Here is a 144,179-nt window from a genome sequence, read left to right as displayed (position 1 = left end):
TCTCGACTGAACTGTGTTTCTGTGTTTCTCTGCCAAGAATCTCCTCTTGGCTTGAGTAGAAAGTCCGGACCTAATTGTGAACTGAAATCGACTTTTGTCTTTCCTCCTACTAGCAACTGACGTCTGGTTGTTGCAACGCATGCCTTACAGATAAAATTCACCTTCCTACCATCTAATACAAAGCGTTTGTAAATGAAGACTCGCACAAAGAGAGGCTATACTGTCAACATGAGTGTGAATGTATTAGATGGATTGAAAAGTTGAGATGACCTTGTTCCCGTTTACAACTAAATGTCATGTTGTATTGACCCCAGACTTAGAATCTCATTCATTTACGACTATGTAGCTGTGATGCTGAATGGCAGAGCTCAGTGTCAGTGTGTTACGAAGGTTTTTTTCTTTCAAACAGAGCTGTGAAAGGAAAGTAGTCAAGTCAAAGCAATGAATAGGTATATGCTTCTTTAGCTTCAACACTTGTGCTCATGTCTGTAACGAATGTTGATGTTTGATATTTTTCTTGCTCGAACATGAGTGTGTCTATGCAAAACAATTTCGTTAGAGTCCTGTATAACTTCCACACCTGCATATTAAACGATATCCAGATGCAGAATTTTAGCAGATATGTTTAAGAAAAACATTTTGCAGCTAGAGTGGCAAACTTGTGGGAAGGCCAAACCACATCTAAATTCAGTAGATCCAGATTTTCATGTGGATATTCTCGTAATTGCACACTCATGAATATAAATCCTATAAATATGCTGGATTTTTTTCATCAAAATCCATGAATTATTCTCTGAGAAATAAAAGATTGGAACAACCCCCTTATCCAGATCCACACCAAAATACGTGTTCTTCCCTTAACCAGACTGTATCATTAAACCAGGTTCTATGGTAATCCGTCCAGAAGTTTTTTGCATCATCCTGTTTACAAATAAAACAGACAGGGTTGAAAAAGTAACCTCCTGGGTGGAGGTAATGAAAAAATTGCAATTCAACAATCTCCAATTTCTTCTTATAAACTGAATTTAAGGCTAAGAAAATGGATAAAATGTAGTTATTATGATTAATTAAATTCTTAAAATTAATCCAGTTTCAGCTCAGCAAGTGTTTAGTATCTATGGGTAGAATTAACCCTGCTTTCAATTTTATCTTGTGCCTCTGTGCTTCCTAAATCCAATCAGCAAAAAGGTTCTGTTGGGTTGAGGAGGGACAACATCCACTGAATTGGTGATGTTCACTTTAAACTAATTGCTCCTGTATGACCACAAGTAACTGCCCCCGAAGATATACTTAAATTAGGCGAAGGATGGATTAGCACAACGTTTTGTCTCAGTACCGATTTTCTTTAAAAACTCTGCGTTATCACTGAGTCATGCAATCACTATTAAACCCAATCCAGAATTGAAAAGAAGGTGATTGTCCTAATTCTATCCGTAAAGGGACTTTGCTATCACAATTTTGAGGTGAATTTATGCATACTGCTAATACACTATATGTATTAAATTGCAAAAAAGTCAAAGAGGATTATTGCAGTATTAATGTGTGCCTGAGAGCGGACAGCAGGGAGTTATGAAGGACAGGACATTCTTCAGGGCTTACTTGTCCATTCACTTGTAATTTTAAATGTTTAATCCTTAATGACCACGACAGTATTTTCGTTTTATTATCTATGAAGCTATTATCTCCTCGGATAAGTCTTGATTAAATAAACATACTTACGACATCAAAGCGCCCAGAGCCTCAGCACACACTTATTCAGCGATTGTTGACGGCCCTACACAGCACTTCAGGCAGAATCTCACACACAGGAGAGTTGGACAACCTCTTTCAAGGTTCGAGAGATAATTATACATTATTATACAGTAAGTCAGGGAGCTGGGTGGGATCCAGCCAGTGCCAGGTGGTTAATACGAGGGTCACAGGGGGGTCGTGTTGACTGAGGGCCAAGGCAATGCAAGCAGGATGACTTTTAAATACTACACTCTTTGAATATTCATTACACGGCGTAACTGATGGCTAAGGGCTTGGAATACACTTTAGCCATAGTGCATGGGAACAAGTGATGTCTTGAAACGGTTGTTCTACTGTGTTGGAATGCTAATTTGGTTAAGTACAGTAACACACATCATGGACAGGTCGCGTCAAGAGACAGCTTAATAACAAAACAAAAAAAGATTTGCTACTGCAGTGTGATTTTGCTATTTATGGAAAATAGTTCAGTTCCCTGGAGAGTAGGCAGCACCAGCTTCTCCAGAAATTAAGGTATCACTTATCTGCAGAAAAGATTATTTTTAGCTTTCATGTTTTGTTTAAGTTTGATCATATAGATAAGTTGACTATATGTTTCTTATCCCAGCTTTTGTGTAATACGCACATTATCTCTCATAACCCTTTGTAACTGAGCTTTAGCTGAAAAAAAAATACTTCCTCAAATTGAATGTGAAATCCCCTTGTGAGTAGCTGGGCTATTTTTAAAAAAATGCTCTTGTTGACTCTTAATCCCAGACGACATTCTTGTGTGAGGACAGAGCCTCGTCTGACTCACTGCTGCACACCTTGAAGTCCTCTTTTGCTGCCTACGCACTTCCCTCTCTGACCTTTGCCTAGAGGATGGTAGAGATATGACTAGGAAGTGAAAACTTGTTTTTGAGGGGTCAATGTAATGTGCTGTCATCTGAGCAGCACACACACGCATGCACGTGCGCACACTCAAATATTTATACCTTGCCAACGGTGAGATGTCTTAACTGAGTGTGGATCACAATTTCCATTTGTCTTGAATAAAACAGATAATAAAGAAATACTAATAATTTTATTTTGATACAAGGTACCAAAATATGGCGCGTTCGAAACCAGACTCTGCCCCCCCCCCCACAGGCCACTCACAGTTTCCAGATCCACAAAAGCTCCAAGTATTTCCCTTGACACACTGCGCCACTTCATACTAACTACAACCCTCAGAATTCAGAGAGGATTTAGCCCTCATCCTCCGAACTTCAAAGCTGCCTCCAACACATTTGACCTGACACTTCAATGTTGTATGTCTGAGAGCATCCGAGTCTGACTGAGTTGAACCCAAACCTTAACAACACTCCTCTAACACACAGAGCCAGTCATAAAAAAATACACTTGACTGATATTTGTTCGCACCTTTGAGTATTTACTTCAGGTGTTTGCTCTTCAGAAATCCAGTACAGTGCCTGGAAATTCAACCTAAGACATAAAAATACATGAGTGAGTCTCTTAAAACCTGAGCTTTGGAAGCTGGACTTCAAATTCACCTGAAGAAGTTGCTTGAAGATTGGTCTCAGAATTTTCAAAATACTACTTATTGAGTTAAAGACTGTTTATTCTTCTCTTTTTTTTTGTGTGCATTTTTTGGCTCTTTTTTTTCATTTCTTTCCAAAGGAAAAAATGCTGCCATCGGTCGATAGACTTTGTTGAACCAAGCCCCACAGAAAGCTTTGAGGTCGTAGGTTTGATCCTCTGGCAAGCCCGGTGAGGCGGCACAGGGGATTTAGGGGACGGCTTGGTAGGTTTGGGATTCTGGGTTTGATCCGTAGGAGCTGCATTAAGTTCAAAGGAGATCAAGAGATAAATATGTTCAAATATGTCAGGGAGTTCGAAATCTGCTTAGTAGGTTTGAGGTTTTGGGCTCGAGCCTCATCAACTCCAGTGAATTCTGAGGTTTTACCCTATGTAAACATTCAGATGCTCATGTCTGACCTAATAGCTCATGGTGTAAGAGTGTAATTCATGAACATCTGTACATTTGGAGCTTAAACACCCAAAATAAACTCTAACAGTGAGTAGGAGATAAGACTGTGCTGTCCCGACAAATCGCTCATGGTGCTAGAAGACAGGTTGGATCCCTCAGGAATAATCTAATGCTATAATTATAATCCAAATTCTCTGTGCAGCAGAGTGCTTCACAGATGTGCAGAAAGGTTGTTGTTATTAACGCTCAGACACTGCAGGCGGAAAACTCCACTGGAGAGCTAAAGTTAAAATCCACATGATTGCATAACCTAAGGTCAGAGCTTATGCTCACTCTGATTGAGATGATACTTGAATTACATCAGAGTCCAAATCTGTTGAGGACTGGACACTTGACAGCACAGTCCCTCTTATCTAATCTCACATTATTATAGATACAGAGGAGTAATATTCAGCTTCAGTTTAATATCTCCCAGTGCAACCCGGACGCAGTGTTCGAATTACGTTGGAGCCAGAGGGAGCCGAGCTCCTAGAGAGTGAGGACTAGCTCCCATGAAAGCAACAAAGTCAAAAATCTGAGGGGGTCTCTCATATCTGAAGTAGGGGTGCACCGATTACTCGACGTCGTCGACAAAAATAGTCGCCTACCTGGGGAGTGAGCCATCTCACTCCCTTCCTATCTCTGAAAGTCGCGCATGTGCAATAGCGACAGAACATGGACCAATGTCGGCGTCCGCTGCCGCGCTCAGTCGCGCACCAGGAAGTAAAAAGTTCGGGAGAACTTCACCCGTAACAGCCCGAAAATAACTATCTGCAGTATCTGTACAGAGGACCTGCTCTCCATGGAAGCAGGACACGCACATGTGAGGAGGAGGCACGTCTGACATCATAACGGAGACGATGGGGACTCGCCTCTGTCAGATGTTATATATACACGTATATACCTGCGCGCACGATTCTAGCATCCATTACAAAAATATGGTTTAAACTTTTTTTTTAACGAGTTTAAAAGCGAAATGTTATCCTATTGCCTGACAAACGTCTTTTTTTAATGACAATTATTTAGTCCGAAGAAGACTGTAGTTTCGTTTGTGGATGTTTATATTGCTGTAATTTTCACTGTCATTTTTGTTAACAGGAAAAATGGAAACTTGATTTTAAATTAATTTGTTTCTATTAGCACTTTGCCTGTCCTTGGTTTTAAATGGACAAAAACTTGATTTGTCTTTGCTTTTGTGTCAACAGTACCCTTATATGCAGCAAAGTTTATTAAAAGACATTTTTGGAATGAAGTATCGATCTTAATTGTCTCTATTTTCAGTCATCACATGCCTCGAACAACCTCAAGCTAAATTTAAAAGCTGTTTGCTAAATAAGAGCAATTGAGAATTTGTGTCATTCATAATCCGATTAGTCAATTAAACGTTTCAATAATCGGTGACTAATCGACTATCGCAATACTCGTTAGTTGCAGCCCTGATTACAATCAATAATATATTGAAATAATTAAAATAAATCATTTCTGTACAAAAATGTCTGTCTGTTGTGTGCGTGTGTCAAGTTATATACAGCCTTTGCCTACCGTGCGCAAAAGCGATGCTCGCGCGTAGGCTATTTGATTGTTCAGCCTTGGTAGGCTTTGTGCGCGGAGATAGAGACCCCCTTAGAGACAAAAAGATAATTCGAACCCTGCCCGGACGTCATATATATTACAGGCCTGGACTAGTGAGGCTCTTCACATCAGCTTAACCAATTATGATTTATGACATCTACTATTATATTATAGCCAGCTGAGCCAAACACACACCCAAGCATGTTAACAGGTGCATTACAGAACATGTATGTGTCCCTGAAAATGGACAAATAGCTAGGATATGGAACCTCACACGCATACATCTTCCTAGCATACAGAGGAAGTGCTTCCCCTGCAATTGACTCGTTAATCATTCTGAGCAAGAAAGGTGTTAAAATCTCATGAAACGCTTGGTAGAACTCAGCTCCAAACCAGGGCATTTAATTGTGGGGAATGCCTTAATTGCCTCTGCAGCCCTGATTCCACTCGTTTAACTGCGGCAGTGTTGAGGACCCAGAGAACTCTGAACCACCTCCTCTGATGTGGAAGTGGAGGTTAAGAGATCAGAGTTAAATTCTTTTAAAATGATAGTTGATTTCTTGATCTCTTAAGATCTTGTTGATCCGTTAGGATTTGTCTGGGTTTGAACTGTAATGAAGAGCAGTGTTTGCCCCTTCGCACTAAAGTTGTCGTATTTAGTCAAAAGCTACTAATTCTCCTTTGTATCTTTTAACTATATAAGGAAGACTCGTGAAAGGGAAATCAAAGCTGCGTTACCTGATACAATATGGGGGATTGTACTTCACCATATGCATAGTACACATGGTTTAATGGAGATTCATAGTTTTTATAATTCGTTGGACTCTGGATTATTTTGGGACTCATTTATAAATTACAACAATTCTATTGATGGATATGGGACTGTATCGTTATGGATTGGAAGACACTAACTTCACTGATCTTCAGAAGCCACTTGCATGAACCTGATTTGATTATGCATAGCGAAAAACTTTTGCCTATTATTTTAAGATGGCAAAATAAAATCTTTTGGTCTACATTTGAGTGCTTTTGTTTTTATTCACCTGTTAGGTCCAAGTTTTGTTCAACCCCGCCCCCTGACAGAGGATTCCCCCCTGGAGGCAGGGTAAGGTTAAGTCATATTATCTACATCAGAATCTATTAGACTGGGGATTTATTATCATATTATGGGGCAGATAAAACGTCTGCATCACAGAAATGTGCTTGGTGTCTTTCCGATCTTTATTCTAATGAGGCTTAATGAGAACCGCCCCACACACCACACACCACACACACACACATACACACACACACTCTCCTCCAATCCCACACCCAAATAGTTCTCCCTTAACATGTCAGAGTTTCAATTCCACTGTTGATCAATGGGGTGGAGACCAGCCATTTCATTTACCTCAAGGCAAAAATGTGTCAGACAACATTTTTTAGGAATCCCAACCTTCAATGATTCCAAATGCCAGGGCTGGCTCTGCAGCAGGAGCCTCTATAGAGCCCTACGCTAAATGGTTAACAAAGAGCTGGAGAAGTAAGAACAGACAAACCAGGAGGGATGACTAGTGCCACTGACACATGAATGTGAGGAGCCAGTCAGTGTCATGGTCAACCCCATACAAGCCTTTTTACAAATAGAGATGTGTGGCAGAGTAGTGAGAGCAGATGAGAGGAAATGTCATCTGCACCAAGATCTCCTGATCACAGCGTGAGAGCTGGACAGATCTCTTTCATCTGACATGTTATACTGCAACAGATGAAGCAGTCCCAGGGGCGTCATGGACCAGCACATTGACATCGGAGGGGCTCCCAGGATCAGAATGGGAGAGGCTGGATCATCTCTCGACTGCAAACACAGATGGTGATGACAAGATATCTGCAGACTTGACTTCAGCACAGTTTTGAAGAGAACATCTATCTATCTATCTATCTATCTATCTATCTATCTATCTATCTATCTATCTATCTATCTATCTATCTATCTATCTATCTATCTATCTATCTATCTATCTATCTATCTATCTATCTATCTATCTATCTATCTATCTATCTATCTATCTATCTATCTATCTATCTATCTATCTATCTATCTATCTATCTATTTATCTATCTATATCTATCTATCTATCTATCCATCTATCTATTAATATATCCTTCTCTAATGAGTCAAATTATCATCATCAACAAATGTTTTTGGAATTATCACAATAATAATTAACCTTATTTGTATAGCACCTTTCAATACATAAAATATGGATAATTCAAATGTGTTAAATGTCATATATATATATATAGGTTAATATTCAAAACATTGGAAGCTTCAACAAAGCATTTTAAAATTAAAAAGATTTATTGTTTTGTGTGAAATCCACACAAGGTTAAAAAAGCAATGGATTTAGTGCCCAGGTCCATTTTAGACCTTGGTTTAAAACATTTATCTGGAAGCTATTATTTGTATTTAAAAAGGAAACAGCAGATGTAGGAACCGCTAAAATAGTATTCCTTGAACCTATAGAGGTATATAGCTATAAATATTTAAATGTGTTTTTACCTGTTTCTCCTGAAGGGGTCTTACCAAGAGTCTGGACCATCTTATCCAGACCCTGGACCATCTTATCCAGATACTGGACCATCTTATCCAGATACTGGACCATCTTATCCAGATACTGGACCATCTTACCAGACTCTGGACCATCTTATCCAGACCCTGGATCATCTTACCCAGACCTTGGACCATCTTACCAGACTCTGGACCATCTTACCAGAGTCTGGACCATCTAACCTGGACCCTGGAGCCCTCAGCAGTCGCACGGACCCCCGCTCCACCTATTTTCGAATCCCAAACATGATTCTATTTCTATCTTTCTTTGTATTGATGAGATGACAATGGTGAGAAATGAAGATGAACTTTGACAAAAGCTTTTGAGGCAAAACCGGAACTCTTGAGGATTGTGGCTCTCACTGAAACATCAGGAAGTCCGAGATGTTTTCTGTCGTTACTGTCTGGTGAGTTAATTTATTTATTTTAAGTCATCAAGCTAAAGTCTATGAAATGTTGACTCGTGGCGCGTTTTGTAAATATTGATTAATGTGGTTGTGTGTTGTAGAGAATTATCCTTAAGTAACCCATTATTGAGATTCTCTGCATGTTTACACAATAATATGCTAATGCAGGGAGACAAGCTGTATATGGCCTGAAGACACTTACTTAATGGGCATACACAATTTGGATCTGTATTTAGAGCGGCTACACAGGATGTGTTTCATCTGCATTTTTCAGTCGTCCATCTCACGCGTGCTTGTCGGAACAAATAGACTTCTACCTTAGTCACTCTTACTGTGCACACGCAGGCTGCATACTGGGTTGTTTGTCACTTGTGTTATAAATGCATAAATGCAACCTGACATGTAATTATTATTTTATCCCTTTTGTGTCTCACTTTAAGTGAGCAAAGGTGGTGATTGCGTGCTGGACTCTTGTGTGCTGCCAAAAGGCAGGTGATCTATAATCAATAGTGTCCCTGAACGCATCCTGGACAGAGAATTCATGTTATGGTTTTAAGCCTTAATGACATGTGCAGGAAATATTATTAGTTATTCAGCAAAAAAGTTTTTCTTCATCCACTATTCTTACCAACCACATATATATAACAGTAGGAAGAAAGTGGCAGCTAAATTATATATACTGTTATATAAGTTACTCCAAAAACTTCAATGACACTGAAACAAGCAAAGTATTTCACATATTTGTGTCAGGGGGGCTGCACATCTCTAATTTTAAATTACAGTAATTCGAAGGCTGTTACATGAGTAAGTGATTCTGCCAAATTCCCAGATTTAATTCACTGATGGGGATTTGAATTGCGATTTAAAATGTTTTATTGAAAATGTTTGGCAGCTAGTCTGAGACACACTATGGTTTAAGAATATGTTAAGGTTATTGATATAAAAAAATCAGTTAGTCTGCTTCTGGTTTGTCAAAGATTATCTATTTCATCCATATTTGTTTAAATTTGCACTCAGAGCAAAAAAGGGGAAGCTGATGGTCACGTTAGTCAGATATGTTCAGCAGCCTGTCAAAGAAGTTGCAGTGACAATGGGACAAAATGTGTCGTAGCTGCTGGCTGTTTAGAACGTGGGCCCATGAACTGTGGACAGTTGGTAGTTGGTTGGAAACTGTGATACCTCGATAATGGGATTCAGGAATGGTTGTGCTGGTGCCTCAGCCAGAGGGCTTACCCGGGCTTATCTGCAAGCTGTACCATAGAGGGAGAGAGATCTTAGTAAAGACACTTATCTTATACAGTAAACACAAACTGAAAGGGCTTGACAGTTATACAACATTCATGACATTTTTAGGTTGAGCTTTTTTTTGTGAAATTCAGCCACACATTGCACGACCTGTCAGCAACAGAGCATTGCCACCGTTTACATTAAAAGCAGTGAGGAGATATGAAGTTGATATTTCAGCATGACACTCCGACCATTCATCTTTAAACGTCTTATGTTCATGTTCCTCTTTCGTTCCTTATTCCATCCTGTAGTAGGGATGTGCATCCATTTCACTCTGTGTTTCAATGTCACTATGTCCCCACTGTTCTACTGTCTTCAAGAGGCTGATCTCTTTACGTCAGGTGTGGGTGGAATATTGCTTCTGAATGAGGAGCTGTTCCCTGGCTTTGTGGACTTTATGTGGACACAACAGCAGTCAATAGACTTTAACATAGGCACAATTATTATTATTTTTACTATTATTATTATAAGTTATGGGTGGAGTGACAGGATATAGCTGTGCTTTGAGTCCCGCCATCAACATTCAAATCCCTTGTAAGGTCATTCGAGAAATATTTAAACTTTGAGTGAAAATTAGCTATGAAGTAAAACTCTTTTTAGGTTGGAATGTGAACAACTTAACAACACAGACTTTAAATGCAAGGCAACTTTTAAAATTACCTTTTAAATTACATTTTAACATGTATTAGGTTGATTTGTGTCTGATAAGATGAAGAGTAAATTGTTGCATAACAATAATCTCCTAGGGACGAATGGCAGAGATTCAAAAACAAAAAACTGTTAACATTTTCAAAGATTGAACTAATGCCAGACCACAAAGAGTTGATGCAAGATCTCATTATTAAATGAAAGTGCTTATTAACGTCAATGTAGCCTTGGTCATACACACAGCATCTGCACATTTAAAGCATAGGTAAAGCTTAGTGCAGCTGCCATCTTGTAACTTAAGCGGCTCGTTACCTCGGGAACAGCCATGCACTGCCTACGTCACAAAGTGTTACATCAATATCATTCGATGTCTGTTCAGGAGAAGTATTTATGATAATTGCTGAGACGTGTCATTTTATCTGTGAAAGTGATACAAATGGTGTTTTCCTGGAGAGGTGACATGTTGACGTTGGGACAATGGCTTCATCTGACTTGGTGACAACAGATGATGATGATGATGATGATGATGATGCAGATCTTGTGCTGTTGGTGTGAACCGAGTTTTGTTTAGGCAGCGGATTTGGAGAAGAGGGTGTTAAATGGTTTCAAAACTCTCCATTTGTCTGGTGAAAAGTAGGATGACGTGGTGGACACGACTCCCCAGGGCAGAAGAGCATGATGGATGGATTACAGTCGGCAAGTGACCCTGCCAAAGACACTTTAACATTTGCCCCAGGGCTTCTGTGACAAGGTGCTGATGAGATGTGACCTTGCCCTGATGATATCAAGGTCAGAATCTGCTCTTTGAGGCCAAGTGATAAGAGAATCACTATTTTTTTTTTCTACATACTGTGTGTGAAGTGCTTGTTATGCATGACCGCCAGGTTTAATTCTCATGCTAACTGTGAAAGGTTTCACATACTAGGGGGGGAAAAAGCAACCTCATTTGGACCGTGAAGCCCAGGCTTAGCAATATAATTGCCCGGCTTTAGTGTTGTTATCTATTCACAGTCGGTGTGTGTGAAAACAACATGTATTATTGTCACGTAGCTCTTACATGACAAACTGAATATGCCATGAATGGTCTCTCAGCAAATGCATGTGGGGAGGTGAGAGCCTGTGTGTGTGGGAGGCTTGAACCAGAAGCGTTTCAGAATCATTTTTTTGTTTCTAATTGTTCTTTTCATTGTTTGTTATTGTGCGTTACCTCTGGGCAAGTAATCACCGGGTATGTACACACAACGATAAAAGAGTTTTTGGCAATTGGTTGAGGTGGCTAATGATGTTATTATACGACTGCTACTGCTCATTTTTTTGTCCTTGTTTCTATGCAGTGTGCTGCTCTCTTGCTTGCTATTTTCGTCTTCCTCTTCAGTCACACTTGACAGCTGGTCAGCATAAACTACAGAATCCACTCCCCTGAACGCCAAAATATGACACAGGAGCCACGCAACACAATGTTAAATCTAGACATATTAAGTAATCATGTACCGAGGACGCAGGGAAGGAGATTAGATTGCCCCTGGGCTCTGTGCTTGTTGACATGCTGCTGCTCCTTTTATTCATGTCTATTTAATGTTACATTTTTATCAAGCATTATTTGTTTCTTTGAGGAATATGGGCGGTGAACCTTTCTGTCTGACACGGCTGGAAATGGCACAGCGGTAATTGTCAAAAGCCAGAGCTACAGAAGTGCATATCTGTGTGTGTGTGTGTGTGTGTGTGTCTGTGTGTGTGGATGAGAGGGAAGGACAGGAGGAGAGAGAAAACGAAAGGGTGGGGAGGTGCAGTGAGAAGCAGGGGAGGGAGCATGTACGAGCGAGGGTGAGCGGGAGAGGGAGAGAGAGAGAGAGAGAGAGACGCGGAGTGGGAGAACAAGCGGTTCGCCTCATTCCGCTGCTTTCTCAGCATCCATTCTGTGAGTCCCTGTTCTGGAGAAGGAAAGAGCCACATAACGGGCAAATAGGAGACGGAAAAGGGGGAAAATCCATTGAGGAGGAAGGATATCGAGGAAAATAACACATCACCAGGGCTTACTGGCATCCATCATCACCCAATAGAGCTTTCGCAGAGGTGCCTGAAAGTTTCCACCTGGGGGGGACACCCTCCCCTTGTTGTGGGGGATGAACAGCGGATGCTGAATTTCATTCCTGAAGGCAGGAGGAGAGCTGTGAAGACCGGCTGGATTCACTTGCACTGGAGCTGGTAGTGCGCACCAGAAGAGATCCTACAGTGCCTCTTTCTCTCTCTAGCTCAGCCTCTCTCACACGCATTTTCCAGTAGAACGCACATGAGTTCACTGTGCCAAGGTGGAATATCTGTGGGGAAACGACCCAAAACTATTGCTCCTGAAGCAGGGAAGTAAAGGGGGACTTGATTATGCACAGAATCAACGGACATCCTCATCACATCAAAGTAAGTTCCTACAAGAAAAGGCTTTGAATTGAGTTCTGATTCTGTGAGATTTGGAGGACCCCCCCCACCCCCCTTTTTTTCTGTCGTTGGGGAGCAGCACTGAGGTTTAGACGGCTTATCTTGTGTTGACTCTAGGGTTCTAGATGGTATTTTAAGGTAAGGACGCATCTATGGGTTCTTGTACATTAATAGGACACTCCAGGTTTTTGGAGAAAATGGCAGAATCGGGAGCAGAAAAGCTCTGCATGACAGATGCGGTGAGTGGGGGAAAGACTGAAGGGGAATGGATTGTGTAAGTCACCAAGACTGCATTAATCCATTTTTAACAGGGAGTGCAAAGTTGTGATTAATGTCTGAAAAATACAATAACAGGTCCTACGTCCTGCAGGGAACATGTCTTTGAATGTATCGAGGTCTATCTGCATACTTGTGCATGTGTGTTTGCTGAGAGGGGAGATGCCCGTCTGCAAAGCAATTCATCTCTTTGCATCCGTGCTATATAACGGTTATCACCAGGGGAGGCTGCTCGTGGAAGGAGCATAATTGCAGCGGCTGTTTGTCCTCGTCTTTTGCAAGAGCTGGTATCTGTGAATTACTTTTGTACAGTATCCACATTGTGTTCCTACCGGTGAGGGGCTCAGTGCAGTTTAAAAGGCTGCACTTTCCCTTTTATCTCCAAAGGGAACTGATGCTGTCCACTATTGCACTATACAAGATTCCCTATATTATACCTTCACACCATGCACATGTTAAGTTTGTCAGTACGATTCTGGTCGAGCAATGCATCTGTTTCCATGTCTCCTTTATCCCCTTTTTTTCTTGTTTTTTCTTAGTGGTGAATTCCTGTTTGTCTCTCGTTGGTCGAGTTCCTTTTCAGATGGAAATTAAGTCGGTTTAATGATACTTACTAATAGAGGGAAAGATTGTTCCCTTTTTGGGAGGAGTGAGTCTGCTGCCCTCTTGATCAATACCAGTGCAAGGATCCCTCCTTTTGTAAGGCGATGGTTGAAATATTCATGATTGCATGAGCATCCTGTCGGTCCCTTTGAAATATTTACAATAATTGAATAATAAACATCCTGCCTGAGCTGTCCGAAACCCACCTTGTCAGCGCAAATGAGGAGAATACCACCTCCTCATGTTACATGCAGAACAGTGACCATTAAATGTCTTTGCCTCTGGATATAAAAATTTCAAACAAAGTGTCTCCTCTTGCAGAACATCCACTGGGGGGAAGTGGAGCCTGATGGGAAGTTGATGACAGCTCCTGTGTGTCTGCTGTGTGGCTATAGGTGGCTCAAATTGCCAATTGTTCCACTGCATATAAAGCTTGATTGCAAGACGATGCCGTGCACCAATGTGCTATTGAAATCATGTTTAGCATTCGGGGGATGTAGTGTGTGTGTGTGGGTTTGCTTCCTCGGAGATACAAACCTCTCTTCTGCTCTACCTGCTCCATTCATTTAATCTAATGAGCTGCATCCACAGTATGTGGGTGCAGAAACAGTGTTTCTCTCTTTTTTTTTGGCACAAACATACATGTGCTAAGCAAGCGTATGAGAGTGAAAGGGAGTGTGTATCTGGTGTCTGTGTGGGTGTGTATTTGTCCAGAGCTCTGAGCTTCAGCCCTTTTGATGTTTTATTGAGTGTTAACCATGGTAGGACTGACGCATTGCCTCTGATATGGGGAAGCATGGGTAAAGGAAAGCACTAAGACTGACTTTGCTCTTCCTTGTATTTCTTTCAACTCTGAATTAGCAATGCTGTGTCGGCCTCTTTCAGCCCTTTGGATTTGGTTAATGATTTGGTTCAGGCGCTGTTCGTATGTGCGCTGCTACGAGGTTGTGTGTGTGTGTGTGTATGTGTGTGTGTGTGTGTGTGTGTGTGTGTGTGTGTGTGTGTGTGTGTGTGTGTGTGTGTGTGTGTGTGTGTGTGTGTGTGTGTGTGTGTGTGTGTGTGTGTGTGTGTGTGTGTGTGTGTGTGTGTGTGTGTGTGTGTGTGTGTGTGTGTGTGTGTGTGTGTGTGTGTGTGTGTACAGGTGAGAGTGCCTGTCTCTGGGTATCATCCCATTCTCGCTGTTTAAAGGATTTACAATATGTAGTCAGGTTTTGTCCGATTTCCTATGTTTGCAAAGGAGTCAAAGACAAGGCCCTTCATTTTCAGACATATTATGCATCCACTGAGTCACAGTATGGACGGAGCAGAGGGAAGGAGCCCTCTGCCTCATGATTATTCAGTGCTGTTGACAGCATGTTCACATGGGGCCCAAATCAGAGGGAACGACTCTAATGGCAAAAATGCTGCTTTTGATTTATTACTCACAGAAACAGTTTGAATCCGTATGCACACACGCCAGTAGGCAGCTGAAACCTGACACTCCTACTTTCAGGTATCATAAATCATTTGCAATCATGTGTGTCTTTTGGGTTTTGGTATTAGCAAAATATCAGTCAATTATAGAAGTTTCAAATCAGAACTGCCATTTTAATTTCCGGTTTATGCATTGCCAGTTGTCCAATGAGACTTCATCGTCATATCATCTCATCATGTGGTCAGCTTTAAGGAAGTGGCTGTTACAAAATGGAGAGTGTAGCCATGATATCTGTTGAGTGATATCCAGTGCAATCTTTGGTGTACAGCTGAATGTAAACTTAATTACAACATCTCTTAGATGTGTCTTGGAGCGATATTGAATTGTTACTGAAACAAATGTGATAGACCAAATCATTTAATTTTAAATTTTTAAGAAAAACAGGATGTTTGTGGGAGCTTCTCTCTCGTTGAAGTCAAGGTTTATCTAGATTAGATATCACCTTTTCTTTTCATTAAACTAATAATATGCAACATGTCTGCTCAAAAAATGGCAAAAATATAACATTATATTCTTCTATAAGCATTAAAAACTGTGAAAAATCAAGCTGAGATTGAAAATAAATTGAATTTGTTCCAGTGTTTCAACGATCAGTTACAGCAGAGTGGCATCATTGCATCTTTCAGGTTCACTTTATAAAACGTTTTGTAATATATAATACACTATTTCACTTAAATAGTTTTACAACATTCACATACCATACAAATACTTTTAATTCAATATTGCAGTCCTTTTTAAAATGCATGCATATGAACGCTGTCTGATGTGTTGTTAGGAGACAAATGTAAAAAGAGCCCTGTCAAAAACAAGACCTGTATCCATGAGCAGAACAGTATATTTTTAGCCGTTAGTCCATTAAGGACTTGGAAAAAAGAATCAATGATCACAGGCTGAAACACTAGGTTTCAAATTTAAGTTTTTTTTCCATCTATGACCTTTGGATGCTGTTGGGAATATATACTTTGCAAATATCAGATTCAAACTTGGTCAATAAAAGGGTCTCGCAGATATAAATTAAACAGAGCTTTTGCTTTGTATGTGTTAACGTAATGTGTGTAGTTAATGTATTAGGTTATGTGTACATTGATGGGTTTCTATTCTGTCTCTGGGTAATATCAAGAGTGGGAGTACTTTCTTCACATTAAGATCATACAGTAATGTGTATATGGCTTCGACAAATGCTTTCAGATAATTTTTGCTGCCACTAAACACGGGTAGGTATCATGAGACACACATTTGTAGCGTGTATACAGCACCAGCTGGCCGAGAAACAAAAGACCTATTTCAAATGGAGGTCTGGTCAGCTGGAGACCAAACCCGTGAACGGATGTGACTGATCTGTCGTCAGGCCCTTTGAATTCCTGATGAGGCGAAACACAATATGCCCAAACAGCTGGGTCATTTCTGGAATATGCTTACTCATCATGGCCGAATGCTGCTAAAAGGAAACAGAAATAACTCTGTTTTAATAAGGTTATGCTTCATCTACTTAAAATGTTATTGAATTAATCTCACTAATTAGTTTACAGACAATGGCAGGGATGTGGGGAAGAAATGCAGGACAACTACTGCAATTATCCAAATCTTATGAAGCTGAGATAACGAAAGCAAGTGAATTGAATAATTGACAATAACAGGATGTGGTTTCTCTGTAGCCTTTTGCTCTTTTTTCTCCACTTTAGAGGAAGTTGATTAACGGTGTCCCTAAAAGCCTGAAATAAAGCTAAAGAACAGCTTCAGTTTATTTCCTTCACTTGAGCCAGATTCTTAGTTAAAGAGATAAGGAACAAGAACACAAAGGATTTCTGTCTGGCGACTGTTGGAGATGTGTTGTGCTAAGTGGCTGCTGGTGGCAGTGGAAGCCCTTTGGGATACAGTAATCAGGAAGAGGCTGTCTGGGGCGTAAGGACCGAGCCACGCACAGCCTCCGTCGACAGTGACCTTGCTGTCGGTGTCACTCTGAAGTGTGACCTTCTTGAGCGAGCTGCCGGGGGCAATGAGTGTTGTATCACCTTTGGAAAAGTCACTTTCTATGTGTGTCGACAAGTGGCATTAGTGAGGGTCAGGGGTGACGTAGGCGGGCAGAGGATGTCACACTGTGTGGCAGCTGAGGCCACAAAAAAAAGAAAGATCAAACGTCCTTGGGCAGCGCCCCCAGTGTAAATGAAGAGACCTTCTACTGTAACTTTGATCTGACCCATGTTAACCCTTGATACATCTGTGTACACAAGTCAAGTGCACAGTGCAGAGTGTACAACTTGCAACATGGACAATTCCCCTCATGTCTGGGAGACAGAACATGTTTTATTCTGTGTAATCAGACTAAAATCACATGTTAGATCTGGAACTTGTTGGCTTTCCCATTAAAATTGTTCTTCAGATGGGCAACCTGACAGCTGAATGGATAAGGCACGTACCACATAGACATACCACATAGACATACCCCCCCCCCCCATCCCCTCTCCCTTACATGTTTTGTCTCTGCACTGGCCAAAAACCATAAAAAAAACATGACTGAGGGCAAAAGGACATATAAAGTATGAATTAATTATTTATTTCAAACTTCTAAATCCTGTATCAAGCAAGATTTGCAAAGTTTTTTGTATTCCAACATCACACATGAGAAGTCTAACTAGAACATTTTGTAAAGGTTTTCAAACACACAATATATCATAAGAAAGTCCTTGTGATGTGGATGTTTTCATACTTCGTAATTCGGCCATTGTTTACGACTCAGTATTTGAGCCCAAACTTGCACACACAGCAGCCGAACCACTTACGTGCCATTACTGACCGGTTCTGTTTTTTTAAAGGTAATTAGGGCTCATTAAATATTCAGTCAGTAGAATAACCTGCCTTTATCCTAACGACAAGAAAAGATTGATAATGGTTTCTTTTTTAACGAGGCCAAGTTTGGAACCATCCATTTTGTGTTTTGCCAACATCAGCCGCTGTAGGATGTCCTTACATCATCCTTCCCCCCCCCGCACCCGTAGCTTTCTGCTGTGAAGCCGGGTATTTAGAGTATTGAGCGCTTTGCCATTTAGACGGTAACAGAAACGCTGTGTCTCTCGTATCAAGGTGAGGAGCTGCTTACATATTCATCTCTTTGTCCCGTGCATTGTTTTGCTAAGCTTGATCTATAGTCTCATTAAATGATGGGTATAAGCACAGAGCAGATCAAGGGCTGAATATCAAGGTAAGTGCAAGACAACAAACAAAAGTCTGGTTTAGTGGCTATTTTCTCTTATTTATGGCTGTGTCACGCAAACCTTCAGGAGTAAAGTGCTCCAGCTATTTCAACACTGATCACCGGTTGAGTTATGAACAATCACATGTCCCACATCTATCAATCAATATACTGTCGAGGTGTCGAGGTTAGGCTGCAATATACACTATAAAAACTTGCAGAGTTTAAAAAAGACTTGCTAGTGCTGTGATCTCCAGCCTCCCTTAGAGCCCGCCAGTACTTGTTGGGCCTGGAGTCCCCCTGGCTGGGTCACTCCACCGTCTCCTACCTTGAAAGATATCAAACTTGTTTTCTTCAGGCCTTTGAGGATTTGCAAAGCAGGATGCCCTTTCCTCTTCATCACTCTGTGCTCACCTATGACTAAATGTACTATTCACTCGTTTCTCGCCTTAAAGCAAAAAGATCTTATAAAATATCATTAGACGGTAGTTTAAAAAAAAGTATCCTTCAACTGTGAGCTGCCAGATTGGTTGACAGAGAGGTTGGGTCATAACAAGCACTTCAGAATTCTCACTAATGCTTCACAGGTAGATCTGGAGTCTTCTCAATGCAACAATAGATGAAATGTCAGTACATGGATACTTCTTTTACCTCTTAGGGGACTTTAGACGCTCCAACAGCACTTGAGTTTCTTACACTGGACAAGCTCCCATAACTCAGCTTCTGCCAGAATCTGAAAGGCTCCCAGCAGGACACTGGGACTGCACTTGTTAGTGCAGGTCACTGATCCTCGCCTCCTTTGGGCTTACAGCTGATATAGACCAAAGTGCAGCTCTGGTGTTTGTTAGTTGCGTATGCTTTAAGGAATCCGTGGGGAGGAGTGCAACGCCTACACACCTTCCAATCCCCCAAAGACTAGGAGACCTGTTTTAGGGAGAATGGAGTGGCTCGTCTCCCCAGGTGTTCAGGAAGATATACAGGAACTTCTCCGGACGTTTCATAGATCAATTTTCAACTTTCTAAATATTAGAGCTTCAAAGAAATGTTGGGAGTACTTTAATATATAGAAATAAGTGCACAAAGTTGCTGTTTTTAATGTGAACTGAGCCCACATTAAAATGCATAGAATAATCACCAACTTGAGCCAACGAGTAAAGAATAAGCTTACTGTTGCTGTTCCAAAGCAGTGAACAATTATCTCCATGTGTAAGAAACAGCAGGAGACATTTCAAACTATTAGGGGTTTTATTTAGTGCTTAATATTGTTTTAATGTTTAATGCATTAGTTTAGATCAATTGAAAAGAAAAACTCTCCAGCATGAAACATTAGACGTCAGCGTAAGGTAAGGATCAGGCAAATGGATTTGATCAAATTAGATTAACAAGAAGTTTTGGTTGGGGGCGTTAATGTCATTCATCTTCTGCCAGTCCTAATGTGGAGATTTCATTATAGTTTGACTGACACACGTCACAAGCTCAGTTCTTTCACAACATTATGCTAGTGTCAACCGAAAGAGACAAAGATAAAGGTGCTGATCCATCGCTGGAGGTGCAGGATTTCCCAGGTTTGTTAAAGTATTGTAACAGCATTCTGCAGTAGCACATAATTACCTTTACAGTTATGTATATGCAGCGTCAACTCCAACGCTGTGTGAAGCTGGGACTGCAAACGTGGAATATGGTTTAAAGATTACCATGGAAAGAAGCAGCTTCCTGTTGATGTCAAACCGTCTGTAGTTTTGAGTGGAATTGATGAGGACTGCAGACGAGAGACCGTTGGTTACATTAAAGCAAAGCTATTGAAGGAATGAAGGTTTTTATGGGGAAATGATGGTCGTAGCACAATATAAATATGGTAAATTTCACTTAAATATTTGGAGCACGGGGTTCTTCTTCTTCTCGGTTGGATGGTGGGTCCTGATGGGCTGTTGTGGGGGTCAGAGTTATTCCCATTTAAGGCACATTCTATGACTTTGGGCTGTGTCTATGCTCTGTGGATCTTGCAGTGTTTATATAGCATCGAGACCTGATTTACAATTGAATAAGACTTTTGCTTTCAACAGTACGGGACCTTTAATATACTAAAGGTTGGATGCTATCCAGTAAGCACAACTCACCCAATTTCATAACAGCCTTGTTTTCCTGAACGCCCATATACTGCGGTCACCCTCTGCTCTATTTCAGGCTGCTGCATAAAATGCCAATAAATTTAGACGAAGGGCGATGATTCACTGTTGCCCTTTTTAATTTATTGCGCGCCACTTGCTTTTTCTTTTGCTATAATCTCAGATAGCTGTCGGTTTGGTGAGAGACTCATTAGAACCTTTGTCATGCCTTTGCTTCTGGGCTCTGGGAACATAGTGAATAGATAAGAGCTCCTTCTCTTACTCTCTCGTTATCGCTCCGGCGCTCTCTCCTCCTCTTACCAACCTGCTCAGTGCGTCAGCAGAGGTTTGACCGTCAAGTGCAGGCTCTAGATATATCTTTTTTTCCGGGAAGCGATGGAGGTTCTGAAGGCAGCACATAATCATCTGCCTGCTGCGGTCTCGCTCTTTTTGGTTACAAAGGGATGTTGTTTGATGATTCAACTGCTTGTCTGGAGTGAATGTGGGCTATTGTGTGTGCGTATGAGACCATGCGTCTGGCTGGTTTATGCAGAACTAGTGGGGGAAGTGATAGAGAAAAAAGGTTTGTGCCTATTGGCAGTGTGAAACTAATTATTTGCAGGTATTGTAATGATGTTATGTTTTCTATAATCAGTTGTGAATCATTAATTCACGGAAATTCATCATCACATTATTTCAAGTAATTGTATGGCTTGTGTCAAGGGGATATAGACTGACAGTGAATATTTTCACAGCTGCATTACTGAATGTATCTGCAACGTTTAAGTATTTTTTTACATTATCATGATGTTTTACTTCCATATTTCCCATTAACATTTACAGTTTATCATCTTATTACACGGATTTCAATATAGTCTGTGTTGCTACAAGATTTGCTACATGAATTTTTCCTTGTAAATAATTGGGTTTCAACAAGCACCAATGTGTTAAAGCCAAATAGTGTTTATTCTCACTTTCATTTTGTCCCTACACGACCATCTTTGCAAAGTAACTGACTATTATTGGCTTTATTTAGATTCACCCAATTTGTATATATATAATCTAATTTAATGGACAAGGGAAATATGGTAAATTACATCACATGCCTTTTAGAATAAAATTGGGGTGACTGCATGCTAAACTTCTAAATTCACACACTGACCTTTACTTCCCTGTATATACAGGAGACACTGCTATCATCAACATGCGTAAGGCGCTCGATGCCGTCGGTCCCAGAGTGAATTATAAATCAACGAGTATGTGTTAGTGCTAAATCCTCAAGCACTTGGGGCTTGTAATGTATGAATGAATAGTGAGGGAAACAGGGGCACCTCAGGGGATGTCAGGCTGTCCAGCTCTGGCTCTGCTGGTCTCAGCCTGGAGCTCATCAGATCCAGAGGCCTAGGGCTTCTATTGCAGTGATTCAGAAAAAAGTGCAGTTCTTTGAGTCTGTCTGTGTGAGTTTGCTTTGATTAGCTTCAGGGAGTTTGAGAAATGGTTGCAGCCTACATACTACACATACTGAAAGGCATTGCTCCATGGTACATACTGTTGAACTGAAACTCCACACAGATTTATATATGTTTATGTAACATTCACTTTCTCTGCTGGAAACTATTAAACCACTAATATGTTTGTTTGGCAGCAGCTACTATGGTTTGGAGTCAATTAGTGAGAGGGAAAGGCAGTGCTGTACTGAACCATAGGCCTACTACTGGATCAAACAAGGGATTTATGTGATGTGCATTGCAGACACAATGCAGAAATGGCTGCTTAGCAACAAAGATGCTGCCCCTGCCAAGAAAATGGAACAAGTTCTGGCTCTGATGGACTAGTTAATCAGAGAGCATGAGGAATGTTTATAGAAAAGCTCTTTGGTGTAGAAATGACCCTCACATTTTATATCTACACAGTTCATGGTCCTCAACAGTTCATTGTCCTTTTATGTTTGGAACATGTTTGTCTTCAGTACAACAGAGAGGAGGATGAAGGATTTTCAGTAAGTAAGAGGCGATGAATGACAACCTTACGTTCACCTCTGAAGTATGAAGAGGAAAACAAGCAGCCTTTTTTTTGCAGAGGACGTTATGGCGTCTGCTGCAAACCTTTGGAAGCAGAGCACATGTGCAGTCTGTTCACATTAGCATTGTTTCTAGTTCAATGTAAACATTTGGAAAGGAAAGTATATAGAAATATAATACATTTTTTTTGTTTAACAATGTAATGGTATGTAACACACTGTATCATGGTAGATGATGTTTTCCTCTTATTTAAGGCATATGTGGACCCTAAGGCACGCACGCATTCACACACGTATGAATCATTTGAATAATTTATATTCTGTGAACATGTTTAGATGCATTATGCTTTTAGATATAATGTATCTTAAGATGCATTATATCTAAAAGCACTCAACAGAAAATAATGGGATTATTCTACATCATTGCATCAGGAAGCCTGCTTGTATTACTTAAGAGAGGGATAATGTTTAGCTTATTTCAGCTAATTGGCAACTTAATGACCTGCAACACTGAAAACGCTCGCACAGCATCACCACATTTAGTGTTTTATCAGTTTAGATGGATGCACGGTAAAAACACGACCACATAAATGTTCATGAGGTGAAATCGGAGGCAGACAGAACAGTTGATCAGCTATTTGCCCTGCAGGAAGAAAAAGATATGAATCTAATAGGAAGGGGTTTACTGTATGATCTACTCATGGAGGTTTGTGAGGTTGCTGATAGAACTCTCCGTGCCCATACCCAGAGGAATGACTGTGCATCTTGTGTACAGTCAGATTGAGGAGTGCATTATCTTGACAATTACTGTTCTATTAAGAGATAAAAGCCTTCTACTCCAATGTTTTGCGGCCACTGTCTTGGTCCTTGGGGTTGCCCATCTACTCCGCGGCACTGGTTTCCTCTCTTCCGGTGCGACACCCATCTAATCCCATTACTGTTTGTGACTCACTTCTTTCAACTGTGGGGTGAGAGAAAAAAATAATGTATTCCTCGGGTGTATCCACCCCCGGATCAATGGAGATACAAAGACCATCTACAAAGACGGTTGGCTCAAGGCCATATTTGATCACTTCCACTGCGCACGATCACTGCTCCTTCTTTTTGTCAGCCCGCTGAGACTCAATTATTTCCAAGTGTTTGTAAGGTACCGCTGAAAGAACTCGAAGTGAATATTTAAACTTGGTGAGGGGAAGAAAATCTTTGATGAGACATGAAAACGGCAGACGGTTGGTAATGCTGAACTGTTAAAGAGAGAGGACGACAATGAGCGAGGATAAAATAAAACAATGTGATGCAGCATCCATTCCTCAATCAGGATCCTGGAAAAAAAGCTGTATGACCGACAGCGGACAGGGAAAAGAGAGATTACGGAACACCTGATCATTTGAAAGGAGCTGATAAAGCAGGTCACGGCATCTAATGGATCAGTAGGAACGAGATTGAAACCAGACTGTCCTGCCTAGTCAGGTCAAATACAGTTCTACTTGAGCTAATCTACTGGAGTCGGTGTTGTATTCTGTCCCTAAGGGGAAAGATAAGCTAAAACTTTGTAAAAGTTTTTAGCAATGAAGTCGTACACATCTAAACAATCTCCAAGGTGTCCAGGCTCCGTAATGAATGACGTTGATGTGTAGCTTTGTGTTCCAACAAATGACAACAAAGTGCAGATTTATTTCTCCTGTCATACCCCTCACTGGGCTTGTTCCTCCCTTACCCAGATGGCTGGGCTCTTAGCCCAAGAGTTTCTCTGTGGAAAAATCAATTTTTCAGATTTTTTTTTCTTTCATATCCGACGGTGCAAAGTCGCTCCTTCAGCTAGAATTGATGGTTCATCCGATTGGCATCGTACCTCCTCTCTCACTGCGCCACAGATAATGAGTATTTGTGTGAAGGGCAAAGCACATACTAAAATAAGATCAAAAGGTCTGTTCGCTATAGGCATCAAACGGTTAGCAAAAGTCATGCTCCAGTATGGGTAGTGCCATGCCTATTCAGTAACTGAGGAAACATCTTTGATGTGCTGTTCCCGAGCGAGCGTATCTTGGTTTCATCAGCCTGATTTACATTCCAGATTATATTTGAGAGATTAAAATTTTAGCTAATCAGCAAACTGTTGCAGTGTGACTCTGCAATCATTGATCAGTGTTCTTTTGTGCAGCGGCACAGAACAACAACTCCACCTGCTACACAAATCGTTTTCACGCTCAGGTTTTTTAAGTTTACAGGATTTCCACCTGCTACATGCTGACTGGGCTGTATCTGCTTTTATATCTCAAAGGGGTTTCATTTGAAAATGATCCATAGGAAGATATAATTGTTGGTTAAATCATGGTTTCATATCTTCCTTAACACTTTGCGTCTGGTCGTCTAGTGAGAACTGGGCTTTCTCTAACTTAGTCGGCCTGTGTAATGATTGGCTGTCTGGACTAACTGGTGAGTTTTACCAAGCTACTGCTTACCTGTGGTTGGACTGGCTTTTTGTCACTCGGAAAAAAACAGCCAATCAGAAGAGAGGCTCCTGAGCAGAACAGACGGTCCAATTTGAACTAAATTAGGCTGTTTCCTGTGCAAACCCTTGGATTATCTCACAGCTTTGGGGTGGTCGCCCGTGGTGTCGCTATGTTCAGGTACAACACATGAGTGGTGGAGCTTGCTGCACCTGCCTCCAGCTCACTTTCGAAGGACGACGAGGAGGACCACTCTCCTCGGTTGCTAGACACCTCCAGGCGGAGAGTTACAGTGCCAATTTGTGCTGAGGCCAGCCAGGAGAGTGTGTGTGGCCACAAAATCCGCAACCATCTGGGACATCCTGGAGGTGGGTGATCAGGCAGCAGGGACAGCAAGAGTGGAAGACTGCATAAACGAAATATGCTCTTCCTGGGCAGCAGCCACAGAGACGAAGCCGTGAAGCAGCTTATCCTTTTTTTTTCGAGCTCTGACTCCAGGCTGTGGATTTCATCCCTCAACTGTGAGTAAGCTCAGTTTCCAGTCCACACACACACACACACACACACACACACACACACACACACACACACACACACACACACACACACACACACACACACACACACACACACACACACACACACACACAACTGTAGTAATAGCTGGTGGAACTCATAAAACACCATGATTGATAATACAGGGAACTCAAACAAATAAGAAACGTAATTTCAACAATTTCCAAAAGACAGAACAAAACCATACAGATGAACAAACGAAATAATGTACAAATACAATTTCAAGTGGTGGTTCATGGTCAGGGAAGGCAGTAACTGTAAAGTTTGGAACGTCCTGTCTGCTTGTTTTAAGGCATAGCTTCTGAATGTCTATTGGTTTGGTCCACGATTTGGCATTTTGAGGCTTTCACAATATTCTATACATCTGATTTATAATCTAGAAAGACTTAAAGTCCCTATTTTTCCAATATTGGTCATTTAATGTTGAGCTGTTAAGAGTTTTACTGCAATATGTATTTAATTTAGGTCAGACTTTTTCTCAAGCAACATGGCCTGAATTATATAACTACTCAGAAGGATTCTTGAATAATCACGTATCAATTTAGTTTGGTCTATCGGATCATTCACACTTTAATGTTTAGGAAATATCAGATTTCAGCTTTGGTTTAAAGCTTAACCGAAGCACCTGTCATCTGACTGTGATGTATGACAACGTGAGTGGGGAAAAATATGGCAAGAGAATAGTTTATGGTATATATTTAATTAGTTTTTCCCATCCTCTCAACTTACACCTCGCTGTCACACACTGACAAAACAATCTGTACAATCATTGACAATGTGGCAGAGATCGTCAGATGATAAGCAGCAGTTTGGCTTCTCTCATTGGGGATTTAATTAGAAAAGTTTGATGTTGACAGGAGCATCTCCTCCTGTCACTGCTGCCTGATTAAGTAAACACCTAAGCAATGGATTTAACCTTTCAGTTTGTTGAATAGGCCGTTTGTCATGTGATACACACTCCACACCTACTGTATACCAGTGGGTCATTGTCTGTTAATCCCTCCAGAATGGAAAGCGAGCTTTGAGTGTTATTAAGAGGTGATGAATTGATTTGCCATCTGCTCAGACTCGTCAAATAAATACAATTTCCCGTCTATGTCGTGCATGGGGAAAACTGATAAATGCACAAAACGGTTCACTTTGTTTTCATCTTGTATTTTCTTGACGAGCCTCGATGGAAAGCCACTAATCTGATTGTTCCAGCAAACTTGACTGCAAATCCAGTGTGTCACAAGTTAACTTATCTGTTTTGGAGGAAGTTCAAAATAACTTCTGTTCTCACTGAACTCAGGTAACCTTGTGATGGGGGGGTGGGGGTGCACTTTCATTAGATTTTAAGTAGGTCACTGCACAGGGACAAGATACAGTACATTATATGGAGGAAGTGCACCTGAGAGACAGCGCTTGTTCTTGGATGTGGAACACGAGCTTAATGTTCTGTCACATCAGTCTTAGGTCAGTGTTATTATCTTAACTTGATTAAGTAGGAACATTATGTTGCTGTTATGGGACTTTGCTGTTCGTTGCCATATGAGTAAGATACAATCTTGAGAATTGCTTAAAATGTCAGGTTTGCTTGCATGGATTAACTATTTCAATTTGAATCCGCAGCCAGGATAGTTTTTTGGTTTTAAAAATTCAGGCAGAATATTTTCTCTTATAGAATTACATTGTTCAGTACTTGTTCTAAAGCTGCCTGTTTGGAATGGACTGTTTGCATAGTCTGTGGTGGAGCTGGCTGCAGCTCTCCTCATGAAACTGTAAAGTGACCTGCAGTAATTAAGGAGCGGCTGCTGGACTCAGTCCTCAGAACCCTGAGGCCGCCACGCTGCTGCTGCTGCTGCTGCACAAAGAGCTGTTCACCTCTTTATCCCAAGTTCAGTGAAGATCGACTCAGTAGCAGAACCAGTTGTCAGTTCAGTGAACGCACTGATGTTGTGATCTACAGTGTCACTTGTGTTGATGAGTCCCAGCTGCCACTGCTACAGATTCCTCCATGCCTGTATATTCTAATTTTGCTACGATTGAACCAAGTGTTGCACCAAATAAGACAGAACACTTCCTTGGGCGTTGAACAGTACACATGTCAAGTGTGAAGCTGATGAGACGCTCAGCTCCTGAGACATGCAGACGAGAGGTTTCTGGAATAATTAGATTAATGGGAGCCGTTGATGTATGTTTCGAAACTGAGTACATACTCTATTTTCTTTGTTGATATTTTTATGGGCCTGTTTGTGTGTATATGGTTCATAAAACATTTCAGTGCCTACCCTGTCTGCAATATGCACATTTAGTTTTGAGTGCTCATGTTTCATCTTCTGTTCTGCTGTCATCTGCAATATACTGCATCTTATTCCACTCAACTTCATGACTTAGTCTTATCTTTTCTCTCTGCAATACGACGTTGACTATAAGATTTTGCATTTACTGCATTATTTAAGCAAAACAAACCCATCCCATATATCATTCTCCTTATGGATTTGCATGTCTGATCCTATAAACCCAGACTTATTTTACTTTATGATGCAGTTCTGTGTTTTGAAGTCAGATTTGTTTGCGAATGGTAGCAAGAGAATTAGAAATTTGTGTCTACCCGCTGTTATTTATTTAGAAAATAAAAATATATATAAACAAGGTGGAAGAGCACACACTATTTTCACTGCAGCAGATTTTGCACATTATTTTAAAAACACGATTTGTAGATTCTAGCAACATTAAATTTACTCGACTCGATAATGTCTCCCTGGTAAGAAGTATGAAATGTCAGTAAAATAAACAATGTACCTGAGTTAAGTTTTGAGAGACTGAAAAAAACCAGACATGAGTCAGTCGCAGTCCTTTGCCCTACTCCCTCTGCTGCCGGTGTGATTCACTGCCTGCAGGTAGTGCCGGTGGAGAAAAGAAGGGTTTGTTACCGACAGAGGCCAAGTTTGACAATTTTTGTGATTCCTGGCAAAGCTAATCAGTGAGACTCCAGACAGACAGCTTTTGTTTTAGCTACTTTTGACTTTTTTTCCACTTTTCATTGCACTGACAGTAACGAGGGTAGTTGTCACCTCGAGTTATCTTCACTTCACCTGGTTCCCTGTGTCTACCACAGACTCAGCGCTCTGCTCGCTCCATGTGTGCAGGCGCGTGCGTGGGTGTGTGGATTATGCACCGCAGCCCCGCCTCAGGCAGAGAGCAGAGGGCAAATGAGGCTGCGTACTAAAATATGACCAATTATATTCAACAAACGAAGAGAATTAGAAATGAAGGCATTTCTGTCCGTGAACTTCTGCAGCTGAGGTAAATAAGGGCCTTGGCCACTATTTGAGATTATAAATGGATAAGGAAGTTGGAGCAGTCGGTCAATAGGCCCACAGCTTGAACTTAGGGACAGCTCTTCATTAGACTGTGGGAGGATATTGGAGCATCAAGGTACCAACTACATCCCCTTATGTTCTGAGCTTGTGACACCCAGCTTTACCGATGACACTGGACATTTAAAAGAAAGGCGTAGACCCAATTTCCTTCTCTTACTTTGAACATTGTGTTTCACTATGAACAGCCTCACTCACATGGTGCGGTTGAAGGTGTATGCGCATTGGAACTGTTACCTCAACCTTCTTCACGCAAAGATTGCAGATTCCCTCATTATTATTGTCTTGTTCCCTCTTGGCATCGCTTTCTATCTAAATGTTGTCAATTAAGTTAATTTGCCTTGACACCAAATCCTCCGTCTTCTCACTCTTCTCTCGTGTAACACAGGCAACCAAGGCAAACCCACTCCAGCATGGGGGGAGGACATGCAAACGGAAAGAACCAAAATGGAGCACAGGGCGTTTTAGCTGTCAGTTCTATTACGTGGGCTTCGAAGCAGAGGCACTGATTGGATACCCTTGGGTTTCAGGGGCTCACTCCAAAAGATCCTTTGTGGGTTGTATCAGTCTGACTGTCTGACCCTTTAAAGCTGGAACTTTGATCTCTGGGCCGCTCTGGGAGGTGGTGACATTAAGCGAGCTTTGACCTTTTGATGAAAGATTCTTTTTTCTTCCGGGAATATGGTATGCGTTATCTTCAAATAGATTTTAAGGCAGTATTAACTGCATAAAATATGAATAATCCTTTAAAATAAGTATACAGTAATATGATTGTTGCTTTTATTTATTTGTTGGCAGGCAATTTATACAGTGAATAATGTAGACTGCTGTCTTACAGGAAATAAAAAAAAAATTGACTTTATGAATGAGCAGTTCAACAACAATAATGTAATAAAGCATAATATTTACTAAACATACACATTCATTGCTGAAATAATAGATATTGCTTATTGCGATCAGAGTTAATTATGGCGGCCGGCCGTATTCTAATTTGTCCCGTCACAGTTTCATTATCAACCAATCCATTTTTACACTTCTCATGATTGCACAAGTGATCTCTAACTCGATGTGTGTGGCGGTATTTGCTGCCGCCCTACCGCTCGCCACCATATGCTCAGGCTATGGTCCATAACGTTTTTACTGTCCACGCAGGCTGTCAGAACCTCATAGATCCAGCTGCAGCTGTGACATACGGTGCAGTTCTCTCTCTATCTCATGCGAAAAGTTATTTTTCACTTTTTTAGTCTGAGTACCTGAATCTGTTGAGTGTCCTTTGTGGATCCCATCACCACCATACATCAAGTTTATTCTGTGGAGAACATGGACATTGAACAACAATGACGTGCAGTGTTGTCACTCATCTGTGACTTGGCGCAGTCATTGCATATTTTTTCCTCTACCATTGTGGATTACCATTATAATCCCAATGCAATTGGCTAAGGAGGTAATAAGCATATTAGAGGTACACAAACATCTAATCAGCAGGTAATTTCCTTTCATATAGTCAGAGAAAGTCTTTCTACTGTTAAACCTGCAGTTTTCCTCACATCCAATTAGCCGAAGTATTTCCTCCATTGTTTACAGAAATGAGCAGGAAGTAGATAATTCGATTTTTTTATTTAAGGGCAGTATGTAAAATGGAGTTGGTGGAGAGTGCCCGTCTTGTCTTCCTAAGACTGGTCATCTGATCCGATCTTTGTGGCCATTTCACCAGAAGTGGATTAGCTAATGTAACCCTTTCCTTTTCCTGTACAAATGACTTGACATTAAGGAACTGCTGAGTGCCTGTGGAGTCTATCATGATCGGAGAGATATCTTCAATAGTGTGTCACTAGTAGAAACATACACAATTCAAGTAAAATCTTCTCCCAACATTTGGAAACAGAGGTAAATAAGGCCACACATAAATAAATCTGTACTGCATAGGGAAACATGCAAAAGAACAGAGTGTTTCCAGGCAAACTGAACAGCATGCAAATAGGCTACTGTCTAAATAATAGCCAGCAGTTTTAATGAAGATGTTCACGACGAGGTTGAGCTCTAATGAGAGAGGTGAACCGAGGAACATTCTGTGAGAACCCGTCCTGATTGGGCTGGTGTGCTGTTCTGCTGAGCTGCTGCTGCTGGTGTTTCTAAAAAATGCAGCATAAAACTTCAGTATTTGGTTCATGGCAGGGATGAAAAATAGGTTGTCCAGATTTTGTGCAAACCTCGGTCCCTCACTGACACTGGAGTTGTATACAAAGCACAAAACACTACACTGGACCAAAAAAGGTGCTGTGGGGAATGATTATGCTAAACAGGAAAATACTCCAACTAAGTATTATCTGTAAAATTTAAATTAAAACTTGTATAATGTTATCTGCAATGTTTTTCAGGACCAAAGAGAAACTCTTTTGAATCCCTTCTCTTTGTTGAGTCACTTCTTTGGCTTGAGCCACCGCCGCAGTTAGAGACGCACACGTGAGAGCTTCCTTCTGCAGCGAGTGCTCGGCTCTAAATACCTTCGAAGCACGAGGAATGATAACAGGGAATTACGGCTCACTCCAGGTGAAAGTAGTTTAGCCAGCACACAGGCAGCGATGGAGAGCAGGCCTGTTCGTTGACTTATGGATTTTGGACATTTGCCCTTGCTATGTCTTCTTTTTTTTTCTCTTCCTAGATTTTCAGCTATAAACTCTTATTCCCAGACTACAATCCTAACCTGTTTTTTCTCTCCGTGGAGAGCAAGCTGGCCTTAAGAACTTCAAATAGTGTTTAATCACTTTCTCTCGTGATTGGATTTCCAAATACTCCCACTCCATGCCCACTTCCTGGAGGCGCAATTCCATCTGAGCCGTATCTGAAGCTCGCTAATTTTATTGGACTTTTTAAAGAAACACACAGGAACATTTAAAAAGAGACACTCAGTGGAAATAACATTTACATTTCCTTCACTCAGTGAATGCAGCTCAGCAATTCAGGCTAATTCCCTAGCACTCTTATGGCTGTTTCTAATCACTTACTTGAAGGTGAAAAAATAATGTACCTGCATTCCTTCACAGCTCAGAGCCTCGGGTTTAAAAATCCCTGCCTTTCAGGTTTCAATTACCTTGAAATGCTATTCAAAGGCTTCATGTGAAGCAAATGTCTTTGTTTAAGCAATAATGCAGCAGTAACATACATATTACAACGTTCCCCTTCGGATTTATTTCCGCAACTGCAGTGTTGTGCGAGTCCACAATCGTTGCAGCTCTGGACTCTTGCCGTAGAGAAGATCGCAAGAGATGAGACTTTTCACGTGTGTTTATTTACCAGGAAGTCTTCCAATTTGGAGAACTAATGAAACGCTTCAACACACAAAATTACTTCCACAATTTAAATTTAACAAATAGAAATGGACATGTAGACTTAATGAGTCTCTCAGACTGGGATTAGTTCCAGCCAGCAAAATAAGAATTTGTTCCCACACTGTTTTTGTAAAAACCTTTATGGAGTAGCCTGCACATCGCCAACGGTGTGTGAGTGAATAAATGATAGAAAGACTATAAATATAAGATTACTGTTTATATGTGTGAATGTGACTGTGATGGGTTGTTGAGGCTGAAGAACCACTGTAAACATGCAGCCACTTTACAATTTGGTGTTGGCATTTAGAAAAGGTCCCTGTTTGATTTGATTCTGGAGCTTATATATGTTTATCTATTACCTTGTGATTTGGTTGCAGCTGCATGGTGACTTTTCTGTGCAGGCTTGTGTATGTTTGTTGGTCCTCGTCATTTCATACTAGCCGCAGCCAGCTGCAGGCAGTGTAGTACGTGGTTGGAGTGGTCACAGTCTGCTTTAAATAACCATGACACTATGTGGAAATTCTGCAGCAGCACGATGCAGTAAAGGGAAACACTGCATTTTTGGATTTCAAATGTCGACACAAAAACAGATTTCATCATGAAACTCCATGGGTCACTTAAACGCAGGGTAATTGTGGGTTTTGGCTTCCTTCTTCTGTGGATCACACAGCATTTTAATGGTATATTCTGAACAAATCCCTTATATATGCTTTGGGACTGAAGATTAAAATTAACTGTGGAATAGTTTCAGCCAAGTACAATATGTGGAAGGAATATAATTCACTACAACACCAAATTTAACCAGATATAAGATGATATAGAGGTATAGCAGTATTCTACTTTTTTAATATAGTCATGATCATATCTTGACTTGTATAATTGCTATAGCCACATGTACAATGTGTTCATCAGAGAAGCGGGGAGGCCACAGTAATTTGCAGCCAGGTAAATGCTTCCCCACACATGCTTCCCCACACTGGCCTGTTCTGAGGTAACTAATTAAAGATCTGTGCGTAGGCGCTAGTTTGCCAGCAGAGCCACATTGACGGAGTCAAATTATAATTACATGCAGAGCATTTTTTGTCTGGCTCTCCTCATTCCATGATTTATTGCTGTACCACAGCTGTCAGAACTCAGGCATCACTGATTGGGTCATGAATGGGAATATTATTGAAATGCAAGTGGAACGGCACTGAGCATCCTGAATGGTTGAACCAAGGCTCCCAGTGGTAAACTGTAACCAGTGCTGAGACGGGCAGCTGTTTCTCATGGAAAAACATGGTGTTAATGAGAGGGATAGATTGCAGATGAGAATCACTGCACTGTGACATGCATCTCTTCACCTGAGACTGCCGTGCATCATCTCCAGATTTGATTGCTCAATTTAAATCTGTTCTCATAGAGTAAGCCAGGAATGCATTGTAATGCAATGCTTGAAGGGACTTGTCCTCTTGGATCAACATATGATCATTGATGGATATTGCTCACGGCGGCACAGTCGCAGTGTCACGCACAGGGGTGCCTCTTGTTTTACTTGGGTAAATCAGATGGCTTCTCTAAAGCTGAGTACAAATTCAGGTCGCACACGGCCGTGAATACAAAGAGTATACATCCCACTAGCCTGCTGTTCTACTCAGAGCGAACCAGCTACTTCCATTTTTTGTGTTGTACAAAGACAATTGCTCACTGGTGTAATACAACAGTATGTTACACTCCTCATTGTATAACACAATATTTAATCAACCCAATTGAAGTTACTAAGGTTTATGCCAAATTAACTTGCATCACAACAGTTTATTATCAACAGAGTCATATTATTAATTTGAGTTAACTGATATTTTCAATGACATATTAATTCACATTTACATGGTTTCCTATCCACATATATGCGGCTTGTATGTCTCTGTGAGGGAGACGGTGAGTTGTCTTTGAGACTGACAGCTTTTGCAGGTCACAGTGGCCCTTGAGCACAGTAAGGCCTGTTTCAAGGAAGAAGAAACAACTGATGCATGTGGAATACCTAATATCTTTGTGTCAAGATGGATCTTTCAAATGTTATTTATTCCTTGTGTCTTCCTGTCGAATGGAATATTTTGCTGTCATCTTGGTGTGCGTTACTCATTTGAAGTTGGACTGTTTTCCCTATGGTTAACTTTAGTCCAGAATCTGTGACCAGCATTGGTATGTTTAATTGCCAAATGATGTAAAAAAAAGATATCAAAAATATATATATATATATTCAGCAGCAGAGTAACACTGCTGTTGGGTGCATGTAGAGGTAAAACTGCACAGAATAATGATGATTAAGCAGTGAGCAACTGCATAACACATCAAAGGTGACTCACAATTTTACATTGATCCAAAAAGAACTCTGTGACACACTGCAACTTCAAAAAGCACCGAATCTCTGGCTAATGGCTGAATCCTGCTGGAGATCGTTAAAAGCTCTTGCACATTTTTTACTGTGTATACTCTTCTGTCACAAAGCACAACACTGTCGACGAGGTGCGATAACAAACATGGCAAGAGGAAACCTCATCAACCACACTGCTCTTTTATGTGTGTGCATACAAGAGGGCGAGACTAAGACATAAATCTGCATCTTAAGTGTATTGTTGTGATTCAGACATTGAAAATAGCCCTTAATAGTTGAATTCAATGGTTTACCATAGCATTTTAAATCTAACCTTATAATATAGTATATACTCTAGAATGACCTTAACAATGTATTTGTAGCAGTTCTGCCATAATCTTGCATCTGCTGTAGTGTTAAGGCTCATTTACGCTCGACATTAAAAATGCCTATGGACACAGGTAGAGCTGTCTGTGTGATCTTTTAATCTATATTTGCGCACGTCCTATAAAAGCTCACGGATACGGACGAAGCCGACAGAACGGAGCAATACCCTCGGATATCGCCGGGGGGTGCGCAGTGTAGCCAACAGTTTATGCGGTATGAAAATATAGATGAGGAAGAAAGTTCAATAATGTCGTAACTTTTCCAAGTTGATAAGAAACCATAGGGCGTACACCCCCGACTCTGTGCTGCCCTCTTGTGGATGTATTGCTTGACAACCATTACAATGAAAAGTATTATGAAGTGACGGTTACCTGTTTGAAACAGGCATATCTTATTTATTTAATAAAGGCAGCATAATTGCGCCTTAAGCAACAGTGACTTAAATCGTCAGTGCTACAGTATTGCAAGCAGGTTCTGTTATTATCCATATTGAGCCTGTGCATTATCATCTTAGGGGTCGTTTCTCAGTTCCTGGGTTTTACACTGATGCCTGAAAGTAGTGACCATTTAAAACGGTGCCTGGCGTCCATTCAGTCATACAAACAAGCTAATACATGTCAAGAGTACAGAAAACACAGAGCTTGTCTAATTAGCTGTGCAACAGAGCAACAGCTCAATAAATGCCTTCTGTTAAACTGGACAGCAGTTACAGCCAGAAACCTAATGGTTCGCTGAGAATAAGCAATTATTGAGAGTCTTTTGCTGTTGGGACTAGTTGAGTCTCTATTGAAGAGGCTTCTCAGAAACAACAGCAAATGGCAAAGCGTGTGAGTTACGATTAGTGACCACATTGAAGATCCACTCCAGCCTCCAAAGGTTTAATTTAGCAAGATAACGGTACCTTGATCTATGTACGGAATGAGTTAAAACATTAATTATAGTCTAACACAATCTCTTACTTCACTCGTAGCTATCTGGGCATTTTAAAAAGCTTTGGAAAGTAAAAGGAAATTTGCATGTTGGATAAAATCTCATCTTTTCCCTTATTTTGTTAATGGAGGCTCTTGAGATGTTGCTCCTGAAAGCTCCCACTCTCACCCTCATCCCCTCTCGTGTCTTCAGCTCTTGCTAAATCTTAATAAGACTAAAAGACACTGAACATATATTAGGAAGATTCAGTGGTTTTGAAATGGCTCTTTAGTCATCAGGCTCCAGCGGCCTCTGCTTTGTATGCAGGGGCATGTGTTTCCATCCTGTATGTGGAACCCATGAGGTGATTTTTATGGTAATTGGTTTTATGGTTAACCAAGCCTGGCAGTAGAGTTGGAAGGGGTTTTCTGGTTCCTCGGGTTTACACCAGGCATGGGGAAGTGTGACATCCTGGTTTTTATCTCTGCCCCTAACCTTGGTGGAAGGGCTACTCTCTCCTTAAATTTTACAACAAAGTCATACAGCACCTGGAGTATAACAATAGTGGGGAGTGAGCACTGGCTGTGGGCTGTCATTGTACCCTTGTTGCAATAGATTGGGACTGGGCTTGGTTGACAGCTTGACAGCTACTTTAGCACTGGAGAAAATAGAGGCAACTTTGGATTTGTTTTTCCTTGAAATAATGTAATTTATTGTAAAATGTTATTTAATAACACAATTGTCAATGGACCTCTAGTTAATTTCAGCAGTTCAATTAGTGATTCTGTATATACAGACGTTCACATATATTCAAATGTTTCTTACTAACTATAATGCTTGTGGATGACGGAACTTCTATCTTTCTCCAGGATGCGATGCAAAGTCTTTCATAGCACGGAAAAGTGTTGATTATCCTGGGTGAGTGGGCAGGATATTGTTCAGTACTGTAGGTGGCGTGGCAGAGGTGACAGACGGCTTCCTGTTTCTGACAAGGTCTTTCCATAATCTCTTGGCAGTTATTGGGTTGCTTGGCTGTTGGTATAGAACAGCTCCAGGCTACTTCTCTGTACCCCTGCAGTTTTGCGTTCCATAAATAACAAGGGGCAGACGGAGCCACAGACAATGAGCATGCGAGGACAATGTGGCAAGGAGGCTGAGAGCCTGAAGTAGAAACAGACAGTAGGTTGTCCCGAAGACAAAAAAGAGCCAAACGGTGATTTGTTGTTCAAAACAGAGGCAGATTGGGGATGAATAGTAGCATGACAATGGGAGAACAAAAAGGGAAAACACTGCAGTTGAGAGATAAGGCTGGCTGTGTGAAGGTATGGGGGAAAAAATGACAAGATGCTCTTTTTCACTCTGAAAAAGGGTTTAAGCAAATGTACTTGCATCATTCTTGCCTATGTATGTGGTAACTGTGCAGGGAAAGGTAGCAACATCTCCAAGCAGTAAACAAAACACCTTTTTAAAATTATATAAAACACCCGTGAGCAAATCCAAGAATTAAACATGGTCCAGAACAGTCGAATAAATGTATAAACCAATACTTTCTTCTATTTTCTGTTGATAATTTCTCAATTAACCACTTTAGTTTGGACTCCTCAGTTAGAATTATCACATGTAAATGGAGCAATGTCCCACCAGGGTAGAGTATCTTTAACAAAGTTGCACTCAGTGCTGTAGACTAGAGGGTTGACGTGTGTTAATGTTTAGCATCTTATGTATTCTCTTCACGTTTAAATTATAAATTACTCTATGCAGTTAAATAAAGCCAAGAACCAACTTGGATGTAGCAGCTAGGTAAAAGGAAAATAGATTTGTATAAATGAGCATAAAAGCACTAAGTATAGTTCATACTAAGTATGTGCCTTATAAGTGACTTTGGTCCCTGCAATTTAGGTGTTTTTCCTGCGTTTAGTGTTTTAGCTGTAATTTTTTATAACACTTTAATTTGTTTACATTGTTCATGTCCATGGAGATCTCATCAGCTTCTTTAGATACTAGTTACATCTACTTCTTCTTGTTTATACAAAGCAGTAATACTACAGTATTTTCATTAACGAGGGAGCGGTCACTCTGAGCTATAAGAGGAAATGACACCACAGGGATTTAATGGGGGGAAAGGGAAGTTGCAGAGTTAGCATGGTGGAATGGGTCCTTTTGGCTGACTCTTATTCATCCAAATATGTACATAGGGAGCATTAAGAGCATGCATGCGTGCATAGCACTGTTACCTCTGTACAGCACCACAAGGACATTTCTAGTTGTCTTTGGGTCAGTGAGCAAACTTGGGTTGGGCATGATAGCTGCAGCAGGTTCATTGTGCACACATAGCTGTGCTTGTAAAATGACATTCAACCTTGGTACAAGACCAATAAAGCACAGAACAAAAATCCATTATTTCTATTTTGGGAAACCCAACTTCTCCTTCATGATATTGAGTTGTGTAGTTGGCACTTCTCCTTAATAGATAGGGTTTTATAGCAAATTGTATACACTGGATTATTGTGTTCAAATGTTGAAACCAAATCTCCTTCCCTGTATTCTATGTTTCAGCAGTTTTGTTTTAGATCGGTTCTTGGAAGCAGTGACATTAAAAAAGTCTTCTGTAATCTTGGGAAAGAATGTCACTGCAGACAAGGTACAGAATGATAATGTTTTTGTGTCAGATTCAGTTCCAGTGCTTCAGAGAATGAAAACAAAAATAAAACATGCAACAAGGTAGAAACAACAAAGACATGAAACAGACTTAGGATCAGATAAAAGATATATATATAAAAAAACAAGTGAAATAGATAAGATAAAGCAACTGTAGAGATGCATTTCTGCAGAATTAACAATTGAGGTGATTTACAGATGGATTTTGTATTAAGTGATGACACTAACTTCAATAATATCAGTGATAAGCTTCAGGATAACTGGTTAGGTACAATATTCATATTAAATTAACTATAACCTAAGAGACATTAATTACAATGTTTGATGCTAAAAGAAAGATTAAAAGGTGTAGTCTTTCATTCTTAAATTAATTTAAGCATTACAGACTCAAAGAAACAAATACAAAATTCGTTAAATATCTTTTGCATTTGTGTAAAGACTTAAAGAAATAAATTATAATTCTAGTTAGAGTGTCAGAATTTGTGTTTTTTTAAATTGTAAAGATTGTTGTTACTGGCCGTCACTAACACAGGAAATATGCTGTTTCTTTCAGTTCTGTTGTTTCCGTTCAGTGTTGCATCCGCTGCTGTCATGAAGTCATATTTTCACACGGAAATCCTCGTATAGTTTAACACTGGCAGCAGCTGAAGTGGCGGATTACACATGAGAATCAAATTGTGTTTGCAACCTCGAAGCGTAAAATACTCAAAGGGTGGTCTCTTAGTCAGGGATAGTTAGCTCACAGCCCAGTTATATAAAAATACCCAAAACACCCCCCCCCCCCCTTTGTTTCCACAATGATCCGACACAAAGGTGTAATTTTGGCGTGAAACCTGTTGATCATTATTTATTTTTAGATAAATACAGAGCAATTTTCCTGCCCAATCTAGAAGCCATTCCTCACAGAACAGGGTAGAATGAGAAACCTCCATGAGAAATGCCGTGAACAGAACCGGAGCTTTTCAACGCTGTTCACTGTAAGAAACCTTCTCAAACCAGAGGAAAGTACAAGTTTATATTTGGGGCAAATACAAAATCCTTCCTCTCCAAAGTGGTGCACAATTATCAGCAAAGATTTTCTATTTATTTGACTCCGTACTTAATCGAGGCGGTAACAGCTTTCATGGTATAAATAGAGACTTTTACTAAGATTAAAAAACATATGTAATGGTGGTTAATGACCAGAATCTAGCATGTTTACTATTCTAATTTAGCTTCATTCTCTTCCCTAGTTAGTATGGATCGTCTTGCTCAGTAGGCCTCTCTTGTTCAGTAAGAGTCTGCACAAAAGGCAAGGTCTTAATGAGTTGACCAAGGTCCACTACTTATCTCCGGTGAGGGATAGGGCCTCTTTATCATCAGCAGTAGCCATAGCAACCAACGTTGGCCTAGGGATCTGTTTAGATAACAACTGAAGGAACTTCCAAACATTCTTAGAAATATGCACAGTGACGCTGTGGGAGACAAAGAGCGAGAGCGAGGAGTCAAGGGAAGTCGTAGCGTGGATGAGTTAGACAGGAGACAGGATAACTCTCCTATAGAATAGTTCCACGTACTATTAAAATGTATAGAACCACCTTATGTAAGTTAGTCACGTATGTCTTTATGGGTATATATATACTGCATTCTTTCAAGGACTTTCTCAGTTTTTTCCTCTGTATTACGTCTGTTAACGTCTGAATTACTCATCACCTTTCTCCTTGACACGTCAAGCAATAAATTATCCTTTTAGGGCATCGTTCTCCCCTGAACACCTCGTTCTTCCTGATCACAAAATGTACACCAGGGTACAGGACAGAATAGTTGTATAAGGAAAACCTTACATTTCTTCCTGTGCTGCATTACTGTATCCTGCATCAGATGAGAGACCTTACTTTTTGGATACTTGAATTTGAGTAAATTTCAGTAAGGTTAGTACTGTAGGAGACAGTATTGTGGTAGGAAATTAATGTATAAATTGATGGACAAGGTAATCGTATAACTCCTGGTCTTTGTCAGAGTTAACAAGATATAGATAAACAGACTCAACATCTATAAAAGACCTTTAAAAATATTTTTAAAGTAATAATCTCTTTCCCCTTAGTGTAAAAGTTAGGTGATATATTAATTTGATACATAACTGTCTGAATAAATTAAAACTCAAGTGCTGTTTATGGCTGTCTTAGATTTCCACTATATTTGAGGGGTTGACTTTTTTCCCACTGTTATTTCCATAAGGGACGGATATGATCTATACATCCAATGCACATCTGGGACTTTGCAGTTTTCATTTGAGATACAGTCCGACAAATCTCATTACAATTAATTGATGTTCACTAAAGAAAATGGGAAATCTATGTGGTGCTTTTTGTCGAGCGCGTGATGATTCCGATTAGACTTTATGCTCTGATAGTTATGCAGATTTGTGTTAATGCAATGATGGTATTTGCCATTTCAATACAGTCTCTTCTCAGACATTAACTTGGCTAATGTGGTGGCTGAATGATCATCCTCTGCAGTACATCCGATTCATGGACTGTAAGAAGTAAATTTCAAATGCAAACATTACAGTATTCCCCAGATCTCGTCTTAGTTGGTAGCGCATCAGAGTGTTAACACAAATCATGTATATAACCACTGAAGTAGAAGCCAAACACCCATTCTACGGCCGACGGTTGTAAATTGTGGCAGCACTATTTCACTTATATTTCCTTGTGATAAAGGGAAACAGAATTAACCCTTGAACATTTTTAATTTGTTCTTCTTCCATTACTGCCAAAATAACTCACTGGGAGCCATTATTGGTCCATATTTAACCCAACAACCCATTTCCTCTCCTTAGTCTTAAATTTTATACTAGCATTCTTTTATTATGACACCTTAGTGTTGTACCATTTAAGGTGATTCACTGGAGAATTGGTGTGGCCAAAAACTTTTGGCCGACAGTGTACTTTACTAGATACGACAATGTTCCATCCGCTGTGTGGAAATCTCTCCCCGCACTGTCTGTGATGTGGCATTTAAAAAGCTTGACTGTGTTTTATAGCTGCTGTACTGTGGCCTACATTCTGATTCTTGAGATGTAAAGCCTCCCAAATTAAAGCTGCCGAGGTCCCAGTGGGAAATATGACACTGTTTACAAGGCTGCTCCAGATATTTTATTGTCAGTCAACTATAGCCTCAATCATGCATCTTCCATTCACATAAAGGGAAGATATATCTTTTTTTATCAGTGTAAGATCCTTTGGAAATTATGTGGTCAAATGCAAATTGTATGACTTGGGGCAGTTAAGTAAAATTTTCTGAACATGAAGTTTTTAAACCTCTTATAATGCAGTTGTTTATTAAGGTATGTTAGCATGTTGCATTTAAAGAAAACTGGAAATACCTAAATCTCAATGTAAAATATGAATGGTTTCATAAATCCGACACGCTTTGGAGTGGATGTCCTTAATTCACACTGTAGTTCTCCTGTTTCTTTTGAAAGGAGTTGTTCCTTTTTGCAAGCAATTCAATTATTTAGGAAGAATAATACAAAACATGGTTTCCATTTAGGAGAGTTTTGTGACTTGAGGTAAAACTTTAATGTTCTATTTTCACATTTTCATAATTGAAGTCTCAGTAGTTCTCTTTGAAATTAGTTTTAACTTTACATCCATTTCTTCATTGTCTCAGTAAAGTGAGGCAGAGAAAAAAAAAACGGACCTTTGATGTCTCTGCCCGCGAGGCTCCGGCGATGTAATGAAACTGCATTGCATTGTCTCAGCACCGAATGTTTGGCATGACGGAAAACAATACTAATTCTAACCGAGGCCCGCCTGCTTCCGCCGGTTTCAAAGCTGCCGGTGCTTTTTGCATCCCGAGAGAGTTGCAGGCACTCCCTAACAGAGCCAAACTGCATTCATGCCCATCAATTATTTAGCGCCTGTTGCCTTCAGGGAACTTAGAGAAATTATGATGATGAATGCAAGCGAGAGACAAGAAATAAGTATTTATAAATCTTTATTTTTCCTACTAGTTTTGGTATTTTCTCGATCAGGAGTTGAAGGCAAAGGTTGATTGAAATGAGGTGATGAAATATGAATGTTTTGGAAGAACTCCCTATCCATATCTACACCCCGAAAAAAAAAATGCACTATCACAAAAAGCACTTTGGTAGTTAAGGGAAGCCTTTGAAGGGATTACAAAAGGCACTCTGTTTATCGTGGGTAAATGCCCATGTGGTGTTGAAATGTTTCCCCCATTCTCCCCCGTCTCCTCTCCGTCCTCTGATGATGAATAAACATGAATGTTTTAAGACTGATAACTAGTTCGACATACAGCCAAACAAGAACATTGTTTTTGTCTCATTTAAAATGTTACAAGGGAACTAAAGGATGTGTATTCAATGAACTCAAAGGTTATTTAGTGTTTTGAACATAATCCATATAGAGTACTGTTAAGTGATCTCCTTGTGGGTTATGACGGCAACGTGCATTATGAGAGTCTACCTACGGTTTACGACATAATAAAGTAGACTATCTGAAACGGCAGCTCTGAACAATAACATGAGGGTTGTGAGGGTGCATCATATCACACCGCTTGTTTTCCTGCTGAAGAGTGTGATGTGTAAGCTTCAGACTTCCCAACACGTCGTTTTACTGCTGTCAAAATCTGTCAGGGAGTTAGAATTAATGTAATTGTGTGATTGAGCAAGATGCACAGTTTCGGTAAACAATTACTAAACAATACGCTTATTGACAATACATTTTTTATATTGTGTGTGTCACCTGTATGCATTGGATCCTAACTACTCAGTTTTGTCCTTGAGAAATGCAAGAATCTACAATATACAACAAACATGGATGCATTTATGTATTTATGCATTTAGTGATATGCCTTAGTTGACACAGAAGCCTAGATTATTTTTAAAACTCACTTGATAACATGGCTCAGTACAAAAACAGTGCAGTGTAATATATCAACACCCAAAGAGGTATTGTGCGACTGAATTATTCATTACTATGTTGCAATACATTGTAAAATACAGCTACAAATTTTTTTGTGCTTGGTATTTGAACCGATTGATAGCTAGAAATTGTTGTTGCCCTGTCCCAACTGTCATTTAACTAAATTCAGCAAGTACAACAAACACAAGATGCCAGATGCGAGTGGGAGGGATTGAATGAAATTTCCTCTGACATACAGTAGACAGTTTGATTTGAGCTAAATGATGCCAACATATTCGGTTGGCAAAAGAAATGGGAAGATGTCAGTGTGGTGAAACGTGGAGTTAAGCATTAATAGCCGCATATTAACACATTAAGTCCAGAATATTTTAGATCAAATGAGTGAACACATCCCAGGCTGCATCATAGCAGCATTCATTTGAATATCCTGGAACTCGCAGAGAAGACTGACAGAAAAAAAAAGGGTAAAGATCTCAAAATGACTAGAGACCAAAGTGTTGTCACGAACGAGAAAACGTGTTTGTGTGCGTAGGCGTACAGGCAGATAGTAGAGTGTGAGCCCAGTGGTTATTTAGCAGTTCTCAGCAGGTTGTCTTCAGGGAAGAGCTAATACAGGCAGTGTGTTGCTACGTGTAAGTGTGTGTGTGTGTGTACCTGTTTCATTGTGTATGTGTAGGTGTCTGTGTTTGGCAGCGTTTCATTTCATAGAGTTCTTCTGACCTTGGCATAGTCAAGATTTGATCCCAGAGGTGTTATATCCCTTTCTTCTCCTCTTTCTCCTCGTCCTCTCACCCCAACTCCTCCCAAATCCCCTCCCAGGACAATGCTATTCTTCTCCCTTTGTGAGGGGAAAAAACCCACAATGATCCCGTAGATCCAGAAAAGAGGTGCAGACATCTGTATCCTTCACCTGACTAATTCAACACAAGGCTTTGATTAAATCAGACAGAGTAGCAGTTGGCCTTGTGGAGTGGGAACGCTACAGTCCAGATCTAAGCATTAGGACGGCTCTATGTTGAAATGCAGTCAGAATGGAGGAGAAGTGGTGACTGGCAGGTAGAGGGTTTTTTTCTGCGTTTTTCCCTTCACTTCAAACAGAATCTCATCAAATACAAAATGCACGTTAAAGTGAAAAATATAATTTGTATGTAAAGTGTTGAGAGACGAGCACACAAACCAGGTGCTGCATTGTTGTTAGATTTACAAAACATGTCTTCCCTATCAACACTTTTATTCATTCCGCCGTGAACACAAATTGTTTTGTCATTGAAAATGACAGCGGCAGGTTTTTCAATGCTGCTATACGGAGGCATATTTCCTGTGTATGAAGTGCTTCAGGTTGACAGCTGCAGATGCCACCCAGTGCGGCTGCAAGTCTACCAAGTGGGAACAACTGGCAAAGCAATTCAACTTAAATGACAACAAGTGTTTTATGTTGTTTGTGGAAAGCCTGGCAGTCTATGGACACATGTAGACGCAACGTGTACCAAATATGACTCATGGAGGGGATTGATGATGTAATTCATGTCAAAAGTGGGACGTATGGACTTTGCATTTTAATCGAGGTATATGTAATTTTATGATAATTTCTTTCTTCAGTGAATAGAATGAATTAAAATACTTGACAAGTCAAGATATTTTATCACATTGATAATAATTTTCATGGAAAAGCAGACCTTCCTCATTCATTTCCTACATTGTCTTCAGTGTTCTAATTCAACCAGAGATACCAAAATTATTACAACTTTTTAATAACCTGAGCCTAAGGCTGAAATCATTGCCAATGCTTTATTGTCTTGTGGAATAAATCATCATATCACCTCACCCTGGCTTCAGTGGAAGGCCATTATCATTTAATAATATCATATACTGTATAAAACCTGCACCGACCACAAATCATGTGGGTGATCAGGCTGATGGGTTCAAAAATGATTTTAAAGCCGGGGAGGGGGGTCTTGTGCTACTTTGTATTAACAGTAGATCTACAGTGTCTCTGAAATCTTTAACCCAGCATGTATTGAATGATATGTTAATGTTTTTGTAATGCTCTTTACTGAACCTTGAGGGATAATTTAGGACTTGAAAGGAAATTGAGGAGTAAGGAAATCAAATTAAAAAGATTATTATACAGTCATAATGTTTTCTACTCCTTAATATACAAGGAAGAAATGGATGGGAGCCATTGAAAAGGTCCAGGATTTACATTCATGCAGCTGATGATCCTATTCAATGTGACACAGAGTAGATGAGTGGATGATGCAAGCGTCCTGCATGCTGACATCCCAAATGTTTCTGATGCGTCTGTCTTGTGGAATAACGCAAGTCATCCCTATTGTGTGTCCTTACTGGAGTCTCTTTTTATTTCATGTTCCAGGCTGAATCTGTGTAGGCACCTATCCGCTCTTCTGGCAGAAAGCAGACATGCTCTTCGCCTCTGTTCCAGTATGGTAAGTTAATCCTTTGTGTCTCTATTAGCATGAATAAATGTGTTCCTCAGGGAACAAACAGCCGGCCTTCATGCATGACTTGTTATAGATTTTGTTTACCACGTGTTAGCTTTGAATATTCTTGGAGCTATGAATAGACATGGGTCAAGGAGTACCAAACACAACCTGCGTGAAAGAGAGGCTATTCTGAAAGTAAGAATTTCTTTCATTTAGAGGACTTGATATGGAAACTAAGCCGATAACAGGACTCCTTCCTTATTGGCTTCATCTAGATATATTTTGACAGGAAGAAACTGCTCACTCTGTGGCAGGAATTGAACAAGCCTCCGGAACCCATGCGCTGTGTGAGATTCCCTCTCGGAGATGGTAGTTTACTTACAAAGGCACCCGCAGGTACATTAAAAGCAGGTGAATCCGTGGGGGGGCTCTTCTAAATAGGCCAGCAGAACACACTGTTCTTTTCACATACAGCTTTTGGGGATCCGCTGACAGTCGGAACAGATTGCTTCTGACATCGCTTTGTCAACTCAGTATTATAGGGAGATGCGATTAAGAATTAATGAATGTAGGAATTAAGTCTCTGATGTGCGACTGTACAACTCCTTCTGAAGGTTTTGAATCTGTAGTATTTAGGGCAGACCTGCGAGATGTATTCATTCTGTAGCAGTGGAAATATGGTGGTAGCAGTAATACTGTACTTTCCTAACATTGTAGGATTGTAATTGCATCATTAAACATGTAAGTATACTTGCTAGATAGGGGTGTTTCCGTCTCATTTCTGTAGCATCGGACATTTTCCGTGATGCAAACACTTTGTTGTTGAGAAGCAGCCTCAAAATGGAAGCACCAACATTTCCCCTTAGGGCTAAACATGGCTACACGAGGGTCGGCTGGTCAGGATGATTGCAGCCCAGGGGCAAAACTACAGAATCATTAAAGCAACTCTCTTGCAGCAGTTCCTGACATTGTGCTTTACATGATAAGAGCAGGTCTCAGTTCCATGCCAACAACTGTGCCCATTCAGCGGTCCCCAATTGCACTGGCAGGTTAGAGAAGAGGACATGGCACAGTGGAACGGGAGGCAATGAAGCATGATGTAGCCAATTATTGCAGAATCCTTTGTTAATTATATTTTTTCCCCTCGTTTCATTTTAAACTGTGTAAGTGGTAACTGCATTGATACAGTTTTTACTAACCTCATGAGCAGGTTGTTTTATTTTAATTGGCAATACGACTAATCAAAGACGGGGGCAGAAATGTTGCTCGGGGTTTATGGGGATCCAGTAAAAGCCTGATAGCTCTGGGGAGAGTGACGAAATGGAAGCAGACGTTGCTGTTACTAGCCTGCAGTTACTGGTATTGTGATGACAGTAAAAATGATCTATACCAACTGTAGCTTTTCAGACAGCTTGTGAGTCTTCAAAGACGTGAAATGCTGAGTGTAGAACACTGAGCGGAGGTGCAGACTGTAATTTATCTTCCACTTTTTCAAAGGAAATGAAATATGAAATCCCATCTGTGCTGTTGCCACTATGTTGGGTGTGGCCAGGTCAGAATAGTTAACCACTAAAAGAAGTTGAAATCTTTCACGCTAAACTGTTTTAGATGTATTGCTGAGAGGGATTCACATAGAAATTGATACAAGATATTTATTTAATTAGATATCTAACCAATTTAAAATGAAGGTAAGTTTGCTGGTGAAGATTAAACCATTCTTCTCACAGAAGCTCAATTAAGTGTGACCTGATAATATAAGAATGAAGCTTAGTTACAGTGTGTATAAGACTATCAAATTTGCCTGATTTCCAATATTTTGATGCAAAAGTGGCTGTGAATACAGATTAATTATATTTTGTGCATAACCACATATGCAAAAAACTGTTTTATTTGATAAGCAAACATTCAGTATTTGAGGATTTCTTAAAGCCAGAACGACTTCTCTGGTGCCAAGATGCCAATGCTGAGTATAGATGAAAAAAGACACACGTTTTATTTTTATACTCTTGCACAAGTCGAGGTTTTTAATTGAGAAGTAAATGTTATATCCCCTTAAATAACCCCTATTCCAACAGAGAAGAGGCAAAACATGAGATTTTCAACATGCTTTGTTTACTTCGGTTGTGCAGTGGGTACCAGACATTTAATCTCTGAATTGTATCTGTTTTTAGAAGATGTAATGAGTCATATTCAAGATGGCTTGTCACTGCTGAGCAACTGGAACACGACTCATCAAATTAGTGCATCGATAGATCAAACTGTGCAGATCCTAGACTGGATTCACCAACCCCAAAATTCCCTTTATGTGAAGCACTCTGAATGAGATCTAATTTCAAAGCAGCCATTGAGTTTGGTTCCAGACCCATTGCAGCCCACATCACCATTCTATTTGTTCAGTGCTTTTAAAAAGGAGCTTTGTAGGTGGGAATGCGAATGGAGATGTCATCTACCTACATTGCTTGGTATCTACAACCATTACAAAAATAACAACTGAAAGGGCAGCCAGGGATGAGATCAGCAAAAGCTGGTGTTCATCGCTCCATCCTTCTGAAAGATACTAATTGACGACAGCCTCAATGAGACTTTCATGCTCTCACAGGCCATTAAACTAATTCTCTTCCACCTGCTATCAACTATCTGCCACCCATCTGCTTTCATCCGTACGTACACACCTCTTCTCGCCTCACCTTTGCTTCTTGCCTCACAGTTTTCCCAGAATAGACACCACCACCCAGCGACACCTCACTCCCAGCTCCCCCAGTCAAACTTTAACATCTTCAAACACTGGTTATCATCAATTCATTTCATGGTTAATTTGTTTTAATCATAAGAGGAATCGTATCACTCTGTGATAGAACATTTTGTGCCGTCATTTCACTTTGGGGGGAATTGCTGTGCTGCACATCCACAACTGAGGCCCTTAATGATAACAGATGACTATAACACCTTTGATGCTGTCATTAAAATGCAGATTCCTTACAACTGAGGTAAGATTGAGCAAAACATATCTAACATGAAGGTAAAGAGAAGATTTTAATATACCCGTATCCTCTCAAAGCAAATTATGTCTGACAGACGGTGTTTTGTTTTGAATGCACTATATGCGTTTTTTTCTCATTGAGATAAGGTAAAACAAATTCAGGTTGGCTGATTAAGTTCAAGTAGCGTTTTCAGGAGGAGGTGAGGTAATCAATAGTGACGGGTTCTTAATGGTGTTTGATTCACATTGCAAAATGATCAAAGACCTCACACGGCGCTTGGCCTGTCCCTGTCTGAGAAGCACTTGTTTTACATTTCCCACAGCTTTTCACTTAAGTGTCCCCGTTGTTCTGTGATGCATGATGCAATTTGTTTTCCTCTCTCTGGATTGGCACACACGGCTTTGCGTGCTCAATGGAGATCTTACATTTTCCTTTGAGGTAGGTTTAATGATGCCCTGGGCACAAGCAAAAAAGGCAGCAGTGAGATACAGACAGGCCGGGCTGGTGTTATAATCCTGTATCGAAGTGAATTCATCATATCTGCACTGCGGTGAAGACGAAACAAGAAGAGACTTCATGGCAACTTTCATCGTTCAGCTTTTGTCAAAAGTCCAAAGTAAGCAAAAGGTACTAGATATTAAGTTTTGCAATATGCACATTCCCACAGGCACAACTAGGAATAATACAATTTAAATATTTGATGTTACCTTTAACATGTTTTAATACATGTTAATCCTGGAGCCCACCTGGAACCCAGCAGTGACATTAAAGCTGTTTGATGCCACCTCGTGCATATACCTGCTCATGCAAAACTGTGTGTTGCATTAGTCTCTCCTCCTCTCTCTCTCTCTCTCTCTCTCTCTCTCTCTCTCAACACATCATCATCACTTTCCAACCTCGGTCCCACCAGGGGCCCAGCAGCAGCTGCAGGGAATAAGTTGCCACATCAGAGGCTCTTCCCATGAGCTGACAGTCGGCACCACCATGCCATGGGGTGAGGAGGTGGCAGCGCATAAAGAGGATGCATTAGATGTAGGGATGACAATTTATAAGACTTTATTTATTCTAGGGCTGTGAAACGTGTTGAAAATTAAGTTAACTCAATTTATTGCACGTACCAACATTTTAGAGAAGCAAGTTAAATTGTGGAACATACGATGTATGAAATGTAGAGTTACGTGGTGCTGCAATTCCATTAGTCTGTATCGGACCCTGTGAAGTTTATGCTTCATGCTGCTCTGGGCCTTAGAAGTATTTCATGTTTAATGTTTTCAGTCAAGTCAGCAATCTCCGCTGCAAATGTTGTGCCACACAGAGATAAGTACATAGGCAACACACGGTGTTATTTTCTCTGCAACATCACCACATATATCCACATTAACCTTCTTGTACCATTCCTGCCACAATCTTTAGGTCTTCACCTTTTTTCAAATTTTACCTTCCATCTCCAAGTCACTGCTTATTTTTTTTTATCTAAATATACTTTTGTACAATAGTTTATAACCAATATATACTATTTTTATAATAGGCTATAGATGGCAATATCCAGAATGAATTGCAAAGCATATCACTACAAATACAAATTTTACTATTTTCTTTCACTCATTACTTTCTGTCTGTGTGCAACAAGGGTGGCTGGAGCCAGAGAGGTAGCTGCAGCTAAAGTCTGTCTGTTATCAACTCAAACAGATGTAATAAGGTCATATTTTATTTTTATTTTCATTAAGGGTTCCTTAGTCAAAGGGGGAAATCTTCTAAGCCTGTCTAATGCTATTATAACATTGGGTTTTACCCTTGGTTTCAGACAGGCTGCTCGGTTGGGAAGCAGCGATACACCAGCATAGTGTCAAGTAAAAGGTTTACTTGGAATTAAAGTCCATGTTGGGTAGAAAGATGGTTCAGCATATTGCTGATGTTTCAAGCCTCACTTAAAATTCTAATTTTACAGAGATTGGAACAAGCACATTTGAAGAAATCCAGCAGGTTTAAGCTGCTTGGCTGCCTGAATCATTCTGACATTGAAAAAGGGCTTGATAAGCAGGGGGGATATGGTTCAGATGGCTCAGACAATGTGGAACTGTTTCTCACCTGTAACTGCTTATCAATTCCCATCCCTAATTAGATGGTACGCAGACCAAAAGGAAAGCTGGATATGGTTAAACTATTCATCGCCACCTGGCCGTAATAGCACATCAGACCATTTTGGAACGCGAGAAGGAGAACAGCGGGTGTGAGAAATAAAGAGAGGGAGAGGAGCCACAGGGCAGAAAATGAAGATGTCAAAATAGCTTAAACTCAGAAATATCCTTGTTAAATGACCTCACCTTTAGAAAGTGATTTACATGTAGTGGTGAAAGTGAGTATTTGCCTATATATTCTATTTTTGGGATATCTGATTATCAGTTTGGTGCCTCATATGCCATGTGTGACAGTGTTTGCTAGAATGGATTTTACAAATGAAAGTGTGAGATGATTGTTCAGAGCAAGGAGGAGCCGTTGACAGGTGTTATCATATGCAAGGGTAGTGATAATCAACCTCATGGATGTGACGCAGGATGGAAAATTTTATCGCTGAAACTTTGCAGATTTGATTTTTTCCTCAGATGTTAGAGCTCCACATACCTGCTGCTTCAGCAGGGATTAGCTTTGCCAATGACAGAGTGTGGCAGTCGGGCTGGAAGTGAGTTTGTAGATAACAAATAACGCATACATTTGAGCTCAAGTGATAACGGAGCGGAACCACAACAAACAACGCAACCAATCGTGGCAAACCGGTGCAGCGGAGACAGATGATGCTTTTTTTTGTTGGAACTTTTTAAATCACATTTCAGCTTTATGTATGTTAACAATATCAATTATCTGCGGAAATATAACACCTACTCATCAGATTGAGGCAGATTGTCTTAACCTTTACATCCTGGCTATTTCATGCTGCATCAATTTGTGTCAGGGTTGGGAATGTATATCTTGTCTATTTGTCCGGAGTAATCTGTGATACTTTTATCGATGACTCGTTCAGTCGTCTTCAAGCCCCTTCTTTGTTCTAATAATGCAAGTTGATTTGTACTCCCAGTTTATTTGTCATTTAAGTTTCCAACTCAGTAAAGTGGACTTTGACAGCAAAGACTCAATGGCTGGCATTTGATTGACAGCAACAATATTCCAGAAGAGAGGTAGGGAAACGACATTAATGTTCAAAAAGGAGGATTAATCCTTTTCCTTGTGCGCTCTTGAAGTCCTTCATGCTGCAAGTGAGGGAAGGAAAAGGTGTTTAAAAGATTATGTTGGAGGTTTAAGTGATTGAAACACATTGTGTTCTCACAATTGTCTTAACCAGAAGCGACCTCATTTTTTTATTTTTGACACTGTTTAACGTGAAACACTCAAATATCTGTAATGTTCCAGTTACTTTTCACATAATTGTTGACTGTAATCTCAAATATACCGTTCACTTCATTATGCCAGAGCAGCTCACCTGCTGCGTTATGCCCGGTCGCTGCCTTCTGGCTGTACATCCTGTGCAGCTTGATGTTTTAACAAGAAAGAAGGCAGTTCACTCAATGAACACTATTGCGTCGAACTGCAACATCTTAAATAAGATGTAAGGGCACCTCAATCAGCCGTCTACTTTCTCAGCCTCTGAAGCCATTGCTCTGTGTCTCATTTCCAGAGTATTGATGTCTTTAAGTGAGCTTCCCAAGTGCTTGAAGGGAGTGGATGCTTTATAGATTGCTTTCAGGGTGTTGAGACACAGCCGACTGGCGTAGCTCGAAGGTGAATGCTTGGTCGTTCTTTCAGAGTGAGCATAAAACTTTCAGAGGATATGATATTGATAGTTTTTGTCAGAATTGTGTTCTTCATCAAATTCCACTTAAATTACAGATTGTTTATTATTTACTCTCACTGAAATCTTTGTGAGAAACGCCTGGACTCCTGCGTCTTCGGCACATTGGATAATTGCATAATCAGGTGGCAGCAATGATTAAAATCAGAAAGATACAGGCCATGAGCTTCAGTTGATGTTAGAATCAAACATCAGTGATCTCAGTGAGTTTCACAGTGGCATGACTGTTGCTTCCAGGCTGGTCTGAGTATTTCTGAAACTCCTGATCTTCTGGGATTTTCATGCTTAACGGTCTCTAGAGTTTACTCAGAATTTAATAAGAAAAAACCTTCAGTGAACAACAGTTTAGTGGATAGAAAAATGCCTTACAGATGATAGTTCAGAGGAGAATAACCATACTGGACAGTTCAAGACTGGAAAATGTGCCTTTATCTGATTAATCTCCATTTGTGCGACGTTGCCCAGATGGTCGGGTCAGAATTTGGCATCAAGAGTATGAATCCATGGACCCAGTCTGCCTTGTGTCAACAATCCCGGTTGGTGGTGGTGCCGGTGGTGTAATGGTGTGAGGAATGTTTGCTTTGCAGACCTCGGTCCCCTCCATACTAATCACTCATTGTTTATATGCTGCAGCCTATTTGAGTATTGTTGCTGACCATGTGCATCCCTTTATGGTCATAATTTAGCCATCTGCTAATGGATACATCCAGCTTGATGGTGCAGTGATACAAAGCAGAAGGCATCTTAGACTAGTTGCATGAACACATCAATGCATTCACTCTACTTCAATGGGCTTCCCTGTCACCAGATCTATAGATATCTACATATAATTATATAGAACATCTAGTGGGATGTGTTAGAAGGGAAAAGGGATTTGAAGCATCAATGCCCCGCTGAGAAATCTGCAGTGATGATGTGTGGCAGTCATGTCAACACGGAGCAGAATCTCAAAGGAATGTGTCCAACATCTGAGTCTCAACAGTTGTAGCAAAGCTTTAAGTAGATGTGGAGAAGATTAATTCTGCACTTTCAACAGTTGATCTTTTTTATTCTGTGTAAACATTTTTCTATATCTTGTTAAATGTATTGGATTTTCTCTCAGCCACTCATTATTTTGTTGTTGTAATTCAAAAGAAGCACAGATGTTAGGTTAACTCGAACAAGGATGGTGCAAATAAGTTGCCACCTGGTCAGTTACTCCAACAGGACTGAATTCAAGACGGCTTATCTCTTGAGCATACATACACATACAATCTGGCACAAGTGTGATCTCAGGGAAGCATGATGGTCTTATTCCAACTGGATAGAGACTGACAGTGATTAGAGAGGAGGGTAGAAACGAAGTGCTCGGATAGAGAAGCAGGGAGAGTGCTCCGAAGAGTGTAGGCAGCTGGACTGCAGCAATTAGCCAGAGACGCCATTCGTGGTTAAGGGGCAGCTGACCCCTGGCCTTGCTTGCTTGGAAGAATGGCCGAGGTTCTTCCCTCTCTCAAATATGACTGTGATTAACATCAGCAATTACCTGCAGAAATTGCATCCCCCCTTTTTACTGATAGACAAAGCGAGTTGAATGGCCTTTGAGGTCTGGAGCCTCAACCACAATGTGCTTTCTCTGATTTACAGTTCACTCTGGCCACCGTCCAAACAATCATTATGGACACTCATTACTAACTCCTGGATAACACATTTCAAATATATGCACAAGTGCGTTAGCAAGAGATGGGATTTACAATAAATCCTGCGGTTACTTCGATTTGTTAAACCCATAACAGTGACACGACTGTTACTTATTTCTCCTAAGCTTTTGTAAAACTATATTGAACAGAGGGAAACCCATTAAGGTATTAAAATACAATGCAGTTTTAAGTAGGGCAGAAAGCCCTTGTTTTCCACTAATCCAATTTCAGGATAACAGGCTAAAAGTGTCAGAAAATATTCTGAAAAATCATTAAGAACTTTTAATGTCTAAAAAAAGAGAGAACCATGCATGAAGCAATACCTCATTACTTAAAGAAATATTCTCTACAGAAAACATTGTATATATATTCAACCCTAACAATTGTGAAGCTTAAAAAATGAGCTCTCTGATCTTAGTATCTCTGTCTTCTGTCATATATGGTTGAGCTAATGAGCTAATCCCTTGGCACCCTGTGAATTTGTTGATGTTTACCTCCTCAGAAGTTGTAGAGGTGAGCCAGCCGGGTGAACTATGCACATTAATGATGTAACTTGGACAGCAACTAATTACCCTGACGCATTTGGGTCCACATTTGGCGACGGTGTCAGCCGCCTCCCAGCCATTTGAGTGCCCATGCTAGACTGAATTACCATTGAGGTCCGCCTGAAAGTCCCTCATGTCTGGCAGTGTCAGTGTCAGTGAACAGAGGCAGGAAAGCTTTACATTTGTTTTTCCTTTAACTTTATACCGGGAAGATTTACACAAGTATCTTCCCTTTGAGGTGAGATAGAAATGCTTTTATCAGCCCCTGTGTGGGCTCACCCGAGATTCTTAAGATCAAGCTGGTGTGCTGGGAGAGCTGGTGGAAATGTCATCGTTACCCAGGGTTTTGTTGTTCCGTCAGTGGTCTACCGGGGAATATACTTGCTGATTACAAGGACCCCTGTGGCTCCATTCCGAGCAAAAAGTATGAAACTGGAATGAAGCAGCGATATCGCAACAGCTCATATTCAACAGTACAGCAGTGCTTTTTTTCTTTTTCTAAGGTGAACAAGAAATCTTCTTCTCCCTTCCACTGTGTTCACATTTCTCGATGTCGTGCGGAAATTCGTTGGTAAACAAAGTCTGATTCAAATAGTCCTTTGCAAATGTAAGTTATGAGATAAAGCTCTATTTCCTTTCACATTTATGCAGCATAAAACCCAATTATTAGTTCAACAGTAGTTATTTTATCATTGTCAATTTTCTACATCTTTACTGTGCAGGGCTTTTATTATCGTCTCGAGGATTATAAATAACCTTACCAACGGGTTTAAGGTAGAATATACCCTGCTATTCTCAAAAATGTACTGAAACCTTAGTGAATAACTTTGAGCAAGTGGTGGAGACATGATTTGTATTTGCACCTTTGGGAATAAAGGGTTGGCAGAGATTGAGAGACAAGTGTCTTCTACTGAGGGCAGTAAATCTGAAAAAAAGAGAGACAGAATGTGAGAGGAGCTGCAGTGGCAATTATTAGGTGTAAAAAAAAAAAAGGAAAGATATATATCATGAATGTATGGGGGGGGGGGCGCACAGACGCCTGCAGCTATTCGTCTATGATTCACACCCAACGTTCTCTGAATCAATTCAACTACGCCATGAACATCAGGGTTGGTTTGGAAACCTGGAAACGGGCCAATCAGACCATTTATCTAAAATGAGGCGAATTTGATGCGAGGACAGACAGAGGAGTGCAGGAGTGTTGCTGAATCATTTTGATTAACCACCAAAATAGCTGCCACTGATGTGAGGCGTTCTGATGCATCCTCTATTGATTTTATAATAGATTGACTGGATGTGAATATATATATATCATACATGGCTGTGACTGGTTTTCAGGGTTTTTCCTGTATGGAAATTGGGTGTGGTTGGTACTGGGGTACCATTAGTACTAGGCGACTGTAGTAGTTTGTATATTTAACTACAACAGTCACTTCATGTTGTATTCATTAAAACACAACAAACTAAATTATGAACATATTGCAGTTTTTCTAATACAAGGAAAACTGCTCACAGTGGTCACGGCCAAATTAATCACCATAAGCGGTGGATTACTATAACTGAATAATGTATCTTCTGCATGATAGTCCCCTTTAGGGAAAGGTAATGGAAGTTTTAAGATTAGATCAATGAATCAACACACCGCTTTACCAGGATGCCTGAGATAGTTATTTTTTTTTTTATAGGTCATCCAAACTCTTACAAGTTAATTTTTAAAATGAGGAAAGTTCAGTTCATTTTTTAGAGCACCATATCCTCAAAGCAACTGTTAATCATGTTCTCCAACCGAGCAGGGTCAGAAATGATTATACTTTGTGGCTGGATAATGAGTTGAAAGGAATGAATTGCAGAGCCAGCTAGCATGCTGAGCTAGCATGCTGAGATGCAAATACGTAGATACATGATGCAAAGTGTTGGATCCCTTCCAAAATGTACACGTAGAAATGAAAAGCTCTTTTAATGTGTTGTAAGTTTTAGTCTTTGTCATTAATTGCCTAACTTTTTCAACAGTTTCTGTGTGTATTTTTTGGTTTCTGTCTATTCATAAGATTTCTTGACAGTAAGATACAGAAGATCAGCGTCCTTACAAATGCATACGATGCATTGTCTTACAGATAAACCATAATATCTTTAAAAGTAGTTTGCAGATAAAAAGTAATTCGCTTTGATATACAGTGAAACTTCACTGAGCTATTGCAAATTAATTTCACAGAAATACATTTAGTCTGCACTAACATTGCCGTCTGTCCTCATGTCTGTGCTCGGAGTCTGCCTGCTGTTGCCTTGGTGAATTCCCCATCTTACTTACATTCCTACATAAGAGCTGACCAACATGCATTTGCATGAAGTTGATTTCACAGAAAAATTGTAGGATGATTGTGTTATTAAGTCCCTCCATCCTGTTGAATAGTGGCTGTTGAAAGGAATATGTCCTTTTATAAGCATATTTTTCATAAAGCCAGGACAAATATACACTGATTAATGGCTGTTACCTGCAAATTAATGGTCAAAATCTAATGTTTGATTTCCAGAACTTGCATAATTTAGCATTCAATGGTAGATTTTCAGGGTAATTTACAGATTGAAATGAATGATTCATTTACACTTAATATTGCTGGTACTTGTTTCAGTTAGTTCAAAATTTATTTGGTTACATTTTATGAATTTAGATTAAAGAGAAATAATTAACAGTGTTGTTAGCCCCTCCATGCTTCTAACTGTGGGCCATTATGGTTTTGCTTACAATCGCATTGTTTTGGTAAAATCCATTTTCAATTAAGTCAATATGCGAAACCAAACATTGTGTAAAGTGGGGGAATGGTTTCCTCCATATTATGAGGAGAACTGGAGCAGAGCCCCATTGGCTTTCAGTCATGCTTACTATTGATTGTTAGGACCATAATTTACTTTTGTCCCAAAGCTAGCTTTTCACCCCAGTACACTCAGCTCATGGCTCTTTGGCCAGAGTCGTTCTCCGTCTCCATCATCATTAACACCTGTCTGGTCATTAAAGCGAGCAGCCAGATAAAAGGGGCAGAGATTATAGATTCCATCGTTGCTCTTCTCATGGACTTGGCTAATGATTTGTGTAAAGGTCTAATGCCTCACATGGCAAAAGGCCAATCGGTACCCAAAAAGTAACAAGCTAGGACACTGGAACAAGTGTCAATGTGTCTGATTGTTCTCTACTTTCACCTCTGGCATTAATTACAAAGCAGGGTCCTTACTGGTCAGTGAGGCCTGACGTTGAGTAGGCAGTTAATTCTTTAAATGATGTTGCTGTGATGCAGGATGTGTTTACTCACCCGAAGCCCATCAAGATTTCCTAAATGACACGACACATTTGATGGCACTTGATGGTACCGCTGGGCCTTCAGCCACCATCTCTGCTTTCTCTGGAAAAAATATCTATTAGATGCTAATTTTTGGTAACTTCCCTTCCTGCATTCACTTCTTTTAACTACAACAAATGCATTAAACTTAATGTAATGTCCAAGCAATCTGGAATAATGTAATGTTATTGTAATACAATGCCCTACAATCATTGCTTTCTTTCTCCAGGAAGGGACTCATGGATTGAAAGGTAGTGAACTCTTAAAGTTATCCATGGTCTCAATCAATACCTTCCACTTTGCAAAGCAGGTCGGCCAAAATGGTAACCTATAGCCTTAAGAGTATAGAGCACTGACACATCAGAAAATAAATCAGCGTCCTCATCTAGACGGATTTAGCCCCATGTATCATTCAGCAGTTGGATTCCACACGTAGTAGCTTGAGAATACCGGGAAGAAAAGGTCAAGTTTAAGGGATTACCATTTCTCTCAGCCAAATCCCCTGCTAAACAAATGGAACCCTGTGTCAGCATAAATCAAGTAGAGAGAAAATATTTGTGTTTTCAAGAAGATTAAGGAAGAGATGCAAAATGATTCCGCCAAACAAAATAATACAATAACAGAAATGGGGCTCGAGAATATTGGACTTATTTATGGCAGCGGTGTTGTTAAACTGCATAGATTCAATAAAATGTCTCAATACTAAGAAACAGGACACTACAATGGTGAATAGTCCGGGCAGGGATTTCTTCTTGCACTAACGATGAGGTGTAGATATTTCTGACCCTAACCACTCTGTCATAGGCGTTGGACGGCAGGTGCACATAACAGTGTGTCATTTTAAAACTATTGCAATTAAGTGAATCATTTTCACTTAATGCACCTTCTTATCATTTTAGAAAAAAGGGTTGAGAGAAAAACTAAAAGTAAAATGAAAGGATCTGTTTTCAGTTAGCAGTTGCCAGTCATCGAATTAAAAGGTACCTTGACCTTTGTGTGCAGTGAAGATTCAATCCCCTATTGATCCTGAAAGTGTCGGGTTCTTGTTAAGGAGGCCTACACCACTTCCTGCTGCAGTGTCTTAGCAGAGCCTCAGCAAAACGAGACGAAAGAGACGAGGGAGGAAGTGAGAGGAAGACTGAAGTTACTGTATGAACATGTGTGGGCGTGAGTAAAGCAAGAGGGAAGTAATGGCACTAATACACCAGAAAAGAAGAGCATTGATTGTGAGAAATCTTAGAGGCCATTCATGCATATGGACACAAAAGCTGGATCAGCAATTTGCTGCTATTTACTATGAATGGCGCCTTGTTTTATATCCCCAGCACCATCCACTGGTCTCCAGAGATTAAACAGATGCCCAGTGTCGATTCAGCTGAAACCTGAGAATAGGCTTGACTTTATGTAAATGTCCTTTTGAAGCAGTCTGATCGACAACCATGGGGTGAATAACTTATATTAATTTTCAGCTTGTAAAGTGATGCACAAATAATTCCAGGGTTTGTTCTTGTAAATCAACCTTCGGAAGCCTGCAAAATAAATTGGCATTAGAAATTCAAGTTTGAGCATATTTAGAAAGGATTTGTATAAAATCTGTAAAACAAACTATATCAGTGCGTTTCACAAAGATGGTTAAACAAAATAATAAGTTTAGTGAACGTCTGTGTACAGAAACGAAGCAGAAAAAGTTCCCCCACTGTTACAATGAAGTACAAATGTTTAACTTGTTTTTTAAAACCTGAATCTGAAGGGGCCTTCACAACTAGAGCTTCTAAAGATAACTTACTTACTTGTGTGAAGAAAAACATAGAGGATATTTTGGGCTTAGTCCTTAATCTTAAGTAAGTAGTTTTAGTTTTGTTTTTTACCCTTTGTTTATAATGGATGTGAAGGGATCCCAAATGGCTCCTGCGTTGTCTTTGGTACATGTTGCTTTGAAAAGCACAGGGACTATTCTCTCCACCAAGAAAACAACTTTAACAGAGGAGAGTAAAAAAGTATACTTACCCCTGGCTGCTGATGTTTTCTTCCAAATCAAAACCCATCATCAAAATAAAATCAATGCTTTAAAGTCCTTCATCCTTCCTGATGCACCCAGTCACCGCCACAATATTTAGACCCACACTGAAAATACCGTCTCCTTTTTCACTTTGCTCTCCGACGCCGTTGAGTTGTGTGCCACTTCAGCTGTTAAGCCTGGGAGCTGTGCTCTTCCTCCTTCAGGCTCGTGCTCAGATCCATTTTTCCATTTTTTTGCATCAGCACAAAATACTTTGCAACCAAGGTCTCCAGCATTTGATCTTTCCATCCTCTACATAATATGGGGAATATTCACACATGTGGAGTATTTTCTTTCTCTTGCAGCTCACGAATTTACAATAAATTGTCAGAATATACTTTATTTTTGCCATTTTGCTGCCATTACTCATCATAAAGCTTCATTTTATTTTAAGGTAGACCCCTTTGCAAGTGTTATTGGCAAGTGGCCTGTTGATGCTGCGTTATCTGATGTTCTGTAAATGTGAACTGCCAGCTGCAATATCCACCGGTGTCAACTTACCAGTGCTAACTGCAAGAAACATATGTTGGGGTTGTTGATGTCCTCCCAACTGGCATCACAAATTACTGAGGTGGGTTCACAAAAGCGGTAAACACGACCAGTGAAACGTTTCCATAGCTTTTTGGATTCAGTGGCTGGGAGGCACCATTGGCTTTTTGTGTGTCAATACAACATGCAGCACTTTCTATGATCAGGTTTTTAAATGATAGCAGTTGATTTTTAAAACAATGAAATCAAATGGTTGAGGTGTAGGTTCCTGTAACCCCCCAAAATAAACACTTTTTTAAAACTTTATTCCCTCAACCACACTTCCTGTCTCAGCATTTCTCTGCTGCATAATAAATCTGTGGAGTACGTTTCCGTTTTATAAAATAGGTGGAGGAACCAGACTGAATTAATGTTCTGATAAGTCATGTTTATGTATGGTTTTAATTATTAATAACTATGTACATACTTTACACTAATTAACTAAAGGTTTTACAATCAGCACACTCATTAAAATATGCAATAATTAAGATCAGATTGATTAGTGACGTTGGAGGCCATTAAATATGGTTCTTTGCCACCAATATGTTTCTCCTGGAGCCCGAGGCTGGCCACTTATGGATAGCCCTGTGTGACATGGTTTTCTTTTTTTGCTGCACTGTCTGATTGAATACTTTGTATTTTAGTCTGTGTCATTGTATGGTATTGTCAGTTGGTGTTATTCTATTTATTTCGCCCCAGTTTCCTTTGGCACAAAAGCTTTTTAAATTGTTTTCACTGGCAACTTTTATGTAAAATGGCAATGTGCACACAAAAAATAGACAAGCAGAATAAATATAATAATCTACCACATATCAACAGGGCAATTTATAGGCTCAGTCAGCCATTTAACCAACAAATTACAAAATAAGCAACAGAAAGAAATGTCCACCCACAAAGCATATTAGCAGCTAAATTAATCAAATTGGCAGGTGAATCCCTTTGGCTCTGTGGCTCGTTTCACAAATTGCAGTGGAACAGTGTAGAGTGTGCACTATAAATACAGTAACAGTCACAGGAACCAAACCACTTTTGCACAGCTTCCTTTTTGATTTCAGCTCAGTTGGTACAAAAAACCTCAAACTCTGTAAACCCTTTTAATGTCACTTATACAGTCCGAAACGAGACCAGTTGACACAAATGGTCCATGTCATGCCATTCAAAATCTAGTGTTTCTGATGAAACTGGGACAGAGAGGACACAGTTACCTGCTGCTGTTGGCAAATTGTAATGTATATGGTATTCAATAATGAGTGAATGATACCACAATGTGAATTAAAGTAGAAATTTGGTGTTGTTTTGGCGGAAAAAAAACATAAGAAGTTCTATAACCAACTTCCACCAAGTCCTTTGTTTGGTTTTCTATCATTGGTCAAAACTAAAACATACAACATGTAATATCAATACAGTGAAATATAAATTCAACTTCACTAATGTATCTAACACAAAATTCACTTGTGCTTCTACTAATTTCTAATACAGGAATGCAGTTTAGTATTAGTGTATTGATTTTGTTACTTCCACTTTCTTAATCTAATCCAAAATAAACTAATAACCAACAAAAAATGAGACAGTTGTAAATCATTCTTTTGAAAAAATGCCACTTTAAATGTTTTCCTGATAAAACCACCGTCTATATGTAATGTTTGTTTCCATCTATTCACTCAAGAACTTTCCTTAATGTGTTTTAAGTTGCAAGTTATGAAATATTGCATCGTTATTCCTCCACATTGTTTGGCTCCATTAAACACATCAGGTCTGTTTCTCTCCATTATTCAACAATATGAACAGAGAGCACTCTCTTGTTCGATATGAAAGGAATAACAGAAGGCATAAAAAGCTGCGAGTCACAATTCCACAGTCGAGCATTTCTCTTATCACATCAGCCGACAGCAATCCATATTGCTCTTGGAGATAAACCAATTGATTTCCATCCAGGACGGGGGGAAATTGAATAGCTCCAAACTTGTCTGTGTAACAACAGTAATGCCCCCAGTTTATAAGGGACATTACTGTAAGTGTATTTACCACACATGAACCAATGGACTGTATCCTGTTGACAAATGCACAACCTTGAGTCCCACAGGCAGCAGCCGGCGATGGCACCAAGCAGAGAGGACCGGGGGTGCAGCAGAGAAATACCTGCATGAGGGGGGGGGGAATGAGAGAAATCAATTAAAAAGAAGGATGCAGATAATGTCTGAAATATCTGCTGAAGCTAGAGTGATTTTTATCTACAAGACGAGTGCTTCAGCAGAGGTTTAATTGGGCTGTCCTCTTTGACAGCTGTGGCTGCTGAGACCAGGTTATACTGAATTGATTTAAAAAAACCTACATGTCCCCCTTAATATTCCATTTTTCTTTCGTTACGCTATCCAATTGAGTCCCACATTCATACGGTATTTTGTTTGTTCATATAGTTACACAACATATCTGGTAATAACCATTAACAAACACTGATGCAGTCAGCTAACTGGCAACCCAACGTGACTTCACCCATCAGTCTTGTAAAGTGACATTTTGAAGCCTCCAGCTGGGATTCTTGTCCAGCACCATTTTGGGTTGGCATTCCCACCTTCACCTGCGATCTGAACATTCAACTTTATATTGGACCATAATTTACAAAAGTGAACATCATGCTGCAGAGAAGACTTGAGAGATTGAGACAATAAACTCTTAGGAACATGTGAAATGATGTTATTAATCAAGTAAAAGGTTCAGGCACTTCTGCAATGGCTTTACTTTTCAGACCCAGAGTCCATACATGTATATAGTCTATGGTATTAACAAATAGGCAAAGTGATTTCAGATCAAATATATATTTTTTTACACATGATTTTTGTAGCTTTGACATTTAAATATATGTTTTGTATGGATGTTTGATATAAATGTCTATTCATTGATAAAAACAAATGAATTAATTTAATTTCCATATTGTGCAGCTGGATTTCTTAGCAGAGTCAAGCTGTTCCACTCAATTTCTGTTGAGGTAAAAGTATAAATATTGAAATCACAGACTTGAGTCATTTTGTCAAATGAAAGAAACATTCACCAGCTTGAATATAATAAAATAACTGTGTAGTCCTGAGGGTGCCGTGCTGCACAAATGGTCGGGATTTGCATGAATGTGATGAAATATGATAATGGTAGATATGTATAATTGTTCATGGGTCACACAGATGGGCATAAGCGAAGCAGAAACTCGGCTCAAGAATAACTCTCTGCAGTTCCGTGCTCATGCTGAAAAGAGGCTGTTATTTGGGCAAACCCAACTTTAAGTCATAAAGAAGCATTTGCTCGTATTGAAACACTATTATAAAGGGCTCGGGGACAAATTGGTGTGTCACTTAGAGACAAATTTATTTGAGAAATAATCTAATCCTAATTGTCCGGAAACCAGTATCCCATCTGCATCATTGTCAGCCATGAAATTAAATTTTCACAAGACTAGTTCTGAGTTGATAGAAAATGCTTCAGGTACAAAAGAAAAGGGGGGAAAAAGAAAATCTTTTCACAATGGTCAGCCATAACGTTTTGGGACATTGCCATGCTCAAGTGATATTACACTTTTAATGTGTATTTAAGTGCCGTGTTTATCAATTTCAACCTGCGTTGTCTGCAAAGGTAGTTGTCTCGGTGTGGATCACATTTCTTTTCTAACCTCAGTCTCAATGTGAAGATAGGGGCAATGGAGCGCTGGGTGAAGCTAATGTACTGTGTGTGCTGTGCTATGCAAATTTAGAGATAACAAGAATTGAGCCGTTTAGATGCAGACTGTTTAGTAAATATGCTTTCTTCCTTTTTATTTCCACCACAAACCCAATAGTGATTGCATTGCATCAGCTGCCTGGAAGCCATCCAGTGTTGTGCCCTCACTTTTTGAAATGCTGATATTACACTGACTGTCAGTTCTGTACATGTAATTCTGCAAATATTGACATTCAGTTGATCAATGCCAAAGTCACTGTGTGATTCAATCCATACTTAATGACAGGGTTTTGAACCGTGGATTCGAAGCTCATCATGCAACAGATTGTGTTGTGTGTTTTTCTCTCTATACTGGAGAGGACAGTCAGTTCTACTGGGCAATTGACAGACTCAGTCCAGCTCAAAACCCTTTTGAGCAGTATTTTCTTTACAATAAATGGCTTTTATATTGAGTAATCTGCACATTATTTGATATTCTCACACACAATAACCACAATTCCTACAAATTTTACAAGAAGTTGGCCTCCTGATTACATTTCATCTCTTCTTAACTTTTCGTTGTCCTTACACAACTGTTTTCAGTCATGACATTTTTCCCCAGTGAATCTGTTTGTGTTGTTTTTGGCAGTTTGCAGATGTGAGAACTAGAGCGAGTGGTACAACTGAAACTGACAAGCAGCAGGTTCGCTGCCTTGCATCTCTTGCACTGCGAGGCAGGTGTGGGGGGGAATGAAATCACAGGCTCCTACGGGCCTTTCCACAAACGTATGGAGCTGCAGCCAGTGGGAAAAAGAAACCAGGCTAGTTCACGGGATTCGGGTCACGGCCAATGGAGAGAAATGTGGTCCTGAAAGTCCAAATTTGGAACCTCTGGCAAATTCTAATACTACTACTCCCTCATATGCACTGATCCTAATTCTTACATATTTCAGTGAGTTTTAAACCTGGATGTAAAAATGTGTTGCATAATCTGGCCTCTTCCAAAATGTACACGCATGACAAATCACTTTATCAATATAATTTTATAAGAATAAATACTAAAGTAAACTTTAGACTTAATTGTCACCTTGGGGAACTTTATATACACAGCCAGTTCAGTACATAACACAATAAATACACAAATATCTGCCATGGCTACCCATGTAGGACGGTACAAACTAAACATAAACCATAAACCCTTCTGTACATACATGTCTCTTCACTGTTGCAGTTTACTTAGTGCTGCATTGGCAGAGGGAACAAAGCTTTGTAGTCCGATTTAGTTGGGCAGTCGGCTGATTAGCCAGAGGCCAGCACTCATGGAACAGTCTGTCTAGCCAAGAAATCAAATTTGAGTATTTTTCATTGTGAGCAACAAAATATCCCAGTATGTGTTCTGCTTTCTGCTTTGAGCTTTTTATTACATTATTTAACCTTACTGGGCCAGATATTAGAGCAGTTATTCAACTGTAACACAAAGGAAATGTGCAGTTCCATTGAAATGTGATTGCACTAGACTAGCCCAACAGAGTCAAAAATAATTGGACTTGTAGAAAGGACAAAAAGCTGATGGCAAAATATGGAAGAAAAGTGCAGCAGAAATAAAAACAGAATGATTGTATTAAAATTTAAAAAAACTCAAGTAAACAGGTCGACTTTTATGAGAGGTCCGCTATTTTGAGATGAGGTTCATCCTCGTGTTTGAAGCACTGAATTAGAGTAAACAAAATCAAACATGACAATGGAGACACTATATAAAATGTGTCAGCAAAACAATTACACCCGCCCACCAGAGTTCAGCTGTAGCGTCAGTCAACAGTTCACGTGTTCACATTGTTTACTTCAGCAGGACTGAAGTGCTTCTGGTGAGCTGGATAGCTTTGTAAACCCTCTCATCTTCCTGCAGTTAAACAATCTCATGTGGACGGGGCTCACGGAAATTGAGACACCCAGCACAATGCAGCGCTATATTTCCATAAGTCTTTCTTTCTTTCAATCTGCTTCCATGAAATCCTTTCTGATCGTGTGCAATCCCTCCTCAGTACCTGGCTGCTGACCATGTTCTACTCACAAACGTCCATTTGGCACGAAGAATGCCGCAGACATGATTCTGCCTAACATTTCCAAGCTGGACAAATTGGGCTAAGATACCAGCTGGTAAGCATGGGAAGGCTAATCAGTTTAGTAGAATGCTGAGGATTATGCAGTCAAAGAAGAGTTGTTGCTCCAAACACGATATACTGCAGAGGACAGCACATCTGCTGTCGTTTTTTTTTTTATCTGAGCTATTTCCTCTTGTTCATTCCGGGAGCTCGTCTTAGCCTTGTTATTCGCCTGCTGCTGTTTACCACAGGCCTGTTGTGAAGTAGGTGTCCAATTAACTGTGGATTTGGTGGCATGTGCTTTCACATCAGGTTTCCCAGAGACTCGCGTCATCTGTGAGCTGGTTCGGCAGGGTGGGAGGGCTTTAGGTCAGCAGCTTTAAATCACTGCGCTGAACGTACTGCATAAAACATTGCATGTCTGCATTTGATAAATGGAGGGAGACAGAGTTTTTTGAGGAAAGGTTTCCATGACTTTTTAGATAGTGGAAGCACTACCGCTTTTGTCCACAGAGGCACCAACAGTCAAACGAAAATGAAAAGATGACCAGATTCTTTATAAAATGGCTGTATCATCGGTTAAAATAATAATTCTGTTTTTTATCTGGTTCTAATTCATGATGTCAATATCTCAAGTTGAGCTTTTGACCCTGTACTTCGACCTTGTGGTGAGATGATGATGAGGGGCAGCTTTGGTCGTCTTTCTGCAAATGGTTCAAGAGTGCTGTCATAAAACCAGCTCCCAAGGTTGAGCCGCTGTTGGAGTGGGTCTCGGGCTCCGTGTGCTAAAAGCAAAGGCGCAATAAACCTTTGTTTAGGGGAGTACTCAAGCAGCATTACATTGAGGTAGTCACTGAGCTCTCAGCAGGGGGCCGAAGGCACAGGTATTTACCTGTCCCCCTCCTTTTATATTCTTTTCCAGAGGGGATTTTTCCTTTTTGTAAACTGTCCTTGTCTCTTACGCAGCTCAATGTATTGACGCTGTTCCTTTTATCTCTTAATGTTTATTTACTTATTTGGGTTCCTGCTGTTAATGCAGTCTGGCAGGTGGATTTACCTTCATCTCCTTATCGCCGTCGCTTTGCGTTTTAGGCACTGACACCTTCCTGATGCTGTTTCCTTTCATGTTTCGTGAGAGTGGACTGCACTGTAGATCTGCCTTCACTAACTCTGACCCAAAAGCTGCTGCAATGTCTTGTGACATTTTATTGACCTTTTGAACCAATAATCTCCTGTGTCTGTGCTAGTTTTTTGATATTCACTTTTCCTTTGTGTTAAAAAAAAAAAAAGAAGAAGAATAGAGAAGAAAAAGGATGTAAGACGGCTTAATTTGCTTTTTGTCCATTCTGTTTTATTCTCTTTGAAGAGAGATGTATGAAAAGGAGAAAATGAAGGGAGGGGGGGGGGTGTAGCTTTCATAAGTGACTCCAGGCAATATGGATTTGAGGCTGGTAGCGTCTCTATTTGCACCTGAGCTACTCCGTTGAATCCAGCTCCAGAATTTGTATTATTTCCCATATCCCCTCGAACAGTCATTTGAGAATAGAATCTTCTTCCATTTGTTATTTTAATTTGTTTCACTGAAACGCATAATGATCATACTCTAAAGTAATTTACCATAAAATGATCTGCAACACTGTGAGTTTGAATGGAGGAATACTGAATATTAAAGGCCTTAAATTTACAGTTGATGCTGTCTCCATCCAGACACACAGAAAAACATAAAAAAACTGAACCGAAGCTCTTATTTCCGACCATAATAGTCGGGTTATGGCTCCACATCTCAGACTCTGCGGAGAACAACACATTATGCTCAACAAATCAATATCCCACTCTGTAATTTTCAATTGATCACTCTGTGGCTCACTAATGCAGTCCAACAGTTGACATTTTGAGGGGGAGCTGCATATATTTGACAATAAATCATTGGCACAGTGGTGAGTGAGCAGAATTACCTTGAAATCTGATATAATTATAGTAGATCTAAAAGTAAATCTGTAGTTAAAACAGCAGGATTAAGTTTTACGACTACTAAAAATGCATAGAAGAAAAAGACAATCTGACCAAAGCTAATGTGAGACTTGAAATCTTCCATTCAGTCGGCGCCAGAACGTAATTGGAGGCAAGAAATGATTGTAACTTGTGCTCATTATCGTGCATGTAATTTAATTGAGCTTTGGATCAATGCAGCTGGGCCCTAATAGCTTCCTTTGGCATGTTTATGTCATCAGTTGAATCAAATGCTGCAACTTCAACTTTCCCTTTGTGCCGTTTTACATAATAAAAGCGCTGCCTCGGGTCTGGGCTGACTAACGCTGTTGTAGATGACTCCAGCCGTGTCTTCAGTCTGGCTCAGAGATCAGACCACAAAACCCAGCGAATTGAAAAGGGGAAATAATTCATGATAGAGGATGTAAAGTCAGGTCATAAATACAACGGGGGTTGTGGTGGATGCATTACGCAGCCTGGAGGAAAGTTGGAAATTGAAAGGGTTTTGCTGCATATGAAAAACTGTGAAACTTCTAACGAGACAAGCATGCAAAACAGGAAAAAAATGAGCTAATCTAAAGTTTGGCAATGCTATCTTTTCAACCTAATTCAAAAGTAGGATATTTGCGCTTTCTGTCATTTACGTAACAAGGACAAAAAGACAGAGAATAAGCAGTAAAGTGAGTTGAGCCTTGTTGACAGAGTGGCCTTTCGTTCCTGCCGAGGACAGTTCCTAGATTGAATTGATCTGACTTTAGAGCCTAACCATTTATCTTGGTCAGTCATATCTGATCTGTGGCTGTCAAGTGAAGACGAAAGTAGAGGGTCCCTCGGAGAGATAAACTGCTCTGAGGCCCGGTGAAGGGTCCACTTTACCCCCACTCTGCCATGGCAGCAGTGCTTCAATCACTCTGTATGTTTCTCCACAAGAGCTGTGCTGTGTCGGTTAACAATTATTGTATTGACAGAAAAATAATCAGCAACTATTCTAATAAACAGTCTTTTGACATTTCCCCCCCCCGAAAATGGTAAACAATCCCAGTTTTTATGTCATATTGTATTTTACATGTAATATTATCAGGTGTTTTACGATTGGTCAAACAATCCAGGTAATTTGGTCAAATGACTTGAAATACCCTTTTTAACATTTTCTGATGCACAATGGACTAAACAATACATTTTTTTAAAGAAAAATAATTAGCTGTTTTATTGCTAATGAATATATATAAAAGTAGCGCTGATTAGTCACATTATCTCAATCCAATATCATAATGAAGAAAAGTTACTACCTGAAATAATACAAAATATTTATTTATTTGAAATTGTAGTAATAAAGTTGAAGTTAAACCATTTTAAATTCAGCAGAACTGAAGTCTACACGATAAAATGGCTGGAAAAAACTGCCTCATCACTTTCCTGCGGCTGCCACAGACTGCGGTTGGTCCTGCAGTCGTATTTTCCACGGAGATTTCCACTTTAGTTCACCTCTCTCCCAGGAACCCCTCAAAAGAGAAATAAATAATCTAAAGAAAAATGTAAAGGTTTTATTGGCAGTCGCGGCTCAGCACTGTCAGTCCAATTTGGGAGGCTGTGAACTGATCCTTTTGACCGCGTCTCCTGTTACCTGGGCCAATTCTAAGCCACCGATGATAATCCTCAAGGGGCCCTCATTAAGTCTTTGCTCCAATTAAGCCACGCTCATTTTGCTGCAGCACAATTGCTCTGCACCGCAGTGCACAAATCCTCCAACAGTGGATTAGGCTGATCAGTGGGTGGGATGGAAATAGCAGCAAGAGGTGAGCATTTCTCAGGTGTCAGCAGCCACCACTCGCACGTCTTAGTGGTGTGCATCAAACAGTGTGGGTTCAAGGAAAAATTTATCAGATGTGAAATTATATAAATGTTGTTGCTGCAGTAGATATGGCCTATTTAAATGAGTCAAATGTGGCTTAGAAAGTGGAATCAGTGAGCAAGTTGATACCACTGAACTTTTGTGAATAGCTTCCATCTGGTATGAAGACTTTACAGTTTCATAACTTTAAGAATCCTTTTACCACATTTATTTCTTTAAGATAGAAACACACAGATAAGGGAAAAACCAGCTGCAACACATATACATAATAAAATATTTCCAGGATTTATTAGTGTAATTTCAACCCAAAGCTACTGCATCTCTTTTCATTGTACCTTCTGAAATACTCTAGTCCAGATCCCTACCAGTCATAGGGGATTGTTTATATTGGTAATCTTTGAAAATCCAGTGAACACATGAGCAATTCCAGCTCCCTGATGATGTGATGACCAGTGGGTCTGACAGCTGAGTGCACGCTCATTGAAACCTCACTGATTACGATGTGTTGCAAGAATTCTCGACCCACCCACTATCCTGCAACTTGTAATCTGGCACAATCACTGCCTCCAATAGATTATTGTCCTTTAAGGGGATGGCTGTGGATCATCATCTTACCAAAAGGTCAACGGTTCGATCCCAGTCGACATCATTCCACATGACGGAGTGTCCTTGGGCAAGATACCGAACCCCAAAATGCTTATAGACATCTTATATTTAAGTAGTCACATCTATGCTTTTGCTATAAGATGCAATGGATTTGGTTCATCACTAAATGTCAGCCTTCTTTTAATGAGCAGAAAATGGTCTTGCACACAGGAATAGTCACTTTAAGGTATTGCATTGACTTGGTTATAATGCAGAGAGCCACAGCCGAGTTGGCACCAGCTGCCCATGTGCATTTTAACAATGTGTCAGTCAGTCGGGCGGACACCAAGCTGCATTCATTGCCGTCTGCAAATGCTGCTCACCTGTCTCCCCCACCTGAGATGGGGGGTGTAATGAGCCGTCCTCTAGCAGCTGTTTAAGCAGGAAACTGATCAGGTTGACCAGGCGGGGAGGAAGAGACTGTGCATATGTCATGTGCATTCTTCTCTTGGCTGCTGCCCTGGTGCGGTTTACCTAATGTTCCTTCTTGGACTGACATTTCTTCAAGGATGTTTATCCCGGATCGCCGAGCATTTGTGGTGGCTGAGTCGGTTAAAGTTGTGAGCTCACTCTCCGTGTCGGTTCTTATTTGTGTTTCTTTTTGTTTTTCTCTCAGACCCTGAAGTAAGTGACCTGTGAAGGGAGTCACACGGGGGTTTTGCTAAAGGACTTCTCTGCTTCTGTACGAGTGTGTGTGGCCGTCTGACATCGGGAAGCCCAGCAGGTATGTCAACATGAATCCATTTCTTCCTGTAATTGTGGGTGGTGTTGTATCTTTATGTCAGTTCTTGGGTCTGGTTTGGAAGTAAGAATTGGATTAAAAGGTCAGTTTTGAATATAAAAAAGACTAATTAAATACATTTGTCCAATTGTATTTAAGTTTAAATCCTAAACACCACCATACACACAGATCCGAGCACCAACACACACTCCAATTGTAGAAAATTTGTCAAAACAAGACTCATCTCTCATTATTTAAAAGCTCAAACAAACACAGAACATATTTTAAATTATATTTATTTATGTTTAAATGGCAGAAAAACAAAAGAAACAGTGGATGAGTCATGTAAAAAAGATTTTTAGCAATTAAACCTGATTTCACTGCCAACTGCTCCAGACAGCGACAGCCCAATTAGCCCGAGTTTATAACGAATAACACATCCAGCATTGCTCTGCCTGGAATTGATCACATGAGCACATTTATGGTAAATAGTTAAATTGAGATATTAGACGCCATGAGCACTGTGGACAAATGTTACATGTCAAGTTTCTCTATAACGATCGAACACTGCACCAACATGTTCCCTGTTTCTGGAAAAATCACTGCAGCAAATGAGAGGAAAGACATTTTTTTGGTGGTGCTGCTTTCAGAAATAATATATAAGAGTCAACGGAGGATTGTGTCATGATGACAATTAATTGTTTTAATATTAAGCTTGACGTGGAGTCAAATCAATCATCAAATCAATCATTTCGCAATAATTAAAGTTATTTTGGGGATTCTACCTTTATTAAACATTACATTTTTATAGATTTTGTCTCAAGCTTTTAGCAAGTGGCCACATGTCGGAAGACAAGTTTGTGGCTGCAATCAAAACATGACATTACTGTAGAAGCACAGCCTTTTTTGACAGGTTTGTCTTATTTGAATCTGACATCAGTAATGATATTTTGTCAAGAAAAAAGGGGACAGAAAGAGAAGAAAATAGTTTATTCCACCGTGGCTCACCGATGCTTACGGGCGTCAAAGTGACATTTCCTCCCCAAAGGGCAGCGATGACACAGGATGACTTAGAGGATGTCACACACATCCAGACAACATGCTCAAATGCCTGCACTCAAATGCCAGTGCTGCATGTTTCTGGTCATATTTAATGGGTCTGGTTAAGTTTTCCAGCATTATCCCTTCATGTCACTTTGTATGCCTCCGTGCCAGCTACAGCCGTGTTGTGAGTTTGTCTGTCCGTCTTCATGTGCTCAGGAACACCTAATGGTATTTCTTCAGATTGAGAACGTTTACTTGGACACAAAGATGGACTGATTCGATTTTTGGAACAAGGTCAGAGTTGCATCGACCTCACAGAACGCCCACAGGTAATGTCATTATATTTGGCACAAACACTCCCTTGGACTAAAGGATGAATTAACTCGATGTGGAGGTTAAAGGTCAAAAGTCACAGGTCGAGATCCTAAAAAAAAACGGTTTTTGACCTTGTGAACACAATATATCCTGTAGCACTTTGACTCGATGATAAACTCATTTAAATGTTGTGTTTAAAGGTTCGAAATCAAAGGTTTAGATCCCAAAAAAAAGTGTTTTCTGACCTTGACAACACGATATCTCAGTTCCTTGGGGGAATTTCTCAATATTTTCCAAAAAATATTTATTAGGACTTATAAATGAACTGATAATAAGTTGATAGTGATACATGTCAATGTAAAGATTCATTTCCATTCCATCAGAAAAAGACAGTTGATGTCTTATACGCACCACGTATATTAAAGTCTGGACGAACATGGATTGCAATTGAAGCATGTGGGGGGGGCGTACGCCTGCGAGGCAGTTATTCTTGTTCAATAAATGCACCGAGGGAGAACGTGGCAAGGAAGACTGGGACCGGTTGGAAATTAATGTGATCACGTCGAGGAAGGGACTGTGCTGAACGACGTGTGGAAAGAAAATGTGTCTCCCTGAACCCCCCCGCTGCCGTGAGGCATAACACAATTAGACTTTAGATTGTTTTTTCCTCTCCCTCTGCCCATCTGATTTCTGCTCTTGCCAGGCTATTCTCTTTCATCTGCTTTATTCCTCTGCATTGTCATAATGTAGCAGACCCTGAGTGCTCTCACAGATCACTGGTACAGCTTATCAGTGAAGTGGTGCCGCTGCAAATTGGGTCCCTTAATTTAGTCTCTCTACATTCATTCTCAGGATTACACTTTCAGGGGAAGAGAGGAAAGATAAACATACTCTAGGTAGGACAATCTAGAGCCGCACATGGAAATCACATGCAGGGTTTAGGAAGTGTGAAATTTGTGCTTCTCCATTGAGGTTCATTTTCCACACTATCTGCTCTTAACACAACCAAAAAATATAATTTACAAATATAATAGAACTGTAAATAACTTCCCTTCGTTTTATATATATATAGGTTGTGATTTACATGAAAAAAATGGTAATCACACATTGTCTATTAAAAAGCTTGTCTTAACCTAAATATTTTATATAATGACAGGTCCTATGTTTACATATATGATGCAACTGTAACGCCTTGTCAACCTCCAAATCTTTACAAAGGCTCCAAACAAATCGACATGTGCACTGGAGCACATGTTGAGAATAAAACACGAGACTATTCATGAGACTCATAGTAATATTGGTGATTTATTATGTGTAGTCATTAAAAAGTAGTTCATTATACCGTCCTTGAAAGAGAAACGGCTACACATTGTGCATTCTCATTAAAATGCCTCCTATCCAATATGATAAACAGATTGTTAGATGATACAGTCAATTAAATACCCACTTGCAGGTTTTTGTATAACAACAAGGAATGAGTGACAGTAAAATCCATCGGAGAACGGCTCTGCAACCTTGGTGATGCTGCTGTATAATATATTGTTACAGCATATGGGCAATGGTGATTTGAAGGACAAGTTAGGTCAGTGAGAGGTCTTAAGGGAAAAAAGAGGATCAGAATATGATTAATCAGGCACAAAAACAGAGAAAATATCTCCTGTAAGTGTTTCTGTTGCTTAAATATTGTGAGTTTCCTAAAAACGGAAAATGCTCTTTAGGCTTCTATAGAGGATTGTCAGTCTGTAAGCCGCTTTACACAGGCTGCGCTAATTTCAGTCTATATAATGAAACGGCTCTTCTCTGTTACAAATTATATTCAGTCGGACTTAGGAGTATTGCAGTTTCTCCATTGAATCATAATACAACACAAGTACTTGTGGTACCTCCCATATGCAAGGTGCAGTTTACGACAGAAACACACTGAATATTTCATCGAAGTAGAATGACACACAGTGGTTGCAGCTGTGAAGTGACTCCAGCAGAGGGATGAACCAGTGTCTCTGGTCATTTTGCAGGATTTAATGAGTGTTTACCTACTGACTGGCTGCTTCATCATAGGATGAGCTCCATTTTCTGATTTGTCAGCATCTGACGTTTCACGTGTCGGTTAAAACCTTAAACTCAAAGCAGCAGCCTCCGAATATACATTTCTAAAAATGTTTGCAGGCATTACTCATGGATGTGAGAGTTGAAACAATATTCATCTGTGGCCACACTTTAAAGGAACAAACTGGGATCATGATTAAGTCATTAAGGCCACATCTGCCAGCCTAATTCCTTTTTAATTTGCAGAGAACTCTGCTGTATATTGGCTGCAGTGGATGTGACATTTTAATTAAGCAAGGGCTGGAAAAAATGATTACCGTGAGGTTGCAGAGGGCTTCCCCTCATATCACTGTGGAGAATAGCAACCACTGGTTGCTGCTCCCGAACCAGCACATTCCAGCTCTCACACCGACCCTCCCTGCTATCATCAGCGATCTGCGTCGCGCATTAGACACAGAGAAAGATGGAGCCAAGTGAAATCCGTTAGCCTCTGATGACAAATGTACAGTGGTGCTTTCCTATCAGAAACTAATATTATTTTATGCACTACCTTCCTGCTGAGCTTATTACATCAGTATATTTAAATCTATTTAAAGTCTTTTTTCCACGGTAAATCCCTCTTGATATTTTCTTTTTTGTAATTCTGCCGTTGGCATAAACACTGGGAATGGAAATAGAACTCTCAGATTAATTTGACACAGAGGATGCCAACTTGAAATGCTGAAGCAAAGACAGAAGCCGTGAATGCTGATGGTATATACAATATATGTTTAAGTAAATGATTTCTGCTTAGCATGGATAATACCTTATTTATTGCATGAGCAAAGCGTATCTGCTCATGGAGGCATGACGGACGTGGAATTAGTGGAGATGTTATAAAACGTGGACAAACCACTTAAAAGCTGAAGATGGAAGCTCCACCCCGAAAAGCCAATACTTCTCTTTACAACAGCAAAACAGGGCAACATGTAACTTGCCCGTCTGTAGGAGAAGATTAACATGTAGAAGACAAAAAAAGAAAACCTAATTTTAAGGGTTTTAAAAACATTCTGATTTGACTGGTTTATTCTGTACATGTAATTTTCATTTCCTGGTGGACATTGAACATGCAGCGTTGGCCCTCTCCCTAGTTATTAATTTGGAATCCCTCAATATTGAATAAAATTGACTTAAAGCAACACTATGCACTTTTTACAGCAGCTTCAAAATGTGCTTGAAGGTGCCCTGACTTGGAATAGGGAGAACTGTGCTGTTTTCATTCCAGCCCATCACTCAAAATGCCTGTCCTTGCTCAATGTAACTCTAGTGAGTGGGTATGATTTCCTGCAAGAACTGTGGAAGTGACTGAAAGTTGTACCTTAAATTGTCAGATGAAATAAAGATTGGTGTATTTGTCACATCGGCTGCTCTTCTGCTTCAAGAAGCCGGGGATCATGGGTAATATCCACCTTTCAGTTGTGTTTCAGTCCAGAGATTTAAAGGCTTTTTCTTATATGAAAACCACTGGATCTTGCTTAAAGTGGCATTGTGTCACTTTAATATCTCTAAGGTTTAAACCCCAAAGACCAGATCATGTTGAATATGAATACTTTTATGTTTTAGGACTTATAGCACAATAAACACAGGAATACCTTGACCATATCATATTTGTTATCATAGAAATGACTTTTAAAAACCAAATAATTGTCAAAACTCATTCAATGTGGCCAGAAAATGAGGGCCCTCGTCAGAGAGTTGCGAGTTTGGATTTCCAGGTTCGCTGGTAGGCATTGCACAAGCTGCTGAGGTGAATGATTTCCACTCTCCCTTCAGCATCTTGTGTCTGAAGTGAGGCTGTTGAATAATACAGGGAGGGGGAGTGGGACTGTGCCGAGCAGCTCCCCACCACATCTACCACTGTACTGTAATCGTGTGACAGAAGTACTCTGAATCATTGCTACACGTTTTAATAAATAAATCCTTGTCCTGATGTAATGTTTACAGTCAGCGTTTGTATCTACACAAAACCCTGAAGCCTCAGAACTTTCAAGATCTTCAAAACTACGAAGGAATTTGTAATTTATCCTTGCTGAAGTTAAGTTAACGCGATTGTTCCTGACAGCAGGGTTCATGAATATGTATGTGCAGCTGAGGAACTGCTGCGTTTATCCGTGTGCTCCACAGCTTTCCACGCACACCACCGTCTTAAGCACATGCCTTGACATCATAATGACACATTATTATAATGTCATTGTAATGATACAAATTTTCCTCGTGACATTAAACAGAAACTCCCGAACGCATGCAATTATAACTGACTGGGGGATTTTAGGATTTTTCAAAACATGCCGCGCACATCCCTGTCAAAGCAGAGTTTGACTGCTGAAGTGAGTGGGATGTGGCAGACAAACAAAAGAGGGTGAGGACTGTGTGAAAGCGGCCATGTGTTAGCGGGGTTGTCTGTTCTGACTAATGTTGCAGAGCCGAAGCGGCGAGGAGCAGTCGGCGCCGTGGACAGCTCCGCTCCCCGTTCCGTTCTCCTCAGGACTCCGGGCAGCTCCCCGAGGATCCGTCCACAGCCGCAGACAGTTCATCTGCAGTGTGTCTGCGTGTTTTCCTCTCCTCTTTGTTTGTTTCCTTCACTTCACACAGTTTTCACCGAGCATCAGCATTTGCCGATGGACCAGTAATCCGCAGACCCCGGTTTACGAAACCTGGATTAATGGGTCAGTGAGCTAACTTTGTGCTTAACTGGTTTAGCTGGCTTTTTTGGACTAGTGAACTCCCTTTCATGTTTGGTAACCATGGTAACCTATTACTGGACGGTTCCAGAGCCTATATAGTCCTGGCTGCTGGCCAATCGCTTGTCTGTCCAGTTCCCCTCTGGAGCATATGTTCTGAGTTTAAAATGGCTGCCTCCAGGCTACACTGAACAAATAATATTGGACAGATGCCTTTTTTTACTTTTCATTCACACAAACACACAATTGCAGATATTAGTTAATTTAGGAAATGCATATAAATATACACCAGTCACATTTAACACCTCAAAAACATATTAGGGTTATTATTATCGTGATTTTGAGTAAAATTTAAGTGGTGCTCAAAGAAAGACGTCGCTCCCCATGTCAGACCTGACACGACTGCAATAACGCAACACTTTATTATTATTATTATTATGGATTTTTAGAGCCCCTGCCTAGACAGGGTCTCTAACAAAAGGAGACCAGTTGATGGATGTAATTTACCGCTACAGTTTAACTGCACCCAGGAAAATAGAAAGCAGGTATGTCAACAGTGACTGGTTCAATGTAAACCAATGCTTTCATATTTCATTACTGCAGCCCTGATGAGCAGCGGGTCGACATCATGAATAGAAAATCTTTTTATAGCCTCTGTGTGACAGCACCATATTTCATCCTATGCTGAAGTGCCTCAGCTGGAGCTGTCCATGTTGCATGTGACTGCCTATTTATTAGAAATTACATCCCTGCAATGTGAAAGCAATCACAGCTTTATTGGAACATTCATGGAGGTGAAGGAGCACATAACAGACACCGAGAGACTGGTGATCTGGGATAACCTGCCCTAGGTTTAATTAAGCTTTGTGTGACAGTTTCCTGCATTCATTTAGATTCTTGTTGCATTTCCTTTTCAAACTTAATACACACGATGGTACAACATGTCACCTTTCTTATTTCAGCATTGTAACTATTGTGGAATCGTATAATGTAAGTATTGGCATAAGTAGTCAGGTGCACTGTAATTTTACTTTCAGAAAAGGTTGTGCATGTTTTTCTTCCAGTCTACAAGTCAACTTGACTTACTTCTTCTCACACAGTTAGAACCCGACCACAGGGTACAGCTGAGTCCTGCTGGGTCCAGTGTAGAAGGATTAAGGGGAATCTCCTTGCATTACATGGACATTTTCTCACCACAGTGCTACGGGACAAAAGTTCAAAAAAGGAAGATCTGTATTTCCTGGTTTCTCAAAGCTTGAAAATACACACCCCGGGGGAAGAGGTTATGAGGTTTGAAAAGTAAATGCATTTCAGATTCTCTCCAGTAGTTGCAAAGATTTTTTTAAAGGGAATGTAGCTTGAATGTTCTGCTTTTTTTTTTAGAGTAAAAATAGAATTTGCTATCTTAATGCAATGCAGTAGTATTTCTCTGCCCCTGCACTGGAGACGGCCGTGACCAGAGGCATTATGTTTGTGGGTTGTCCGTCCGCTCGTCCCGTTCTCGTGAACTCAATATCTCCGAAACTCCGTGACTGGTTGGTGTACAAGAACAAAGCAGTTATTATAGTATTTTTTTGTTTTTATTAGATGTTATGGAGAAATGATGGGTCTATTAATGATCATACATGATGACACGATTCCACTTGTGTATTTTGGACCTTCAGATGATCTAGTTTCGGAGAGCAACAGTTTTTCACCATTTAGAAATTATTTTGAAGTCAGTGATTAGATCTTAATCATCAGGATTATTTACCTAGTTGATTTCAAACTTGACCCTTATTGTCTTCTACAATGTTTTTCATTTGACTGTGAAACAATAAAGAATCTGACAAAAGGAACTTATTCTGTTACAATCAATATAAACACAAAATTATTTATAAAATATTATGTCCATTAATTTGTCCATTCTGTAATATGTATGTATCTTCCAGGTGTTTATTTTAGACAGCTGAATCCTTAAACCTAAAAAAATGTTAAATTTTATTCTGTCTTGTAGTTTAAATACTAATAACGATTTTCTCACTTTTCCAGGATTATAGATATCCTTGTCTGACATGTTGTTTTTTGTTATATCGTCACCTCGATGATGAAGTGACACTAATGTATTTTGCTCAAAAATCCCTTGACAAACTGTTAACAAAAACAATATTCCTGTTCTGACATAGACGCAACACTAAACTATGACAAGTTTGCTAATGCTTTTGCAGGAGTGGTTGACAGTCAAGGTTTTCCTGCGTACTTGACTTTTTCACCTGCATGACTCATCCCTTCCAGAAGAGCTCAGCTTTACCCAGTGAGTCCAGCTGTTTTACGAGTACCTATAGTCTATAAGGCTTAAGAAATACATTAATTACAAGTAAACTTCATTAAACATTCAGATTAGGGAAACCTCCAAAGCGCTGAGCGAGTGCCTTTTCCCTTGCTGCTTTAGGCACGTCTAATGATATTAAAGCAAACTGTGGATGTGGGAGTGAAGAGTCACGTCAAGCTGAGATATGCTCTGGTCTGATATCCTCTCTTCACATTCATGTTTATGGATGCTGAAGATGGTGGATGTGCGTCTCCATCACGCTTTGACTGCAGCACTCGAAGGCATAAAGCAGCTACCGGAGCCAGCTTCACCCTGTGCTCTTCATCTTCACTGCAGAAGGACATTTTCACACCTGCCAGGCTTTTTTTTCTCTCTTGGCTAAATGTGATGCCGCACACATTTTTGCCTTCGCTCTCCATTGTTGGATCGCTCTGTGAATTTCAGATGCTGCTCTCAACCTGCCTTTTTACTGAGAAGTAAGTGCATTCAGGCCTCTATTACTTTGTGCCGGTGTGTGACTGGAGTACCTCGGGGACCTTTGGTAGCCTGGCTCTTGATTATAAGTATGTTTTTAAATCTCCTGTAATTGTTATGTCAGTTGATAACTCCACATGGTCTACTATGGTTTCCTAATTGAAGATGACATTCCACTGGAGATTGATCTTAAAAGCAATGATTAAAGCTTCCTGGCACAGTTTTATTCATATCACACTGGTAAAGTGAGGTTGTATTCTTTGCTGTGCTGGTGTTCGTCAGTACTCGTTGCTGCTGCACTAATAAATTCGGTCTTCTCATTTTTACAGTTCACAGGACATTCAGTACAAAAAGTCAGTGCATATTGTGGATACATTAAATAAACAGTAATGCTAATGATAAAATAATCATTAGTAGCAGTTGGAGTGGTGTGCATGAGTAGTGATTGACACTTGGTCAGACACTCCTCCTGGCTCTGATTGGTAGTTAAGAAAGTGTTGGGTTATTCCAAATTGCATCATGTGCTGAAGGTGTATTAGAGGAACCAGGAAGTGTATCTGCGTCATGTGCTACTGTCAGAGCAAAGTGACACAAGTTATTTTATTATTATTTTTTAAAGGTTCCCGACTGAACCTTTAACCGGCCTTTTGTGTGCCTGTCATTGTGTGCATGTCCTGGGAGTGAGCTCACTCTAGTATGTAGAACACTCTAATTTGAAGAAGAAGTTCAGTGATGGAATATAAAACACTGTCCTAAATAAGTTTTTTCGATTTCTGACTTGACCCCATTTCAACAGTGTGTCATGATTCCTGAGATTGGCCCCTTGGACTTATTAAACATTTCCTCTTTGAAATTGCTTCGGCTGAAACACCTGCAGCATGTGGGTGTTTCAGATGTTGCTTAGAAATCGCACATGCGTTAATACTGATTATCTGACAAGCTCTGCTAATTAGCATGCAGCCAAACATGACCCACCTTTGGAGCAGTGCTTGTTATCGTGATTAAGGTCATTAAATGCCCTATAAAGGTGTTTACATTATCTACTGGGCCTCCTGCGTATATGCAATAGTTCACTGTAGCTAATGGAGGTGTGCGCCGCTTTCTTTCAGTGGTATTTAGCTCGCACAGTACAGGCAGCAGGCCTCTATCCCCTGCTGTGGCCTTTTCACCGCGGGGTTAATCAGGGCATTGCCGTAGACAAATGGTGAAGATGAGACGGCCTCCTTTGTTAGGAGAAACCATTCAATCTCTTCTTATGGTGACTCTTTTGAGGGCCGCTTTAGCGAGAGCTTATATCTTAAACTGTCTGCTCGATAACTCAATTCTGCTCTTATCTCGGGCATAAGGCAGAGATTTAGAGTGAGGTGGGAGAGAGCGCTCTCTAATTTGCTGTAGGAAGTATCCCACAGGCCAGACTGTAAAGAAACACAGCGGACCCCCCAACAGTGATGTCTTTGAGGGATTACCATGAAGATGGGCATTAATAACACGGCGCTGCATGTTACAATGGGTGGTTTATTGATAGGTGCTGCAGCGGCGTGCACAGCACAAGGTGCTGGTGACAAATTGTCCCCAGATGGACGACATGGTGAGCTTTTAAATGGAAGAGATGAGTCTGTTTGTTACATTGATTTTCTTTATACTTTTGCTATAAATACGAGCCTGCTCTGGTTTCAACATTTACTGGAATAGAGGAAAGCAGGGACATGAGTATAGATTACCGCTATGACCGTACTATTTATTTATTTATTCCTATTGTAAAATCTTGTGGACATGTTAGTAATATGTATGGATTGCCAATAATTTAGAAATAACTGGAGGTATTTTCGGGGGCCAAAGTCATGTCCGATAATTTGTCAGGATCTCAGTGGCAGCCTGACTCCCCTGGTACTTGTTTTGAATTGAAATGTGTTGAAAGCCATCCGTGCAATGGCTGTGGTGAGGTAGATGGTGTGACTTACATCAACCACAGCTCCTGGCTCCAGGGAGGAGGAGGAGTGGGAAATGTCCTATAGGTGCTTAATGTAAGAGTCTGCCAGGGTTGATGGTTATATCTATGCAATGCTGAGAGATATTCATCGCATTGTGTCTTTGCTTTTTTTTTTTTTGCCTTGTGCACAAGCATGTAGTCTCTGCAGGATTTAATACTATACATTCCCCAAGCTGTGACTTTTGCAAGCACCGTGAATCCTGAGAGACAGTGTGGATGCTTGGTCTCTATTAACTATACCAGTGCAACCTTTATATCTTGTGACACCTTAAACATTAGGAAATGTATATTCATCACTTATTGCTGACGGCAGTGAGCAGTTCCCCCCTCCGTTTCAGATTTGTTTAATTAGACAAACCTGATGAGACCAGAGGAAGTAAAACTAAACAATACTCGAGAAAATGCTGCACTATTTTTTTTAAAGCAAACTGGTTTGTTGTGTTTCCTAATCCTCTGAACTAGTATTCTTTTCACTCCTTCACTTCCTATGTTTCCACGGAGCCAAATGTCTAAGGCTGTCACAATGTCTTCCGTCTACGTCTGTTGTTGTAAGATTCTGTTATGTTATGTGATATAAAACAGTTAAATAACAATTCTTCAATAAGCTAATCTTCACTTGTCAGTCTGACATCATTAAGGAGGGAGCATTTGCATTTCGATCCATTCTCTTTGCAGAATTTCCAGATTGTATTTCAAATAATTTCAGCTCAACAGACGTTTCTTTTTCTTGTGAAACAAACAAGGCATCACTTCAGCTACAGAACACGTAGATGTGATTTGTCATTCTGTGATAAAAAAAACCCGACATGTTTACACTTATCCATCCCGTCACCAGAAATTTGTGCTCCGGTTTTCCTCAGTTCATCCTTCATTTGAACTTTTTCCCTGCCTCTCGCTCTTCTCGATTTATTTCCCCTATTTATTTATCTACCACCTCGGTTTTCCTGTATTTATATGCTTGGAATTTATATGAGCTACATTATTTGCATTAGGGGGTTTTGCATAATACAATCTGAATTCCATTTGCTACCTGGTCTGGGTCACCTTTGTTTGTTCCCTGCCCTTTATTTCTGTGGCTCCCTATTTGACATTATTTGGCCAACTTGTTTGTTGTCATACCCAGTTTGTTCAACCCTGTGTTTGTCTGCTTTTATATTTGTCTCAATGTTTACACTGAGTAAAGATGTATTTGTTCCCTGCTCTTTGCTTCTGCTGTTGCAGTGAGGAGGTTTTTGCTGCTGCAGTTGTCAAGACTAAACCAGAGTGAGGGGCTGAGCAACATGTCCTCCTCCTTATTTCATCTTCCTCCTTGTGTTTTCTCAACCCATGTCTGTTTGTGGGTTTGTTTGTTTGCAACTGAACCGATTTGCACGAAACTTAGTGAGGGGAAGTGATGCGGGACAGGGAAGAGCCCATTAAATATTTGTTTGGATCTGGTTAGAGGAGCAGATCCAGGAAATTCTTTTCCATCACTCTTCTTAACAATAAGAAATACACATTGCTCTGCAGTTTCTCTGGAAATCTTGCATTTTGACATCTCTATATGCTGATGACATGCATGAGTTTGTACAATTTGGTGAAGATTATTTTCCTGTCATTATTCTATTATAGCAGCTAGACAGACATGGGTTGTTTGCCCTTGTTTGAAGTTTGTGCTCTGGTGCTATTGGAACTCTGTATTACAGCAATAAGGGTAACTACGTTGCTTTTAGTAGATGCTCTTAGCTGCCGCACATATTAAGTACAACTCAATAGTTCTGAATAATTACTGTTGAGAGTTTTCTGTAAGTGTTGAACTGCGGTATACAGATGTAGCTCTGTAGGAAACGTTCAACTTTAAGTAATGTCTCATTAATTTATTGCAAGGCAGTGCTTGTTGTTATTTTGTTTTTATTTATATCGTCCATTTAAAACCTGAACAATATTAACCTTTAAACATTTCAGAATACGGTGAATAAATATCCATCACAATTTCTCTGAACAAAAAGGTGACATTTTCATATTGTTTTTCTTTATACAACAAACAGCTAAAACCCCCAAACACTTGGTATTCAGTTTGCAGTGATACAAAACACAGGAAGCATAAAAATCTAAAGTGAATTATTCCATCAGTAGCTGTCTCTTTAGGCATCTTTATTTTTTATTAAAACTGTCTTGAAAACCAGTAGAAAGGTATTTTCGAATAAAAATAGGATACTTTTGTCTACCTTTTGATATTAATAAAATTATGCAGCTCTTAAGTGATATAGTGGTATTCTGTATTTAAAGATATTTCAAATTAACATGTCAGCACATGTGCACTGTCCAAAAATATATGTTTATATCTCAAACTTTAATAATCTCCAACTGTATTAAAGCTGTGTGCGTGCTCTGTGAGTCGTTCTCCGTGTCCCGGCCCCCTGTGGAGCCACAAAGGTTGAATGCATACTAAGCAAAATGTTGGTGTGCAAGCAATAAAACCAGCGGAGGGCTTATCCTCTGCTGAACCAACCAAGAGGTCATGTTTGTATGGCGGCGGTGGGGGCGGGGGCGGGGGTGTCTCATCCCCATCACATAGAGACAGAAATGCCAGGCCTCTATGGTAATAAGAGAGCGCTCCGAGGTGGCAATGACCAGTCTGACATCCAGCCCGCTTCCTCAACCTTTGACTTTATGCAGACTTTCTGTCGCGGAAATACAAATCGTGGGAATACAAATGTCAAGTGTGTCCGCGTGACAATAGTTGTGATTTGGACCCTGGGGACAAACATTGCAGCTCTGTCTGTCCCGCAGCATTCCCTCACTTCCACTTTCTGATCTCTTGTTCCCTCCTTCGTCTTTCTCGTGACATTCTCTTCCCCTCCGTCTCTCTGTCTCTCCCCCTCCCGCCCATGTGTCTGCGCCGTGGCACACACGACCTGTCCACTTGTTTGCAGAGAGTGTTGTGGTAATGTTGTGTGGCAGTTGCTGAGGACAATGGCCGCTGGGTGTTGTGTGATGTAATGATCCCTGCCATCGCCTCTCAGCCCCCCTGCATTCACTTAAGGGGAGAAAGGGATGCAAGGTAACAGCCCGAGTGGAAACACGCAGGAGAAGCGGTGCTTGGGAGCAGTATGCTACCGGAGCCAAGTTCGTGACTGGACAGACTCAGGCGTTTATTGTAAAGGAGAATTAGCTGGTCAAGTACACCGGCTCTCTCCCTCTCCCATCTGCCGCCGCTAAGGTGCACTTGTGCAAAGAGCTCAGCCCCCAGATGCTCCAGTGAAGCTGCTCAGTGTTGAGCTGTGAAAGATGGAGGCTGCCGTGTGAAGCTCTCATGTGTGAATGTGTTTAACCATAAGACTGTGAAGCAAAGGCTGTACTGGGAAAGGGCACCCACACTCCCCAAACGTTTTCTTGTTAATTAAATGTCACATTGGCTTTTAAATGTTAAGCATCGTGTCAGAAAAAATGAAGTTAATAGAACAACATTTTCGCATTGCTTTCGCCTGTAGAGTCTTTGAAAGTTTCCCCAAAGCAACTGGCACAACGTTGTCCGACTAATTGAGATTCCAACCGTCTGATAGCATGCATGGATGCTCAATCTTGATCTTTGAAACAGTACAACTACTGTAAACAAATTAATTTTAACTCTGCTGGTATCAGACTTTAAACAAAATATTTTGCACCCGCTTCGCCAGTTCTGTCCAAATCTATTTATTAACTTGGGAGTGAAGCAAGGAGCTTGATCCATGTGAATCCCAGATTGCAGAAAAACAATAAGTTGATTATTTTAGAAGAATAACAACTTTGTTAATTGACAGTCGTTCTCAACCTAAATATTTGTTTTATTGTTTTCCCTGATTTAGATACTTTATAGACAATATGTTTAATATTTTAAATAATTTAACGTTAGATAAAAGTGAAAATAATAATTTATTATGAAATGTTGACCCCCGTTGTTATACAAGCCCAACTTCAGGTGTGTACAACAACTTCCCCTCAGCCGTGCTCATCTACACATGCAGGTCAATCGGAATTCATGCATAGGACATTGTGGTGAACACACTCATTTTGAAGAGAAGACCACTCCGCTAACATACCATGACCTGGCACAGCAGTGAACAGCATGACAGGAGACCAGCGGGGTTAGAGGGTTGAAGTTGACCTCAGGATCAGACACAAACAAACAAACCCAGTGTGAAAACAGTCTGAGAAGCTGTGGCTGTGTTGTTTTTTGCGGTCAAGGATTCTGCCGAGTCTCACTAACCTGCCGTTGCCTGGTAGCATTTGGCTTTATTGTGTCTGTAATGCAGCATGTCTGCCATCATCGGCTGCACATTTAGCAGATGGTGAAGGTGGAAGAGTGCTCTGGTTTCTGACTGGCTGTTCTAAGCACAGCCACAGGTTATTTTCCAGTGGCAACTCAACTAACCCTTTGCAGATACATGACTGGGATAACAAAAGCCAAACAAGGAAATATTTCAAACTGATATTTGAAAGCTATTAGTCCCCATGGATACCACTGCAGAGATTGTCATTCATATCCAACATCTTCTACTAACTCCTGACTTTAATGTCACTCCAACAACTATTTATATAATAAATGGTATAACCAACACAGCATAATTCTGCTGCATGCACTGACTGTCAATCAGATTCCTGTGTTCAACTAAGTGTTCTGAACATTAGAGCATGTAACACTTTTAAACTGTAAACCAGATTAGAACTAAGAACCTGCATATGAGCAAATATTTCTCCTTTAAAGTGTAATATGTAGTTTTTGAACCCTAACCCTTATGATCAACTATAACTTCTTCAAAGCAGACTGGATGCTACTAATTTCAGCTAGGTAGCCATAGTATACATTTACATATTGTCCATTTGAATCCAGTGGACAGTGGTAATAACTAAAATGCAGGATATAAAGGGTATAAAGGTTCCCGTGTTTTTAAACCAGCATATTATGCATAAATATAATTTTTTTTTTGTATGAAAGACAAAGCTGATGCAATTAATATCCCCTCAAACACAGACTGGACCTATATTTACAGTTTAGTGTAATGAGTGATTGTTCTGAAAAACCTCTGAGCTGCAAGAGCACAAAGTCATTGTACGGTTTAATGACTGAGAACAGAGCTTTGTAAAGTGAGCTGGAATCTCTGGAGGACGCCTCAGACCTACATATTCCAATCAAATTCTGTTCAAACCCAAACACCACTAATAGGGGGGGAAATCGTCAGTAATTAAAATGTACATCACAACTTCTTGACGAAAATACACCACAGGCTGCTTTTCCATCTGTTAATTACTCTGAGTGGCTTGTTAAGTGAGTGCCTTGGTGTGATATGCTCACTTCAAATGCATTTTCCTGATGAACATGACTTCACTGACAGGGTTTTTATTCATATTTATAATTGTTGGGGCCAAATTTCATACATTTCAATGGTTAATAAAATACAATAATTTATGGTAGATCTGCTGTTTTTTGTTGTTTTGTTCTGTAGGTGATGTTATTTCCTTTTTATACAGAAATTCTAAATTATTGAAAGAAAATTCCGTTACATTATCTAAAATAATCAAAAATCTGGGATTAGAAGATTCCTCACATCACAACTAAATGTCGCCTCAGCACAAATATAATTCCTTTTTTCTCTATAATTGAATGTGTCCTGATAAAATAACATATTATTGTTTTTAATACAAACATCTTCCTGAGTTTGGATTGATGATTCAGTGTTTTCTATAATAATTATCTGATCTTGACAGCCATTATCTTCATGCTCTGTCTTCACTTTCTCTAAGGCACATTTCTTCATCCATCATTCTGTCAGCATCTTGCTGAGTCACAGCTTCCAGTACAACGTGTCACTGTCCCTGTTGTGTTCACAGTCCCGTGTCGGGAAAATATAATTTCAAACTATCAAAATCCCTCAGGACACTTTTTAATTCAAAGCCTTCAGCCAATGCCCACAGAAGCTGGTTCTTAATTTACATAGTTTAAAATTGGTAAAATAATATGTTACAACAAAATATTTTTTTACCATGGAAATAATAACATTCATCCTTCAATGTCTGGATATAATTCTTTCTGATTGTTGCAGGATAACGCTTACAAATATAACGTTTTTTATAATTGGAAATATATTGCTTTTACATCACAATAAAATGCATGGGATCCTAAGATATTTTCCGCCTATATTTAATAATTACATTATTCTTCAATGCTGAGTCGATTACTCATTTAATAACCTAATCTGTGTCAACACTTAACAACTTCTTCAGGTGTTTTTGGTTTGATCTACAAAGTTTGTGATGAGGCAAATCTCCAAAAGAGTAGAAGACAATGACGTGTTGTGAGAAGCTCATTAAAACTTAACTAACACTAACTGCATTATTACATTCAGCCTTATGACATAAAAAACAACAAATTGAGCAGCAGGATTCATACGGTACATGTTTCATTCACTTTAAATAGTAAATATTGGAGGAATTCTTTTGAAATATTCGTTATTAGGGTCAGAACACAGCAGAGAACGTTATTCTTTAAGCCCACATCTGCAAATCATATCAAATGAAAATGCTTAGGTTACACAACTGTTCGTTGTAACGTTGAAGCTGAAGCTGAAACTGTGTTTTCCCTCGGAGACGCCATCATAGTGAATTCTAATAGCAGTGATTCACGCTCAAAATTACATGTTTTTTTAATCGCTCCTTCTGCAAGGGACATGCTTCCAGCTACACAAGCATGTTTGCACACTTTCATGTGGCCGTCCCTTGCTAAAGTGGGATCGCCCACACATTCGCCTCGTCGCTGAAAAAAACGATTTGATCACTGCAGCCGAGCGGAGTCAAATGGAATGCAAGGAGTGGGAGAGATCTGTGAGACTTGCTTGTGATTATCAGGCTTATACAAATAGAGGATTTCTAAATTCCAGCAATGAGTAAAATACATTGTGGTACCGTTAGAATGCAATACAAGGACCCTGAATAAAAGTGTTTTGTTCCTCTAGCTTCCGAGCATTACTCACCACTGTTTTGATGTAGTTCGCCATCAGAAGACCAGGATGTGCGCACACCAGTTAATGCTCCTGTATACCTATTTATTCAGCCCACCAGGTAGTTTTGGGACCTTTCTTCAGACAGTGCCTGTGCACGAAATGTTTCCGGGAGGGTAAACAAACGAGTACATCCTCTTCTTCTGATTTCCGTCACGCAGGTGTTTATCTACTCTGCATGTGCGTTAGGGATGTGCAGATTGTAAGTCACGGTTCATTTGCAGGTCAGATGGGTATTGGTCGTAAATATTGGATTTTTGGGGTTTGGGTCTTTGAACTGAGCCAATTTGAAACGTCATCGGAGGACAATTTGTTTTCTTTTTGGGAGAAACAGGGCTGCTCATTCCCACGGCTGCAGCACCTTGCATAGAGAATCTTGTGCTTTCCTGCAACGAGTGCTGCGAGTAAACACTCATTCAGCGTAGCCTTCATTGAGGTTGAGGCGGAGTGAATGCTATTTTGTTTCTTTACTGTTCATCCTGGTCTCTAGATTAAAGAAAATAATTCCTTCGGTGGGTGATGTGTGGATGAATCAAGCATACAGTTCGTGTGGATTAGGATTCACGTCAGAGCTGCTGCGCGCATCTCTAATGTGCATCCTTTTGTGTACTCTCTGAATGTAGTAGATTATAGCTACTGAATACTATGTACTGTACTATATCTGACTGAATGTTAAAAAGCACAATTTCTTTAATCTGGGGTTTTCACCATACAGCATTTACAGTACATTATCCCTGCAAGTTGGCTTGAGGATGGTTCTTGGGTTTTAGGCCATCAAATTAATGTTACTGTTATTATTGGGATTCTAGTGATTAAAGATCTTGGAAGACTAGAAAAGGTAAAAGCACTAAAGGGCTCTTGCAGCAGGAGAGAGGTGAAACATAAATATTATTTCTTACCTTTTCTGTCAATTTGAGGTCAGTCGACTTCCAATCCTCTCTCTGTACTTTCCTCAAGACTCAGAGCTGTTGAGAATAGCACCTTTCTGTGAAAGGTTTCTTCTTTATTTTGGTGTATTTAAATAATTAAAGGAGGTAGGTGATAGAAAAAGAAAATGCATTTTGAAAATTTAACTTTCTTAACACCTTAGCTCTAGCTTTTCACACAACTCCCACAACCCTTTTAACAGAGGCAGGGATAACGATTTTGTACGATATCTTGAAAAAAGCACTGTGGCATCTATAGTTTTTAAATTTTGTTCTTTTTTTTACCCCACCTATCTAACAGTCTAGTGTCTATTCCACTGTCGGAGACCCCATGAGGCACTGACTCATACACCACCAGACCTCACCTTCCCAGGAACCTGCTTCATTAATTTTTGCATGACTTCCCCCCCGGGAGGCACATTATAAAGTGGACTCTAGTAGAGAGAGCCCCAAACACTACTACACACTTACACTTACACATTTACACATCCACCACTTGCAGGGAAGAGGTGTAGAAAATCATTACTGGACGACAGTTTTACATCAATTCCTGCAGAATCAACATGCAGAACACTAAACCTGGTCTGTCTATGTAATTTGAGATCTGTCATTTGTGTGTACTACACAAGAAAAAGACAAATAATTCTCACAGGCCTCACGTCTGAGCTCTCAGTAACTCACCATGCTGCATTTCTATTGAGAGTGTTACAAAATTACATAAAATCAATGTGTGTTTATAAAGTGACCTCTTCTCCCCCGAGTTGACTCGAACTTTGTATTTCTGCAGAAAATTGCAAATTTAAAAATGCCGCTATAAAGAAATGAGTATATTGTTGAAGTGTGCTATTCAGTAATTATTGACACGATCCACATAGTTTCTGAGGTTGCTGGGTTCAAACTTCCTCAAGCTGTTGCTCTTTAAACCAAAGTCAGCTCTACTTGACTCTGCAGCAGCTACTACTGAAGGACACCATTGACATGTACCATAAAACATAAGCATTGCAGAGACCCATGGGGTTGCTGTCATGAGTTATACGTCTGAGAGACATGAAATATCTCCTCCGTCATGTGCAGAGGTCCCTTAGGGGAACCAGGGAAATCAGCCTACATGCTTAAATCTGCTATGAACAGGCCTATCCATGCCTATTTATTTAATCTATATATTGTATCTACTATATCTATAATGACTGTACGATCACCGATAACATCAATTTGACTTTTCTGAGGCTGTGATATACTCAAGTTCATAATTTCTTTGTGCTCTATCTCCTTATCTCCTTTCTTTCTCTCTGTTCCTCGTACTTATCTCCCACATGCACACATTCGCATGTAACATGAAACATGCAGTACGATGATAATGAGCCGGAGCTTCCTGGTGCATTTGGGGCAGAACGTACACAGCACTTGTTAACAGACAGATTTAATCTGTTGCCTTCTGGAGATTAATGGGATCCAGTGCAGTTAACCAGATGTAATTGTCATTGAGTTGATTACTGCTGGAATCAGCAACAAAGGGTGTGAACGCAGCCGACGCCACCCTTCAACTGTACGAGTCTGCAGCCTTGTAATGTACGACACCGTGCATTGACAGTGTAGTGACTCAAAGCTCTGCAGCACAGTGGGATGTAAAGCCACATCCAGGTTGCTAATGTACTATTAGTACTATAAGATTTAATCCATTCTGCTGCTGTGAGGGAAAAGTTAGTAAATTGAGCCTGGAAACTTTCACTGTATCGTGTTTAAACTTGTAATAGAGCATTCCCTCTCTTTTCAGTGTAAAGCCAAGGCATCCGTCCTCTAATTCATCACCTTGTACGTTCATGATGTCATTATCTGTCTCATAACATGTGGAGAAAAACGTTTTGGGAACTCACAGTGACACGAGAGGGGAGCTAAGACAAATCTCTATAAGAAACGCAGAGTTTAAAGTGTTTAAACAGTCCGTTGGCTTTGCATGTTCAATTCTTTACAGTTTGCATATACCAGACAGTAACTGTAACCCCATCATATAAACGTTGACTTAATTATTATCTTAAAGGGTATTGAGTCCCAAAAAATAATTAGTAAATTATGATTAAGCAGCTTTGTGACTAATGCAAGTTGTTTACAGTATATCGTATTTATTCGTTATAGAGATAATACTCATAAAGCTCTGTAGATGTTTAGGGATCAAAAGCTGCTGCAGCTTTGATGAAATGTATTTAGTCGTTTACGTTAGTCATTATGCTTTTCTAATTGTTATTTGGGGATTTATTTTGCCGTACTTTAGTCGATGCTTTGAGCATCACTGCACAAAGAGAGAGAGAGGGAAAGACTAATGACATTCATTGACATTATATTGTTGGACAACAGAGACCTGTTCCCCTCCACTGTCAAAGTCAACACCCTACATCCCCCCTTTGACAAGAATGACTAATAGCCGTACATAACTGCAGCTTGTCTGCCCAAGATGTTAAATAACTGGGATAATTAGGGATTTGAGATTTGATAACCTTGGTGTACGAACTACAATTAGAGTTGTAAAAGGAAACATGGTTGTTTTTAATAGGGTTTTAAGTTTGGGGCTTCCGGTGGGGCCATGAGGTTGCATGCTGTTCGTCTGATGTGATTTCTTAATTACCCTTATTGAATTCATTATTTATTTGCTCTGCTGAACCTGCTTAACCTTGCTGCCCTTCAGCAAAAAAACTGATTCAGGAGGCAGTGGGGAGTCCGACAGCAGAGACCTGCACCTGTGGGAGGACGTCCAAGTTCACTTCACCTCTCTGGAAAGTCATCCAGCTGAATTAATCAAACTGCTCGTTTATGAACCAAGATATAAATTATATTGTCAACGTGATTTAAATGCTTTAACATTGGCAGGTGGCTCATCAGACAGATTAATCATTAAAACATTTGCTGGAGGTAATATGTATTTAATTAGATATTGAAATGTAATTTTACTTGGTTAAATATTCAATATTCTCCGGTCTGATATGCATCATAACAAATCAGTGTTCCCTGACAGGCGTTATCGTTTCCTCGTTGAGATCCTGTCTTGACATTGCTGTCACACACTATGCCGGTGCATGTCAAAACAACTTATCACACAATTCCTACATGGAAGACGATTCACGTTTTCTCACCATCTCCCATTTAAAATTTGATGGATCTTATAAAGGTGATGAAATACTTGATGGAATACATTATGTAGTCATCCGTTCAAGATCTGTAATAACTCAGTACAGTAAAGACTATATTGTGTTTGACTTCACCTGTAAAAAGAGTCTTTATTTAGATTATGATTCATCCATTTTGCTGTGAGCTGAACACATGATCCTTTACGGAGGCTGTAGGAGGTTTGAAACTACATTTCTATTGAAATATGAAGATAACAAGAGAAGTGAAAAGCTTGTTTTTTACTATTAACGTCATAACCGGATTATTAAAGGTGTCATAAATTCAAATTACAAACATGTATTTCTTCAAAGTATTTTTTCTGTAACAGTGTTTTCATACAAGTTTCCTATTCACCTTCAGGTGTTTTGTTTTTTCTGCGCTTTTTCGGTGTCGCGTTCTCTGTTGGATTCAACACAACTGCGATTGTTTCGTTTCCACACGCCACAGGACATCTGTATAAAGTAACTTTTCTTTGCCGGTTTGCGCAGCTTGTTGCCACTTTGCATCTTTCTGCCTCTGAAGCCACTTTCTCCTGGTGAAACAGGTTTTCATCACAAATAACTGATACCCCACTGCTTCTTGTCTCTGGATGAATCTCAGTACGCACCCTAATGTCTGCCAGAAAATTGTTAGTCTCCTTCGCAAAGGGGCTTTTTAAAAGATAGAACTACTTAACGACAAAGTCAGCGGGTTCATTTCAACGAGGCTCTCGGGTTGAATTGAATGCAAATCCGTGTCAGTCAGTGGGTATACGAGACATTCACTAATTGTGTGCAGTCTTGACTCTGTACAAATCTCCTCCATCAGTCTTGCAGGCTCCTAATATCAAAGAAAGTTCTTCCTTAATTATGTCTGATGGGAGTTTTTACTCAGAGAACTCTCCAGAATCATTTTACCCAAAGTGGGGACTGATGGCAAGTCGCCAAAAGAAAGGGTTAAAAATGTGGAAGTGCATTGAACATGGAACACCTATAAGTTCCACTCCATCGGGCAAATGAGTCTGTTTACTCCGAGTCCAAGAAGGGCTGCATCTCTAAGTTTGCGTCTCTAAGTTTCTAAGCCAGCTCCTGGAACACATCTCATGGTCACATCTGCCTTCCGTTGCCATGGCACTGCAGGCAGAGAACTTGCTGGATAAGTGCTGATCACTTCGGCACACCTTTTGCATCCAACTCACTCTCGGCTAAATGCATTGAGACAGAGTGAGAGAACCAGCATGCACCAATTTGTGTGTCTGTCTCAAGGAGGGGAGGAGGCAAAGCCCTGCAGTTTCATGATTCCGTAGAAAAACAAGAAGAAGAAAAAAACACACAATTTGATCCCCATATACCCGACGGCCCTCATAGTGAGATTACTTATTTATTGTGTTGATTCTGCTTCTTCATAGATACTTTGTGAATGATTCATGAGTTAATTCATACAGTAAATAACAAAAGGTGAAACAGTTGGTGCATACGTCAGGAGCTTACCCAAATATTGCTCAGCCACTGTTGCCAACCTCTGCTTTGTATATTGCTCATCAATTTTCATGAAGCCTTTGAAAATACCTTCATCACGCTTCGAATGCTGAAATGTTTTTTTTTTTAATGTCGTCATTTAATTTGAAGGTATATCCGAGGAAATTACCTGCAGAAAAATATCCCACTAAAACCAGGCTGTATGGTTTGTGGTGTGTTCAGTCTACCACTTCTCATAAATCCTGATTAATTCTGTCTCAAAAAAAATTCTTCAGATCAAACTGAAATAGAGCTGTGATGGATCCTTTTGGGTTTTATTGTTATAGCAGCTGTGTCTTTACAACTATGGTCTGATTTGAAATCCGAATTCAGCGAAAGCAGTGCAGCACAAAACATCAGGGTCATTTGTGGAAAAGAAACCCAACGCACTTTTTCTAATGAATGGGGCTATTGTCTAAATAAAAGGATAAAGTCTTTTCACGTTTACTGGAAGGAGACCTTGTGCAGGTGTGTTTCTCGTCAGATGAGTGTCACAATCTGCTGCAGAATCTTAAAATCTGGAATTTATACCACAAAATATTCTTCTCTCTGTGTTTGACAGTGTTGGGAGGTGACAGGTGGTATTTCAATGTGCTGGATACACAGACTGTATTCAGGTGAGCGTCTGCAAGTATTTAAATTGCAACATAATTTGCCACAAATTAATAACTACAACACTTGAAGATGAGCATTGGAGTTAAAGAATTAGCATTGACGTTATCCACACGCACGAGCGGGCGATATTGACAGTTACGCCAGCTGTCTTCTCTGTGAGGAACAGCTAACAGTGATCAGAGCGTGCACAGCGAAGAGAGGCAATTTAGTCTGTTGTCAATGTGTCTGTATGAAAGAGACAGAGAGAGAGAGAGACGCAGCAACACAATGTCATTATATTTGACCCATTTCAGATAGTAAGGATGGAAGACATGGTGGTCAACAATGATGTAGTGGCAGGCCACCACAGATAAATCAATGAATGGAAGTCAATTATCTACTGACAATAAACACATTACTAAACTAACTATGGAAATCTATATCGAGAAAAGGTCACAGTTTGAATTTGCCATTCTGCATGAGCGTGTTCTTCCTCATATATTTCCTGTGGCAACATGATTCAGTGTCTGATGTGCATGTGTCGGATTGCGCTTTTTCAAAAATCAATTTCTTTTAACCAGATATTAAATAAGAAATTGCATTAAATTGCCCATTAAATACATCACATTTATTGAAAACACACAGTCACATTGAAAACACTGTTATTACACAGCACGAGGTGTGTGTGTGTGTGTGTGTGTGTGTGTGTGTGTGTGTGTGGTGTAGATTTTGCACTAATGTAGCATCACACTGTTGTTTGTTGAAAAGAAAAAAAATTGCTTATTCTTTGTCCGTCGGTGGCAAAGTCACTGAGATAATTGTAGATGTGGACGACTGTAATTGAGCTCAAACCCTTAGTGGCTCAGTGTATAGTTCGAGGATGGGCAGTTTCAACAGCGGTTATTTTTTCCTGCGAGCTCTCTGAGCGAGGGACGTCATGCGGTGCCAAGCAGGAGGTCTGGAACAATCAGGGCCTTGTGACCTCACCTCAAAGAAAAACAAGCAGCACATCCATAACAACTCGTTCAGCATCCCAGTGTGTAAAAACGACAACTTTACCCAACCTCCAGTCATCTGCCTCCCGGGCGCCCGGACCTCCATGTAAATCCCTTTTAAAAAAGGAAAAAAGAAGAGGTTATAATGGCTCCCACTTATAGATCCAATTACCTGGGAGGCGACGTGTCACTATTCATTTGCAATCATTATGTGTATTTGCATGAGTAATGAGAGGGAGATACAACAGGTGAGACACTCCCTCACTGTTGCGGATGATAAAGTTGCAGCTCGACATCTTTGATTACAAACCATTAGATGGCAATGGAGGCAGTTCGCAGTCTGTTGCATCCATCATTACAAAGGAGCAGGCTGAAGCCATGGGAGAGCGGGAGAGACCCTGGCTCTTCAATCAAGATTATAACACATTACACAAAACAAGCATTATTAAACACTTGTCACCATATTATCTTATATTTGTTTTAATTAAAATATAAACAGGCAGAGGTTAAACAGCTGATTAAATCCACATCTTTATTGTCCCTGTTGATGCTGCCTGAAGATTTATTCTACTGTTATTCTGGACTTTCCACGACCCAGTGGTAGAGGAATTTAACAAGCAGAAGCCAATTTGAAATCAGGACAAAGCCTCGAGACATAAAGACGAGGCCAGAACCGGGAAGAGGAGATGAAATCCGCTGCAGTTTTCTTCTTCTTCTGTGAAAATGCTTTTGGATTTTGAATCTTGCACGACAATGGACAGATGAGGAGATGCAGTGGTCCATCTGAACCATTATGAGTTCACAGAAAACAATTTGATGTGATTGGAGCATTTATCACATCAACATATTACTTGAATATTTCTAATAGTCAAGAATCTGATCAAAATCAATAAGATCCGTAAGCAGTGTTGGGAAGGATACTTTCAAAACGTATTCCGTTACAGATAACAGAATACATGCCCAAAAATGTAATCTGTAACGTATTCCATTACATTAACTAATCTGAGTAACGTATTCTGAATACTTGGAATACTTCCGGTTTGTATTGCATTTTTTAAGTGTATGATTGCGGCGTTGTTCTCTCTCTCCGCCGATGCGGCGATCGCTTCGGCGTCGAGTCTATTTTTTGCGCTTGACGCGAGCGTATCGCTCTAGGAAACACACTGAAAAATAAACGATATTGATGACATTTTATATGATATAAATGATAAAGTATGCATCCCATAGTTTGTATTCCCCTTCTGAGTTTTAATTTTACCAATTTTACCGATCACATTATTAAATGCCCCCCTCTGCCCATCCACTACAGACACACAAGCAGTCATAAAGATAAAAAGAGAGGGGGGGGGGGCGGAGAATACGTAATTTACCCTCGACACCCGACATTGAACGGAGCAAACAGCGGAGAAGTTCTTGAAGATAGATGACATTAAATTGGGACGCTGTTGCAGTTAATGTTGGAGCAACAAGTGACCATATGCTTTTATACTTCTGGGTCAACGGGTGATATTATTAGCGCTGCCCGGCGCTTCAGCGTCCGTCGTGAACCCGGCGTGCCTCGCTGGCCTCCTGCAGAGCCATGACAGCGGAGCTCTGGAAGCGCAGGTCGGTCTTCTCTCACCAGGCGCTGGAAGGGCAGCTTGCCGATCAGCAGCTCCGTAGATTCCTGGTTGCGACGGAACTCTCTCAGAGCCTCGGTCCCGGACCTGTGTCCCGAGCCGGTCGCGGTGAGGCTCTTTCACGCCGCCGGGGGCCCGGGCGCTCTTACGGCAGCCCTGGTCTCCAGCTGCTTCCTGGGGGCTTTGCCGCCGGTGGATTTACAAGAGAGTGAATAAACTCGAGAAGTACCATCATGTAATCCACTGATTTCAACAATGTAACTGTATTCTGAATACCATCTTTTTATTTTGTAACTGTAACGGAATACAGTTACTCATAATTTGTATTCTAAATACGTAACGCCGTTACATGTATTCCGTTACTCCCCAACACTGTCCGTAAGATAGTTGGGACTCAATCAGCTGGTTGACGGATAAGTCTTTGTAATATATTTGGTTCTTAGCCTTTTAAATGACCAATTTTTATCCCCCAAAAATTATTTAAAATTTCATTAGTCAAATTTGATAGCACTTGTGGAACAGTGTTACAAAATTACCTCAATAATTATATATTTGATCACATTATGCTATAATTGTAATTAACATGTTTGAGTGGTTGTTTTACCTTGAATACAAGATTCTTTTGAGGACATTTGCCGCCACAGAATCCATTCTTAAATTGTTGAACTAAAAAGTGTTTTTGCAAAGTGCCCAAAACAGACTTCCTTAACGTCTTCACTGAAAGAAATGGAGAGGTTCTGCGACCCAGTGATGCCATAAATTGGGAAACAAATTGTAACTCAATAGTTGTGAATTAGGGGCTGTCGTACTGCAGAGGTCAACCATGTAACAAAGATTTGCACTTGAGGGGCTGAAAGTTTCTTTAAACAGAAGCATCCATCAAACATCATATGCTTCTTTCTTTGGTGTTTTGTGCCGGTTCCGCGAGCCCAGAAGCCGTTTTCTCCTCCGACGTGCAGAACGCAGTTGCCACCTCACGCTTTTACGACCACTAAACGGATCACTTTATGTTAATTCACGTGAAAACATTCAACGTTTGCTGCCCAATTTCATCAGAATCGTGTCCAGATGTTGGAGCCCAGATGCACTGGTGTGTGCTTTAGCAGCAGACGTCCCATTTAAAGGCTTTTCCAAGCAGTTCTACTAAGAGAGGGTATGTTCTCAACAGTACAATGGCAAATGTAATGGCAAAACCATGCAGTGCTTCCTTAGTATGTGTTGCGTTATCCCAGATACTATGCAGCCATTAAATATTCATTCGAATCTCTGCTTAGAAGAGCCAGCTGCTGTGCTGCCCTATTTAGCTGCACTTCTGGCTGCCTCTGAATCCTTGAAGCAAGAACTTCTCTGCCCTCAGGGTCTCACCAAAATGTCCTTCTGCCCACTGGCATAAGGGATAATTGAATAACCTGTATGTGTCAAATAGTTTTTGATTAATCACACGGGGGCAGCGGGTATGTACAGCGGGTTGCTTAGCAGAACCATCTCCTGATTGGACTGTCACTGGTTTGATCCAAAGTATAGCCGCCTTGTGTAAAACGCCCTTGAGCTAAAAAAAATAAAACGAATGATGACCGACACCAGGTTTTCAGAGCGATCACGCCCTCTAACTCGTACGGAAATAATGCATGGATTCATGTCTTGAAAGGAAAATATACATTTTAATTACACTGTTTTGTTGTGTGATTGAAGTGTGCTATTAGACTTTGAAAAAAACAATCATAGCTTTTCTATTCATGAAATGTTGGGGCTGTACACGTCAACATAGCAGCAAAAAAATAATTGATTTATTCCTTTAGGACCTTCTGTGAATATGCTCTGGGCTCACGGCACAAAGTGTAACTCCTATAAAAGCACGGCCACTGAAAAACAATATTCGCATTCAACCGTTTATGTGAAATGTCAATTTCAAGTGACAGCTGAAAGGGAGAATAGTTTTTTAAAATGGGCAACCGGAGCGCGGATTATTACAAGGTCGAATGCTGTTGTCATGGTATGAATAGTCAATGTGTCGTATCCATTCGAAGCAGTGTGTATGGATGTGTCATGAATGTGAAAATGACATTACACATGTATGTGTCCCAATCTCATTTCCGTGCTCTTCTTGTTGAGGTCAGAGGTCAAAGGAACAAAGGAATCTCCTGCTCGACACACGTTAAAGGACATTTGACAACCCTGTGTTCCAGCTGACGTGTTCGGTGATTGCTTTCTCTGTGTGCTCACATTGAAATATCATCAGGTTCTTTACGGTCAGAATAACGTACCTGGAGTTTGCTGTGAACCTCAAACACCATATGTGTGTGTTTTTAAAAACAATATCTCCCTGGCACATGAAGCTATGGTTAAAATTAGTTATGAATTTGAGTTTTTATTAAAAGCCGCGTTAACACATCCACTGCAACCTTGAACTTTTCTCGAGTGATGATGTCTCTGTCCGGCCTCCTGCGGTCTCTACCCGGGCGCCGCCCCTCGCCTACGCACCAAATGAAATATTTCCGGTTGGTGAGAATTAATCTTTCACAGAATCTCCAGGTGTGTGCTGCATGGGTGAGAGGCCAATTTCCTGAGTTAGTACGTGCACAAAGCCTGAGCTGCTGCCTCACTTCCTTTGACATCACCAAGGACTGAAAATCAACAGTTTGATCAGAATATAAAAGGGACAAACTGTTAAATGTGGAAAGAAGTGAAGGAAGAGCGACACACCGGCGTCCAAAACCTCAGTCTCTTTGCTGTTTTTGATTAGTTGCCAAAAGAGGAGCTGGCATCATTTTCAAGGTGCATCATTCTGTGACCTGAGCTTTTGACTCTTTAATGAAATAACGACAACACTTTCACAACATCAGCATTTTAAATACCTCCCCATCAGAGACAAATTAAGTGATGCTTTGACAATTAACACTGAGATGAGCCTGATGGATTGATGAGCATGTTGTCAGCCCCCCCCCCCCCCCCCTGTGAAGTGTAAAGCCTCCAACCTGCCATCTGCTGGGAAAACGAAATGAGAGCTTAAAGGCGTGTGACCATTTATTTGTGGAAAGAGAAAAAGAGGAGAGACGGCTTCACAAATGAGTCCTGTGAGAGGAGGAGGCCAGATAGAAAGATGGAGAAAGCCGGAGGAGCTGTGGGGATATTTGAATTCAGTCAAGAAGACGATACCTGTGAACAAGATGGAAATTACACATTTAAAACATAAATGGGGATGAGGATTAATATCTGGGGAGCAAAAATATTATTTTTTAATTCTCAGGATTTGATGAAAGAAGTTGAAACTCTGAAGCTGTTTTCAGACATGACCTCTGGAGGAGCTCCGGAGAATCGGGTCCTGGACTTTCTCTTGAGGTTTCCTTCTCACACAAGAACATCTCAGCCTCTGGAGGATTCAGCCGGGGGGGGGGGAGCAGAGGCAGAGGCAGGATGTAACATAAAATCCTGCAACGGAGATCACATGTTTTTGTTTACAGCACAATGACACCGACAGTGGCTCATATTTACAAAAGCTCTCTTGACATCTGTGTCGTCGTGTATGGCACCGATTTTGTCATCTGGAGATATGTGTTTTCCTTCTTTTTGCTCGTGGTGAATCCGAGGACCCCCTGCTGTGAAGTCACATCAGCTCCTCTGGCCTTTGCACCAGGAGGTCAGGCGTAGAGAGGAAGTCAGCAGTAACTCCGGAGGCTCTCACTCAGACATATGTGCTCGCACATGCAGCCCCTGAAGAGGAAGTCTGGAGGATCTCCAGAGTTCAGTGCACATCTGAAAGCAGCTTCAGTTCACATGTTTGACTTATTTCAAACCCGCATTGTTTATTCGTTGTTGTTGTTTTTCCGCTGAGGAGTGGCAAGGGACTCTCTTCTCATCTACCCTCGTCTCTGTTAGTGTTCTTCTTCCCCACATTGTCTACACTGGCTATGACCCCCTGGAGCTACATCCGGGGGGTCAGATACAAGGAGCTGAGAGGGAGGGGGGGGGGGGGTGCCAATCTTAGCCGTGCAGGCTTCGATTACACAGAGAGAGAAGAGGGTTTATTTTCAAACCAGTTGAGAGACAAAGAAGGCTTGAGATAAAGAACATCAGCTGCCAGATTCTGTTTTGTTTACTCCATCTCAGGTTGTGAAGCAGAAATGACGAATCACTAAGGCCTGCAAGAGGATGAGATTTGTGTTTCTGAAAGTCTCACGGTGGAGTCGGGATTTCTGATACCGCTGCCTACACATACAGGAAATTTATATTACACTACTTACTAAGCAATTGTAAGTGACTGGCAGAAGTTTCACTTATATCATATTTGTGAATTATTTTTCGTCTTCAAAAATGTGTTTACTGTGCATTCAAAGTCTAGAGTCTGTGGTTCAACCTTTTATAATAACATATTTATCAGGCAATCATACATATTTTGCAAATTATGGATAATACAGTGCGTCTGTGCTCAAGGCAGCGAGTACACAAATGTAAACAGTTTAAATAAAAGTTTAGAAACGTAACCAAATAGAAATCTAAAGGCAACTTGACTAGATGCTGTGATTATGGCAATTTTTTTTTAATAAGCAATATAAATTTGAATTAAATTACTATTTATTCATTGCCTGGAGTCATCACCTCTGCAGGAAATGTATAAAAGGACACATGTACAATAAACCTGAGATTTCTTTATCATTAGTATCACAAAGAAGTTAAAACGATGACACGTTTTCTGTCAAAATGTGTAAAGACGCACTCACGCTCGAGAAGAATAATGATCTACAACAGCTTACAAATGTGATAAGGAAAAGAGGAAAGAGGATTTTCGGAGTGATCAGTAGCAGAAGTGGAAATCAGGGGCGACGGTGCAAATCAGGAGCAAATAGGAGGCATCGAGAACATAAAGTGTCCCTTTCTCTCTGAAAAGGAGAGATGAGTTTCAGACGAGACATTTTCTATTCATGTGTTTCTGCCGAGTTGGGAGAAGCTGAATGAGCTGAAACCGATCTGACATTATCTCCCTGCTAAATTATTGGCAATTTGATGTTCTCCAATATTTTCCTGAGCCATTAACTTTTAGTCCCTCTCATTACGTTATGGTGAAAGCCCTCTTAAGAACTTTTTTATTTATTCGAAGTCTTTTAAGGCTCCTCTTCTCTGGTGAGTCGGAAAACTCTGAATTTTACATGTCAAATTTTTTAAGGCTCACTTTATATTGTGTTGATTTCAAATTTAGGAAATACTGTCAAGTAAAATCACAGTCATTGCTTTTTTCCCCAAAAAATGTACAGAATATCTGCGATGACTCTGTTGCGCTTGTTGCAAAATATGAGAATTCTGACCTCAATTCTTTATAATGTAGAATGGCCATAACAACAATGTATTGTTCCCAGAATCACCAGGTTCACGTTTGCCTTTTCATACTCTTGCTTTTCTTTTCCCGGGGTCAAGTACGAGCTTTTATGCTCTTGAACCCACACCATTTAATTTTATCTGCCGCTCAACGATTTTACAGAGGGACTGGATCCACCGAGAGCAGCGGATGGTTTCCTGTTACGCTCCAGTCACTCGAGTGTTTGTGCATTATGATTCACCAAAGCACATGGATGAAAGCCTGTTTGCTGGGTGTGAGTGCATGTGAGCCTCAGTAGATGTGAGTGATGGCTAATAGCTGCATGATAATGAGGTGGAGAGGCGATATGGACATGGCATTCCTGTGAGTGAATCTCAGCCATTAGGAGATGCATCTCTCCCTGAGCACGAGTCCACTGCTTAATTGGTTAATTTCATCAAATAGCTCTAATTGGAGGATGCAATGAAAAACGGATGCATCATTTGATCTGAAAAAATAAATAAAGGTGCTATCGGAGAAGTCAAAAGCGAAGTCAGACAATCGTTATCGCCCTCTTGTGGCTGGTTGTAATATAGGTCATAAACCCTGCCTCCTCCATGTTAGCAGTTGGGACATGGACCAAACTAAAAAGTGAAATTACAAGTTACTAATTTTTTAGCCATCTACAAGGAGGTTTCAGTTTAACCCCTATCCATTTGTTTGTTGTCTAGTTTGTTTGTACGCAAGATTACGCAAATCCAAGGATCTAGGTCAAGGATATTTTTTTCACTATCCTTCCAGGACATAATTCATGAATCTTGATGCAAAAAATCTGGCATATTTAGGAAACTGGTTTCTCTCAGTGTGTGCACTGTGTCTCAGCTGGTTTGAATTTAAGGGGTCACCACTGTACAGGTTCCGGGTTTCAGACGATGTGAAGAGCACAAGATGGAAACACTTGTATCCAGCATAATTTAGCTGAAGTGGAGAGACTCATCTCCCATCTTTATGTGCGTCTTTGCTTTTAAAACTTCAGAAAGTGTCTGTCTTTGTAAAACTACTAGAGACTTAGAATACAAACCCCTTTTTGGCAGAAATGCAGGATGTGGGTTCTGAGCGTTCAGTGAGACAGATGCAGAGCAGGAGCCCACACACATTGTAGTGATGGGTGGATGAGGTGCAAAGCAGCTATTGGAAATTCTCATGTGCATATTATAACCCCTAAGTGTATCAAGATGACCATCTGCCAAGTAGTTCTCTTTATCAGCATCTTCAAGGAAAGTGATGAGCTGCAAATGTATTCTCAGCATCAAAGTAGCACCTTTGTTCAATGGTGAAGCGGCGCTGCTTTTAGAAAACCTATAACCAGAATGAATGTTCCAGTTTCAACTACTGGGAATCTCACATGATAGACGTCACTCGGTGTTGTCATTTCAGGTCGGTAGAAATACAGGCACCTCTATCCGACAGGACATTCAGACATTTTGAGAAAAAGTGTTAAACCTTATTCACACATCACCTGTGTCTTTGTCAGTGGCACTGGCCGATCTATTTTTAATCTGTTCACACTTAAGCCTTCAGCCAGATGCTACATTTAAATGACAAACTTCTTAAATCAATTTTCCTGAATGACAGAACAAAGTTGGAACACATTTGCTTTTACAAGGGTTCAGCAGGACAAATTTATATTAAAAATGTTTTGCGTGCACAGTTCTGTGGAGTCATTGTGAACAAATAAATATATGATCAGAATCACAATCTGACCCCAATCATGAGTTAATTCCATTAAATTACAATTATTTGTATTCAAAGGAAGATAAACTGACATAAAGTATTGTGAGTGCTGTGCATCCTGCAGTCAGTTCCTTGTTATTCTCTGCTTGGTAATGTTGTTCCTTGGGGCTTGTTATACTTTGTTGTTGACAAAAATACGCAACACAGAACAAGAGGGACCTCGTAACCTTGCACACAACTCAGAAGTGTATTACGTTGGGTCTGAAGGTATCTCCGCCCATCTGTTTATTGTCTTGATGTAGAATATGACTTGCCTGAGGCTCCTGTTACATCAAATCCTCCTTTTCTTTGAATATGATGACAAGCTGCGTTTTGTGAGACAATACACAGTGCAGGAATTTAGAGTTACTGTCATACAGCCTGTGAGGGACTATACGGAAATTAGTGGCCACGAGAATAACCATACCTATGAAAGACTAAAATACCCTTTAAAAAAAAAGGATTTCTCCTATTATAAGAAGTAATATTTCCATTTCTTACTTGTGACATGAATACTGAAGCCACACGGAGAACTGCAGCCAAAGCCTGTATTTAAAACCTGTACCTTCAGGACGTCTGTAACTATGTGATGTCACAACTTTACAACAATGAAGTTGTGTAAAACCAAAGCTAAAAGCTACTAAAACCCAACATTGAGCTAAAGGAGCTCCAGAGTCGGGAGATAATCATTTGTGGTTTGTTTTTACGGGTGACAGCTTTCCCATTTCTCTAAATGGACTGTATATATAGAGCTTTTCCATTATTACAAACCACTCAAAGCTCTTTACAAGACAAGTCACATTCACCCATTCACACACAGCACTTCAATACGCTGCACTTTTTCTATTACACACCATTCACACAGCGTCTGCACAGCTGTCAGGGGTTCAGTGTTTTTTCCCCCAAGGACACTTCAGACTGCAGGCGGAAGAAGCTGGGGATCGAGCCGCCGACCTTCTGGTTAGTGGACAACCCTCCCTACTGAAATATAACAATTATTGAACTACATATTGAAGTAAACTCTGAAAACATGTATACACAATGAAAAACAATGTTGGTTGTGTAAAAGGTTAGTGTATAAAAATGTCTTTGAAGATGGCGTTTAACACTTTGCAGTGTGAGATTCCAGTTCACGATACAGAGAGAATCAAACAGACACCTGCTCTGCTCGGTTTGGCAGAAAGGGAAAGAGACGCCCAGGTGCTCCGAGTCTCTCGTCCTCTGTCTCTTCCTTCCGTCTCTGCTTCTCTCCGTGTGTTTGCACGTGTGTTTGCCTGTGACTGAGTTCACATGCGTAGGCAACAGCATGTGTGAGTGTGTGTGTGTGTGCATTTCTTTGTGCTCTCGCTATCCCAGTGGCGCCTTGCACCGGTTTTTGCCTACGAGCTAGCGACCTATTTTTCTCTGCGCTGAATGAAGCAGACATTTGAACAAAGAGAGAGGCAGAGGCAGACGAGGAAGGCGGGGGTACAGATCAGTTCCTGTGCTTTCATTCAGGCCTATGGATTAATTACCCTGTACCTAAACCCGATCCGGTGCTGTGAGCGAGACACTTTGGCACTACCCTGATCAATAATGCATTTTTCTGTCTCTCCATTTAATTTGCACGCAGGCCCCACATACTGGCATCACTATCTGCCCAGAAAAGTGCAGGAGACACCTGATACCCAGAGTGCAACACTCCACCCTCATGCCATGCTCCGTGACACCCCCTCCCCTCTCTGCTGCACGCCGACAAATCGATTCTCTCTAAATGTCCTGTATGGAAAAATATATATAAATATCTAAGTACTCGGGAGCAGCGTTTTAAGATATATGGCATGTTGGATATTACCTCATGGGTTTGTATAAATTTGTTCCTGTTTCAGTTTCAATTGTGATGCTCTCCATTTCTAGGGACGTTTATTAAGCCATTTAGAGCCAGACGGTGTAAAGTGGTGGCTACAGGTCCCGAGTGGGAGCATTTAGTTAGCGCGGTGCCACTTTGAAGACGTCAAACAAAAGCAGCCGAGGTGGATGTAGCGGGGGAGACAGGTAGGTCATCTGATCTCGTGTGGTTCCTCTGCTGTGTGCTTGGAAAGGAGAGCCGCATGTCGAGACCTTAGACTCCTGCTTCGTAAAGCTTGTGGTTTTGCCGTGCGGCTAATTGCGGCGCCACTCTCTAATGCTGACCAGTCGTCTCCAGATGTCGTGACCTGGATGAACAGATCTGCCCTTTCATTGTGTGTCCGGGGTTTTTACCTGCGGCAGCCTGAGGGCACTTTAGTTGTTATAAAGTAAATTGGTGCTTGGCAGAATGTAGCATATATGCAGGTGGATTAAAACAGGTAGTTACCATGGGATATGTTGCACTGTTTTATATGTTTATTTCATACTTGGCTCATACTGGGTGACCAAGTATATGTTGATAAAGTGTAATCTTGAATTGGTGTCTCTAAAACGTGCTCCGCTATGTTTTCTTGTAAAACAAAGTAAGTTACCTTCAGCGTTGTGGTCTTGTTTGGACACATTCTCTCACTTACAATATATTTGCAAATTAAATTATAAAAAGTAACGTTAGTTCCTGATTTATTTATGTCCATGTTTGCTCACTCGCAAAGTGCATTGTCGTGTTCTCTGGTACATTACTGCAACAACTGTTAATCATTTACTTATAAAGTAGTTTATTTTTAAGGCAACCTAATGCAATAATTTTTTGCAACTATTAAGTAAAAAGTTATATTGCATCTTAGCGGCCATATATTTATATTGTTATATCTAAACTCTTCCCAGAGTATATCTAATAAGTCCGCAGCGGAGATGATAATACAAGCTGTCATTTTTAACGACCCTCATCAGACATAATGACGATGAACAATGAAGTAAATACACTGATAACAAATAAGAAGAAATTAATTTAATAATTAAATTGCATTTTTAGCATGTAAGCATCAGGATTTGATATCCTTTCCAAGTCATTTTAAGCTTTCATATTTTTCCTGGTCGAAAAAATGGTCTGGTACTTTATGTCAAAGAGTCAGACTGGAATAAATCTGCCTGAATGCAGTGCTCTAATGGATTCGATGTTAGTCCCTCTCTGTATTGACAGGTATCTGAATAGTGATGTTGTGGGTCAAGTGCTGGACCTGCCTGAAATGTAGAATCTCTTGACTAAGTGGTGCCGGGTGGGAGATCTGTCTCCGACGGGCGATATTAGAACACTTCCGTCCATTAAGGATGAGACTTTTCTGCTGCCACTGCACCGTCCTGTGAAAAGTGTAAACAGCTTAACTATGGATTTCCAAAGGGCAGCACCGCAAACATTCTGTTCCTACAGTTTCAATTGACGAGAGTTGACATGTTTACAAGGCAGCGTGTGCTGTGCTTTGTTGTTTTACGTAGCATGAGGTCCGGCCATGTTGGTTCCGTGCATGTTGTGTAAGTTGTAACATGGCCGCCACACAGACAAACTGCTGAGCGGCTCAGTTAGTGCACCTGTTAAGTGATTCTTATTTGTCTGTGAACCCGTGTACCTTTGGAGAGATCCAGACTGACATCATTACTGCTCTTAGTACTTTGGAGAACGCTGAGCCAATTAACCAGCTGCCTGACTCCTGGCAACGCGGTGAACAAATGGACTCGTCTCTCCACTACCTTGCCTCCGCGCACTTCGGCATCTCATCTCGGTTAAGTGCGACGGAATATGATTTTAACAGTTTACGTATCGCTCTTGAATTCGCAGACAGAAGGTTACAATTAATAGCAAATTAAATCGACATTAACCTCCCGACACAGTTTGATGCCAAATAATACCTCTGTGGCAGAAGTGGGAATTCACAAAGGAGCATTTTCATTTCCCGCTGACTTCCACCTCCATGTTGTCTTTATCACAGAGAGAAGGTGGGTGTAAAGACAACATTAGATGCATATCTGTGTATTTACCCTTTGTCTAATTTTGCAGCACAGTCACTGCGTCCAATGAAAAAAACATTAGTCCCAAACTGTGATGTCTGTTTATCAGTAAAATATTTAGATTTCCGCTTGACAGACTCGTATTTATCTAACATGTATGTGTCCTGAGGCGGTAACAATAATCTCTCATGGCTCCTTTTGTTGTGTTGTGGGCTTGTTATAGGTTTCAAAGTGTTGTAATCATTACTGGGACTTCTTGCTGTCATGCCTGATTAACATTATAGTCAACTTGTTCACATACTTTTTGCTTTTAGTGAGATTCTTCTTGGCAATTCCAGGACATCTGTGTTACATACATGCTGCAATACTCTCCAGTAGGTTGTAAGAATGATATGAAAGATGGCATACACAGTGCCATACATTTTAAATAAACGCATTGTGATGTATAATTCACACTAATGAGCTGATCAGCTGTGATTCACCTCTTGTACCTTCATCTTTCTGCTGTTTGCTACAAACTGGTGAATACAGCAGATGGTAAAAGGAGGTTTCAGTGTATTGCAGCAAACCAGGAGAAGGTAATGAAGGTAATGTTATTCATGTCATAGGTCAGACAAATAAAAATACTATAATAAAAAAAAGTTCAGATTCAGAGAGAGATTTAACATCCTGTTCATAAAAATTAATGTAGCATTTTTAATCAGCATTTCCACACACCGCTGTTTTCATAGTCACACGAGTCTCGTTAGTATCTGTTAGCTTGCAAAATAATAAGAGGTAATGGCGGATAGATGCGGGAACTGAGGTGTTTAAATAGACCCCTCTGTCATGTGAACGGGTGTTAGAGAGCACTGGGGGAAATCGGCTGATCACCAGTTGATGTCTTCGGCCAAATTACTTTCTTTTAACTTAAAACTCCTGAGCTGTATAGTTCTATTAAAAAAAACATTTCTCAGAGGTGTCAGGACATGGGGGGGGAGACAGAAGCTTGGTCTTTCCAATTGTTGTTTTGATGAGGAGCTCGTAACTTTAACTTTAACGCACACATTCTGACCAAACACTTCTCTAGATAAAAGCCATCAAGTACTTAAAGTTCCCAGCTAACCAATGCTGCTCCTGAGTCTCCATTAGTGGGCTGACAGCAGAGGAAGCCATTTAAGTGCCTTATTTAATGCAAACTAATAAAAACACAGAGGTTTAATCTACAGCTGTGAGATGTTCGTGTACTGCAGACCTGAATGTTTCTGGTTCACACCTGCCTCTTTGCACTTGTCTCAAGTGCAGAACTATATCCATAAAATCCAGGTTTAGTTTTATAAAACTCACCATATTCCTATAAATAAATCATATTATGTGTGCGGCTGAGTGTTGTGTTCTTTGAAACAAGGCTGGATTGTCCTTGCTGCTTGGTTTGAACATAACAGAAGAAGCCCTTTTCAGCCAGATGTGCGACCAGGGTAGCTCTGGGACACAGTAATGTACCCGTGTAACTCAATCTCTTAGCAGAGCGCCGAACGTAGAAATGTAGCTTCTTTGACTCGCACTGTTCTCTCATCCCCCCGTTGTGACCTTTTTCAGTTCTCTCCTGCTTAGGGACTGCACTGATCCCGCCGCAGTCATCTAAGCACGAGCAGAACAGTGAAGAGATGGCGGCATCATTTTTTGCTTTCATTCACGGTCATACCATAGCGGCAGAAGAACTCGTACACACATTATTTTACACTAAAGTAAGCAAACTGATACAGTAGAACGGCTGAAACATGAGTAGAATGACGGTTTATGACTTGTTTTTTCTCTCCAAGCAAGATAATTGCCTTTAAACGACTTAAAGCGGCAGCAGACCAATCGGCTTTCTTAAAGGTCACTCCTCGTCACCAAGTGGTTAGTCTTGCCAAAGCATTTTATCCTGTTGTGTTATAGCTGCTTCTCTGAACAAGAGCCAACTCAATCCTCTGGCCTTGATTACGGGGCCTGGTTATGCAGATTTGGGCACAACTGAGCAATGTGAACCTTTGGAGACGGAGCCTTCTGTGCCGCAGCCCCCCCAACCCCCACCCCACCCCACCCTCCGGAGCTCACTCCCCGCTGAAATCCACAATGCTGCATCTCTGGACATCTTAACAAAAAAAACCTCCTCAGACACCACCTGTTCACCAAGGACTTTGGCCTCAGTTAACGTTCCACTCTAACATTTAGTGCTGTTTATTTCTGTCCGGCTTTGTGTGGATTTTTCTTTTTTCTCTTGGTCCCTAGTGAAGCGTGTAAAGCACCGTTGGGTCTTATGAAAGGTGCTATATAAATTCAAGTTATTATTATTATTTTTGCCTCAATTGCTGGAACAAATAATTTGAAAGATCAACACATGATGTAACATGGAGGCTCGTAAATACTGTAGCCCCACTTAAATCACTTAAGGGCCCAGAACACAAATACCTCCAGCTCTGATGCATTGCGCATACGGAATGAAGGACTTCTGTTTCCAGTCGTCTGAGCTGCAATGGCTCCACTCAAAAAGCGCCAAGTGCTACAATAGCTTCCTTTTCCTGAGGGATAATTGTTCCAGACGTATTCTTTGAGCTTCCCCATTTCTTAACAAGCATAACAGTGGAGAGTGATCTCTTCAGAGATCATAAGTGGATGGTTTGGTTATCTTTCACACACACTGATGCTTGAATAATCTCCATATAAACACATGCTGTATGCACACCGCTCAGAGATTTCTAAAATTACCATGGAGCTGCTTTTTTTTTTTTTAAAGCAGCCATTTTGAGATGAAATAGTAGGTGTTGACATAATGGAAGGTTCTGTTCTAGGTGCAGAGCCTCAATTATATAAAACAAGAAAAAAATGAGGATGCAGTCACAGCACAGTTATTTACCGTGCTGGACTAATTTATTGAATTTGAATATTGATTAAATATCGAATTTAAAATGTTTGTTAGTTGGAAATGACAGCACATCTTCAGTAGATCGAAAACCATCAAGTTTTCAGCCAAGCAAGTATAAATAGTTTGTATTTGAAAATGTTGCCTGATGCAGCTGATGAAATATATGATAGTGTTGTTTTCTGCGATCTCCAGGTGCCCTACTTGAATTTGTCCGTAGAGAAGATGTGTGATATTCAGCCAGTAAATTATTAATATTCTCTACATTTTGTGATTTAACAATTTCTTGTTAATGTTAAAATGTACTTATCTTACGAGTCGGTTAGAAAACGGTTAATATTGTCTGTTTATACCTCATTATGTTGTGTTTAGGTATATTATTCTTCGACCAACAGATGGAGCAAACTGTTTTTAACAAGGGAGGATTGTGGTGGGAGAACTGAGGTGTGACTGAGGCAGTGGAGCACAGTTAACATGGCTCTGGGGTCCGGTAAGAAGCCCCCTCAGTTGAGTTTTGTCCTGGCCTCCAGAGACATCAGGCCCAGGGACAATCTCCACTCAGTACTAGTGTGTTCAATGGAACACTAGCAGCCCATTCGGTTAAAGATAACAAGCAATATCAGGCATTTTTCTGTGTCTTACTTTTTATTATACATCTGTCGATAGAATCACTCCCTTCCTATATTTTTTTCACCCTTTCTGTCATCAGACATTTCGGCGATGCCTGGTGAGTGATGGGTGACAGAGAGCCAGGTGTTTTCTGAGATTGGATGCGGCACAACTTTCCTGTACGCTGATAAGAACCTTTGTAGAAAAACAAATGTCATGTCATTTGTTAAAATGAGCTAATGGTGGAAAAGACGATATAACGTTCGTCTTCTGACTATCGCACCACAATTAAACTTTAACCTGCAAGTTTGTGTATTTGAAACACGACATCCATGCACGTTTATTGTTTATTTGTTCCCAGTATAAATTGTTGAAATATGCAAATCAATACGCGTTTCATACTTTGTGTTAATCGTTTGGAACCAGCCTGTAGAGACGATAAGTGTCTCTGGATGGAAAATGTGCTAAAACAATAGGTAGAGAGAAAAAACAATTTCTTTCTGCTGTGGTGTCTTCATTGGTACACATAAACCAAATGAAGCATTCATATTGATTGTCACTTCCCTGGGTTCCACAGTTTGGGAATGAGGAGGAGGAGGAGGGGGGGGGGGGGGGGGGAGTCTCCCTCTATCAGCTGACACGGCTCATTGTTCACCATGGAATAATAAAGAGCTTTACTGGTGCCATTATGCATCCTGTGTTTCTACTGACAGAGTGATGACAAGCCTTAAAGATGGAAGCCATTTTACATTTAAACAATAACAGATGGGCGGCCGCAGCCACTGAATTGCCTCTGCAGACATAAACCTGCATGTAATATCATTCCTAATAGCGTGAATTCCATTATGTATGTTTTGGCTCATTTATATATAACAGGCTTGACATAAGTATATTTCTTTCCTGGTTCAGTGCATGCACATTAAGAAAGGAGAATATTGTTTTAGTTTCAGTCCTATGTTTGCTCGTAGAATTGATTTTATCCTAATATTTGCACATCGGAGGTTAAACTGGTGATGCATCTTTATGTATTTGTATTTGACATTCAGACTCTCCATCCTGTATCTCTGGTATATAGAGGTAACTTCTTCTTGACTTCTTCCTCCTGAAGTGTTTTCTCTGTTGTCCCCTTTCAAATCTATAACCATAACATAGAAAATAGCTGTTTGATTTGGGGGAAAGTCAGTTGTCGTTTTGATTTGTGGAGTCAAGCACTTAAGATCAACGGATGAGCACAACAGCTTCCACCACCCTTCAAGTGAATCACCCCAACGCGGTGTTTGTGGATTAAAGGGAGCCCCGGTGGTCCTCAGCCGAAAAGCCGCAGGTGTAATCTCATGTCGGCGTCCTTGTGGGAGACGGAGCTCCACTGGCCCGGCTGCTGACAGATCCGTCTGTAATGAGAATTCTTAGCTTCCTCTGACCCACTTCACAGAGAGCGGACACCAACTCTGCAGATCAAACCTTGACCTTTTCTGTTTCTTCCCTCTGTAGATAATTAGCCAATTGCTGCCTCTTAATCATAAACTCTTATGAGCATGAAGAAAAGGAAAATTGAGTGCGGCAGTCGCCATAGGACCGAGGATTTCATGCTCCCGTCTACGCTGTGGCACCATCCTCGTGCTCTCATTGTCGCATGGGGTAGAAAATAATTGGCTTGGATTGGTGGATATTTGTGTGACAGAATGAAGAAGAAGGTGTTAATTGATGTTATTCCAGTGAGTAAAAATGGAGAAATGTGACTAAACCTTACACACTGTATAGCTTAAACACTTAAAACCATTCAGTATCTACTGCCCAGCAACACTATAACCACTTCAGCTGAGCTTGTATTCACAGATTTCTCTTCATACTGAGGCTGCCAATGGTAACAAAGCCTCTTTAAACTAATGATCACAGAAGGATGCTCTGATTATTTCACTAAATAATGAAGGGTTTCTTTGGTGTTGGCTGAGAAATTGCTGTTTGAACGGGGTTTGTGAATAGAAACGTTTATTCGATTTGCAATAAACAAATACCGACGCGCAGTCAAATATATATTTTTCTGTGAAGTTACTCGCAGAAGGAAAAGAGACAGAGTGGCAGGGCGATTCACTGAAAGAGCATTTTGCCACTATGTACAATTTCTGAACACTTAAGTGATTCTCAATCCCAGCATGCCTTAGCCTGCCACTGCCATGACAGATGCTCCAAAATTGAATATAGATTTCAGTGAGCAAGGCAGGCGTGCCTGATGAATCTCAATTTGCTGCTGTCCATATTTCATAGTCACCACTATGGATAGCTCTAGGGGAGGCAGTGAGAGCATTATGGCAGCACCTGCCAAACTGTCAGTTGGCTAGTGTGGAATGATGATGTGTACTTCATATAAGCCCATATTTATCCCACACTAATTCATATCCCACATCCTTTTATCACTGGAATTATATCTCTGAGAAAAGTAGAGAGAGAGACATTAGAATTACATGTTTCAATTTTACAACTGCAGTGATCTAAAGATTAGGAAGAAGCTCTCAAGATGACAATTTTTCAGTGGTGGAAGACTGAAGACTCCAGGGGGGGAACAAATGTATAGACTTTCCCCAAGGGGGGGTGGAAGTACCTTGGCTCCTGTGTACCTGCCACTCTATTTATGGCTTATAGATGTACTTATAAAATGACACTGGTTGCTGTTGTTTTGCAACTCAGTGCTCTTGTGGGGAATTTCTGCAGTTGACAGTGATGTTGGGGCCGTCATTTCTCTTATGCAAATTCAAACAAACATAGCTGATCCAGTTTTTAACAAGTTGTGCATAATTACTGCAGTTGACAAGTGCAACGTATATACAGCTTTTTATACTAGACACTAGAATGTATTTTCATACCTTAATTCAATTCAGTACAATGTGAAAATCCTATAAGCTCTAGTATGGCAGCTTAATTGTCAAAACTTTTTAGTGTTTTCTATTGATTCACGTTTTTCAGCTCAGCTTTTGAAGCCACGCCTAACTTCTATTCTGCTCTGCTTGTATTTATATTTATAAGACGAGTTAGACTTCTCCTGCCAGCCTCTCTCCGCTCGTCTATCTGCCGTGAACACAATGCATGATGGTAGATATTGCTCGGTTAGTGACCATCGGTTGTACACTTTTTTCATGAGGCAAAATGGGAAGCAATAAGTGCACTACATAGGTAATGGGAAACTTAATTTAACATGCGGACACCACAACAAAATGATTAAAAAGAGACCAGGTTAAAACTTATACAACAACTTTTTTTTGTGTCCTTTAAACAAGCAAAAGTGTTTTGTACGTGTCCTGAATGCACTTACATCATGAACTTCAGACCAAGCACTTAAATTGTTGACATAGAGTTTATATTTATGTTTGCAATTTGAAGAGTTGGTGAACCAGACAGTTGTCTAGGCACAGGAAAATAATCACGTCCCTTGTCACCAAGTTGAAGCAACAAAGGCAACACTTTACTGGAAAAACATAAAAGCAAGTCAAGTGTTAAACTCGGTTTAGTAGTTAACCCGTGTTTTATGAAATACATAAATACAAATAAAGTAATTTAAAACATTTAACATTCACAAATTATTTGAAAAAAATATATATTTTGTAATTTATTCACAACACACACCAAATAATGAAATATAACATGTAATTACTGCTCTAATTACATTTCAGTAATTGTTTTATTAACAATTTAATTGTGCCATTACGTGTAAATGTGTTAAATTACCGTACTAATTATTTTTATGCACCTATAATTAAATCAACAAGAGTTAAACCCTGAATCAATCTGTAACGATTACACTGGCTTGATGAAAGCTCCAAGCAGCAAAAGCTTACCTATCTCAGCAGCTGTATCTGCATATTTATACATGCATGAAGTAAAGTGAAGGAAACGTAAACTCGCCTATTGCACTAACATTTGCAATGTTTTTTTTATAGATTAGAGGTGACAACGGGAAACAAAACTACAAATTAACTATCATTCAAGAAGAAAATGCATTATGCTACATGTGAAATACTAAATAGCTACTTAAGGCAAACACAGAGATCTTTGTTCCATTTAATGTCTGAGCTATATACTGTAGATTGTTAATTAAAATATACAGATAGAACCACAACCTATACAAAACATTAATACCTAAGCAGTATCTCTCTAGTGTTATTAGCTTATTTTCTGCTGCGACTGCCATCGCTGGTGCCAGACACCAAACAACCTTCGGAGTCAATGGCATGATGCCACCAGGGGGTGCAGGAGATGGCTGAGCCTTCTTGTTTAATTAGAGTAGACGGGCTACATGTGTCTGTGTGTGTTGCCACATTTCATTAAGGCGAGGTACGGGCCACTGAGTCGGCTAAGAGGAACGGATAGGCAGCATGCGGTGGTGCAGTTCCCTTTTTCCACAAACCCAGCCACTCGGCTCGCTCTCTTCCTCTCCGGAGTCATGCTGAGGCCCCTGGAGCCGAGGCCAGTCAAAATGGTTCCACTTGATGTGAAGAGCCTCAAGGAGCTGCCTGTCAAATTTAAGTTACACTGGAAACAAGATACAGTCTGTGTGTAAATGTACAGAGTGTATCACATAGGACAAATACACACATGTGGACTATGGATGAATACACAAGCAGCATTGTATAACAACAAACTGTGGGAAAATATGAAACAGGCCGATTTTTTCTGTGAAAATTTAGAATGTACATGAACACACATAAATGTACGCACACAGATAGTCTAGTGATGGGCTGACGACAAATATCTAAGAGTGTTTTTCTCTATTTTTTGCTATTATCACTGCCTTTTGTTACTTTACTCCACTGATGCTTCTCTCTAGGATCCCCGCATGGTGATGAAAACCTTGCTCAGATGAGACAGATTTGGTTGCTTCAGCCTTGAGGTGTCTCCACTTTATATTTTATGATTTTGAAAGCTTCAAAGTAGAAATTGTTTCTAAAAGAGCCCCAGCAGCTCTTTCTGGCTTCTGAAGAAGAGCCGGTTGTGTTAGTGCTAAGGCGACTTTAGGTTTGGTTCACCTGGAGTCGCTGCTCTTGTTGACACATCGCTGCAATTTCTGATGCCAGGTGGATAACTGACCTGTGAAGATCCCAAATCCTTTAAACTACCCATCAAAGATTGATGTGAAGAGGTTGTTTTTTTCTCTCCATCCCCAACAACTGTAAAGAATATTTCTTCTCACCCTTCGACATGACCCATAGGCACAGCTCCTTAAATAGGGCCATGACAGCCTCAGGGGTATCAAACCTGCTTCATCATGCTAACAACATATGGTTGGGAGGTTTCGTCACTAAGGACTTCTTCAGTTTAAGGTCAAGACTGGTTCAAATCTGTACTTCTTTAAGGTTTATTATTGCTACAATGATAAATATATGGTTATGGACAACCACTTAAATGAAAATGGGATAAAAAAATTTAAATTCACAATCACCAATGTAAAGATTAAAATGATTCCGGAAAACAAGGTGGGAAACTTTGAGAAGTTGTGGTATTGCCAAGTTTTGCTCAATCCTCGTCAATTGTACTTTTGTGTTTTAAATTAACTAGTTTAATAATAAATTACTATATCTATATTCCAACTTCTGTCAGCAATCAGTGACGGTTACCTATGTCAATGCGTTTAGAGGCAACAGTAATGCCTGTCCACCTTCCATCACTGGGACATGACTCGTGTTAGACTTTGCTGATTGGTTATTGATTGAGCAAAACAACACTAAGGCTACCAGATCTTGTATGCAAAGATCCCCACAGTGCATTGACTCTATGTTGACGCTCAATTGATTTTATGTTCGGTGAGATACTTAGCACCTTGTTAGCTTACAGCAAGACTCAAAAGTCCATCTTTCTTCGTACGCCCTTTAGGCAAAGAGGCTGGATGCGGAAAGTTGGTAGTTTCTTAACTCCCGAGAAAAGTAGTACTGGTTAGCTTACATCCAAATCCTGGTCGGAAGAAAAGCCATGCACATCCTCCACTTCCACGCTGCCCATGACTACACTTATTTTTGATTCCACAATACTGTCTCTCAGTTTAAATCATTAGCAATTCATATTTTTCACCTTTGGGCTGGAGGAATACATCAAGTTTTTCCAATTTAACCTGGGAAGTCATGGGTTAGTGTTGGGGTTATGACAAGGTAACAAAGTTTCAGTCAAGGTTGATCAAATCTCAATGATTCTGTTACGATAGTGGAGACTGTCTATCTAGCTATCGATTCCCCGGAGTCGTCTCTTCTTTCACACTGAAGTTGTGCTATTTTAAATCATCTGATGTAATGTAGGTTGGACAAACTGTACCCTTTTTTTTTCTGAGCACTTATTGTTGGCGCTTTGGCTAAATAAAAGTCTATGATATTAACGGCACCCGCTGTTATTATTAGCACGTTTAATGGTGATAAGTGTTCGAGCTTTTACACATTTAATGCAAATCAGCCACACACACAAAAAGAAAAAGGTTATGTAACAAGAGTCCAGTGGTTTACAATCGTCTTACTGTATAGCTCTTAAGTGCTTACATGTGAAACATTGTCTGTGTGGAGGAGTGGGAGTGATGGATGTAATTTAATGGCTCACATTAACTTCCTGGAGGGAAACTCTCTCACATCTTCAATTCCCTAGCTTTTTCTTTTTTTTTCTAGCCTCACTGGAGCAGACCAACTTCTTAATTGGCATTCTAATGTGATTAATTGCTTTCTTGTCATTGGGCCCACTGCGTTGTACACTGTAAAGAAGTATAAATCAGGCGTGTATTTACAAGCAATCAAATGCTCAAGATCGAAAGGAACGTATAAAAGATGCCCAGCTGTGCAAAGTAATTGGTTCTGCTTTATTAGCTGTGTGTTTGTGACATTGAAGGGGAAGACTTTGGATCAGAGGGATGAGCTAATCTGGCATATAGTTTAAAATTTATCATTTTAGGCTGGACACTAAAATAAATCAGTTAATTCTGTTTTTTTTGCATAGCACCAAATCACAGCACACATCCTCGAGAGGAACTGTACAGAGTGAGGTCGAGACATAACAACATGTAGAGTGAAACCCAACAATTCCCTCAATGAACAAGCAGTTGGCGACAATGGAAGATTTAACAGGAAGAAAGCTCCATGCGAGCCAAACTCAAGGTGGGCGACCATCTGCCACCGCCTCAGGTTCTAAAGGGAAGAGAGGAGGAAGAGGGGAAGAGAGGGAAAGAGAGGAGAAAGAGGGGAAGAGGGGGAAAGAGAGAGCAGGAGCAGCTACTGTCAGACAGATTGTTTGTAATGACAATAATAACAGCGATACCCATAGTTGTAAAGGTGTTATCAATAATAACAGCGGCAATGTAATCAGCACCAATTAATAAGAATAATAAGTATTATAATGGTTGAGTGATATCGACAGATCCTGACCCTGCAGCTCTGGAATAATAGATACCTGCAGGATGAGGGCAGAGAGTGGAAGCAGAGAGAGAACACAGTTATTGACCTGCAGTGCTGTAATATAAATGCACGGAGTGAGAGAGACAAGTGCTCAATGCATCATGGGAGTTCCCCCAGCAGACGAGGCCTAAAGTAGCACAACTAAGTTCACCTAAGCAAGATCTAATCATGAGCTTTAACAAGAGGAAAGTTTTAAGCCCGACCTTAGTTTGAGAGGTTTTCTACCCCCTGAACCACAAATTCAAATTTAAGATGAAACACAAAAGTGGATTATTATTATTTTTTTTAAATCACATTGAACTTTGGACCTTACTAAAAGTGACTCATTGTTATTACGATTTTATTCATTTGGATAATGACTTTACTTGATTGCATCATAATTATGAAAGTAGAACATAGTGTTGTGTTTATGCAATTATCAACATTTTTACACAACGAATTCTACTGTTCATAAAAAAACTGTATCTTTCTCACTTTCTGCTGATCAGTGAGGTGGTGGGGGGGGGGGGGGGGCGTGGCTCCAATTTCTGTAACTCCCTTCACACCATACCACAAAATAAAGTACCAATTATCCGGGTGAGGGCTGTGGTAGTTAAAAACAAATGCTAATGAAGCTCTGATGCCTGTAACAACATCCAGGTGCTCTTGCATATTAAGACACTTAATGGCCTCATAATTAGGGAGAAACACTAAGAGAGCAGCTATTGTCTTGATTGGTGTTCATTGTGATTCCAGTTGGCAAATGAGTCCTTATGAATCAAGGCCAAGCTCCTGGCAGACAGGGGACAGTTAGAATTTTTCAGAGACCAGCGTTTTTTGACAATTTGTCCATGAAATATCTGAAGGTACAATCTGAATCAGGGTCTGTTATGATACAGCCATTCTTCATGTTAACTAACACAGTGTTGAAATTGTACATTCTTCTTTATATACATATCCCTCGGGACCTCACAGCGAGCACAGTGAAAGTGAATTTAAACTTCAGAATAGAATGTAGGAATACTGGGAGTCTTATTAGCTTTGGGAGGCTTTATTCACAGATACCATGGTGTTTTGACCTAGGGCTATTTATATGCATTTGATTTTGCTTTTAAATACTACATAAACAAATTATTGCCATGCCATTGTTTGGCCTTTGCAACACCAAATGTGTTTTTCTTTTGCTCTGAAAACCACGAAAATGCTCAACAAAGTATTTTGGAAATGTAAATGCAGCTTGCGAATGTGAAGATATAATTAGCTGTAAGGATATAATCAAAACATCAAGCTTATTTAAATGCTAATGCTGCTAACTCTAATCAGAATGTTAACGTTGCAAATTAACTGTGATCTCAAAGTTACACCTGAAGCAGTTGGAGTTTCAAAGTTACATTAAAAGTAAAAGACACATTTTTCAAGAGTTCCAGGTGAGCTTTTTCACAATTTATTTTAAGGACTCATTTACGTTGCCTTTACGTATGAAAAGAGATTCGTCCATTTTAAATACTGACGCAGAGGACAAACAGAAAGCTCCTTCAGCTAGCATAGTGTTCACTCATGTCAAGATGAACTTCCTTTAAGTATGTATCACTGGTGCCTGATATGTCAAGATAATATTACTAGGAGGCCTGCTTCAACAATCCAATTGTCAATCTGGAAAGCCAAAGAGATTTGGCTCTGTTGTAATATCAAGGACACATAAAAATGGGGTTATTATGAATTCAGCAAAATCACCCTTTCACGGCCCATCAGTATTCTGTGGCCATTGTGAGGAACTGGGTTCGGGCTTAACGAGAGGATCCAGCGGGTAAATGATCAAAAACAGGACGGCTATTGTCCTTGAACTCTTAATGGCGTACTAATAGCGCCGGGTGTCAAGAGTGATTTTAACAAGAGTGTCCTGAGTAAAACTTTTTTTCCCCTAACCTCTCTGCCTTTGGACTAGAGGAGATAACTGTCTTTTCGCTCTCTCTCTTTCTCTCTCTCTCTCTCTCTCTCTCTCTCTCTCTCTCTCTCTCTCTCTCTCTCTCTCTCTCTCTCTATCTCTCTCACACTCTCTTTCTATCACATTACCAACTCAGGCACGCCTTTTGCACAATCACCATCCTCTGTGTCTCCTCCTGCAGTCTGGATAAGTGCACTCATTACAATACAGAAAGTAACGGCGGTGGACCGTGTGCATTGTGCAGGTCACAAGTAAGGCTTAGGGAAACATCAGAACGTTCCTGCAGAAAAATCTTTTATCTAAAAATGTAGCCATGGACTCAGTGAGGCGTGCTGGGGTTTGAAATGAAGAAGAGTAAACACACTGTATACCATGGGATGTATTCAACGTGGATTGAAAGCTCAGCACACAGTGGAGCTTCAATGTGCCATCACTTCTTGTACTATTTATCTCTGCTGGGTCCAACATGTCTAATTTCTAAGCACTGGGGTTTCAAGATGTTTGCAATTGTGATCTTTGTGTATCGATTCTCAATGTGGCTTATAAGCTTGGCTGTAATTTCTCCTTTCATTTCTGCCTCTTCCCTACTTATAGATAAAAGACAGAAAATTGGGACGACCACATCAACAGAGGAGGGAGAAGAATAGGCCATGGCTGAGGGGATGATTACTTCTCAAAGTGGTAAGCATCAGACATTTACAGTGTCTTAGTGGTTAGGTTCCAGAGATTTGTGTGTTTCATTTTGGAAGATTTCCTTCTCTTTCGCGTCCATCCTGTTGCTAAAGAGAAATGAACAAATAAGAGCCACTCTAGTCTCTGTTAGGTCAAGATGACAGGGCATGTCACTCACTACCTGATACTATCTTTAACTTCAACGGCTTCATTTGTGGACACTGGAGAAAGGGAGAAAAGTCTTGATGTAACTTTGACCTCGACTCAAAGGATCCTTCGAACACATAAGCGTTCCATTACCTCGTAAAACCAAAGGGACTCACAGGATTGTAAAGCACCTCGCTGGATGCCAATTTCATTCAGTTTATTCATGGCTTGAACTCGACCCCTTCAAGTCTTCCAGCTTCTTCAGCTTCTTTAGCTTCATGTGCTGCGTGTCACCGCGTTGCATTGTTGAGTCGATGTCCTCTGATGCGGCCTCAACACACTAATCATTCCCGAATAATGTCTTGATCCCTCATAAATGCAGCCAGGAAAGGCTGTGTGGCCCTTAAAGGAAAAAACAGGTCACACTTTGTCACCTTGGATTTTCCATTTCATCGAGAGCACTCTTGATTTAGGACGACGTACATGAACTCTTCACGGCTTCTCACCAAATCACATCAAGCTCATTGAGTGCAAAGTACAGTAAATATGGTGTGAGACAGTCAAGATTGTTTCTATCAATCTAGAAGGACCAACAACCCTAACCATGTGTATTAAGGTCCTTTATTATATTTGTTTTTTAAGCTTCAGGAAGTATTTATTTTACTCCTATGGGTCACATCAGCAGGTAGGTGCAAATATCAAGGGATGAGTGTGGTGGTTGAAGGCATGAGCAGATTACACCCTCCCAACATAAAGACAAGACTGTGCAATATTCTAAAAGTGCTCATAGGAATGAATGGATGTACAATTAGTAACTATAGTGTGTGTGTTTACTTGGCTTTCTCCTTCACTCAGACACTAAAGACAACACAAATGAAAGAGGCATACTAGAATAATGTGGTGCAAGACCGTAATTCAGTTTGAAAGTATACACTGACAGAGGATATACGTAGATGCTGGTAATATACGCTTGAAGGGCAGCGGTTGCCATTCTCATGTCACATTTCATCTAATTAAAACTGCTGTGATGACATCAGCACCATGCATTACACTCTGAAACAGAGTAGAGCAGAGCATTTCCTTCAGGCGTGTTTGTTTTGCCCAGCAAGTTGAGTGCAGATCCATCTTTTTTCTGAAGCCAGTTCTTGTGTTCACGGAACAAAAAGATCAACTTGACAGGCGTTAATTCGCAACTCAAACTGCCGTTGCCGTCATCTGCCAGTAGCCAAAGTTTTGTCAGATTTTAGATTGCATGTTTGAGTCTCTAAATATGCAAAGCCTGTATGCATTTGCAGGCATCTGTGGGGAGCATGCACATACTTGTGTGTGTGTTTGTGTGTGCGTGCAAGCTTGAGCGTATGCATGATGGAAAAGTGTATGCATCTGTGTTTGGGGAAAGGAAAACGACAGAAATGAAACAGAGGTGATGTTGTGTGAAGAGATGGGAGGCTGCAGACAGTGTCATTCCCTCGGTATCACCATTAAATCTTAATCTCCTGGCTCCTCATGGGAGGCGCCAGCCGAGCATGGGATTGTGTTTTGCATCTAAATCAAGATGTCGTGTTTCTTCAGAGGGAGCGTTATTGAGACAAAGTTTGATGTGTCTATTCTCCTCTTCACGTACATCTGGATGCACTGGCTGAGTATCCAGCTGCTGTTGTTTGTACTGAAGTCGTTTTAGATTCAATTAGCTTGTGAACTGTAAAATCACTATATAATTAAAGTAAAGAAAGATAACGAAATTCCCAGGGGAGCGTGGTGAAGTTATCAACCACTGAGCAGACGTTTCAACAGGTTGCATCATGGGGGACTGAGTTTCCATGGCAGTCAATACCACAAAGTAAGACCAGTCTTTAAATATACATGCATATGCGTCTGTGGTTAGCAAATATTGATTGTTAGACAAATATTATCTTAGCATCTCAGGATTACATTTTTAAGACATGAAGTAGTTGTGTTCATCAATTGGTAATAGATACAAAAGAGATAATAATAATAGACAGGTATTAAGAAGATATAACTTACACACATAACTACTCACAGTGCATCAAATAAAAAAACACATGCATGGACACACCAAAACTGCAAAGAAATAAGGAAAATAAATGACTGTTTATTATCTCTTGTTGTATGTTACATGAGCCAAATGCTAATTTCAAACATATCATATTCCACAATTGCTCCAAAAGACACCAGCGTAAATGAGGCCACAAAATTCAAAGAGTCTGGATCATAACATAAACTCTAAGCCTGAATATAAAGTAAGTTACAGAGGAGGAATGACTGAGCTTCATCACAAAGGGATATAGTTGTAAATCTCAAGGCTTGTTGACAGTGAATTGTTTTAATCTCACAAGATGTAAAAGAAAGATACGCGTATGGAATTATAAATGCAGTTTACTGAATTTGCTAAATAATTAAAAGCCAAAGATTGAGATACCAAAGTAGGCTGGTACACACATTTATATAGAAAAACACATGCATATTAAACAATGTTGATGAATCTAGCAACTATAGAATAAGTAGAAAATCCACCTAAAAGATATGTTAAATAGGTGAAGTTACTAACTCATTGGGAACAAATTTGACATTATTTTGATTGTCTGAAATGCTGGACAAAGTGCACGTAATTGGGAAACTGGAAAAAACAAAGTCCTTGAGCAAAATTAAGTGTGATATTTAATAAGCACTTTACATCTTGAATAAGTACTTCTTCTGAGGAGTAATCTGCACTCAGGACCGGGAGAACCAACATCAACGTCCTGTGGAGAATGCTCCTTGTTCAGTTGTTGGCAGGTTTCATGTATTCTGCACCAGTTTCGTGCTATAATGTCCGAGTGATGGTGCTTCCGGCTAAGGAACGGGCCAGCGCCTATGTAGGATTAAATATGGTTGTACTTTTACAATCCATTCATCCAGACTATGAGTTATTCAATCCACATACTACAGTCCAGGCACGTTGCATCACACCAGCTTTCTTTTTCATTTTTATCCAAACATATAGAATGTGCCACCTTTTTGATCAGTCCCTTTCTCTGGTGATGCTTTTTAGGAAATGGTTTATTATAAATAGCAGGTATCAGAAGTAAACACACCACCAGGCCTGTAGGTCAATGAGGTGTGATTCTTCCACAATCCTCTCCCAGCAGGAAATGGTCTTTTTTTCTGTACCACCTTCTCATTTTCTCAGTCGGCAGAGAGCAGTAGTCAGTGCACATTGTTTTTCAAAATGCCTCGCGGGGCTTCCCCACAAAATTCTCACCTGCCAAACTCCATTCCACGTACCAGAGTAAAAACTGTGACAGCGCTTTTAATTATGGCTCAGGCAAAATAAATATGCGTGTTTATCCAGAGGGATTACAGATTCTGTTGCTGACATTTGCAGATGGTGGACATGAGTTGCTTTTTATTTATTTATTTATCCTTGTTGTTGTTGTTTTTTCATCCAATTTACCCCCCCAACATCAATTGAATATGGTATTATTGGATCTGGCTGCACCTTTTTAGATATAAAAGGGAAAAATAATCTCACAGAAAGAGGTTGGCTCTGACAGCACACAGAGTTGTAATAGAAAGCCTGTTGTGCACAGCCCGACCACAGCAGCACCAAGCCCGGGGCAGACAACTCGGGAGCCATGCTCAGCTCCACCAAGGCCACTTGCAGTGATCATTTGGGGTCTTTTGATTCATGTTAGGACCTTAAATAAGTTATGTTTCACAGTTATTACTGGAATTTACTGCTCCTCTCTGTGTCTCTATCATTCGTGATGAACTCTGTGGCAACCGAATCAAATCGAGTCAAATCCGAGCGCGCCACAATCTTCCCCGGCTCTCTAGTTTACAAATTAATTTGTTACCTTTCCCTCAAGTTCTGAGACTATCAAACAGAAGTTGTGCAATTATTTTATAGTAATCAACAGCTAAGGGATCAATTTGGCCTGGGACAAACAGGATCACTATGAGTTCTTATCACTGTACTAGAGTTTTGTCGGGAGGCGTCATGGAATTAGTTGGAGGCAGCAACCGCGCAATTCTCTATGCAAGACAAAACCCTGATCCAGTAAGGAGATTGGATTGGAGACTGGACTTCTCACTGCAGATAGAAAGCAGCGATAATCCAGCAAAGATAGTTTATAAATGATTTATAATGGACATTTATTTCATATCCTAAAGCCGGAATGTTCTATAGCCAAACTGTAATTTAATACTCCTTACTGGGAAAATCACATACAGGAAATACATTCGTCCTGTGTTGGAATATGCTTGATTTTATTTCATGATGATAACTGTGAAATGTCAGAAATTCTACCTCTTGTCTCAAAGTGAATGTTAAACTTGTTTCCCTTTATAATGATTTGGACTGTTGGTCTATTCAATGTTTTCTTTCCAGTTCCAGTAAGACACATTCTCAAGAATGATAAACACTCAGTATTTATCTTGTCCATTACATTTCCTGTGCAGCCCACACAAGCCATTATTCTTCATAATAGACTCACATCGCCACCAAGTATATTGATTCATCATTATTCTCTCAAGCCTTTGGCAATGGCATTTCAAATAATGCCAAATGATTTTATTCTTTTGTTGTTGTGTGGAATTATAAGTAGTAGCACATGCGGTATTCTGTGTGCATAAATTAAACCACTTTAAAGGTAGAAAACAAAGTAACCGTCTCTTGATGAGGCTACAACTTTCTTTGAACATCATCATCAAGCTTCCTCTTGACAATAAAGCCCGCAACTTTGAAGTTACTCTTTTAGTTGGATATGACGCTGGCTCTAAAGTAATTTCTCAGATGTCCTCAGGTAATTGCAAGCACCGAAAGACCCCTCGAGTCAATTAATGCTGTGTCTGCAGGGTTTTTAGAACACGTGTCACATCCTTCAGAAGGCTGATTTGATAACTTTGAAAGAAACTGGCCATCTCTCATTGTTTAGTATGGCTAACCTGCCATTATCTACTGACACTGTTCTCAGAACGCTATTATGGACTGATTAGGGACATGCCACCAGTAATCAGAATTTTTGGCCTTGATTAGAGAATATTCAGCCCTTTTGTTACTGTCAAGAATGATCAAGAGGAGACAAGGTCTGCTAAGTGAGCGGATGTGACTGAGAGCGCCATCATCATCGTCTCTCTAACACAGCGGCCCCCTCATCTCTGAGAGAACATATTAACATGCTGCCGTGCTGTCATCCCCAATGCCCCACTTGGACCAGATGGGCCTCATTCAGGTCTTTCACAAAAACACAGACGTGAGGAGATCTTAAATGTCACTCTCAATATCGCCAGATCCATAATTAAGAATGGGCTCGGAGAAGGACATGTGCTTTTGTGCCCTTCCTTTTGATAGATGGTATCTTGTCAGACGATCGCAGATTGAATTAACAAAACCTAATGTGCCCAGCCTGGAAGGGGCGATGACGAAGATCAGATTAATTGTGGTGCGAGTACTTTGATAATCATACTAACAAGGAACATTTAAATAAAAGCAGCATGATGCTGGATTGCAAAGAGCATAAATAATGCATATTACTGTAAGTCAAAACAATTAACTTCCCTTGACTAGACAACCATGCTGTAACACATATGTAAACTTTTCTTATAACAAATGCAGAAAAAAAGCATGTGTCAATTATGCATATGTACACAACATGTAATCACTTCTCCGGAAAGTGTTTGTCTTGTGTTCAACGGGCTGAACTTTCATTTGACAAGAGCACGGCTACACATGCACAGCTTCAATACAGCAGATCTACTTCATTTAACAATGTTAAACTAGACTAGACATCCTTATATGGTTAAAACAGTTTGTGTAATGATTATCAGATTGTGTAAACGACAATACCTCAACATACAGGCCTATAGATATAAAACCATGACCAAGTCTGCATCACCAATCCGCACCAACATTCGATGGGGTCATCTTTGGGTCACGCCCCACCCTTCCACAAAATTTCAAGAAAATCTGTTTTGCAGTTTTTTTGTGTAATTCTGCTAAATAACAATCCAACAGACACAAACATAATTTCCTGTTGTTAAATAAGGTCTTATATAAATCCCTGATGATTCCTACATTTACATTACTGATCAAATGTTCATTTTAGTCTCTATTTAATTTGTGGTTTCCTGTGTGTTACGACTCTCCACTGTCCCTCCACGTTGTCACTGCCTTCGGTTACCGGGCCAGTCGTGCTGCCTCTGCTCAGCCTCTATTTAAATGCGAACCGATATGCATGAAAGAGCGGCCGGCTTGTAAGGAGATGGTAGGGAGGGCTAACCTTTGAAGATAACGCAGGTGAATAAAACAGGGCAGGAGCTAGGTGTTGATTAGATGTTCCCATTCAAGGCTTTGTCCTCTCATACAGACTGCAATTATTGCAAACTGTAATAACAGAGTGCATTGTGGGAAATCAAAGGCTAAGCTCCCTGTGGCATTCTCTCCCCCCCCCCCTGTGCTTGTTTGTTTTTTTTTCCCTATTGTTTTCTATGCAGGAAATGCAAGGCTTCTAATTAAGTCTTGGAGGGGGAGAACGAGGCGTCTTAGTCGGCCAACAGTGAGCGGCTATCGCAAACTCCACTTCAATGTTTAATTTATGTGTGCTCTATTATTTATGGATGCCGTGATCTGTGTGTATTCAGGGCTTTATGCAACCTTTGGGTCGGTGCAATGTTCGCGAGTTTGGGACAAAGACAGAAAGAAGAGATATGAAATTTGAAGCAGAGTAATGAGTGAAGAGTCATCCGAGTTATTTCAGGGTCAAAGTCAATGTGTCTGTCTGACGGTTATCTGTCTCCTTTTCCATCCTCGCCCACTGAATTATACATTCACTTTACATTATGTATTCACCTCAAATGTACATGAAGTGTGCAGTACACAAACACACGCACACACACTTAACCTGCAGCAGAAGGGAATTTGATGTTCTATAAAGTCTCAGGAGGCTTTTGCTTGATTTCAGCCTAACCTCTGTGTACCTAACCCACTTTAAGACAGAAACCATATCATGTTGTTTTCAAAGCAACTAGTGATTTCTAATCGAGGAAACCCATTTAGACAACTCAGTGTGTATTCAAACACATCTCCCTCTCTCTGGCACACGTTCACACAGCCGGGACTCACTCTCTCATCAGCAGCAGCGGGTGATGATGATCAGGACGGTGGGGTACTAACGCCCATCGTCTTTCTGGACCCTCCACTTCTGCCTTTAATGTGCAGTAATGCACCAGGCACAGCCGGCTGAGGACTAAATCCACTCCTGGACAAAATGGCTGGGATCAGCAGGTGTGAGTGGTGGGGATGGTTCAGACTCTAACAAGGAGGGAAATGCAAGGAAAATAAATATTTCATGAAGCATTTTCTCACAGCACGCTTAAAAAGGAGCAGGGATAAAGATCAATAGTAAGAAGGGATCTGGCTATACACAGATAGTTACTGAGAGCGGGTAATGCAACCAGTAGCAATGGTGCAGGCTACATATTCAAGGTTAGTTTAAAATTAGCATTTGAAATGCAGGCGTGTTTTTTGATAAGAGAATCTAGGATGCAGTCCTGACAACATATGGATTGGTTTGATTTAAGCAAGTCTTTAAGAAGAGACATGATGTGGCCTTTGGTTTGGTCCAGGTCCAGTGCAGGTGAATACACTATGGTTTGCAGAAAGGGTTGATGGGTAAATGGCCAGTGGAACAACCGTAATAAAAACAAATAGGCCTGTGTCATGCAGGATATTAGACTGAGAGGAGCAATGCTGCAGCTGACGAGCATTCACCACTTTGAATAAGGTGATTGAGAGGGAGGCAGTTTCCTGGGCAGGAGCAGTGGACCATCATCTTTCAGTCTCACATATCCTATGGCCCCTGTCCAAGAATAACTCACACACACACACACACACACACACACACACACACACACACACACACACACACACACACACACACACACACACACACACACACACAGCTCAGTATCCAACAGGCACAAACTGTAGTTGTATTGAAAAACCTGTTTGGGAAAAGTAGCAGCATTAGCAAAAATGAAAATCATTCTTTATTGACATTTCTTCTCATATCCACACACAATTACAATCCACAATCTCAAACTGCTATTACTACAAAACTAGCACTAAACAACTGCTACAACTATAATATAGAGTTGTCACCACAACAGATACCTTGGTACCAAGTCTATGCCAAATTCCCTAAAACTCTACTGTACTTTTTTTTATTGCATGGTGTAATACAAGGACAATGAAAGGAATGACAGAGCAGAAAATCTTCACATTTGATAAACCTACCTCATACATAATGCATGAGTGGATGTCAAAGAATTATCATTGCTTAGCTGCTAGGTTGACTAATTGATTAATCAAGTAATCATAATCTACACTTTAGATATTTTCCTTGATGAGGCCACAGATATATACTTGTGTCCGTAAACTCAGGAAATCAGCTTGAAGAAGACCAACAATTGAAGCTCAACTTGAACCCAGTTTCTCTTGAAGGAGAGTGGTCAACCAATAATCTGAGTATTGCTGGTTCGGGCCCTGGAGCTGAATGAAAGGTGTATTTCTGAGCTTGCGTCTTACATCCACCATCCACCACCAAGTGCCCTTGAGCAAGTGGCTGAATTCCTACAACTGCTCCAGGGGCGCTGCACTCCACCTGACCCTGCACTCTAATCCCTCTGATGAAATGCATACCCATTTGTATGTATAAGCTGGGAGGGCTATGCAAAGAGATTGATCCTTGAACTATAACAAAGACAGAATTGATGAATATATTGTGGTGAAAAGAGCACACTCACTCTTCAATCTCCGCAAGGAGCGAGGTGCCCGGCTGCCTACAACTTTGCATTTTTAAACAGGTGAAGGAATCGCTTCCCTCGAACCTATTTCACATCATGAATCCTCTTTCTTTCAAAATGGACTTAGTCTTCAGCCATTTACAGGGAAATATATGATGCAGCCATCTCATAACAGCGCATTTTATGTGTTCAATTGGGAGTCGGAATGGTCTTGAGTGATAGGCTCAGTGAGGGAGTGGACTTCATTTTAACGCCTGACTGAAGGTGAACCCGACCCCTCGTGCGTGCGTGAAGGACGGTAAAACTCCGGGCACTGTAGCATCAGCATACACAGCAAGTTCAGTGGCTCTGAGGGGTCATTACCCCCCAGGAGATGGGCTAGGAACATTGCCAAGGAAGAGGCCATTATCAGTTTGTTGGTACAGGTGATTATGGTTTACTCTATCATAAAAATCATAGTGCACTCAGCCTAACCTATATTTAGTTCGAGAACATAGCGCCCGCCATATATACAGATATTATATTTATGTTTATTAGTTACTTTCCATTTATATCCATAGGGACAGTTCACACAAATGACAAACAACATCCATCTCCTCTCGCACCGAAAGAATATTAATACACCAGACATGTTTTGTTTGTTTTTAATAGACACATTTATTTTTGAAGCAAATATTTGACTTATAGGTCAGTAGCTTTAATGAGAAAGTCCAAAAAAAGAAACAAAAGAAGCCTCTTAGGGAATAAACAGGGACAAATGTGGCATTTAGAAAGTAGGCAGTAAATAAGAAAAGGCAAAGCATGCTGGGAAGCAGAGGGGTGTGAAGGAATTGGCCATTTGTCAGCTCGTATAAGGTCACTGTAACTTGCGAACGGCAAAGTAATTGACTGCAGTCGCGATGTTGAGAATGAAACGCTGTGGAACTTATAATGATGTTACATGCTTATTATCTCATTTCCAAACAAATTAATATCAGGACCATCATCATAATTAAGACATCAGCGCCTGCGAACGGCAGAAGAGGCGTCAAAGGGCAAATAAACTCCCCCCGACGCCGCTGTGAGGAGTTCTCTGTGAAGATACGTGCCGTTCAATTTTCGGACTGGAAGGACATTAGAGGCTAATCACTGTGTCTGGACATAGAGTGAACATGAGAGGGTCGTACGATTTCATTATTTATGGAACAATAAGTGCTACTTTCTGGTCGAAGCCGGAGCTGAAAGGTTAAATTTGTGGCATCTGTCTTGCATGTGGCACATACGCCCAGCTGAGGGTAGCTTTCTTAATTAAGTTTGCAGTGCTTGGATGAATGCGTTGGAGATAGACCCCTAATTGCTTTTATAAAGACGTTTTTCATTCTTATTGAGGGGTACATGGTGAGCGCTTGACTGCAGTAAAAACATGCATTGTAAATAAAATCCATATGCAACTGACATTACGATTAAAGGCATTTCAGAAAGGGTCCGTATAGGTTATTTATATTCATCCGCACCGTTTTAGAAATCCACAATATAGAAAAGAGCTCTTTTCACCATTTCTTCCACAAACGTGTAGTGTTACTATAATGAAACGTGTCGGAGAGCAGGGTTTTTTGTTTTACGGGGCAGCAAATATCCATGCAGCTGCACAAGGAAGATTACTAATTATTATTACATATTGTGGAGGAATTATTACCTGCTGTGCTTTCCCCTCCTGGCGAGTAATACATGAAAGCCACTCTCACAGCTTGGAACTATCTGAGAGTCTTAGGGAATAAAACGAACAAGAAGTTTTTTGTCTGCAGAATTTGTGTTGCCCGCTATCGTACATTGTGAGCTCTGTCTCTGAAGCACAGTGTGTCATTCTGTAGGAAAGTATCCAAATTATCCTCTTTTTGACAGCAGGCCATTTCTATATACATATAATTGTTGTGATTGGGGAATATAGACTTGTCTTGTCATGTCATCCAGAAAAAAATTGAGTGAACATGAAAGTCAAAGCAGGAGATTGAAGAATTTATCAGTTTATTTTGATGTGTCACTTCAAGCGTGCCTCACACCTCTTCTGATTATTAAGGTCTGTCTCTAATGCATCCTTTCAACCATTGTTAGCTTAATTAGACAGTTACCCACAATCATGCGTTTACGCCACATGTGTGTAAGATGCAGCCGACGCTTTCTGAAAGTCATTACGCTGCATTACTTTCAATAAGGAAAGTCCATACTCTTGGATTTACTCTCCGTGGCTATGCACTGTAGCTTTAATGATGGACGACACGTCTCCACTTCCTCCTATTGCACGAAGATTAAGCTAAAATATCCTTCTCCATCGTTTATAAACTGTCTGTGATCTTCAGCAATCGAGTACAACACCTATATATTACAGAAGATTTGGTTTGGCACCATAAGGGTCGGAAAGAAACGAGAATACCATATTTACACATCCATATTCCTGTTGAAAAACATTTCTTTCATTACCAGTGTGATGGGAATTTTGTATTTAGACATGTTCAAATGTAACAGATTACATTTATATAGAAAGAAGTTTACTGAAAGATGTATTTCTGTGTTTAAGACTCATAGTCAGAGTTTAGGTCAAGTTAACACTATGCATAATGCTCTTGAAGGGCCTTATAGACGTGGCCTTCTCAGTCTAGTGTGAACAAAAGGTTTCTCAACAGGGGCCAATTAAGTCTTCTGCAGCAGGGAGCTTCAAAGGCTAATAGGTGTGACCTGCAGAGACAGGAGATCTCTGAGAAACTCACAGGGTCTGGAACAAGATGCGTTTAGCATCTTGTTCAAACTTCAAAGAGACCGCCAGAGACCAATGTCTGGTCTTCCTGTGACGACATGGAGAGAAGCTGATTGGACAAATGTATTTTACTGTGGAGAGGAGGGATCTGATTGTATAAATGGAGTGTACTTTTGAGAGCTCATTGCCATTGCCCTCATATCTGTCACCGTGATGTTTGAGCTCTGTGCCATTGAGGTCAAGTCTGTTGTCGTGACTTGACCTTTGTAAACCGTCCGCAGACGGTTTGAATTAAACATCCAGAATTGATAATTGCTTGTTGTGTCATGATATGTAATAATTTTCCCATTACATTTGGCTGTTGTTGGCAGTGACATCCACGTGAGCGACTCTGGCTCTCGGTGCTGAGGGTAGGTAATTGCGCCGGGGCAGTACGTTTGGAACTAAACCTTTATTATTTCAGTGGGCCTGATGTTCTGAGAATCCGGAGTGCTCACTGAGGTGGGCTAAAGAACCGACTGGGACAGGCAAGCAGTTTCATTCTGGTAAAGTATAATTCTTGTTTTTAGATCTTTTAAGGAAAAAGGTCCAAAGAAATTCACTCATTCAGGGAAGTGAGTTACTGACGAGTATACATTAAGGAGGTCTTAGAGACCGGTGTAGGATTCACAATAAGCTTAATAGGTTAAGATTCTTTTCAAAAAAAGATCAAAATGTTAAACAGGGTTTAGCGAAAGAGTTTAATGCTAAATTACTTTAATATTGGGCGCTGCGGCATGCTCATAGTTATTGTAAACAAGCAGAAGAGTAGAATATAAATATATAATAGTATTATTATTTTGAAATGGAGGAAAAGCTGTGACAGAGAGACCTAGGCCAGGTCTGTATCGTCTCAGCATAGCAATCTGTTTGAAAATCTGATAAATTCCCATACATTTTATACCTACATGTGTCTTGTTTAAGAGAAATGTGAAATGAAGTTTTCTCTAAGGCGATTTGATTCATGCAGAGTTTTAGAATTGTATTAGAGGAATTAAAATTAAAACTTAGTAATTACAAGAGGTGATTACAGTGGCAATATTATAACTGAAGGGGTTTTTCTCATTGTCTCTTAAAAAGTGTTTTGAAGGTGAAAGGTTACTATCAACGTTACACAAATGTTGATGATTTGACACAAGTGACATGCATGATTTGATGAGACTAATCTGAGAATTACAGCTGAAAAAGAAAAAGTGAGGAGTGAGTGAGAGAGGATTTCTTGGAATTCTCAACACTGGAATAAGGTGAGTATAATTTCAATCATATTTGGGATATATGTGTAAGTTTTAAAGGCTTATATCAAAAGAAAAAGAAAAAGATTCAGATCAATCTTAAAACGAATTTGAAAATAGACGTTTTTTAAGAAATAGGAAAATAATTGGCTTTAGAAATTAATTCTGAAACATTAGGGTCTTTTCCATATCAGTAGAACTTAAATTCCCAAAAGATTCGTATTCTACTGAATAAATCAGAGTTTAAATTGATAAACAACCATTACAGAGATGAATTTACCACAGATTTCTTCTCCTACAGTTCAAGATATGGTTCTGAAGTATGGTCATTATAGTGTTACACAGTTTGGCTTGTGGGTAAAAAACTATGATTTTCCAAACACAGGGAACATAACTTTAAATCAGTTGAAGCAACTTAAGATCAAATTGCTCATTGAACAAGAACGAAGCAAAGAAGCAACAAGAGGGAGAGATGTGGAGCTATTTGTGCCAGACTGGAGAGCATTTGAGTGTTGGTTGACTGAAGTCAACATAAGAGACAGTATACAGAAGGAAGTAACCGAAATAATCTCCAGGTATCAGTCTCTCCAAATAGGTTCTGATCTGGATACATTTCCACTGAGAGGGAGATCATGGAGACAGAGCAGCCATCAAGAGCAGACCATGATGGAGAGAGAGAAGTTCAACAAAACTTCATATAAGTAAGAACACAGCTGCAGACACCATGTGAATTAATGTTACACATAAAGCATATGGTTAACATTATTATAGTTAAATTAGAAATCAATAAAACTAATTGCTAAAAACACACAAATTAAATCTATTTTTAGGTTCAGGAACTAAAAGCACCAGTAAATATGTGTGAATAGTGTGATATTACTTTTAGAATGAATGTTATATAGCTCATAATGATAGAAAAACATATGCAAAAGTTGTAGATAGATCCATTTTTATCATTGGGGTTTAATAATGTGGTTAGAGGCTAAATGCAAGACAAACATTTATCTCTGTTGTCACTTTACTGCTGGGTAAAATTTAGGGGGAAGATAGAATAGTATGCTAAATTTTAAAACAGCAGGGCAGTAGTGGAAGACAGAGTTGAATAACATCTGCATTTATTTAAACGAGAAAGGGGGATCTGACACAAGCGTATCAATGGATGATCCGAGACAAATTTCTCACCTCTAAATTAACATCCTCTTGCAAAGAGCAAGGGGAGAGATCAAATTAGAGCACAAATGGTATTTACTTAGATTTATCTAAACACTTGGTAAGACAAATTTAGTTTAAAAGGTTATATAGTAAGTAAATTAAGGATAAAATAAGTTTGGTTGCATTTAGAATAGTAAATACGGTGTTGTCTCAGTAGTTTTTGATAGATACATTGGCTATAAGAAAAGAAAATACATTTAATCAAATTAAAAGATTTTAAAAGGAAGGTTTAAAGTTAATCGCAAACGATTTTCTTTCATGCTAAATCACATTGGGGTTTCTGAACACATTTCTGCATGAAAATGTATTTCTTTGATGTAATTGATTGACATTTTTAGTTTGTAGTAAACATTATTGATTTTTCTGAGTTGATAACAGGTACTATCATGTTTGTGAAACGGACACATATATGATTTTGGTCTGATCAGAAGAGCAGACGCAATAGAAAAGAATATCTGAAATCTTCTTGTGGAATATGAGTAATCTTTTGTTTAAACAGAAAAACTTTTTCCTTTAGGGGAAAAGCAACAGATGCAAAGTTTCAAGCAAGTCTCAGAGCAATGGCAGCTTCTGAGAGAACAGAGTAATGTGATATGTGTGATACTTTGAAATAAGACTTTACTAGTGTCATATGCTGTAACAATGATATTTGCTGGAGAAAATAACGTTCACTTTTCAACAGCTAGGAGGTTCAGCTATGATACAGGATTGTTTTGGATGATAGACATTACTATTTACAAATAGAAAGTTTTTAACTAGGAAACTCTTAACTTTATCAGTAGAGCAGATTTAAATGGTTAACAGCTGATTACTGTGAAACTGAAGTGTTTGATGACAGGTTTTCAGCATCACAGTGTGATAACGAATGACAGAGGGGTTTTACGACTCTGTTTGAAACAAAGGAAAACCGTCCCCATCATTACATGCATGAACCAAAGAGATGCAAATATGCTAGTGGCGAGAGTGTCAAGATTTACACTGATAGCTTGTTTGCATGGGGGTTCTGCATGTGATTTGGGCTGAAGAAGACATTCATGAGATTGACTTCACACCATTGTCTTGCCTTGACTGTGTTACTGGTTGCAAACAGTATGCAGTCTGTAGAGGACATGGAAGGCATTTGAATGATTCTTAACACTGACATTTAATGTGGGTTACAGGAGCTGTTAGCAAGGCTACATCAAACTAAATTTTTTTTTTTAGAATGTAGATTTTAGGTTTATTAGTTTAGGAATTAAGTAGTCTTGATAGACTGTGTTTTGTTTGGTGGTCGATGGACTTTTGATGTGGGATATGGATGATTTTGTTCAACCTGTGTACGTTTTCTCATTAGGTTGGATTGACACATGACTGGAGTCAGTGTGTCAAGAGAGAGGAGTAACATATGCTGGATATAGATGAATTGGGTTATTGGGTGTACACAAGAAACACTCTAAATAATATTCAATAAAACTTTTTTAACAGAGTTATGTAATTTGAGTTACAAATAAAATAAGGACATCCAGATTCTACAAGATTGACATCCACCTCAAAACAAACGGTTTAATCATTTATAGAGAGGTTTAATAAAGATTAAGTTAAATAAAGTAGGTTAGGGAAATAAATAAATACTGTTTTGTTTTATGACATGATTTCTATGCAAGCAGAAGTGTTTCCCAAACATCTAAACAGGATTCTCCAGCGGTGAAACAGATACTGTTCGGAGAACTCATTCCATGATGGAAGATTTCAAAAGGATGTCCGCTGACAAGGGTAACATATTCATAAGTAAAGCATTATGGATACTGGTGAGTATGAGTATCAACACAAGGCAACATCATGCCACATCCCGCCAGGGATGGGACAGTGGAGAGAGAAGGAAGTAAAAAACAAACATAACAAACACATTGAAAAACACATTGAAAAACAAACTGGTAGATATTGTTTTAAACTGTTTCCTGTACTCTTTAAAATCCACAGGCAGACGAGGAGATTCTATCTAAATCCATGGAGACAGGACTGCGTGACCTGAAACCAGGAGACTGGATTGTGCTTAAGGACGTCGATGGAACGAGTGCAAGCCAAATGCCTCTCAACACAGATGACAGGAAGGTCGCAGAGGTCAACCTGGAGATGAGGGCCAACGCAGGAGGATTTCCAGAGCCAGGGGTGGATCTACAGGACGGGAAGTGCTTTGTGCCAGTGTGTGAGCTTCAGTCTGAAATTTTTAGGTGTTGCAAGGAGAGTCAACACATTTGAAGAGCTACACGCTGAACACAACCGCACCAACAGGAGATCAGCAACACATGATTATACGACTGAGAAGCATTCAAGGGAAAAGAGATGGTTTCCCTGCTCACGAATGCTTGGCAGGAACAACATCAAATTTCTGATCATCAAAGTCAGAGCATACAAGATGTCTCTGAAACAAGATGTTCTTCAACAAGGAGGTGTTCGACACACGATCAGGACGAAGTGTGGCACCAATACAGTGAACATTTTGATAATATGATGATCATCATTTTAATAATTGTAAAATACGTTATTGAAATTTGTAGAAACTGATCATTTTCAATTGTGTAACTCTGTTGTATTGTTTTTGCACTAAGACTAGTGTTACTTCTTTAATTCACATATCCTGGAAAATTCCCAATCTAAATGATGAGATGTTATAAAGATGTTGATCCCAGATGGATAAACAGGGAGGAATTGTGATGGGAATTTTGTATTTAGACATGTTCAAATGTAACAGATTACATTTATATAGAAAGAAGTTTACTGAAAGATGTATTTCTGTGTTTAAGACTCATAGTCAGAGTTTAGGTCAAGTTAACACTATGCATAATGCTCTTGAAGGGCCTTATAGACGTGGCCTTCTCAGTCTAGTGTGAACAAAAGGTTTCTCAACAGGGGCCAATTAAGTCTTCTGCAGCAGGGAGCTTCAAAGGCTAATAGGTGTGACCTGCAGAGACAGGAGATCTCTGAGAAACTCACAGGGTCTGGAACAAGATGCGTTTAGCATCTTGTTCAAACTTCAAAGAGACCGCCAGAGACCAATGTCTGGTCTTCCTGTGACGACATGGAGAGAAGCTGATTGGACAAATGTATTTTACTGTGGAGAGGAGGGATCTGATTGTATAAATGGAGTGTACTTTTGAGAGCTCATTGCCATTGCCCTCATATCTGTCACCGTGATGTTTGAGCTCTGTGCCATTGAGGTCAAGTCTGTTGTCGTGACTTGACCTTTGTAAACCGTCCGCAGACGGTTTGAATTAAACATCCAGAATTGATAATTGCTTGTTGTGTCATGATATGTAATAATTTTCCCATTACACCAGCATGCGAAAACAGTGCCATAACAAACTTAAAAGACTTGTTATGGACTCATCGGGCATGAGAAACTCAAATAAAAGGATTGCATGAGCCGTGAAATACTGATATCAGCAGTTTTTCTAGATCATACAGTTAAAAGTTCACTCTGCTGTCCTCATCTACCCCACTTCATTCGCTGCTACTAAATATTCAAATTGATGCAGGAAAGCAGTTAATAATGCATCGCAAACAACAAACCCCAATTAGGACCATGTTACCTGTCATTGTTCTAGACTAATTTCAAGCCAGTTAAAAAAAAGTCTGTTTTCACAATGAAGTGTGGTTAATATCTATTTCAGTTCATCCAGTGGTTGTGATTTTCCACAGTTGTTATATTTCAAACTTTGTCCTGGAATTACTTAAGAAAACGTGCGCCTTCCACATTGTCTGGGCACTTTTGGTTGTTGAGTTTCTACCGACCGCTCTACTGCATCAGGACAAAATATTAAAAATAACCCCACTGTTTTTGATGCCAATCTCAACAAGACTGCAGCTGTCAAACCAAGCTGCCATTTAAAACTGTCACTTGGTGGAGCATTCCTCAGCGCACCCCCTCCCTCGTCACCCTCAAGGACTCAATAACTAACTGTACTCGTGACGGAGAAGGATGAATCTCAGCGGTGCCAGGCAGCCGACTCTCTATGGCACCCTTATCTTTCAAGTTGTCTTTCCCAGTCTCGCTTTAATTAGATTAAAAGTTCCCTGCACCTCTGGGGAGGAGCTGCAGGCCTGGGCCGGTGCCTGAGCCATTGTGTGTAGAACTTTTATTTCTGTCTCACACTCAAATGCTGCCAAGCTTTTTCAGTTTCCCTGCTGGGGTGCTTAGGTTGCTCAAACTGAGCTCGAGTCAAATATCATGCAAACATGTTGTGATTGGCAACGTTTGTAAGGTGACTCAGTGTTAAAAACTGTGTTTATAAAGCAGCTTGTTTGACTTAGCTCACAAAAAACTATTTAAATATATATATTTTATAGGGCTATGTATACATTTTATTAAACCAAGCTTAGCCCTGAACCTCTCAGACTCTTAATTACTCATAATATCCCTCGTCTCGCCCACTTACTTTGATCTGTGTAGCAAGTGATACATGTTGTGATTAACCGTGAAGATTACATGTAATGAACAAGCATGGGTAGGTTTTACGTCCAAGTAAACATCCATGACATGTCACCGTGGCTGTCATGAAAGATTTCTTCCAGTTCAGTTGTATTTTGTATCCAGTTCAGTAACATTTCGCCAGTGTACAATAAACGTGTTGAGAGTATTAAAGCTCTAACATAAAATAATTGTAAATATATTGAACTCAATACCATCTCAGTCTACAAACCACAAAACCTGTGGCTTGTTTTCATATCTGTCAACCTGCATACGGTCCCTCCCTGTTTTAATGGTTAGACAATAAACTTCAACACAGTGAAACTTCTTCTGTCCAGTCATCACGATGATGAACTCGGTCTCTGACCTCTGTATGTCCTTGGCTTTGTCTGGCACATTGTTGTCTGGGAATCGCTCACAACACCCTGCATATTTGCATATTTATAAAGTCGAAAACTGTATTGTGTGGTTTGCATTGCAACCGTGAAGTGCATATCTTATATTATTACACTGTGAATAAATGCACAGCTCACCTGCACAAAAGGAACATATGCTCCTGCATTTAAATTACTTGTGTCAAATATAAAAAGTTAATTATCTCTAAATTAGTATCTTTTATTAATTCTGTTTTCTAATTATTCTACTTATTACTCCTTATTGCACTCTGCAGATATACTTAAAGAGAACAAGGACACCCAGAGAGTGAACAACTCCACCGAGGCCAAACAGTCCCCACATGAAACCGCAATTAAATTCACTACATCCAGATCTGTGTGTTATTCTGCACTAGACTGGACATACTCATAAAGATCCATGTATTATGTTTAGATAAATCCACATCTGGCAATGTTAAAGAAAGGAGGAGAAAAAATCCTGGATGCACACCAAATTCGAATGGGTTTTTCCCAAACCACTACAACATCTTTCCAGTAAGTTCCGTGGTGATATGTCCAGTAGTTTTTGTGCAATCTAGCTAACTAACAAAAAGATAAACAAACAAGACATCTTAAACAAACAAAGCTCAAATTTGCCTTAAACTTAAAAGCTAAAGGAAAGATAGGATGATGTTGCTTTACTCAGTATCACAATATGTCTAAATATTTGGGTTTATTGTGTGGAAACATTTACTTAGCACTGATAAATACTAACTATCACATATTTTAGGAATTAGATCTGAGCACATTGACTTTTCGATGTGGGAGGAATCTGGAACACCAGAATAAAATCCCCATCAACACAGGTAGAACATTCAATTTTTACATTCAGGTTTAAATCCAGGCCCCCGCTGGGGTATGACAACTGTTCTGACACAGAGACACAATGCCGCATGAAGTGTTGCCACTGGGAGAAGTTGTCAGGTGTGGTGGTGGGCGGCGTACCAATTAGATGTGTGGCAGTCCAAATGACTGTTCTTTGTGTAGATGCTAAACTTACATGTTTGTTTTTTTCATGTGATTTAATGTGACAGTGATTCATTGTGATGCAAATCAACCCAAATCTGATTCAAAGAAACAGCAAAGCCTCTGAACGGCTCTCTGGCTGTAGAGCCCCAAAGGAAATCATGCTGTGTTAGCTGGCATCAACTCAGGAAAAACTCTTTTACCTTCAATCTGTATTTTCTTATTTACAGAGTCTTACCAAGCAAATGTATGTTATTTAGGTTCATGAGAATTGGCCCCTGGTGGTCCTATATGGGCCTATCTCCTATCCTATGTCAAAATGTGTCAACACCTATAGCTTTAATTTCTCACCCCACTTAACCAAACTTGCAACATTTTACAAGTTTTTTGAGAATATCTCAATTGTTTTTCAATAACAACCATTTATTACATCTTATTTTTTCTAACAGACTGAAACCAGAAATCCTGTTTTTTTATGTGTGAAGCTTGTTAAGAAAAGATGTGATCCAAAAAGAAATCTGAGACTCTGGCCCCTTATTTTCACGTGTAAGCACTTAATGAAACGGTCTCGCTGATGAAGGGTGTTTTTATGGGACTTGGACTTAATAAAGAGGGATAATGTCGAGGATATGGAAATGTGCTTTCGCTGGGATTGCACTTAATTGAATCCGGGAGGGGGTTGGAGGCAATTACACTGCAATAAGAAAACAAATAGAAATAGGATTTTTGAGATAAGCAGAGAGGTATCCCAGGACTTCTAACAGGCTGAATGGAGATTGAGGGTCTCCAGCGTGCTCCACCGTCCAACCCGATGATTAATAACTTGATAATGTGGCCCACCTGCTCTCCCCCGCTCAGATATTGTGCTGACAGCAGGAAGACGTGTGTGCCAGTTAAAGTAGTCTGAACGAAGCCGGTGACAAAGCAATATTTTATTTTATTTATCTTACTTCTCCCGCTATTCATTGCCACTATTCATTATCCCGGTGACAGCCGGAGCCAGAGCACACACTGATATGTGGGGAAACGAGTTGTAAAGTGCAGGGGAATGTTCTGAGCCAGACATTTCCATTCATTGTGAAGAGAAATCCCATCACATTTGAAGTTGGAGAAAAGGGCGGAATAAAACGAAAACATGTTTAATGCCCTGCTGTATTGATTAGATTAAGAATATTTATTTGTTCCCCAAACGGGTTTTTATTGTTGAGTCAGCCACCGGCCTGACACCAAACATTTCAAGTGTATTCAAGGAAAGATTCAGCCAAGTCTGCAGTGATGCACGTGAAGTGG

This window comes from Limanda limanda, chromosome 10 (genome assembly GCF_963576545.1).
Source record: "Limanda limanda chromosome 10, fLimLim1.1, whole genome shotgun sequence".
NCBI lineage: Eukaryota > Metazoa > Chordata > Actinopteri > Pleuronectiformes > Pleuronectidae > Limanda > Limanda limanda.
Note: the sequence above shows the minus strand (reverse complement) of the source record.